Here is a 144,179-nt window from a genome sequence, read left to right on the forward strand (position 1 = left end):
TTTTGGTCCCAACAGCTTTCTTGGCTATTTATATCTAGAGTATTCCAATTTATATTTGTATTGAAGTCCCCAGTTAGTATAATTCTTTCCGATTTCTCTTCCATTTTATGTAGCAATGATCTTATACTCTGAATTGTACTCTCTGCCAGGTCCTCATATTCGTCTCTCTCCCATGTGTTTGATCTGGGTGGCATGTACAAATTGGCTACAATTACATTACCTTCAGATGTGTCGATCTCTACTGCAATCAGTTCTACTTGTGATGGTATATCTAGTTTTATTTCCTTGACTTTTAGATTTTTCTTAGTTAATATTATAATTCCTCCTCTTTTTTTTAAATTTCTGTCTCTTCTCCATATATTGTATTCCTCTAAGTTTAGTATGTCATTGGATATCCTTGGTGTTAATTTTGTTTCAGTTAGGCATATTATTTGTGGTTCATTTTCTCAGACATAATCATTCATCTCTAGTAATTTAGATACCATTCCATCCACATTTGAGTACGTCAACTTTATCATCTTGTTTATATACTTGTCATGACATGGTTCTACTGCATTCCTCCTTTTTCTTCCATCCTGTTTGTGTACCACTTTCGTACCTGCAATCCTATTACTTTGTAAAAAAATTTCTTCTTGTCCTCTTCTGATCTTCCCTCATTTTTTGTTTTTGCCTCCTCCCTTTTGTCTTTCAGTAATTCCATTTCCTCTTGTGTTAGGCATCTTTTTATCCATACATTTTTGAACTCCTCTTTTTCCATAAGATTCTTTGCATTTTTTATTATCTCATCCACAGTGTTTATACTCTGGAAAGTCACCTTTAGAGGTCTTGTCTTGCTTTCCTCGTATTTCCCTAACCTTTTGTGTTCCTCTATGTCTTTACTACAGATTTCCTCTGATACTTCTTTCAGTAAGTTCATTACATTTGTCATCTCCTTTTTGTCTCTTGTGATCTTGTTTTTAACTTCATCCTCTTCTATACCAGTGATTACTATTGATTTGTTTATCTCTACTGAATCTCTGACTAACTTTGGATTGTTTTGGATTATTCTTTTCACCTCCTTTTTAATGCTTTTTTCCTCCACCCTTGTTTCTAAGTCTTTACTTTCACCATTTCAGCATACGTGGTTTCTACATCATTTTTGTAGCTTTGCACAGCTTTGTTCACTTGTGTTATCTTCTCCTCAATATCACTACTCTGGTCAATAAGACTGCTAACTTGCCTAACTGTCTCTGTGTCATTTTTTAACTCTTCCATAACACTCTCGTGATTGACTACTGTACTTGCCGTGTGTGTGTGTGTGTGTGTGTGTGTGTGTGTGTGTGTGTGTGTGTGTGTGTGTGTGTGTGTGTGTGTGTGTGTGTGTGTGTGTGTGTGTGTGTGTGTGTGTGTGTGTGTGTGTGTGTGTGTGTGTGCGCGCGCGCGCGCGTCTACTTGCATGTGTGAGTCTGCTTGCTTGCGTGCGTGCATGTGTACCACTAATAAATTATAAAACGTCATCGGAGAGAAGAGTATATTCCACAAACATTTTCTTTTATACTCGCTACCTTCACACCCATTCACTCAGGTTAGCGGTGACTGTTGAACTGGTGTAGGGCTGACTATATAGTGTAAGGGTGACTATCAAACTGGCGTAAGGGTGACTATCAAACTGGTGTAGGGGTGATTATCGAAGTGGTGTATGGGTGACTATCGAATTGGTGTAGGGGTGATTATTGAAGTGGTGTATGGGTGACTATTGAAGTGGTGTAGGGGTGACCATCAAATTGGTGTAGGGATGACCAAAAAACTAGTGTAGGGGTGGCAACCTGGTGAAGGGGTGACTATCGAAGTGGTGTAGGGGTGACTATCAAACTGGTGTAGGTGTAATTATCGAAGTAGTGTACAGTAGGGGTGACTATCAAACTGGTGTGGTTAGAGGTAGCCTTCTTTTGCCCTTTCACTGTTAGACATCACGACAAAGTTGAATAAAATTATCTGAAGTTAGCAGGAACAAAAGCAAATAAATAAATAATGCATCACCGATCTGAAGGGGTTATGTAAGCAACGACCCTCAATGAATACTGTTCAGGTGCAAAGGCTTTAAAATAACCGATATATAATGATGAAAAGATGAAATTTTTACACACATCCCAGCATAATAAACAACCCATAAAAATCAATAAAAAATTACAAGTTTATTCAAACAGTATCCACGAATTTAAAAAAAAAAAAAAAAAAAAGCGAAAGAACTAGGTTAGAAAAAACAAAAAAGTTCGCTAAGAAGCCGGGATATTAAGCATCCCACATCAAATCATTAAATAATAGCCACCTCTGACTAAATAATATCCCAGCATTAAACATTACAATAAAATAAAAACAGGAAAATAGACGCAATATCAGCTAAAATTTCTTACCTCAGGTGCTCCCTGTTGGCACGTCCTTGCCCTCTCAGGTCTGTCGGGCAATTGAGGAGCATCGGGCAGGTTCAGGGCTTCAGAAGATTCGAACCTATAGACTGAACTTTTGCAGTGGAGGGTTCGACACCGCTGATATAAACTCTTCCGCTGAGGATACATATTCTTATAGTGTGTTTTTATTTTTATTTCCAAACGATCTTACGCTAATGAGGCGAGATATTTTGACTGGAGGGGTTAGATATAGCCTCCATTAATCCCTATAATAAGAGAGGCCTTTTCTAAATTGAAGGAAAACGTCGGGATGGTCAATTCTGCGAGTAGAAGTTCGAACAGCTATTATTAACTCCTCCATGAATGGTTTCCTCTTGCTGGCTTCAGGCAATATCGTACCCTACATATATGGAGATATTTTGAACTGAAGATGATACATTTAGCATTCATTACCCCCTCCAGTGCGAGAGATCTTTTTCCGCAGCTGCATAAAATCGTCTGGAGATGAATGAAGCGGATGAAAGCAGGACGGTGAACTCTGTGAGCGATGGTGCGAACAGATGATCATTACTCTTTCATGGTCGTGTCTTCCCTTTTGTTTTATTCCAGCTAACACCAGACGAATGAATTTAGCGTACAGTGAGTCAGGGAGCCTGAGAGTATTCATGTCATCATCATTAACCCTCTCATGGTTGGGACAGCTCAATTTCCAGCTGATACCAAAAGTCCGAGGATTCGAAACGATACGTCCTCGGGCTGAAGGTGTTAGTCCTTCTTTATTAGCATGTCTCAGTTTCTTTTTTCTGCCGCCAGACGACTTTATTCAGCTTTGAAAAGAACCCTTGTAGTAGTAGCGGTGGTGGTAGTAGTAGTAGTAGTAGTAGTAGTAGTAGTAGTACGAGTAGTAGTAGTAGTAGCGTAGTAGTAGTAGTAGTAGTAGTAGTAGTAGTACGAGTAGTAGTAGTAGTAGTAGTAGTAGTAGTAGTAGTAGTAGGTGTAGTAGTAGTAGTAGCAGCAGTAGTTGTTGTTGTTGTAACCCCAGGTTCATCTGCAACGTGAACCCGGTGGACTGCAGACTGAAGCTGCCCTTCTACATCCCACCATCTTCCTTCCGGGACATAGGGAGGGAGCTGAGGGACGTTTGTATAATCAGCCAGCTCCACCACCTGCCATATCGGTGCCACCACAGGTCCACCACCTGCCATATCGGTGCCACCACAGCTCCACCACCTGGCCATATCAGTGCCTCCACAGCTCCACCACCTGGCCATATCAGTGCCACCACAGCTCCACCATCTGGCCATATCGGTGCCACCTCAGCTCCACCACCTGGCCATATCGGTGCCACCACAGCTCCACCACCTGGTCATATCGGTGCCACCACAGCTCCACCACCTGGCCATATCAGTGCCACCACAGCTCCACCACCTGCCATATCAGTGCCACCACAGGTTCACCACCTGCCATATCGGTGTCACCACAGCTCCACCACCTGGTCATATTGGTGCCACCACATGCAGGTGTCCCCCGCCAGCACACCTGTCGCCGTCGTCGTCTTCACAGTAGTAGTGGTAGTGCAATCCCAGTCTGTCTGGCCGAGCAGACCCACCAACCGCAGGCAAGCAATCGCCCTGCAGGGCCATCCCGCGTAGTGAACCTATGTTCCCTTGCGGTTGACAGCGCCTCGCCACAGCGAGGCGCGGGGGAAAGTGTGGAGGTTTGGCTCCCCGATGGACTGCACATTCGGGCCTCTCCTCCCAGTAACAGGGCACCATAGCGGGCTTCACATCACATCGTAATTTGGCTATATGACTACCACCCAGCGTTGTAAATGGTTCCCTGGGTTACAGGAAGGCATTAAGCATTACCTTGGGAAGAAGCAGGGAGCACTAAATGAAGTGAGTGGATGATGGTCGCCACCACCCACCATTCCCTGTCATGGTGAAGGAGTTAATTAGCCCCACTACCTGCCTCTCTGTCGATCTCTTACTGTCTGTCCGTATTTTTCTTTCTGCTTGTCACCTGTCTCTTTCTGTCTATCTGTCTGTCTCTCTTCCTGTCTGTCCACTGTCTCTTTCTGTCTGTCTGTCTGTCTGTCTCTTTCTGTTTGTCACCTGTCTCTTTCTGTCTGTCTGTCTGTCTGTCTCTTTCTGTCTTCTTTACAATTCTTGTCTTATTCTGTTTTAGTCAGACTCTTGTAGGAAATGCCTCACACGAGCCAACTCACCTGCTGCAGTTCTCCTCTCTTCTTACGTTCTCTGCCTCTTCCTGTCTGCCTCTCTGTCTATCTGTCTCTTTCTGTCTTTTGTCTGTCTCCGTCTTTCTGTCTGTCTCTGAGGTAAGGCAGGTGTTGAGGGAAGAGATGTCGTTGCTGAGTAGGGACAGAAATGCCTGGAGGTGGGACTTTTTGGCGAGACCACCCCTCACAGAGTGCAGCGTCAGGCAATAGATAGGTAGATCAACAGAGGGGCAAACAGATAAACAGATAATTATAGATAGAAGTAAATAGGCAGAGAGACAGACAGGTAGATAGACACTGTGATAGATAGATATTTATAGACAGAGACAGATAGATATTTATAGACAAAGAGACAGACAGACAGATAGACAGATGGAGATAAACGGACAGATAGATAGACAGATAGATAAATAGACGATTTATAGACAGGTAGGTAGGTAGGTAGGTAGGTAGGTAAGTAGGTAAGTATAAAGGTAAGTATATAGGTAAGAAAATAGGTAGATAGATAGATAGAAAAATAGATAGCTGCACAAATAGATACATCTCACACACCAGTTGTTCATTCACTGCTGCCTTCCTGACCCCTTCCCTACGATGACGCTTGTTCTATAGTCGTGCTTCTCTCAAACGAATTTATTTACCTCACGAACGCCATGATGAAGGGGTTAAGGAAGGCTCCATCTATCCCTTTCAGCTCACACAAGTACACAACTATTATATGCGGAAGCTTCAGGGCCCTTTGGTATGGTGTGACTTGGGTGGGTGGTGTGGTGTGGTGTGATGTGGGAGGGTGGTGTGGTGTGAAGGGTGATTTTGTGGGCTGTGGTGTGGAAGGGTGGTGTGGTGCGGTAGGTGGTTGTGGTAGGTGTGGTGTGGTAGGTGGTGTGGGAGGGTGGTGTGGTGTGGTGTGGTAGGTGGTGTGGTGTGGTGTGGTAGGTGGTGTGGGAGGGTGGTGTGGTGTGGTGTGGTGAGGTAAGTGTGTGGGAGGGTGGTGGTGTGGGAGGGTTATGTGGTGTGGTGTGGCGAGGTAAGTGGTGTGGGAGGGTGGTGTGGTGTGGTGTGGTGAGGCAGGTGGTGTGGGAGGGTGGTGTGGGAGGGTGGTGTGGTGTGGTGTGGTGAGGTAGGTGTGTGGGAGAGTGGTGGTGTGGGAGGGTGGTGTGGTGTGGTGTGATGAGGTAGGTGGTGTGGGAGGGTGGTGGTGTGTGGTGTGATGAGGTAGGTGGTGTGGGAGGGTGGTGTGGTGTGGTGTGGTGTGGTAGGTGGGGTGGGAGGGTGGTGTGGCGCGGTGTGGTAGGTGGTGTGGAAGGGTGGTGTGGTGTAGTGTGGTGAGGTAGGTGGTGTGGGAGGGTGGTGTTGTGTAGTGTGGTGAGGTAGGTGGTGTGAGAGGGTGGTGTGGTGGGGTAGGTGATGTGAGAGGATGGTGTGGTTTAGTGTGATAGGTGGTGTGGTATGATGGGGTAGGTGGTGTGGGAGGTTAATTTTGTGTGCTGTGGTGTGAGAGGGTGGTGTGGTGTATTGTGGTGGGGTAGGTGGTGTGGGAGGGTTATTTTGTGTGCTGTGGTGAGGAAGGGTGGCGAAGTGTGGTGTGGTGTGGTGTGGTAAGTGGAGTGGAAGTGTGATTTTGTATGCTGTGGTTTGGTGGGGTGGTGTAGTGGGGTAGGTGGTGTGGGAAGGTGGTGTGATGGAGTAGGTGGTGTGGGAGGGTGGTGTGGTGTGGTGTGACGGGGTAGGTGGTGTGGGAGGGTGGTGTGATGGAGTAGGTGGTGTGGGAGGGTGGTGTGGTGTGGTGTGACGGGGTAGGTGGTGTGGGAGGGTGGTGTGATGGAGTAGGTAGTGTGGGAGGGCGGTGTGGTGTGGTGTGACGGGGTAGGTGGTGTGGGAGGGTGGTGTGATGGAGTAGGTGGTGTGGGAGGGTGGTGTGGTGTGATGTGCTAGGTGGTGTGGGAGGGTGGTGTGGTGTGATGTGCTAGGTGGTGTGAGAGGGTTATTTTGCATGCTGTGGTGCGGGAGGGTGGTGTGGTGTGATGTGCTAGGAGGTGTGAGAGGGTTATTTTGCATGCTGTGGTGTGGGAGGGTGGTGTGGCTTAGCTAAAAGCACTCCAGTCTACAGAAATGAAACCTCATTACCGAAAAAATAAAAGTGACGCAGACGGACATGGCCGCCCCGAGAGATGCTCCCGTACTAGAAAATGTCTCCTAAATGGAACAAAATCGTCTGGAGGTAACAAGAATTAATATATCTGATATCCACTTGTCTTTAATAAAACCAATTTTGTGTAGTCCTCTTAAGATAATGCTGTATTTTGTTGTCAGTCCCAAATATAATACGGAATTTGTTACATTTTTATCACACATGTATGTTGGGATTGTTTCTCATTCTCATGATGGGTCAGGATGTTTTTCTTTCCTTTATTAATTTCCAGTCTACACTCCCTGCCTACAGTTGCTGACGTTGCTACAGCTTGCAAGGCTTCTTCCTCCGTCTTGGCTCATATCAAACAACCATCAATACAAAATAGTGAAGATTGAGAGAACAATTCATTTTTTGTATTTTATGTGTTGCAGTAAAATTTCTTGACATTATTAGTTACCAGTACTTGTTTAGATTCTTGTAAAGAACTCTCTTATAATTGTATGTCCACCCTTACATTTACATTTGCTAATCAACTCTGTAATAATATTAAAGATTCATAGAAGGCTTACCTATTGGCAGAGTCAAGTATTACTGAAAACTTCTCATCTTACGTACAGTGTCTTTGTTGCAGAAACATTCTCTGATTTAGGATGCAGAAATTTTCTCTGGTCATTCTCATTGTACAGTAGTTGCTCCTGACATTAGTTCATTCACGTAATCAGCTACTTCTTTGGCGCCAGTGATGTACCAGGAAGTGAAACTGATGCAGGTGAAAGTGTAGGTGGAGGCTGAGGATTACTTTTTCATCTTGTCCTTGAGCTTGTTGAGGTCAACCTTGTAGTTGTATGGGGGTAATCCTCTGGTGCCGAGGCCGGTGATGGCGAAGGTGCCGCCAGCGGAGGGCCAGGCGGCCATCTGTTCAGCAGACAGCCTGACTGTGCCTGACGTGACGTACAGTGTGGCGTAGTCGACGCCGCCCCAGCACACTGACGTGACGTTAGGTGACGGTACCGCCACCTTGCGTATCACACGACCTGCCTGGGGATCCACGCAGATCACCTGCAAGAACCAACACATAAAGCACTCAGGGTGGTTGAATGAAGGAAAAAATGGTCCAGTTAATCTCACCACACATGTACCGCATTGTTACTAATGATAACATGGGCTTTTGTAGGCAGTGATGCTCCTTGTAAATGTAGGAGTGGAATTTATGGGAACATATCAATAATATATTTTGTAAAGGTTAGGGCAGAGCAGGGAATCAGCCTCAGTGGTACACTTACAGTTGGCCACTAGCCACTTAACACTTACAGTTGGCCACTGGCCACTTAAGAGTTACAGTTGGGCACTGGCCACTTAACACTTACAGTTGGCCACTGGCCACTTAACACTTACAGTTGGCCACTGGCCACTTGGTCACTAACCTGTCCACCGCCGAAGCAGGCCACCCACAGGTTGCCGTCCACGTCAATGGTCATGCCGTCAGGCATCTGGTCAGTCAGGCCCGCTGCCTCGTAGTTCAACAGCACACGCTGGTTACCTGCACCACACCAATATTAGGCACAGGAACAGACACAGGAGCAGATAGAGGCGCAGGCACACGCACACGCACACGCACACAAATAAGCACAGATATATTATATCTGAATCTAATAGCAGTGTTTACCTCAACGTGAGCATGGAATGTTAAGGGTAAGTTTTTATTGTGCCAGGTTGTGGGTTTTCTGACTGGCTGAACCGTCACTGAAACACCACCGACAACTCTACCTCTTTCACCTTCAATTGGTTCAGACTGTCGTCCTTTTGCAGCTTATCTGACGTAGCTCAGTGGCAGAAGAATACAATACTACGACTGTACAGCTTTTTCATAGCACTCCTTCGTAAGTAGTAACATATTCCTGTATTAATGTCATACTTTACCTCAGCATTCAAGATGGAGGGATGATAATGTTAGGACAAGTTAGAATTAGGAGAGTATAGACAAGCACAATATTGGTTTTGAGGCAAGTTTTGGTGCTGTGGAGGGACGCCTTCCTGTGGTGGCACTACTATAACCCTGCCTTCCTCTTCCCTAAAGGAGGATGGTGGACTGCAGGAGATGGCCAATTTAGCCTGCAGTCCACTGGGTTCACGTCCACATGATCCAGGGTCGACAAGAACAACAAGACATGCATTCCCCACTGAGAGTTTTGCAAGCATGTCCCAGTTAACATTAGGAGACATGTCCCGAGAGTCATTTGGTAGCCATGTCCCGAGCGTCATGTGGTAGCCATGTCCCGAGCGTCATGTGGTAGCCATGTCCCGAGCGTCATGTGGTAGCCATGTCCCGAGCGTCATGTGGTAGCCATGTCCCGAGCGTCATGTGGTAGCCATGTCCCGAGCGTCATGTGGTAGCCATGTCCCGAGCGTCATTTGGTAGCCATGTCCCGAGCGTCATGTGGTAGCCATGTCCTGAGCGTCATTTGGTAGCCTTGTCCTGAGCGTCATTTGGTAGCCATGTCCCTAGTGTCATTTGGTAGCTATGTTCCTAGTGTCATTTGGTAGCTATGTTCCTAGTGTCATTTGCTAGCCATGTCCCTAGTGTCATTTTGGTAGCCATGTTCTGAGCATCATTTGGTAGCCACGTCCCGAGAGTTATTTGGTAGACTCGTCGTGAACATCATTTGGTCGCCACGCACAGAAGACCTTAGGCAATATTAAGGCACAACATTAATGACATAACAGTGAAAACTAGAATGGCACTCAGTAGAGCGCATACCTCCGCCAGGGCCCAACAGCCCTTTTATAAAAGCATATTTAAATCCAATAGATTCGGAATTTTATATGGATCCGTGCTAAACTGTACACATTCGTAGATACCAACATCCTAAATATGCCTGATTTTTAAAAAATCAAGATCCATGCAATATTCACTGAAAAATTTACGAAGATGTCTAAAAACGCCCTATCATGCAGTGTTAACGTGAAAAAAAAAAAAATCCTGGATCCGCACCATTATCTGGATCCGCACCAAGATTTAATGGAGTATATTCTGGGCCAAGGCCCATTCTTCTACCAAGTTTCGTGGAAATTGGCCTAGTAGTTTTTGTGTAATCTTGCTCACAAACCAACCAACCAACCAACAAAAACAAACGGACAGGGGTGAAAACATAGCCTCTTTGGCGGAGGTAATAAACCCACTCACTGATGGCCCCAGCTGCGTCATCATAGTCGAAGTGATAGATGTCCTTAGCGGAGGTGTCGATAAAGTAAAAGGACTTCTTGTCAGGACTCCATGCCAGGCCGTTGGAGAGGGTCACCTGTAAAATGACCAGGCTAAGCTTTATGCTTTATCGTTATATTATTTTACACACACACACACACACACACACACACACACACACACACACACACACACACACACACACACACACACACACACACACACACACATCTTACATTACATAAAAGAGAAGGTTGGGTGGACAGTATCTATCTAGAATTCAAGAAAGCATTTGACAGTAACGCACCAAAGACTTTTATGAAAACTCTACCATCAAGAAGGAATCCGAGGCAAACTGTACTGTTGGATGCAAGATTTTCTCAGAAAAAGCGAAATGAGAACAGTACTAAGGGGAAATTACTCATCATGGAGGGAAATGACTAGCGGAGTTCCACAGGGCTCAATGCTGGCACAAGGCATGTTTTTAGTTTTTATAAATGACATAGATAGTAACATCGGAAATGAAAGTTATCAAAATATGTTTGCTGATGATGCAAAAATACAAATGAGAATTACTAACACAGACTCCTGTAGAGAGCTACAAGAAGAATTATATAAACTTCATGAATGGAGTAATAAATGGCAAATGGAATTCAATGTGGACAAGTGTAATGTAATTAAGTTTGGTAAAAGTGGAAAAAGACCAGATTGGGATTAGAAGTTAGGAAGTAAAACCCTACACATATTCAGAGAGAGAATGACCTAATTGTGATAATCAAACACAGACTATCTCCGGCTGACCACATCAGTGAGAAGGTACGGAACATGTATTCACTGCTTGCAAATATGAGAATAGCATTCACACACATAAATGAAGACATGCTAAGAAAGATAATGACATCATTCATCAGACCAACCCTGGAGTATGCATCAGTTGTCTGGAATCCTCAACTCAAGAAATATATAGATAAGACTGAAAAGGTTCAAAGGGCCGCTACAAGATGTGTACCAAGCTTAAGGGATCTAAGCTACGAAAAAAGACTAGAAAAACTGAATCTGCCAACACTACAGGAGAGAAGGAAAAAAGAAAACATGATTATGCTATATAAATGCATCTCAGGGAAGGAGAAAATAGACATAAATGAGTATATAACCTATGGGGAAGCATCAGCAAGAGGACACTGCAAAATACTGCATAAAAAAAGAGGTGCTAAAGACGTAAGGAAATTCAGTTTCCCAAATAGGACAATAATTGACTAGTAGAATGCACTACCGAATGAAACAGTGTGTGCCAAAACAATTCATAAATTTAAGGATATGTATGATAAAAATGGTTTAACATACTGGGCAGCACTAGCTTGACTCACTCCCCTAAAGATACAATTACTGTAGGTAAGTAAATTAGGTATGTACACACACACATGAGAGCGCGGGTGCGAGTTTAGTCAACCAATAACTAACCCTTCAAACTCATATCCTCAATGATCCAAAAAACCGCTTTGATCCATATAGTCCACGAAACCCCAGAACTCATATAAATCCCTCAACGACACAATCCCTCCAAATTACAATCCCTCCCATACACAATCCCCTTAGACATACACAAATCCCCTTACCACAAACCGTCTTATGTCAATCGCTAAGACTGAGGTGTTTGGATGAATGTACATACTGATAATCTTTTATCTGTCTGTCTTTCTACCTGTTATCAGACACCTAATCTTAGAGTTCATCCATGGTGGCTATAACAGAGCTGCCTGCAAGCCTTTCTCTCACTTCTTGTCTCTCTTCCCGCCAGTAGGGTGTACTGACGTGATGTTCTCTGGTATCTCACTTAGTTTACCTCTATAACACAAACCCATAAAACAACACACTTAACACAACCCCCCCGCCACAAACCCCCTGCCACAAACCGTCTTAAGCCAGGTGGTGGGGTTGAGGTGGTGGTCGAAGCTGAGGAGTGGCGACGTGTTGTACTCCAGAATCTCCCAATTGTCACCTCCCATGGGCGCCAAAGTACCTGGGGCAGGGAGTAGACGCCAGATTATTATTATTATTGTTGTTCATATTACTGTATTATTATTGTTATTATTATTATTATTATTATTATTATTATTATTATTTTATTATTATTATTATTATCATGATGATCATCATCATTGTTATTATTATTATTGACGATAAGAAAAGCAAGCATTCTTATACAACACAGGCCAATAAAACTTTAGGAACAGAGCCTCACACTTCTAACCTGCCCAGAGTCTGCCTTGAAAATCACACTTGGCGTCGTTAAATTGCCTGTCAGCGGTGTACAGAGTAGTGGGGGTGACGGTGAGCGTCTGGGAGTGGCGGTGGTCCAGTGGCCAACGCACCAGGCTCAGCGTCTTGCCCAGGCCAACCACCAGTAGGTCTGGATCACCCTCCACCGGCACCACGAAGTTGACGCCCATCGCACGCCCTCCGTCATCTCGAGACACGAAAAACTATTTATCTATCTATTCATCTATCTGTATTTGCATGTGTCTTTCTGTATCTGTATTTATCTGTATGTCTGTTCCTGTATCTGCATGTATGTCTGTGTCTGTATTTGTCTGTGTATCTATCAGTACCTGCATGTACGTGTCTGTACGTGTATCTGCATGTATCTGTCTGTACGTGTACCTGTATGTACGTGTCTGTATCTGTAATTGTTTGTGTCCGTCTGCCTGTATCTTCGTAGTTATAGTGGCTGTAACCCGAGGCTCATCTCATTGCTGACTCAGTGGACTGCAGGCTGAAGTTTCCCGCCTCCTGTCGTCCACTATCCTCCTTTCAAAGGGATAGGGACGAAGATTAGGGATACTTGTATAACCGGTCAGTGAAGTTGACCGGGTTTATCAGTGCCAGCACTTGAAGGCGTCCCTCATCACCACCCCAAATATCTTACTACCCTTAATACAAAACATGACGACACTACCAACAGTATTATGAAACATAAGAGGCACACAAATTCTTGCCGCAGCCTCCACAAACCCACACCATTCACTACACTACGTGGCAGCACATCCCCACACATCAAGGAACATCAAAACAACACTCAGCACACGATATCATTGTCACGGGGTTTTTATAATATCACGGTAATTTTGATATAAATGGTTAAATATTATTTAAATTGATAATAATATTCAATAATATTGAAGAGCAGAGACAATGATTGTCTTGCTACATCAAGCAACGATTACTTTACGCTGGCTTGTGCACGATTCTCTAAGAACGAGAATTTATAAACTTTCTCAACAGTACACAGCAGAGACTAATTACTCACAATTGCTGAATTACTGTACTGTTAGCCTCTGGAGAAAGTTACATCACCCCTGACAATAAATAACTAATACTAATAATAATAACATCAGGTTCTTGCTGATGCATTAACTCCTGGCACAACGGATTTTAAGTTAATACAACAAGACTGGTCTAAGTACCAGTTATGAAAGCAAACGTTTATGCAAGCTAGGAGCTATATGGAAAATAAGCTTAATTATGGAGAAATGAAACAAGATTTTTACTCTACATTAAGCTCAAGAAATAGAACTGTTAAATTTATTAATTACAAAAACAAATTTAACATTACATTTCAAATCAAATTAAATGAGACGCACTCGCTCACTCACACAGAAGCTAAATACTTACGCCTAGGAAAAACACCTTAACTAAACTCTTAAGACTACAAAATACACAAAGGAAATACTAGTCAATGAATGCGGTGTATCACCCAAGGCTGGAGAACTAAAGGTGGGAGCTTGAAGAAACTGTAAGTGGAGTTTGGGTACTAGCTGACCTCTCGCACTGCTGCACAGGTCCTGTCTCCGTCACAGCAAACACTAAACTGAATTCAAATACATTGTATGGGCAGGACGCGTGGCTAACGGTTGAGGGAAGCAGAGGCGAACGATAAAGAAACAATTGTATCGCTCAGTAGCGCACTTAGTGACGTGCATCAAATCGGTCACCCCTGAAAACGGTGACGAATGATTTGAAAAATATACCCCGAAATGGAGAGAGAAACGGTTAACTGAGCGATACACAGTGAGTTTTCCACTAATAGTTCGTGGCTTCTCACAAAAAGGAAATGTCGCGAATTGATTCGTGACATTACGCCCCATGAAAATTAAATCTTTCTTCCTTCAGAAGAAAGATTTCAATATACATATATATAAATCCTAACTCAGTCACACAAGATTCACACTGTGGTGTGTGTGCTATCCTGCTACAGGAGAAAGTCGCAGTCGTCAGTGAGCGAAAAAACCTCGTATTTACGTTAATAGAAGCAAGCTTGAGGGAAAAACTCGTGACGACGGTGAAAATCCTGTACTCAGGTCAAACTGAGCGAAAATTCGCTACATTTACACTGACAACTAATTGTTGTGTAGCGTGGTGTATGTAATACACGGTGTAGGTGTGACAGTTGTAGTGTAACTGTACCTACGTGTAAAATGACACAGTAAATAATATGGCTTACGACGAAGGCAGAGGAGAAGAGGCGGCAGCGTGCGGCAGACGATCAGCTGGTCCGCACAGCAAAACTGCTACACCCATTGCTGAACCTGCAAAACCAATTAAGGTGGAGCATCAAAAGTGTCAATGAGACAAAATTCTTATTATGTTACAATTACTCTCTCTGGCTAGCAGTCAGTACATGCTATGAAAAGTACACTCGAGGTCGCCATTAATTTTAGCACACGATTATGGTCGGCAAGTTGAGAATCCCTGTGCAAACTCGGGTCTTCCATAGCCTCGAACTGCACACGAGTCCTCAACCTGTGCCTCAACCTACAGTACTTATATTAATATCGGAGAGCTGAGAAACCTTGTGCAAACTTGGGTCTTCCATAGCCTCAAGTCACCTCTGCGGAATTCTCACTTCCCCCTTAACCTACAGTACAATACTTATATTAGTACCGGGAAGCTGAGAATCCTTGTGCAAACTTGGGTCTTCCATAGCCTCAAGTCGCCACTGCGGAGTTCTCTCGAACTTCCCCCTTAACCTACAGTACTTCTATTAGTACCGGGAAGCTGAGAATCCTTATGCAAACTTGGGTCTTCCATAGCCTCAAGTCGCCACTGCGGAGTTCTCTCTCGAACTTCCCCCTTAACCTACAGTACTTCTATTAGTACCAGGAAGCTGAGAATCCTTATGCAAACTTGGGTCTTCCATAGCCTCAAGTCGCCACTGCGGAGTTCTCTCTCGAACTTCCCCTTAACCTACAGTACTTCTATTAGTACCAGGAAGCTGAGAATCCTTATGCAAACTTGGGTCTTCCATAGCCTCAAGTCGCCACTGCGGAGTTCTCTCTCGAACTTCCCCCTTAACCTACAGTACTTCTATTAGTACCGGGAAGCTGAGAATCCTTATGCAAACTTGGGTCTTCCATAGCCTCAAGTCGCCTCTCAACTTCCCCCTTAACTTACGGTACATATATTAGTACCGGGAAGCTGAGAATCCTTATGCAAACTTGGGTCTTCCATAGCCTCAAGTCGCCTCTCAACTTCCCCCTTAACTTAAGGTACATAATATGCATGTACAGGCCCTGGACATACTGTGTCCTGTGGGGCCAATGGGCGAGACATCAGGTCTGCATCCACTTCACCACTACCCTGTCTCTCAACTGACTCAGAGATTACAGGTGTGGTTATGAACGGCACAGGAAGGACATGTCCCTGATCAGTGGTGATACTTTGGCACACACTGCAGGAACGGACAAAACTATTTATGTCCCGTCCCATCCCTGGCCAGAAAAAGTCAGCTCGGATACGGCCCTGGGTCTTCCTTTTGCCCATGTGACCTCCTGAGACTGAACAATGACCCCATTGTAACACTGCTAGGCGGTACTTGGCGGGAACGACAAACTGCAGTCGAACCTCGCCCTCGGGTGTTCGTGACTCACGGTAGAGCCGTCCTTGTTTACGAAGGAACTTGGCTCGACCTCCCCCGTGAATACTTTATCACTCGACCCTTTTGTTTGTTCCGCACGGTAGCAAGTGTCGGGTCAGAATGTTGTTCTTGTACAACAAGTTGACTACACATCAGATCTTGCGGCGATTCAATGATCACTGGGGTGACACAATCTGGAGCCTCAGCCATGGCTCGTGTTACCGCAGCAGCCGAAGTCTGAGTAGCGTCATCATCGGAGCAACTATCCTTGACTCCTTGAATGTTGCCTACTATTAAGTCAAATAGAGGCTCTGGCATGACAACTGCAAGTGTCGTACCAGTATAAAAATGGAGATGCCACCTGGATACATGCCTCAGGGAACAATCTCACTGATCCATCAATAAGCTTTGCATGGATCTGTCGACCTGTATACTGCTCAGGCCGAACTAAACTCTGCTTGACAGAGCAACCTGAGGAACCATTGTCTCTCAGGACCTTCACAGGAATGCCTCCCACAAACCCTGGCTGAACAAAGAAGGTACTGTCACCTGTGGGAGGGCCTGTGGAGGAAGCAGCTAGCCACTCATGAGGCTGCTGAATTGATGTGGCAAACATTGTGCCTTGAGGGTTATATACTTGAGAAGATGGAACATTGGCCATCTGTGGAGGGGGGTTCACTGTCACTGTGGGACTTGTGAACTGTGGGGAAGTACCCACACTGGTAGGGACGTGACCACCAGGCTGCTGCTGAGGAATGAAGGCTGCATTCGCTTCCTGCCTCTTTTGAGCTGGTGGTGAAAAGTTTGTCCCGACGGTCGGTTGCGTGGCTGATACTGCTGCTGGTTAGGGTACTTGTTGTACCGCTTCCACTCAGGTTTCTGAGTGTTTTGCCCCTGGTCCTTCCACTGCGGTTTTGGACCTTGGCCATTACTCTGAGAACGGCCTTGGTGCTGGGATTCAGTCTGAGACGGCTTCCCAGACTTAGCAGTATCTTTTCTGCTCCAGGTGTTTTGCTTACGAGCTTGATACCCGTATGCAGTAAAGAATGCGTCAGCCTTCTCTGCCATTTGGCTGGCATCTTTCACCTGGCAGATCTTAAGCTGTGCTATGAGCTCAGCAGGCCACGACCTCTCTAGCTGTGTACGCAGCATAAGGTCAATTATCCCCTCACGCGTGGAAGGAGTTTCATCTTTCTCCATCCACTCATTTAAGTAAGCTGTGAGACGATCAAGGAACTGAACAGCTGTCTCCTTGTCTTGGAGACAAGCTCGCATGAACTGAACTTTGGCGTCGTCTACTGTGAGACCATACGCCTTAATGAGTGCAGCTTTCATCATCTCATATGTGAGATTGTCTCCACGAATTCTGTGGAGAATATCGAGGGCAGGGCCCTCAAATAGGCTAAGAAACTGAAGCCGCTTAGCTGCCTCATCCAGTTGATATAAGTCTGCCATGTCCTCAAAACGAGCTATGTACGGCTCGATTCGCTCGCTTTCCTTGTATGAAGGAAGCTTGATGCGTGGGGTCGCCAGGACATGTGCAGGGGGAACGCTCGTGGAGCTTTGACCAACTGCACCAGACGTGTCTGAAGCCAAGGAATCTCGCTTGAGCTTCATCATTTCAAGTTCATGTTTTTCTCGTGCCTCACGTTCGGCACGTTCATGTTCTCGTTCTCGCTCGCGTTGTTCACGCTCGTATTCGCGCTGTTCTCGCTCTTTTCTAACTCGAGCTCGCGTTGTTTCTGCTCGTGTTCGCGCTGTTCTCGCTCGTATTCGCGCTGTTCTCGCTCGTATTCGCGCTGAATCTTACGCCTTCACGGGCATCATTCTCGCGCTGCTGCTCCTGATTATGCCGTGAGAGTATATACTCTTTAATTTCGGTTGGGTCCGAAAGACCCATTTCTTTGGCTTCCTGTAAAAATACAGTAGTAGCCATTTCGCCTAATTTATTAAGCAAACCGAAATTGAGTACTGACTGCTTAGCGACGAATACTAATAAACAAAAGTAAAGAATACAGACACAATCTAGAGGTGACCAGTCTTATCCAGTTAACTGGCAAAGAATAAATCAAAATGTAAATGACTGGGAAGACTGAATAATAACCAGAATGGTACTGCGACTTCCCAGTATTTAATAAAATCGTCTGGCGTTACCAAAAATAAACTAGAGTTAATTAATCTATTGATTTATAAAGCAAAAAAATCACTTTCTAAATTAACGGTAAACACCAGTAAGCTTGTGCCTATAAACTCTAATGATAAATACCTAAATATGAATGAGTGAGCACTATCTCGTGAATAGCTTTAGAGCTAGGAGTTAATATCCTGGAATGAGGTCGCCAATTGTCACGGGGTTTTTATAATATCACGGTAATTTTGATATAAATGGTTAAATATTATTTAAATTGATAATAATATTCAATAATATTGAAGAGCAGAGACAATGATTGTCTTGCTACATCAAGCAACGATTACTTTACGCTGGCTTGTGCACGATTCTCTAAGAACGAGAATTTATAAACTTTCTCAACAGTACACAGCAGAGACTAATTACTCACAATTGCTGAATTACTGTACTGTTAGCCTCTGGAGAAAGTTACATCACCCCTGACAATAAATAACTAATACTAATAATAATAACATCAGGTTCTTGCTGATGCATTAACTCCTGGCACAACGGATTTTAAGTTAATACAACAAGACTGGTCTAAGTACCAGTTATGAAAGCAAACGTTTATGCAAGCTAGGAGCTATATGGAAAATAAGCTTAATTATGGAGAAATGAAACAAGATTTTTACTCTACATTAAGCTCAAGAAATAGAACTGTTAAATTTATTAATTACAAAAACAAATTTAACATTACATTTCAAATCAAATTAAATGAGACGCACTCGCTCACTCACACAGAAGCTAAATACTTACGCCTAGGAAAAACACCTTAACTAAACTCTTAAGACTACAAAATACACAAAGGAAATACTAGTCAATGAATGCGGTGTATCACCCAAAGCTGGAGAACTAAAGGTGGGAGCTTGAAGAAACTGTAAGTGGAGTTTGGGTACTAGCTGACCTCTCGCACTGCTGCACAGGTCCTGTCTCCGTCACAGCAAACACTAAACTGAATTCAAATACATTGTATGGGCAGGACGCAAGGCGTGGCTAACGGTTGAGGGAAGCAGAGGCGAACGATAAAGAAACAATTGTATCGCTCAGTAGCGCACTTAGTGACGTGCATCAAATCGGTCACCCCTGAAAACGGTGACGAATGATTTGAAAAATATACCCCGAAATGGAGAGAGAAACGGTTAACTGAGCGATACACAGTGAGTTTTCCACTAATAGTTCGTGGCTTCTCACAAAAAGGAAATGTCGCGAATTGATTCGTGACAATCATGTACAGATATTTTCATCTCTTCCCAGCCGCATGCCTCAGATCAGCTTCCAGAAGCATATCCATACTCAAATCACTCGTCACATCATTCAGTCACTTAAAGACAACACACAGCCGCATGCACGGCCTCCTAATATCCACCCTTCTGAATCCTATCTCCCTCGTGAGGACAGGGTCCACCTGACCAGGCTGAGACGTGAGCATCATCTAGCCCTCTTGGGTTATCAGAAGAGGCTGGACGACTCCGTCGCTGACGTGTGTCCAGGATGCAACACAGCACCCTATACTATTAAGCACATTATGGAAGACTGCATTACATACAATCAATTGCACCAACAACACAATATACACTCCGTGAGAGTTCTGTGTGAAAGCCCAATCGTGGCCGTGGCCTTCCTTAGGGACTCGGGGCCGTTCGGCCAGACTGCCTAGTGAACAACTACTACTGCTACTACACCATTTATCCAAGCCTTTTCTTCTGTTCACATTACGTGGGATGAACAGAGAAATAACAAGAGATAACTGGCACTTGTTATAATACCCTTCAAGGCAGCAAAGACTTTCAAGGGCATGGAGTTATCTCAGTGGCCTTCAGATTGGGTTACAAGGGAAGTTTGAAGAGATTTATCACTGCATATAGTAAGCATGACTTGGAAACAGCGGTAAGCAAAAAAAAAAAAAAAAAAAATGCGTGTGTGTGTTTGGTAGGTGAGGCACTTAGAGGTGCTGATAAGGTAAGTGGTGTGCGTCCCTCCCCACTCTGTTCACTTTCCCACAGTGTTCATCTCGGTTATCCCGTCTCTCACACACCGCCTCACCAGACTGATTAAGAAACTGATCCTACCAACGTAGCAGTTTATATCATCTATCTTTTTATCTATTGCCAGACGCCTTAATCCTGTAAGAGGTGGCCACAAATAATTCGCCTCCATGTCGGCCTGTCCCCCACCATTTCACTGCCTTGCCCTCAGCTCACACCCCCTCTCTCATATACCTCTCCACTCCATCCCTCCACCTCATAATTGGCCTCCCCCTCCCTCTCCCCCCCCCTCCACCTCACACAGATAAACTTTCCTCACCAGTCTCTCGCTTTCCATCCTCTCCACATGGCTGAACCACTACAAGTTCTAACTCTTCCTATCACATTCACATCCACAACACAACGCTCCTTCATCAGTCTCATATTTATCATTTTTTTAGAGGCAAAGAATAATTTCAGTGGATGTCTTTCCGTCAGACTTTATGGAACCAAGGTTTGAAATACGAGACTGGACCAGCTAGTTCCAAATTACACTGTTGAGGTAAAGGATTCCTCAGTTAGGCTACTATACAAGTCGATTATCAGCCGATTTCCCTTGGTATGTGCAAGATTAACAAGTATGAAAGTAATTCTGTGGGAGTGGCCATATGGATAGGATGGAGAGTGAAACTAACAAGGAGAGTGTAGGTGAGTGAGGTGGAGAGGGGGGGAAAGGGAGGGGAAGGCCAAGGATGAGATGGAGGGATGGAGTGGAGAGGTATATGAGAGAGGGGGTTGTAAACTGGGGGTAGGTAAGTGAAATGGCGGGGGAGGGGATTTGATTGTGGCCACCCGTTACTGGATTAACCCGCCCCGTCCCGTCGACGTATGGGTACGTTGCAACATTTTGCATTTGCCAGTCCTGATGATGTACTGGTACATCGTGCAATTGCAAGGTCCCTAATTTGCACAATTTTCAATTTTCGTGCTTGATTTTTCGTACGTATACACGAGACACCTTCCTCTATTCCTCTACAAGATGCCAAGCAGGTACAATGCCTTACACTGCATAACCTCCCCCCCCCATTTTCTCGGCAATTCACCTGTTACCAATGACCTGGCCAATAAAGACATTCAGGGCCAGAGTGATTCCCCAATTGAAGACAATGTGGAGGACAAAGTTTACATAGCATTAGAGGAAGAAACAGTCAGAAATGATGATCAGGTAATGTGGCAAAAGAAGGTCAGGAATGGTGATGAGTTAGTGAGTGAAACAATGCTTATAATGCTTATATTACTGTTTGAAAACCAATATACCCTCGTACTACATATAAATTCGTACCAAATAAATAAATTAATACCATTTATGAGTGGTGTGGAATAGTTATCCTCCCATAGAACTCGTTTTCTTTGCAGCCAGCCTGATAGAAAACCCTGTAAGGTAAGGAGGTACTCCTACCTGTATCGAGTATTTCAAACCTGAGGTGAGCGATTTCTCTATGAATTTTCTGTTTCTCACCAAAAGCGGAGGTTTTAGCTAATTTTTTTTTTTTTTTCCAAAAACGCCTGGGACTGGGAGGTGTCGGAGGTGCGAAAGTGCTTGGGACGTGACTGGTTAAGGTGTCTGGCGATAGATCGATAGTAATGTATATACCTCACAGTATAGCTGGTTGTAGGATGTATTTGTAGGAATGCAGTGTATAAATCTGGGAAATACACGTCGCCTCACCTGTACTACTCGGCTTAATAAATCAAGTAACACCATCCCGAATTTGCTTTGCCACCTACACCTGAGCCCATCTGTAAGACCTGTGGTATAAATTACAGGAGATTCAGGGGTCATCGATTAATGTCCTTGAAGTGGCGTGCATGATGAATTTGTGCGGTGTGGTGGGAGGAGGTTGTAAAATGTTACTTAGTATGATGTGGTGTGGTGTGTGGAAGATGAGTTTGTGTGGTATTTTGGGAGAAGGTTGTATGGTGCTGCTTAGTGTGGTGTGTGTGGTGTGATGATGATTTTGTGTGGTACTGTGGGAAAAGGTTGTATAGTGTGTTGCTTGGTGTGGTGTGGTGTGATGTGGTGTGGATGATGATTTTGTGTGGTATGGTGAGACAAGGTTGTGTACCCCCCCTACAATATGTCTATCCCCGATGTATATATGCCGCCCCCCCAATGCATACATGTCCCCACTAAACTTGCTGACCTAGCACTCTTTCCCAGAGCCCAAGCCTGGGCAGAGGGCGTTACTGCGTCAGTTCTGAGCAGACACTCAAGAAGGGCAGACTATTTTTGTCAGAGCTCGTAATAAACTCCTTAACTATCTGTGTGTACATGAAGTTTCTATCACCAAAGTATTGCAAGTTACAGTTGTATGGTGTGGTGTGGTGTGGTGTGGTGTGTGTTTGTGTGTGGTATGGTGTGGATGATGATTTTGTGTGGTATTGTAACAAGGTTTTATGGTGTTGCTTAGTGTGGTATGCCTTCGCTAAAAACCCTAAATCTACAGGAAACACATCTCGTCCGATAATCGTTACTGACAGACAGACGGCCTGGGCCTCTCCTGGAAATACCCTCTCATCTAAAATCTTCAGTCACCCCATGGGAAAGTGAACCCGTGTGTGGCAGGGCTATCACCACGACTGGGGCATTCTAACCACCACACCACCAGACGCCCTGGAAGACTGCCAAATACAAGTGAACATTGAAGATGAACACTGTCCCTGGTAAAGACAAAGTGCTTAGATGATTACTGAGGTTAAGACCATTTTGCTTAGCTTATAGAAGTCTTTGCAGCCAGAGGGTTAAGAGGTCTTTATTAACCCCTTCTCTAGACAAACTTAGGCCCGTATTCCTGTCTGCAAAGATAGCTCCTTAACTCCTCTTCCTAAGCAATTTATTTTGCCTATTACTCTTTACTGTCCTCTTATGTTATAAATATCCTTCCATTGTCACCATACTCCCCATAGGTAAAGTACAAACATATAACCTGTCATATCCAAAAATAAATTGCTAAGGAGGAGGTGTTAGGGAGCGTCCTTAAGCGACCAGAATTCGGGGCATTTGTTCATGGTGTCAAGAAATTTTAATCAGTTGTGAGAAATCCCAGGCATTAAAGGGTTAAAGGATACTTCCAGTAACCCTCCCCCTTTTAAACCACAGTGGATAATTTAAGTCCGGTGGCGTATTTTACTGGCTTGTCTCCTTACTTCTAGACATCTTTTTATTCTTAACAAAGGCCTCAATATACATAAAACTGGTTAATGAAAGCTGTCTCTAACCCGCTCTGTTCGAGGTCTCTCTCCCAGCCTCAATAATATAATTTTTAGATAGCAAAAATATGAGAAAATAGGGTTCTCGGGTTGAAGGGGTTAAAGTAATACCAGATAATTTTGTTCAGCCAAGAGAAATGCCAACAGTGAAGGGCTTAGTCCGAAACACCACCAGCCACCCATTCTATCGTCCTCTGCTGGATATGGACTTGTATGAACCTCTAGTTCTGGCAGAGCTCGAAACAGTGTCTCTATGAAGCCTTGACAAAAGCTTCGAATCACAGAAAATGAATGCTAGTGATGCAGGATATTTCGGGCTTCACAACAAAGGGTGTATTATTAAATCTGAAAATAGTATTATCTGGATTCTAGCACTTTGTTAATATTTTTGTTTAGAATAGCCTACAACCGATGACAGTCCATTTCCAGTAAGGGGTGGTCACAATTGCATGAAAATTGTATACCGTACAATTAAGGGCCATTCATTTAGATGTTTATGGTTCTGGAGGTCCGTCACAAATGCTGAGATAATGACAATAATCTATTGCTTTTCTAGCCTCTGTTTTAGTAAAAGTTCGGGACACCAGACGCTTACAGAGTCGGAGTAGAGGTCAGAGGACGGGCAATTCCGTTTTCTATAATAGCAAATGGAGGAAAGAGAAAACCAAACCTAACCCTGTCTAAGATCATCATTTCAGTTTACACAAAACATGCACAGGTTTCCAGCACTCTCAACCACTTCAGTATATACAAACACTGGAACTTGACCCTCCGGAAAATGCTCCACAAAAGATACAAGCTAGATTACGTAAAATCTATCTTAGCTTACCAACCTACAAAGCTCCAGGTCCAGATGGAATTTCTCCAGTAATTTTGAAAAAGTGTTCATGTTATGCAGCGTGTTCTGTGTCTCGACTTCTCGGGTCCAGTCACGGTGCAACTCTGGGTCCTTAATTCCTGATCGGGTCAGCACTAGCAAGGAAGGGAAACACAAACACCACGAGTGAACAAATACCCCAATATATTAATAAAGAAACAATTACACACACAATATTCTATGGCCAGGGTCGAAATTACACAATGCCTTACACTGATATTGGTCTGAATCACTGTCCACCTAGTTCAGCATCTTTGTCTCACATTTGGGTTATTTCCTCACAGTATCACAGGCAATATTTCGCCAATATAGATAATACATCAACACAGAGAGGTTTACATACAACACAACCCAGTATACCCACAGGGACAGCTCTTAAGCCTAGGTGCTCGCGTGACATAGACGGGTCCTAGCTAATACATCATCTCCTCGTCACTCCCTCCAGAGCAGCGATGGCAGCAACACCCGTTCTTCCCACGCCTTCTACACCCGCCTCGGCCTTCGACCCGTTGAGGGGGGCCACCACAGGCAGGGAGCAGCCACCACGAGCCGTTACCATCACGGGGACTGTGAAGTGGTACAACGTGAAGGCGGGGTACGGATTCATCCGGCGCCAGGACACCGGCGCCGATGTATTCGTGCACCGCCTGGGGATCGTTGCTCCCGCTTCACCACGTCTTCAGCGCTCGTTAGGCGAGGGCGAGACGGTGGTCTTCACTCTCCACCAGACACCGAAGGGTCCTGAGGCTAAGGACGTCACCGGGCCGGGAGGTGCAGCCGTGCAGGGCTCTGCCCATGCACGGCGGCGCCCCACGGCCCGGGGGCGCCGGCCCAAGGATCGTCGATGTACTGGGGAGATTGACACCATCGTCAGCATGTGCATCGCGACGGCGAGTGCTTTCTGTGGCGGTGACAAGGATGCGTTGCTTATTCTCCTCCCCCAGATCTTTGAGGAGAATGGCCTTCCGCGCCTTGTCATCCCCCAGAGCTTCGCCCGTGGTGCACGGCCAGCCCCTCGTCAGGAGCATCGTGCCCCCAAGCTGCAGCCTTCCCAGCCCCGCACAACACCGCGCAAAAGGCTGCAGCTCGATGCTCCTTTGAACACACGGACTGCCTTTATTGCCACCACTCCTGCTCAACCCATGGAGACCTCCACCACCACCACCGACAGCCACAGGGAGCCTCCTACACCCCAGCCACAGTGTGCAGCCGATCAGCCAAACCACCAAACCACCACACAACCCTGTGCCTCTCCACCAACACCCACGAAAGCACAGAGGAAGCGTAAGGCTGCAGAAACCGACACCTACCAGACATCCACTACACCATCAACGCCAGAGACAGAGAAGCCTGCTAGTGACGATGAAGTTGCCAAGATCGACAAGTACCTCACCCAGAACGCCGACGACATAGTGAACACCGTCCTCAAGAACATCCGGCTCAGCAGGAACTTGAATTTATTTAAAAACCCAATGAAGCAGTTCCATTTGGACAACACTTAATCAGCCCATTTCCCCGACCGGGCTAATGTATGGCCCGGCCTGCACTACAGGTGCAGGATATCTTAGAACGAACGAACGAACGATCTCCTCGTGACATGTGCAGGAGTCCCTAGCTAACATAGCCTCTATATACGCGTCACATAGGTCGAGAATATACCATAGGTCACACAGGGGGGAAGCGGGTGGGGGGCGAGGGGCTTACTGAGGATAGGGAGGGTTTCTCTCTGTGGGGCCGGGCCGGGGGCAGGGAGGAGAGGAGGGGGAGGATCCAGTACTGAGATATTGCTATGTTACGTGAGTGATACAGGCTCGTCTGTCCTGTCCGAATGGGGAGGTCTTAACCCGGGGGTGGGGTTATACACTCCGCACGTGATTCACAGGGGCTCAACTCGTCAGCAAGGGTGGGGGGGAACACTGACAGGGTGTGTGTGTGTGCTGTGAATGGGGATAGGGGAGAGGAACACAGGAGAACGGTTCACTGGTAGTTCACTGAAAAAGGAGGGGGGTTCACAACATTGGTGAGGTATATAATCCGAGGCCTGTCACTCATAGTTCTGATGGAGAGGAGACCACGGCCCACAGGGGAGAGGGCCTATGCAGGGAGCTCCAGGTGGTGGCCAGGCGTGGGAGGCTGGCCGTCTGGGGAGCTGTGCAGAACAGTGGGGCCCATGGAGTGGCCACTAGTCTGGGAGTAATGGGGAGGCGTCCAGGCCTTCTTGCTCGTCACGTCGGCCCTGCAGGAGGCAGGGCTCTTGGGACTGGGCCCGAAGAGGGCCAGAAGTCGGGCTGTATGCCGTTGGCCCTTGGTTGCCTTTGGGGTCCGGGGGAGGACCTGGTGGAGGCCTGACCTGCGGATCAGCCAAGAGGAGGGTGCCACCGAGGTAGGGTGGCCCGTACCCAGGTCCGGGGCGGCCGTCAGGGGAGAACTGCGGCCGGTTGCAGTGGGGGAGGCCCTTCGGCCTCGGTGAGCACCTGGGGAGGCCTGCTGGCTCCGGGGACTGCGGTCTCTGCTGCAAGAGGAGACCGAGAGGGTAGGGCTACGGCCTCTGGTCCTGGCAGATCCCGTCAGTGTCTGGGGTGGCCTGGGCTGCAGGGACTGGATTCCAGGCCTTGGGGGTGCCTCGTCTGGTCCGGACTCAGGTGGGGAGCCTGTAGGGGGAGAGACTCCAGCCTTCCAAGGAGAGAGCAGGAACAAGTGGCACCTTGCTCTAACACCAGGGTGGTGGGGCGAGCCAGAGGTGACTCCTCTCGTTAGGCAGCCCCGTCGGGCACTATCTGTGCTCCTACGTGGATCAGGGATGCGGGGGCACTCCTGTCTTAGGGCTAGGGCCTCCTGCCCTGGAGACGTCGGAAGGAAGAGGTCGGACGTACTGTACACTTTCGACTTTCGCCACAGCTCCGATGGAGCGTTTCCTCCCTTTGTCGTTTGGGGTTACCCGTCCCAGGGATGTCAGCAGGAAGAGGTCAGAAGTACTCTCTCGGCTTTTGCCACGGCTCTGACGTAGCATGCCCTCCTTCCCTGTGGGAAGGTATTGTGCCTGTAACGTCAGGAGGAAGAGGTCGGACGTACTCTCTCGGCTTTTGCCACAGCTCCGACGAAGCGTACCCTCCTTCAGTCTAAGCAGGGGAATAGCAACCCTAGAGGCACCTCCTGAGTCCTCAGTTAGGTGTGGAGCCGACCCAGGAGACTCGGCGTCCGAGGGTGTGCCTGGGAACTTGCCACTGCAAGTCCCACCCCGATTCTGGCGAGTATTCCCTCTGCTGGAGAGCAGTGTACTTTTTCCGTACACTGCCAGTTGGTCTGGCTGCGTGGGAGAGGGGCGCAGGGTCGCAAGGGAGATGTGCCGTTGTTGCCTGGACATCCGCCCAGGTAATTAAGTCCTCCGTTGTCTCCTTGTAGGGTGGGTTTCACGCCCTCACTCTCTCCTCCTGGAGTGGTGGTGTCGGGCTCATCCCGCCGCGCTGGTATTTCAGTTCACTTGCTTCTGTTCTCGCTAAATTAGTCATATCATGCATACGTACCTTTTCATTCCCTAATTCTTGGAAAAGAAGCCAACATCCACCCAGTCCTACAGAAGGGAAGTTTATTTGATCCCTCTGATTACACAACAATAGCTATCACATCTTTTGGTAAAGTATTTGAAATTGTCATTAATAATCACATTGTTAAATATATTGAATCCAACAACTTAGTTAGTGACAGACAGTATGGTTTCCGCCACGAAAGATCCACTGTTGATATACTCAATCTCCTGACTCATACCATCCATCAGTCAATTGACCAACATGGAGAAACCTATGCAGTAGCCTATAATATTTCTAAAGCTTTTGACAGAGTGTGGTGCCGTTCCCTGCTATCTAAACTCCCTTGATACGGCTTATCATCTTTTGTCCCCCTGCTGTCCTCATATCTTAGCAACAGAAAGATAATAAATGCCAGCATGTCACAAGGATGAGTCCTGGGGCAAACCCTTTTCCTAATTCATATTAATTATCTCATATCTATCACCCATAACCCCATTCACTCATTTGCAGATGACTCAACGCTTCATAGATCCTTTACACTTAAACACCCATTCACAAAGTTTGATGTCTGTAACTCATAAGTCAGCACAGCCATCTCCATAAACCAAGACTTGTTTAAGATCACTAAATGGGGACAAAATAACATTGTCTCACATAATGCTAGGAAAACCAAATATATCCAATTTACTAATAGACAGGTATTGCCTGATTCCTATTTTACCTTCTGTGCAACCAATATCCTTATCTCTAAAAGCATTGAAATTCGCTGTGTTTTTCTTAACAGTATCCTCAGATTGACCTCACGAGTCATATCACTTGTTAAAACTGCCTCAAAGAAACTTGGATTATTGTACAGAATCCATAACTTCTTCATTGACGAGCAGTTAGCGATAATTTACAAGAGTCATTTGGGCTCTCAGGTCGAATATTGCTCACCCTTGTGGAATGGATGTGGAGAGGTTGCAGTAAAACATCTGGGCAAAATTCAGAACAATATGCTGTAAGAATTATTAATAACCCTGCAATTACATATGCCCTACCTCCCCTACAAGTAAGAGGGAATGTTGCCTTCCTTGCATAATTTTGCAGATACTTTTATGACAAATGCTCAGACTAAGCTTCATCCATTATGCCACCTCTGTACGCCTTTCCCCACACTACACGGGCATCTGGTAGCACTCATGACTGGACTGTCACACTGCCATTTTGCAGAGCATCTGCCGATAGGAATTCATTCATTCCCCGAACTGCATCTCTCTGGAACTCGCTTCCCTAGAGTAGTTTCCCCCAAAACTTCAAAGTACAGCAGTTCATGTCCAACTGTTACTGATTTTTTACGAATGGAGGAGACCTGTAACCTGGTGTATGGATTAAAAAGATCTAATTTTCTTTTCTTTCCTTTGATCATCTTGTGTAAAACACACACACACACACACACACACACACACACACACACACACACACACACACACACACACACACACACACACTCGATTTTCCCAGAGGTATGTCAACCATTTCAAGAGATACAGAGGAAACACATTTTTTTTTTTTTTTTGCTTGTCTGACTCTAGGCAGAGGCTTTAGGGCCTATTCCGAATTCCCAGTAGTCCTCTTTGGGGCTAGTTGACCTACATCTCCACATATCACCACTTCGGCACTAACACCAACCATCCATATTGAATACATGCTAGGGCTGTCTCATACAGGACTGGTGTACTGGTATTAGGGGGGGTACTTTTATGACATGTCGGCGGGTCATCTGGTAGATCAGAAAAGTCTCCTTTTTAAGAAATTAAAATCCTTAAACTGTTCCCTGCCCCAGCCGGAATTCGAACCTGGATCCATTAGGACTGCAGGCCGACTCTCTACTGAATCTGCCACCGCCTCCCCCAAGAACAAATACGAAATTTCCCGAGAGAATTCATGTAGTCACCTCTGTCTTCACCTCTGATGATATGAATACACGGAAGTGCTTGAGAAGTTTGAAGTTTTCCATCTTCCTTGTCAGCATCAGCATATAATGAGTCACCTGCATCTAAATGATTCACCTGCATATATAAAGGGTAGTCCTATTGTAATGGGGTGTATAAAAGCCCATGTTGCCTAGAGGCAAAGAGGGGATCCTTTCTTTGGCTCAGTGGTATCGTGCATGCCAATGAAGCGCGAGGGCCCAGGATCGAATCTCGGCCAGGACTGTGTGATGAATTTGATAAGTTTCGGTCTGATTATTACACTGGTGGCAGCGGTGGGATGTGAGGCGGGGCTTGGTTGACAATTTGATGTTGCTCTTTGATTAACTGACAGCGTCCCTGTCCTTACATCCCGGGGATGGGCTATTCGGTGTGGTCCGCGGCCTCCCCGAGGTGGCCTCTGATGCTACGCTACCTTGTGTGTTCGAAACTCACCAAATTAATTACCAAGGGGAGGAAAGAGGGTTGTAATGGGGTGTATAAAAGCCTGCATTGGCTAGAGGCAGTGGTAACTTGCGCGTCAATCAAGCACGACGGCCCAGGATCGAATCTTGACCAGGACAGTGTGATTAATTCGTTAAGTTTCAGTCTGGTTATTACACTGTATAACGTCCACTTCCTCTCCGTCGGGCTATTTCTCATGTGTTGCAAAGACGGCTCAGTCAGGATTATCAACGTTTACCTAGCATCATTTATTCACATCGTACTCCCACTGACACACCTGCACCCACACCATCAGACTGGGCCATTCCCACAACACATAGGATACCATCAAGCGAGTTTCTATAAAGGAGTCCTATATATGGACCATCCTGTTTGACTCAAGCACAGTGGTTATGTAAAAGAGAAGGCTGAGGTAAATCACTGAATGGGAAATTATAAGGTGTGTGTGTGTGTGTGTGTGTGTGTGTGTGTGTGTGTGTGTGTGTGTGTGTGTGTGTGTGTGCCACTCACCAATTTTCAGCGTCTCATGACTGCCGGTGTCAACAAAGTACCGCCACACTGTCTTGTTCAGGATGTCGACATACAGCAGAGCCTGTGGGCAAATATTTATGAAGGATATTAACTAACCTTGGACAAATTTCCATACCAATTATCACCAAGAATAATTTTGTCTGGACATGTTTTGTAGCTGGTGTACGGTACGTATATATATATATATATATATATATATATATATATATATATATATATATATATATATATATATATTAATAAGCATAAAAAAAGACTTTGTGCACAGTGTACGGTCAGGAAAGTTTGTGAACATGGTACCTTTTGGTCCTGTAGCCAGTGTGGACCCTCCCCCAGCTGCAGGCACGGCACAGGCACCTGCTTCACCTCCACCGCAGACATACTCCCTTGTGTGGTCTCCTGACGGAGGGGAAACGTGGTCTATGCTGTGGGGGTTTCGGAAATTGGACTGAAGGACTATTTGGGTCTCTCGGGAAGGAGTGTCACGTGAGTAGGCTACAAAAGGAGTACAAAGGAAAGTAAACAGCAACAAACCTAGTGGTCGTCTCGTGGCTGTTTTGTTACAGAAGCTATGGCTATGATACATGATTATATGAACAAATGGCAAGGCTACCAAAACAAGAAAGCTCCAAGTCCAGAATCATATCTATTTATCTATCCATCTATCTGTCGATCTATCTACCTATCTCTCATCTGCCTATGTTTGTGAAGGTGCTACATGAACCTGTTATAGCAATATGAAGCACACACGAAATGAGAATGACATGGAAGGATACTCTCTGTCGACTGGAGATGAATGAGAAATATGGATGGCAGGACACAGTGCTGGCAATGGATTGTCGTCGAGGTTTTGCACATGGCTGTACATACACTGATGGGTGAAGGCCTCTCCCTACTTGTCCACTCTGATCAGCTTAGCCTGTTCCATCCGGTTCCAGTAAAATCAATAAACATTGTCTTTCCGTGATTTTTTTCTGTCCGTCCTTTCTCCCACTTCCTCCTCCCTCCCCATACTGTTTCCAAATATACACACTAACCCTTCCATGTCGGGACAGCTCTTGGTACTCTGTTTCAGCTTTTTGTACTCTTTTTCAGACGATTTTATTTAGCTAAGAGGGAGTCATAGGAGCCTGTGTGTTATAATAAAGAGCATATCAACTTACTGTGCAGAGAGAAGAGAGAGTGTGGAGGTGGTGGTAGTGGTGGTGGCGGTAGAGGGTTAAGCAGAGCACTGAAGATAACCGTCTGCCCATTGCCTTATCACTGCTGCTCTCATCATTACGCAGATTCATTTACTATCAGCAGAATATGCAGTGTGAAGGTCAATGAAAGGTTGGGATGATGATGATGATGATGATGAAGATAATGATGACCGTTTTCTCAAGAATAACTACAAAGAGGAGAGTGAGCAGGTATCATGTACCGTTCCTGGGGTCCAGTCATTATCATCATCATCATCATATTTTCTCCATAACTACAATATCAAGACGAAAGTGAGCAAAGGTTACTCATATATCTCGTGTATCATATATCTCGTTTATCATCATCATCATCATTATCATCAACGAAAAGGGATGAAGTAAGATCCAAGAAAAAGTAAACAAATGATAAAAGAAAAACAGAACTCTCAAACGACGCGCCCAATGAACCAGGTAACACAGTCATCCACACAACACCCAAACCATTGAAATCCTGACACCACCTCACCAGCAAAGCCTTCAATGATGCACAGTCCAGTTGTTCCAATACGTGTCTACGTTTTCAGTCTTTGCATTTTAAAACTGTGGAAGTTACATATAACCTTTCTACTACCATGCAGGAGTTGGAGTGGGATCCCTTCACTTGGTGGCACAGATACAGCCAGGCGGTAGACGTGCCTGGTTATGCAAACGACTCTTAAGGTCCTGCAGAGCAAAGGAAATGTTGGCCTGCAGTCCACCGGGTTCACGTTCAGCTGAGTCTGGGGTTACAACTACAACTAGTATTATAGTTTTGTATATTTCAGTTTATTTCCGCTAATTTGATGTAAATATGATGGTACTGTAGCCTCAAGTTTCATTAGGGTGTTAGCAGTATTTTGTATGTTTTCTAGTACTTTTAAATACAGACACATTTTGCATCGGCAGCTTACAAGATTTTTTGTCTATTTTATTTTCCTCCTTCTGTTCATCCTCTGTACAAAAAAAAAAAAAATAATAATCAAGGTGCAATGTAGAAGTAAAATACCGAGGAGATGGTGCTTAAATTTTATGCCGAACACCTTCTACTTAAGTCCCCATTGCACATTCCATAATCGAACCACGACAGCACCACTACTTCAGTTAGTAACGGCATCATGGTCCTCATTCGGGGTCTATCATGATCGATCGTGACACTCGTTACGCACTCGGCCGAGGCCACGATAAACTAATGCAAGCGTTGATTTATTGTGAAGCTCCCTGTTTTTTGTGCACAACGTAACGCTATCGTAAGTCTTAAGAGACCCTATCGTGATCTTCGTTGCAGCTACTTGACTCTGGCGTGGCCGTCGTAGGTCCTTTCATAACTCTGTCGTGACAAAAACACCATTAGGAGTGAGTCACGATAGCCCTACTATATGCCAAATGCATCACGATAGATGCAATCATGAGTCAAGATAGAGCTAATAATTTTGACCATCATTTGATGATTACCACACACGTGTCACGATGGTCCTAAGGTGGAGTCACGATAATCCTAAGAATATGGTGATTGAGTCACGATAGAGGTAATTATGGGTCATGATAGCGTCACGATAGGCCTACGCAATTAGGCAATTGCGCGGGCACACGTGGCAGAACAACCTCGCCACACCCCTGTTGGCATCTGAGACAGGACAGGACTGGGCATTTCTCTGATCCAGCTTGAATGCTTGGGGGGGGGGGCGTTTAGGCATAACTCATGACGCTATCGTGGCATGTTCATGGCACCGTCGTGACTCTGTCATTGCACTATCGTGGTGATCGTGGCCTCATCGTGACGACAAAATGACCATTAAAAATATGAAAATCTGCCAATCGTGACTCACTCTTACAGCTATCATGACTCCATCATGACCCTCTTATGACCATCATGACATACTTACAACCATCGTGATATTGTTTGTTATCGGCGATTATCGTGGTCAAATTTCACGACAGCGCCAACAATTGAATTAGTGGCGGTATCGTGGTTTGATTATGGAATGTGTGACGGGGGCTTTACCATGACGAGGTCACAATTTGGCAATGCGGAGCTGGTACAACTTCTCCACGTGGGAAACGAAAGAATACCGTCAGGGAATTGAGTGACTTCCTATAGTTTGGTGGATATACGATGGAAAAGCTAACCATTTAAGGCATACATTGGGCTGGCTAAGGGTTCGATCATGTTTTGGGTAATTTTCAATGATATTCGGATAAAATTGGTTGGATTTTTGCTCTCCTGACTGTACAGTGCCTTAACACCGACACACCACGAAATTAGCCAAACACGCCACTGGGGCAAATGCCGTGGCAGTGCTTAGCTTCACCCAGCCTCCGAATCCACCCTTGTCTGTTCTTCTAGAACTTCTGTGTCTCCGTTACACGCCTGGACAGGGTTAAGCGAATTATCAGCAGAAGCAAATAACATTTAATGGAAACATTCATTTGGAAAAAAAACAAATGTCTATAAATTTATCGATATTCAATAACATCAGCAACAAATAAAAAAAAATGCAACCCTCAACCCACAAAAAAGCAGGAAGCCGTGTGTGTGTGTGTGTGTGTGTGTGTGTGTGTGTGTGTGTGTGTGTGTGTGTGTATGTGTGTGTGTGTGAAATGGTGGTAGTGGTCTTTGTTCATCTGCTTCATCTGCCAATAAGTAGGTCTGGTGGAGGTGGAGGTATAGGTGGAGGCTGAGGATTACTTTTTCATCTTGTCCTTGAGCTTGTTGAGGTCAACCTTGTAGTTGTATGGGGGTAATCCCCTGGTGCCGAGGCCGGTGATGGCGAAGGTGCCGCCAGCGGAGGGCCAGGCGGCCATCTGTTCAGCAGACAGCCTGACTGTGCCTGACGTGACGTACAGTGTGGCGTAGTCGGCGCCGCCCCAGCACACCGACGTGACGTTAGGTGACGGTACCGCCACCTTGCGTATCACACGACCTGCCTGGGGATCCACGCAGATCACCTGCAAGAACCAACACATAAAGCACTCAGGGTGGTTGAATGAAGGAAAAAATGGTCAAGTTAATCTCACCACACATGTACCGCATTGTTACTAATGATAACATGGGCTTTTGTAAGCAGTGATGCTCCTTGTAAATGTAGGAGTGGAATTTATGTGAGTATGTCGATAATATATTTTGTAAAGGCTAAGGCAGAGCAGGGAATCAGCCTCGATGTTACTAAATGCTATATTGGCCATTTAACACTTACAGTTGGCCACTGGCCACTTAACAGTTACAGTTGGCCACCGGACACTTAACCCTTACAGTTGGCCACTGGCCACTTCACACTAACAGTTGGCCACTGGCCACTTAACACTTACAGTTGGCCACTGGCCACTTGGTCACTAACCTGTCCACTACCGACGCAGGCCACCCACAGGTTGCCGTCCACGTCAATGGTCATGCCGTCAGGCATCTGGTCAGTCAGGCCCGCTGCCTCGTAGTTCAACAGCACACGCTGGTTACCTGCACCACACCAATATTAGGCACAGGAACAGGCACAGAAGCAGTCACAAGCGCAGGCACACGCACACGCACACAAACAAACGTGCAGATATATTATACCTGAATATAATACCAGTTTTTACCTCCACGTGAACATGGGATGTTAAGGGTAACTTTTTATTGTGCCCGGTTGTGGGTTTTCTGACTGGCTGAACCGTCTCTGATTCACCACCCACAACTATACCTTTTTCACCTTCACTTGGTTCAGATTATTGTCCTTTTGCAGCTTATTTGACGTAGCTCGGTGGCAGAAGAATGTAATTCTACGACTGTACATTCTTTTCATAGCACTCCTTCGTAAGTAGTAACGTATTCCTGTATTAATGTCTTACTGTGACTCAGCATTCAAGATGGAGGGATGATAATGTTAGGACAAGTTAGAATTAGGAGAGTATAGACAAATTCAGCATTGGTTTTGAGGCAAGTTTTGGTGCTGTGGAGGGATGCCTTCCTGTGGTGGCACTATTATAACCCTGCCTTCCTCTTCCCTAAAGGAGGATGGTGGACTGCAGCAGATGGCCAATTTAGCCTGCTGTCCACTGGGTTCACGTCCACATTGTCTGGGGGCTACAAGAACAACAAGACATGCATTCCCCACTGAGAGTTTTGCAAGCATGTCCCGATTAACATTAGGAGCCTTGTCCGGAGCGTCATTTGGTAGTCATGTCCCTGAACATCATTTGGTAGCCATGTCTCGAGAGTCATTTGGTAGCCATGTCTCGAGAGTCATTTGGTAGCCATGTCCCGAGCGTCACTCGATAGCCATGCCTCAAGAGTAATTTGGTGGGCACATCCCAAGCGTCATTTGGTAGACACGTCCCCAGCGTCATTTGGTAGCCACGTAGTGAGCGTCATTTGGTCACCATGCACAGACCACCATAGGCAATATTAAGGCACAACATTAGTGACATAACAGTGAAAACTAGAATGGCGCTTAGTAGAGCGCACATCTCTGCCAAGGCCCAACAGCCCCCGTGTAAAATATATTTAAATCCTACTGATCTGGAATTTTATATGGATCCTCGCCAAACTGTACACATTCGTAGATACCAACATCCTAAATATGCCTGATTTTTTCCATCAAGGTCCAGGCAACATTCATTGAAAAAATAACAAAAATGTTGAGAAACGCTTATCTCGCAATGTTAAAGAAAATGAAAAAAAAAGAAAAGAAAAATCTGGATCCACATCTTTAACCTGATCCGCACCAAAATTTAATGGAGTCTATTCTGGGCCGAGGCCCATTATTCCACCAAGTTTCGTGAAAAACCGTCCAGCAGTTTTTGTGTAATCTTGCTCACAAACCAACAAACAAACAACCAAGCAAACAGACAGGGGTGAAAACATAACTTCCTTGGCGGAGGTAATAAACCCACTCACTGATGGCCCCAGCTGTGTCATCATAGTCGAAGTGATAGATGTCCTTAGCGGAGGTGTCGATGAAGTAAAAGGACTTCTTGTCGGGACTCCATGCTAGGCCGTTGGAGAGGGTCATCTGTAAAATGACCAGGCTAAGCTTTATGCTTCATCGTTATATTTTTTCACACACACACACACACACACACACACACACACACACACACGCACACCTTACAATACATAAAAGATACTGGTGGGTGGACAGTATCTATCTAGATTTCAAGAAAATATTTGACAGTGTAACGCACCAAAGGCTTTTATGGAAACTCTACCATCAAGGAGGAATCCGAGGCAGACTGTACTGTTGGAGGCAAGATTTTCTCAGAAAAAGGGAAATGAGAACAGTACTAAGGGGAAATTACTCATCATGGAGAGAAGTGACTAGCAGAGTACCACAGGGCTCAGTGCTGGCACCAATTATGTTTTTTGTGTTTATAAATGACATAGATAGTAACATTGGAAATGAAAGTTATCAAAATATGTTTGCTGATGATGCAAAAATACAAATGAGAATTACTAACACAGACTTTTGTAGAGAGCTACAAGAATGATTATATAAACTTCATGAATGGAGTAATAAATGGCAAATGGAATGTCACGAATTTGCGCGAGAGTATTTATAAATTCGTGATATTTTTCATCAGCGGGAAAACCAAGAATTCTGGTGGAGTTCCCACTGTGTATCACTCAGTTCAACCGTCCTCGCGTTCACTTGGCTGGGGCGGTTTTCAGAACATTTTTCACTGTTTCATAAGTGATCATCCTTGCGTGCGACATTAGCGCATTCACTGAGTGATTTATGGTGAGCGTATATCGCTCACTTTCTTTCTGCTGACTGTTGAAGTTCACACGGCCATCCCTTGCCTTCTTTCATAATTTGAAGTCAGTCAGGCTTTGATCGTTGTAAGAGCAGGTTTTCCCAGCGTGGAGCATCGTCGCCACAGCGAGTTCCTGAAATCTCCACCTAGACAGTGAATCGGCGAAGAGGTTTAGCATATTGCAGCGTCCGTCCTACATACCGGTGCCCAGTCATTCCGCTTAGCCTCCTCTACTGACCAGTATTTCTTTTCGCTTTTCCTAGGTTTAAGTTTAGCTTTTGAGTGAGCGAGTGAGTGTATTCTTCTTATTTTGAATTCATTTTGAGACTCATGTAATGTAAAATTAATTCATTGTAATTAATTAATTCACAGTTCTTTTTTCTTTGAGCTCAATGTAGTTAAACTCGTGTTTTATTTCTCCACATTTAGCTTATTTTAGTTACCACTCCTAGTTTGCACAGACGCTTTGTATTTTTCATAACTGGTACTTAGGCCAGTCCTTTTGTATTAAGTTTAAATCCGTTGTGCCAGCCAGGAGTTAATGCACCGGCAAGAACCTGTTTATCATTAATAGCATTAGTTATTGATTGTCAGGGGTGGAGTCACTTTATCTAGAGGCTAACAGTACTAACAGACAGTATGCGTGAATAATTAGTCTCCACTGTGTACTGTTGAGAAAGTTTATAAATTCTCATCCTTAGAGAATCGGCGAAGTAAGTCGGCATAAAGTAAAACTAACTGCTTGATTTAATAAGTCAATTCCTTGTCTCTATTTTCAAGCAACATTTAAGTAATTCATTAATTCTTAAATTCACGTCCCCCCGTGACATCTGGCGATCTCATTCCAGGATATTAACTCCTAGCTCTAAAGTTATTAACGAGATAATACTCACTCACTCATACTTAGGTATTTATCATTGAAGTCTATAGGCACTATCTTACTGGTGATTATTGATTCATTTCTATTAATTTTACGTAATAGTTTTCACAGTCAGTTGTTTTTTTAATTTTCTTTCTTTACCAGTTTAACTAGATAAAACTGATCACCACTAATCTGTGCCTATATTCTTTACTCTTGATAATTGGCATTTCTCAGCAAAACAGCCGTCAGTACTTAGTCTTTAGTTCACTTAGACTGAGTTAGCATCATGACTACTAATGTCTAAGTACAGGAAGCTAAAGATATGGGGCTTAGCGACCACGAAAAAGTCAAAGAGTATGTACTCTCTCGGTATAGTTACGAGCAGCAACGTGAGAATGATGCTCGTGAAGAGCGTAGAATCCAACGCGAACACAAGCGAGAACAACGCGAATACGAGCAAAAACAACGCGAAAACGAGCAAGAACAACGCGAACTCAAGTTAGAATAATCTGAGAGAGAACGTCAACACGAGCAAAAACAACGCGAACTCGAGTTAGAACAACGTGAGAGAGAACGTGAATACGAGCGAGAACAACGAGAGAGAGAACGAGAACACGAACGTGCCGAGCATGAGGCAAGTGAAAAACATGAACTTGAGATGCTGAGACTCAAGTGAGACTCCTTGGCTTCAGACACATGTGGTGCAGCTAACCCAAGCTCCACGAGCGCTCTCCCTGCACGTGTTCTTGCGACCCCACACATCAAGCTTCCTCCATACAAGGAAGGCGAGCGAATCGAGCCATTTATAGCTCGTTTCGAAGACATGGCTCAGCTGTACCAGCTGGATGAGGCAGCTAAGCGGCTCCAGTTTCTTAGCCTGTTTGAGGACCCTGCCCTCAATATTGTCCACAGAATTCGTGGAGACAGTCTCATGTATGAGATGATGAAGGCAGCACTCGTCAGAGCGTACGGTCTCACAGTTGACTACGCCAAGAGTCAGTTTATGAGGGAGCGTTTACAAGAAAAAGAGACTGCCGTTCAGTTTCTTGATCGGCTTACTGCTTACTTAGATGAGTGGATGGAGAAAGATGAAACTCCTTCCAAGCGTGAGTGGATAATTGACCTTATGATGCACACACAGCTAGAAAAGTCGTGGCCTACTGAACTTATGGCTCAGCTTAAGATCTGCCAGGTAAGGGATGCCAGCCAAATGGTCGAGAAGGCTGATGCATTCTTCACTGCATACGGGTATCAAACTCGTAAGCAACACACCTGCAACAGGAAAGCTGACAAATCTGGGAAACCATCTCAGACTGAACCCCAGCAACAGGGCCGTTCTCAGAATAATGGCCAAGGTCCAAACAAGAAGGACCAGGGGCAAAACACTCAGCAACCTGTCTGGAAGAGGTACAACAAGTACCTTAACCAGCAGCAGTATCAGCCACGCAACCGACCGTCAGGACTATCCTTTTCTGCAAAAACCCCAGTGTATCGGAGGCAGGAGGTGAACACAGCCTTCATTTCTCAACAGCAGCACGGTCGTGTTGTCCCTAGCAGTATGGGTACTTCCCCAGAGTTCACTAGTCCCCCAGCGACAATGAATCCTCCTCCATAGATGGTCAATGCTCCATCTCCCCAGACAGTGAGTACGACCCCTCAGGCATCTAGTTCTCAGGGCACTATATTTGTCGCATCATTTATTCAGCAGCCTCATCAGTGGCTGGCTGCTTCCTCCACAGGCCCTCCCACAGGTGACAGTGCCTTCCTTGTTCAGCCAGGGTTTGTGGAAGGCACTCCTGTAAAGGTCCTGAGAGACAATGGGTCCTCAGGTTGCTCTGTCAGGCAGAGTCTATTTCGGCCTGAAGAGTACACAGGTCGACAGATCCAAGCTAACCTTTTTGATGGATCAGTTAGATTGTTCCCTGAGGCACGTATCCAGATGGCATCTCCATTTTACACTGGTATGACAGTCGCAGTTGTCATGCCAGAACCTTTGTTTGACCTTATCATAGGCAATATTTCAGGTGCCAAGTATAGTTGCACTGACGCTACTCAGACTTCGGCTGCAGTAACACGAGCCATGGCTGAGGCTCCAAACTTTGTCACCCCGGTGACCATTGCATCACCGCAAGGTCTGATGTGTAGTCAAGTTGTTGTTCAAGAACAACATTCTGACCCAACACTTGCTGCCGTACGGAAGAAACAAAAGGGTAGAGTGATTAAGTATTCACAGGGAGGTCAAGCCAAGTTTCTTCGTAAACAAGGACGGCTGTACCGTGAATCACGAACACCCCAGGGCAAGGTTCAACTGCAGTTTGTCGTTCCCGCTAAGTATCGCCAAGCAGTGTTAGAATGGGGTCAGTGTTCGGCCTCAGGAGGTCACATGGGCAAAAGGAAAACCCAGGGCCGTATCTGTGCTGACTTTTTCTGGCCAGGGATGGGACGAGAAATAGATAGTTTTGTGCATTCCTATAATGTGTGTCAACATACCACCAATCAGGGACATGTCCTTCCTGTGCCGTTTGAATCCACACCCATAATCTCTGAAGCATTTGAAAGAGAGGGCAGTGGTAATGTGGGTGCAGACCTGACATCTCGCCCGTTGGCCCCACAGGACACATCGTGTCCAGGGCCTGTACATACATATGTACCGTAGGTTAAGGGGAAAGTTCGAGAACCCCGTAGGGACAATCAGAGGCTGTGTATGAATTATCTTGTGGAATGTCTCGAGCTGTGGGCCTCTCTGAGGATTCTCAGAGAATGCACATTATCCACATGAGTGTTCACACCCATGGCGGGTGTTAAAACTTGACCTGCCTGAGATTGCGTAGGGATTCTCAGCTTGCCAATGTTAATAATAATGTAGGAGTAGGGTTTAACCAGTGAACTGGGTCCTAGCAAATTGTAGCGTTTGATGTCCTGCACAGGCGCCCAGTCTTTTCGCTCATTGACCACGTATCCTGGTTAATAATAATGTAGGTTTAGAGTTTAACCAGTAAACTGGGCCCCTTTGGCTTAGTGAATTGCAGCGTTTGATGTCCTGCACAGATGCCCAGTGTTTTCGCTCAGCTCCCCGTCCTGGGACTACGTTTCCTGGTTAATAATGTATCCATTAATAGAATTACGGTGTACTTTTGTAACATAAGTACTGATCGCTAGGCAGAGAGAGAGAGAGCAATGACACTTTTGATGCTCCACCTTGATTGCTTTTGCAGGTGCAGCTGGTGGGTGCGGCATTGTCGCAGATCAGCTGATTGTCGTTGCATGATGCTGCCTCTTCTCTTCTGCCTCGTTGTCTTTATTTACTATTGATTTGTATCACATAATTTTACACATAGGCACAGTTACACCACAAATATCACACCTACACCGTGTATTACATACATCACGCTACATAACAATTAGTTGTTAATGTAAATGTAATGAACTTTTCGCTCAGTTTGACCTGAGTACAGGATTTTTCATCGTCGTCACGGAGTTTTTTCCTCAAGCTTGCTTCTTCTAATGCAAATACGAGGTTTTTACGCTCATGGGTGACTGTGATTTTCTCCTGTAGCAGGATAGCACACACGCCACAGTGTGGATCTTGTGTGACTGAGTTAGGATTTATATATATATATATATATATATATATATATATATATATATATATATATATATTATGCGAGGAAGAAGGAACCAAAGGCCATGAGCCCGCTGTAACAGTTCCCTCCAAGAGAAAAACAAAATACAATAGAGAGCCAAATTCAAGATCCGATCATTTTGAGATGCCCGGACACACTGCGTTTGAAAGACTGGAGATCATAGGCAGTAGGAAATACAGACAGAGGGAGACAGTTCCAGAGTTGACCTGTTGCATAAATGAAAGACTGGGAGTAATGGTTAACTTTTGCATTAAAGAGTTGGACAGAAAAGGGATGAGAGTTTGCTGCCAGACGGGTGCTACACGCCCGTCGTAGAGGTGGAGGAATGCAAGCAGACAGTTCAGAGGAGCAGTGACCATTAAAGTAGCGATAGAAAAGAGATAAAGATGCAACAGTGCGGCGAAGAGACAGAGGTTGAAGGGAGTCAGTAAGAGGAGGAGAGTTAATGAGACGAAAAGCCTTTGACTCCACCCTATTGAGAAGAGCTGTATGTGGGGAGCCTCCCCACACATGAGAGTTGTACTCCACACAGGGGCGGATAAAATCCCTGTATACAGTCAACAACTGTGCAGGGGTAAAGAAAGAGCGGAGTCGGCTTAGCACACCCAATCTCCTGGAAGCAGATTTTACAAGAGATGTAATATGATCTTTCCAAGATAAGTCCCGAGTAAATGAAACCCCAAGCATGTTCAAGGATGATGCAGGATTAAGATGAATATTATTAAACATTAGTGGTTATACCTGTGGAAGATTTTGTTGGGTTGATAGGTGTAAGAACTGAGTCTTAGATGCATTAAAAGCCATATTATTTTTACCCCAGTCAGAGATACGAGCCAAGTCAGACATTAGGTGTGCCATAGCCTCATCCCTTGTTTGTTGAAGTAACTGTTGAGATGGGCATTGCGGGAACCGAATGGAAAGGTGAAGGGTGGAGTCATCAGCGTATGAGTGGATAGGGTTATGTGTACAGCTTAGAAGATCATTGATGAATAAAAGGAAGAGAGTTGGTGATAGGACAGAGCCCTGAGGAACACCACTGTTGATAGATGTAGGAGAAGAACGATGGCCGTCTACAACAGCGGCTATAGAACGACCAGAAAGGAAGCTTGCGATGAAGGCACAGATAGAAAGATAGAAACCGTAGGAGGGCAGTTTGGAAATTAAAGATTTATGCCAGACTCGATCGAAAGCCTTTGAGATGTCAAGTGCAATGGCAAAGCTTTCGCCAAAGTCCCGAAAGGAGGATGGCCAGAAGTCTGAAAGGTAGGTGAGAAGATCGCCAGTGGAGCGTCCCAGACGGAACCCGTACTGACGATCAGAAAGAAGGTTGTGATAGGAAAGATGCCTTAAAATTTTTCTATTGAGAATTGACTCGAAAACTTTCGAAATACAGGACGTTAAAGCAATTGGACGATAGTTGGAGGGTTGGGAGTGGTCACCCTTCTTTGGGACTGGCTGAATGAGAGCAAACTTCCAGCAAGAAGGAAAGGTACAAGTTGACAGACAAAGGCGAAATAGTTTGCCTAGGCAGGGTGTAAGCACAGAAGCACAGTTCTTGAGAACAACAGGAGGGACCCCATCAGGCCCATATGCCTTGTTAGTACTGAGGCCAGTGATGGCAGGAAATACATCAACTGAAGAAATTTTAATGTCAGCCATGAGGAAGTCAGAGGGGGGAAGTGATGGAGGAACAGCACCGGAATCATCTAAGGTGGAATTGGAGGAGAAAGTCTGTGCGAAGAGATCTGCTTTATCAGTAGAAGAAATAGCTACAGAACCATCAGAGTAGAAAAGAGGAGGGAAGGATGATGAGGTAAAGTTGTTAGAAAGATTTTTGGCAAGGTGCCAGAAGAAGCGGGAAGAATTCGAGTTGGAGAGTTGAGAGCATTTAGTATGGATGAAATTATTTTTAGTAGAGCGAAGAACAGACTTAGCACGATTCCGGGCAGAAACGTAAAGATGATGTGATTCAGGGTGCGTTGGCTCCGGTACCTTTTGTAGGCCCTCTCCTTGTTGCGGACAGCATTAGAGCAAGCATGATTAAACCAAGGCTTTCTTGCGTTAGTCAGAGGATATGAGAAAGGAATGTATGCTTCCATGCCCAAGAGAATAACCTCCGTAATGCGCAAGGCACACTCAGATGGCTCCCGGCCATGGAAGCAATAATCATTCCAGGGAAAATCAAAGAAGTACTGCCTGAGGGCCTCCCAGTCTGTGGCTCCAAAATGCCACAGGCGACGTTTCCCTGTAGGGTCCACAGGCTGTACCGGAGTGATAGGACACGTTAAGGTAATAAGGTTGTGATCGGAGGAGCCCAACGGAGAGAAAAGATTAACAGAGTAAGCAGAAGGATTAGTTGTGAGGAAGAGGTCAAGTATGTTGGAACTCTCTCCAAGGCGGTTAGGGATACGGGTAGGGTGCTGTACAAGCTGCTCTAGGTCATTAAGGATAGAAAAGATTTAGGCTTGTTCACCAGGTGGATCAATGAAAGAAGAGGAGAGCCAAAGGTGGTGGTGAACATTGAAATCTTCTAGAATGGAGATTTCAGAGAAAGGAGAAATGGATAGAATGTGTTCCATTGTAGAAGTAAGATAGTCGAAGAATTTTTGATAGTCAGTAGAATTAGGGGATAAGTAAACAGCACAGATATACTTAGTCAGAGAATGACAGGAAAGCCGAAGCCAGAGTGTAGAGAATTCAGAAGAATCGAGTTCAGGAACATGAGAGCAAGATAAGTCATTGCGTATATATACACAACAGCCACCTTTGGCTTTGAAATGAGTATAGAGAAAGTAGGAGGATAAAGAAAAGGATTTGCTGTCAGTTGCCTCCAGACAGCTGAGTCTCCTTTAGAAAAAGAAGGTGAGGTTTAGAGGAGGAGAGGTGGTGCTCAACAGAGAGAAAGTTAGAGGAAAGGCCGCGAATGTTGCAGAAATGAAGAAGAAGAGAGTCAGACAGTGGTTCCAGGCACCTCGAGTCGTCACCGGGAGAGGGGCGGATGGTGGGGGCATTTATGGTCTCCCCCCCTGGGAACTCCATATCAAAATTTTTTTTCTCTGATGAAATTTTTTTTTATTTTGATGGGGCATAATGTCACGAATTCGCACAAGCATACTTATGAATTCATGACATTTTTCATCAGTAGGAAAACCATGAATTCTGGTGGAGTTCCCACTGTGTATCGCTCAGTTCAACCTTCCTCACGCTCACTCGGTTGGGGCAATTTTCAGAATATTTTTCACTGTTTCATAAGTGATCATCCTTGTGTGCAACATTAGCGCATTCACTGAGTGATTTATTGGGAGCGTATAGTGCTCATTTTCTTTCTGCTGACCGTTGAAGTTCACACAGCCATCCCTCACCTTCTTTCATTATTTGAAGTCAGTCAGGCTTTGATCGTTGTGAGAGCAGGTTCGCCCAGCGTGGAGCATCGCCGCCACAGCGAGTTCCTGAAATCTTCACCTAGATGGTGAATCGGCAAAGAGGTTTAACGTATTGTAGCGTCCGTCCTATGTACCGGCGCTCAGTCATTCTGCTTAGCCTCCTCTATTGACCAGTATTTCTTTTCGCTTTTCCTAGGTTTAAGTTTAGCTTTTGAGTGAGCGAGTGAGTGTATTCTTGTTATTTTGAATTCATTTTGAAACTCATGTAACGTAAAATTAATTCATTGTAATTAATAAATTCACAGTTCTTTTTTCTTTGAGCTCAGTGTAATTAACCTCGTGTTTTATTTCTCCACATTTAGCTTATTTTAGATGCCACTCCTAGTTTGCACAGATGCTTTGTATTATTCATAACTGGTACTTAGGCCAGTCCTTTTGTATTAAGCTTAAATCTGTTGTGCCAGCCAGGAGTTAATGCACCGGGAAGAACCTGTTTATCATTAATAGCATTAGTTATTGATTGTCAGGGGTGGAGTCACTTTCTCTAGAGGCTAACAGTACTAACAAACAGCATACGTGAGTAATTAGTCTCTGCTGTGTACTGTTGAGAAAGTTCATAAATTCTCATCCTTAGAGAATCGGCGAGGTAAGCCGGCATAAAGTAAAACTTACTGCTTGATTTAACAAGTCAATTCCTTGTCTCTATTTTCAAGCAATATTTAAGTAATTCATTAATACTTAAATTCACGTCCCCCCGTGATATGGAATTCAATGTGGACAAGTGTAATGTAATTAAGTTTGGTAAAAGTGGAAAAAGACCAGATTGGGATTATAAGTTAGGAAGTAAAACCCTACACATATCCAGAAAGAGAGAATGACCTAATTGTGATAATCAAACACAGACTATCTCCGGCTGACCACATCAGTGAGAAGGTACGGAACAAGTGTACACTGCTTGGAAATATGAGAATAGCATTCCCATACATAAATGAACAAATGCTGAGAAAGATAATGACATCATTCATTAGACCAACCCTGGAGTATGCATCAGTTGTCTAGAATCCTCATCTCAAGAAACACATAGATAAGATTGAAAAGGTTCAAAGGGCCGCTACAAGATGTGTACCAAGCTTAAGGGATCTAAGCTACGAAAAAAAGACTAGAAAAACTGAATCTGCCAACACTATAGGGGAGAAGAAAAGAGAAAATATGATGATGCTATATAAATGCATCTCAGGGAAGGAGAAAATAGACATAAATGAGTATATAACCTATGGGGAAGCATCAGCAAGATGACGATGAAAAAACTGCATAAAAAGAGAGGTGATAATGACGTAAGGAAATTCAGTTTCCCAAATAGGACAAATGACCAGTGGAATGCACTACCGAATGAAATAGTGTGTACCAAAACAATTCATAAATTTAAGGATATGTATGATAAAAATGGTTTAACATACGGGACAGTACTAGCCTGACTCATTCCCTTAAAGATACAATTAGGTAAGTAAATTAGGAAAGTACACACACACGTGTGCACGGCTGCGAGTTTAGTCAACCGATAACTAACCCTTCAAACTCAAACCCTCAATGATGCAAAAAACCTCCTTGATCCAGATAGAGCACGAAACCCCAGAACTCACCTAAATCCCTCAACGACACAGTCCCTCCAAATTACAACCCCTCCCATACACAGTCTAGCTAGAAATACACAAATCCCCATACCACATACCGTCTTATGTCAATCGCTAGGAGTGATGTGTTTGGCTGACTGTAGGGTGTACTGACGTGATGTTCTCTGGTATCTCACTTGGTTTACCTCTGTAACACAAACCCATAAAACAACACACTTAACACAACCCCCCGCCACAAACCCCCTGCCACAAACCGTCTTAATCCAAGTGGTGGGGTTGAGGTGGTGGTCAAAGCTGAGGATTGGCGACGTGTTGTACTCCAGAATCTCCCAGCTGTCACCTGCCATTGGCGCCAAAGTACCTGGGGCAGGGAGTAGACGCCAGATTATTATTATTATTGTTGTTCATATTACTGTATTATTATTATTATTATTATTATTATTACTGCTACTACTACTACTACTACTACTATTGCAACTTCTACTACCACTACCACTACTACCACTATCACCACTACTACGTACTACTGCTACTACCACTACTACTACTACTACTACTATTACTACTACTACTACTACTACTACTACTACTATTATTATTATTATTATTATTATTATTATTTTTATCATTATTATTATTATTATTATTATTATTATTATTATTATTACTAACGATAAGAAAAACAAGCAATCTTACACAACACAAGCCCAGAAAACTTTAGGAACAGAGCCTCACACTTCTAACCTGCCCAGAGTCTGCCTTGAAAATCACACTTGGCGTCGTTAAATCGCCTGTCAGCGGTGTACAGAGTAGTGGGGGTGACGGTGAGGGTCTGGGAGTGGCGGTGGTCCAGTGGCCAACGCACCAGGCTCAGCGTCTTGCCCAGGCCAACCACCAGTAGGTCTGGATCACCCTCCACCGGCACCACGAAGTTGACGCCCCACTCACGCCCTCCGTCATCTTGAAACGCGATAGACATTAATAGCTAATTGTATCTGTATTTATCTGTCTGTGTTTCCATGTGTCTGTCTGTGTCTATTCGTATCTGTATCCGTCTGTTGCTGTATCTGCATGTATGCCTGTGTCTATATTTGTCTGTCTCTGTCAGTACCTGCATGTATCTGTCTGTACGTGTACCTGCATGTATCTGTCTGTACGTGTACCTGCATGTATCTGTCTGTACGTGTACCTGCATGTATCTGTCTGTACGTGTACCTGCATGTATCTGTCTGTACGTGTACCTGCATGTATCTGTCTGTACGTGTACCTGCATGTATCTGTCTGTATCTGTATTTGTTTGCGTCCGTCTGCCTGTATCTTCGTAGTAATAGTGGTCGTAACCCGAGGCTCATCTCATTGTGAACCCAGTGGACTGCAGGCTGAAGTCTCCCGCCTCCTGCCGTCCACTATCCTCCTTTCAGAGAGGTAGGGATGAAGATTAGGGTCGCTTGTATTGCCGGTCAGTGGAGTCGACCGGGTTTATCAGTGCCACCGTCTGAAGGTGTCCCTCGTCACCACCCCAAATATCTTACTGCCCTTCATACAAGACATGGCGGCACTACCAACACCATTTATCCAAGCGTTTTCCTGTGTTCACATTACGTGGGAAGAACAGGGACAGAACACTATCTACACCAATTGTCCAAGCTTTTTCCTGTTTCATATTACGCGGGAAGAACGGAGACAGAACACTATCTACACCAATTATCCAAGCGTTTTCCTGTGTTCACATTTGCGTGGGAAGAACAAAGAAATAACAAGCGATAACTGGCACTTGTTATAATACCCTTCACGACAGCAAACATTTTCAAGGGCATGGAGTTATCTCAGTGGCCTTCAGATTGGGTTACAAGGGAAATTTGAAGAGATTTATCACTGCATATAGTAAGCATGACTTGGACAGAGAGGCAAGCACACACACACACACACACACACACACACACACACACACACACACACACACAAAGGTGCGTGTGTGTGTGTCGGATAGGTGAGGCACTTAGAGGTGTTGATAAGGTAAGTGGTGTGCGTCCCTCCCCACTCTGCTCACTTTCCCACGGTGTTCATCTCGGTCATCCCGTCTCTCACACACCTTCTCACCAGACTGATTAAGAAACTGATCCTACCAAAGCAACAGTTTATATATCATCTATCTGTTTATCTATTGCCAGACGCCTTAATCCCGTAAAGGGTGGCCACAAACAAATCACCTCCATGTCGGCCTGTCCCCCACCATTTCACTGCCCTGCTCTCAGCTTACACCCCCTCTCTCATATACCTCTCCACTCCATCCCTCCACCTCATAATTGGGCTCCCCATCTCTCTCCTCCCCCCCCCTCCACCTAATTCAGATCGACTTTCCTCACCAGTCTCTCGCTTTCCATCCTCTCCACATGGCCGAACCACTACAAGTTCTAACTCTTCCTATCACATTCACATCCACAACACAACGCTCCATCATCAGTCTCATATTTATCATTTTTTTAGAGGCAAAGAATAATTTCAGTGGATGTCTTTCCGTCAGACTTTATGGAACCAAGGTTTGAAATACGAGACTGGACCAGCTAGTTCCAAATTACACTGTCGAGGTAAAGGATCCCTCGGTTAGGCTACTATACAAGTGGATTACCTGCCGATTTCCCTTGGTATGTGCAAGATTAACAAGTATGAAAGTAATTCTGTAGGAGTGGCCATATGGAGGGGATGGAGAATGAGAGACTAACGAGGAGAGTTAGGTGAGTGAGGTGGAGGGGGGGGGAAAGGGAGGGGGAGGCCAAGGATGAGATGGAGGGATGGAGTGGGAAGGTATATGAGAGAGGGGGTTGTCAACTGAGAGTAGGTCAGTGAAATGGCGGGGGACATGGCGAAATGGAGGGGATTTGATTGTGGCCACCCGTTACTGGATTAAGGCGTCTGGCGATAGATCGATAGTAATGTACATACCTTACTATATAGTTGGTTGTAGGATGTATTTGTAGGAATGCACTGTATAAATCTGGGAAATACACGTCGCCTCACCTGTACTACTCGGCTTAATAAATCAAGTAACGCCATCCCGAGTTTCCTTTGCCACCTACACCTGAGCCCACCTGTAACACCTGTGGTATAAATTACAGGAAGTTCAGGGGTCATCGATTAATGTCCTTGAAGTGGCGTGCATGATGAATTTGTGTGGTGTGGTGGGAGGAGGTGGTATAATGTTGCTTAGTATGATGTGGTGTGGTGTGTGGAAGGTGAGTTTGTGTGGTATTTTGGGAGAAGGCTGTATGGTGTTGCTTAGTGTGGTGTGTGTGGTGTGATGATTTTGTGTGGTATGGTGGGAGAAGGTTGTATAGTGTGTTGCTTGGTGTGGTGTGATGTGATGTGGTGTGGATGATGATTTTGTTTGGTATGGTGAGACAAGGTTGTATGGTGTGGTGTGGTGTGTGGTGTGGTGTGGATGATGTTTTTGTATGGTATGGTGACAAGGTTTTATGGTGTTGCTTAGTGTGGTATGCCTTCGCTAAAAACCCTAAAGTCTACAGGAGTGAAACACATCTCGTCCGATAATTATAATTACATGTAATCGATTACATGTAATCGTTAGTGACAGACAGACGGACTGGGCCTCTCCTGGAAATACCCCCTCATCTAAAATCTTCAGTCGCCCCATGGGGAGGTGAACCCGTGTGTGTGGCAGGGCTATCACCACGACTGGGGCATTCTAACCACTACACCACCAGACGCCCTGGAAGACTGCCAAATACAAGTGAACATTGAAGATGAACACTGTCCCTGGTAAAGACAAACTGCTGAGATGATTACTGAGGCTAAGACCATTTTGCTTAGCTTATAGAAGTCTCTGCAGCCAGAGGGTTAAGAGGTCTTTATTAACCCCTTCTCTAGACAAACTTAGGCCAGTATTCCTGTCTGCTAAGAGAGCTCCTTAACACCTTTTCCTAAGAGATTTATTTTGCCAATTACACCTTACTGTCCTCTTATGTTATAAATATCCTTCCAGTGTCGCCATACACTGCATGGATAACGTACAAACGTATATAACCTGCCCTATCCAAAAATAAATTGCTAAGGAGGAGATGCTAGGGAGCGTCCTTGTGCTAAGAGAAGACGGGACTTATAGACATCTGTTCAGTCTAATACCAGATTATTTTTATTAGCTTTGAGAAATCCCGGGAATTAGAGAGTTTAAAGATATTTCGAGTAACCCTTTCCCTCTAAAACTACCTATCTACCTATCTATTGCCAGATGCCATAATCCCGTAAGGGGTGGCCATTTGACTTTGAGTTATTTGTTTTACGGGGAGGGGCACTAACCCTCCACCAACCTATCTGTTGACACGTAGGAAGCACGTATGGTTTGATTATATGGTTACCACCCAGCGTTGTAAATGGTTTCTCGGCTTACAGGAAACCATTTGGCTTGTCACTCAATGTAAAACCACCTGTAAAGGAAAGAAAAGCAATAAGAAGTGACAGGAAAGATGAGAGAAATAAGAAGAGAGGAGGGCAGGGACAGAAAAAGAATGATAAAGGCTAAGGAAGAAGTAGGCAGCACTACATCAAGTGAGTGGAAAACACAGTGGATAATTTCATTCCAGTGGCAAATTTCACTGGTTTATTTTCTTATTTCTAGACATCATTATATTCTTAACAAAGGCCTCTTAATATACAAAAAGTGGTTAATGAAGGCCGTCTCTAACCCGCCTTGTTCGAAGTCTCTCTCCCAGCCTCAGTAATATAATTTTCAGATACCAAGCATATAAGAGAAAATAGTGTTCTCGGGGTGATTGATTTAAGATAAAAGATACATGGCGGCGCATTCTACCAGGGTCATATGCCGCCGGTTCTAGGGTTGAATGGCTTAATGAAATACCCCCAAATTTTGTTCAGCCAAGAGAAATGTCAACAGTGAAAAAAGTTAAGTCCAAAACACCACAAGCCACCCCTGCTGTCGTCCTCTGTGCTGGATATGGACTGGCATGAATCTTTTGTTCTGGCAAACCTCGAAACAGTGTCTCTGTGAAGCCTTGACGAGAGCTTCGAGTCACACACGGCGAATCCTACTGATGCAGGATATTTCGAGCTTCCCAACAACAGGTGTTTTATTAAATCTGAAAATAGTATTATCTGGATTCTAGCACTTTGTCAATATTTTTTGTTTAGAATAGCCTACAACCGATGACAGTCCATTTCCAGTAAGGGATGGTCACAATTGCATGAAAATTATATACCGTGCAGTTATGGGCCATTCATTTAGATGCTTATGGTTCTGGAGGCCCGTCACAAATGTTAAGATAATGACAATAATCTGTTGCTTTTCTAGCCTCTGTTTTAGTAGCAGTTCAGGACACCAGACGCTTACAGAGTCGGAGTGGTCAGGGCAATTCCGTTTTCTATAATAGCAAATGTAGGAAAGAGAAAACCAAACCTAATCCTGTCTAAGAGAATCATTTCAGTTTACACAAAACATGCACAGGTTTCCAGCACTCTCAACCACTTCGGTACATACAAACACTGGAACTTGACGCTCCCGAAATTGCTCCACAAAAGATACAGGCTAGATAACGTAAAATCTATCTTAGACAGCTCACCAACCTACAAAGCTCCAGGTCCAGATGGAAGTCCTCCAATAATTTTGAAAAATTGTTCACTTGCTTCTGTTCTCGCTAAATTATTCAGATTACGCATACGTACCTTTTATTCCCTAATTCTTGGAAAAGAAGCCAACATCCACCCAGTCCTACAGAAGGGAAATTCATTTGATCCCTCTGATTACACAACAATAGCTATCACATCTTTTGGTAAAGTATTTGAAATTGTCATTAAGAAGTACATTGTTAAATATATTGAATCCAACAACTAAGTTAGTGACAGACAGTATGGTTTCCGCCACGAAAGATCCACTGTTGATATACTCAATCTCCTGACTCATACCATCCATCAGTCAATTGACCAACATGGAGAAACCCATGCAGTAGCCTATAATATTTCTAAAGCTTTTGACAGAGTGTGGTGCCGTTCCCTGCTATCTAAACTCCCTTGATACGGCTTATCATCTTTTGTCCCCCTGCTCTCCTCATATCTTAGCAACAGAAAGATAATAAATGCCAGCATGTCACAAGGATGAGTCCTGGGGCGAACCTTTTTCCTAATTCATATTAATTATCTCATATGTATCATCCATAACTCCACTCACTCATTTGCAGTTGGCTCAACGCTTCATAGATCCTTTACACTTAAACACCCATTCACAAAGTTTGATGTCTGTAACACATAAGTCAGCACAGCCATCTCCATAAACCAAGACTTGTTTAAGATCACTAAATGGGGACAAAATAACATTGTCTCACATAATGCTAGGAAAACCAAATATATCCAATTTACTAATAGACAGGTATTGCCTGATTCCTATTTTACCTTCTGTGCAACCAGTATCCTTATCTCTAAAAGCATTGAAATTCGCTGTGTTTTACTTAACAGTATCCCCATATTGACCTCTCACGTCAGATCACTTGCTAAAACTGCCTCAAAGAAACTTGGATTATTGTACAGAATCCGTAACTTCTTCATTGACGAGCATATAGCTATAATTTACGAGTCATTTGGGCTCAGCTCGAATATTGCTCACCCTTGTGAAATGGATGTGGAGAGGTTGCACTAAAACAACCGGGCAAAATTCAGAACAGTGCTATAAGAATTATTAATAACCCTACAATTACAAATGCACTACCTCCCCTACAAGTAAGAGAAAATGTTGCCTTCCCTGCATAATTTTACAGATACTTTTATGGCAAATGCTCAGACTAAGCTTCATCCATTATGCCACCTTTGTACGCCTTCCCCCGCACTACACGGGCATCTGGTAGCACTCATGACTGGACTGTCACACTGCCATACTGCAGAACATCTGCTTATAGGAATTAATTTATTCCCCGAACTGCATCCCTTTGGAATTCGCTTCCCCAGAACAGTTTCCTCCCAAACTTTGAAGTACAGCAGTTCATGTCCTACTGTTACAGATTTTTTTATGAATGGAGGAGACCCGTAACCTGGTGTATGGATTAAAAAAATCTAATTTGCTTTTGTTTCCTTTGATCATCTTGTGTAAAACATACACTCACATGCACACACACACACACACTCGAGTTTCCCAGAGGTATGTCAACCATTTCAACAGATACAGAGGAAACACATTTTTTTTTTTTTTACGTGTCTGACTCTAGGCAGAGGCTTCAGGGCCTATTCCCAAGTCCCAGTAGTCCTCTTTGGGGCTAGTTGACCTCCTACATCTCCACATGTCACCACTTTGGCGCTAACACCCACCATCCACACTGAAAACATGCTAGGCCTGTCTCATACAGGACTGGTGTACTGGTATTAGGGGGGGTACTTTTATGACATGTCGGCGGGTCATCTGGTAGATCAGAAAAGTCTCCTTTTTAAGAAATTAAAATCCTTAAACTGTTCCCTGCCCCAGGCAGGATTCGAACCTGGGTCTATTTGGACTGCAGACCGCCTCTCTACTGGTTCTGCCACCGCCTCCCCCAAAAACAAATAGGAAATTTCCCGAGCTCATTCTTGTCGTCACCTCTGTCTTCACCTCTGATGATATGAATACACGGAAGTGCTTGAGAAATTTAAAGTTTTCCATCTTCCTTGTGAGCATCAGCATATTATGAGTCACCTGCATCTAAATGATTCACCTGCATATATAAAGGGTAGTCCTATTGTAATGGGGTGTATAAAAGCCCATGTTGCCTAGAGGTAAAGAGGGGATCCTTTCTTTGGCTCAGTGGTATCGTGCATGCCAATGAAGCGCGAGGGCCCAGGATCGAATCTCGGCAAGGACTGTGTGATGAATTTGATAAGTTTCAGTCTGGTTACTACATTATATAACGCCCTCTTCCTCTCCGTCGGGCTATTTCTCGTGTGTTGCAGGGACGGCTCAGTCAGGATTATCAACGTCTACCTAGCATCATTTATTCGCATCTTACTCCCACTGACACACCTGCACCCACACCAGCAGACTGAGCCATGCCCACAACACATAGGATACCATCAAGAGAGTTTCTATAAAGGAGTCCTATATATGGACCATCCTGTTTGACTCAAGCACAGTGGTTATGTAAAAGAGAAGGCTGAGGTAAATCACTGAATGCGAAATTATAAGGTGTGTGTGTGTGTGTGTGTGTGTGTGTGCCACTCACCAATTTTCAGCGTCTCGTGACTGCCGGTGTCAACAAAGTACCGCCACACTGTCTTGTTCAGGATGTCAACATACAGCAGAGCCTGTGGGCAAATATTTATGAAGGATATTAACCAACCTTGGACAAATTTCCTTACCAATTATCACCAAGAATAATTTTGTCTCGACATGTTTTGTAGCTGGTGTACGGTACGTATATATATATATATATATATATATATATATATATATATATATATATATATATATATATATATAACATTAACAAAAATAAAAAACGACTTTATGCACAGTGTACGGTCAGGAAAGTTTGTGAACATGGTACCTTTTGGTCCTGCAGCCAGTGTGGACCCTCCCCCAGCTGCAGGCACGGCACAGGCACCTGCTTCACCTCCACCGCAGACATACTCCCTTGTGTGGTCTCCTGACGGAGGGGAAACGTGGTCTATGCTGTGGGGGTTTCGAAAATTGGACTGAAGGACTACTGGGTCTCTCGGGAAGGAGTGTCACGAGAGTAGGCTACAAAAGGAGTACAAAGGAAAGTAAACAGCAACAAACCTATACCTCATACCAATTAATCTGGCCAGTCATATATGGCAACACTGTTCCTGCTGAGATTCTGATTGGCTGGAGATGTTTGTTCGATTTCGTTGTTTCTTACACCGATACTTCCTTTATTATCAGATGTGATACCGAGTTGGTCGACCAAACAATCGTCAGAAGCAATAAGAAATCCGTTATATACTTAACAACAATGAAATTTTCGTTTAAAGATAGAGATATGTGTCAACAAAGTTTTATGACAGTCCAAGTCGAGGTCAGCATTCGAACAATTCCTTTATATCTCCGACACTTCTTAATATAACAGAAAATTAAGGAAACCTGCTTAATCAAAGCATTGGTATAACACACATTTAAATTTTAAGATCAGTCCGTACTGTGATAATAGATGATATATAATCAAATAGTTTTCCTTTAGCCTACTTTGATTTCTGTGCTTTCTTCAAACCTCCCTCCCCGCAGAACTCGTCTTTTCATTAGAATTTTTAATTATTCAGAGTTGTGGCACGATTTAAGGGTGCGGACTGATCTTATAATTTAAATGTGTGTTATACCAATGCTTAGATTAACCAGGTTTCCTTAATTTTCTTTTATATTAAGGAATGTCGGAGATTTGAAGGAATTGTTCGAATGCTGACTTTGACTTGGACTGTTCAATTACTTTGTTGACTCATATCTCTATCTTCAAACGAAAATTTCATTGTTGTTAAGTATATAACGGATTTCTTATTGCTTTTGACGATTGTACTGTCGACAACTCAGTGTCACATCTGATAATAAAGAGAGTATCGGTTTAAGCAACAACGAAAGCGAACAAACACCTCCAGCCAATCAGAATCTCAGCAGGAACAGTGTTGCCATACATGCCTGGCCAGATTAATTGGTATGAGGTATAGTGGTCGTCTCGTGGCTGTTTTGTTACAGAAGCTATGGCTATGATACATGATTATATGAACAAATCGGAAGGCTACCAAAACAAAAAAGGTCCAAGTCCAGAATCATATCTATTTATCTATCGATCTATCTGTCGATCTATCTACCTATCTCTCATCTGCCTATGTTTGTGAAGGTGCTACATGAACCTGTTATAGCAATATGAAGCACACACGAAATGAGAATGACATGGAAGGATACTCTGTCGACTGGAGATGAATGAGAAATATGGATGGCAGGACACAGTGCTGGCAATGGATTGTCGTCGAGGTTTTGCACATGGCTGTACATACACTGATGGGTGAAGGCCTCTCCCTACTTGTCCACTCTGATCAGCTTAGCCTGTTCCATCCGGTTCCAGTAAAATCAATAAACATTGTCTCTCCATGATTTTTTTTGTCCATCCTTTCTCCCACTTCCTCCCCCCCCCCCGTACTGTTTCCAAATATACACACTAACCCTCCCATGTCGGGACAGTTCTTGGTAATCTGTTTCAGTTCTTTGTACTCTATTTCAGACGATTTTATTCAGCTGAGAGGGAGTCATAGGAGCCTGTGTGTTATAATAAAGAGCATATCAACTTACTGTGCAGAGAGAAGAGAGAGTGTGAAGGTGGTGGCGGTAGAGGGTTAAGCAGAGCACTGAAGATAACCGTCTGCCCACTGCCTTATCACTGCTGCTCTCATCATTACGCAGATTTATTTATTATCAGCAGAATATGCAGTGTGAAGGTCAATGAAAGGTTAGGATGATGATAATGATGACCAGGAACAAAGAGGCGTGTGAGCAGTTATACTGTAAGTACATGTAAGCAAGTATCATGTACTGTTCCTTGGGTCTAGTCATTATCATCATCATCATCATCATCATATTTTCTCGAATAACAATATCAAGACGAAAGTGAGCAAGGGTTACTCATATATCTCGTGTATCATATATCTCTTTTATTATCATCATCATCATGATCAACGAAAAAGGATGAAGTAAGATCTAAGAAAAAGTAAACAAATGATAAAAGAAAAACAGAACTCTCAAACGGCGTGCCCAATGAACCAGGTCACACAGTCATCCACACAACACCCAAACCATTGAAATCCTGGCATTACCTCACTAGCAAAGCCTTCAATGATGCACAGTCCAGTTGTTCCAAAAAGTGTCTGTGATTTCAGTCTTTGCGTTTTAAAACTGTGAAAGTAACATTTAACTTTTCTACTACCATACGGGAGCTGGAGAGGGACATCTTTAAGCAGTGAACGTGCCTGGTTATACAAACGTCCCTTAAGGTCCTCCTATCCCTTGAACGGAGAAAGGTGGACGGCAGAGCAAAGGAAATGTTGCCCTGCAGTCCACAGGGTTCACGTTCAAATGAGTCTGGGGTTATAACTACAACTACTGTTATAGTCCTATATATTTCAGTTTATTTCTGCTACTTTGATGTAAATATGATGCTACTGTAGCCTCAAGTTCCATTAGGGTGTTTGCAATATTTTGTGTTTCCTACAACTTTTAAACACATAAACATTTTGCATCGGCAGGTTACAAGAAATTTTGTTTATTTTATTTTCCTTCTTCTGTTCATCCTCTGTAAAAAAAAAAAGTAATTCAGGTACAATGTATAAGTAAAATACCGAGGAAATGGTGTATAAATTTTATGCTGAACGCCTTCTATTTAAGCCCCTGTTGCACATTCCATAATCGAACCACGCCAGCACTATTACTTGTAATTCAGTTAGTAGCGGCATCATGGTCCTGATTCGGGGTCTATCGTGACCGATCGTGACATTCGTGACGCACTCGGCCGAGGCCATGATATAGTAGCGCAAGGATTAATTTATCATGAAGCTCCACGATTTTTGTGGGAAACGTAATACTATTGTAAGTCTTACGTGACCCTATCGCGATCTTCATTGCAGCTACGTGAGCCTGTCGTGGCTGTCTTATGTCCTTTCATGACTCTGTCATGACAAAAAAAAAAACGTTACGAGTGAGTCACTATAGCCTTACTATACCGAGTGCATCACAATAGATGCAAGCATGAGTCAATATTAGAGCTAATAATTTTGACCATCATTTGACAGTTAATACACACGTGTCACGATGGTCCTAAGACGGAGTCACGATGACGCTAAGAATATGGCGATTGAGTCACGATATAGCTAATTATGGGTCATGATAGAGTCACGATAGACCTACGTACTTTTCACGGCCTCGGTGATTTGGCAATCGCGCGGGCACACGTGGCAGAACAACCTCCCTGCAACCCTGTTGGCAGCTGAGACAGGACAGGACTGTGCGTCTCTCTGATCCAGCTTAACCCCTTAACCGCGGGGCGTCACTTTCGTGATGCTCGGCCACAATGGATCATACCGCGGGGCGTCACTTTTGTGATTCTGTGTTATTTTGGTTTATCCTGGGCTCTCAAGTGGTGGCTTGTATCATCTATCAGTACTGCCAATGTCCAACACTAGTCAGCACTCCAAATCTCATCTGTACTCCCATCCATTGTTGACAATTTAGCAATTTTACCCCCTTCGTGACTCCCCTCCCTACCTGCCCTCCATTACCCTGTCCTCTCACCTCCCACGCCGCGCTGCGCTACGCAAATTTCTCCTGGATTTTTCCACAGATTTCATCCATTGAAATAAGCCCTATGCCCTATACTTATACAAAATAATATATACCAAAAAAAAAAAAACAGGTAAGTGATAGTGTTATACACCAGAAATTGGCTAATTATCACCTGACAAAACCTCACGTGCATTCATTTGCTACATTACCATGGTAATTTCCCCTTTGATTTATGCCTTGTAATTGATGTCTGTAATAAAAATATATATCAGAAAGGAAGGGAGAATCCTAATTGACATTTACATTCACCTGGAACTACCTATTTCTTTATGTATTGCCGAGATTTTCTACCTATAAAAAATTAGCCTGTAAGTCAGCAGCAGTCAGCCTAAAGTGTCAATGTCAACCCTTCCCTTCTCAGATAAGCCGTGGCATTTAGTTCCTTTTCCTCTGCTGTAGAGAAACGATGTCGCACTCGTGCTTCGCCATTCCTGCCGCTTCTGTGCCCATTGCAAAGGGCCCCGTGACCTCTACTCCTAAGAAAAGTAGTGAGGCAAGCAGGAAAGGCCTTAGTGACTCTGCAGTGGCACGTGAACTGGCAGAATTGTCCATGATTATGATGGACAGTGACTATGACGATTCGGGTGAATCTTGTGATGAGCTGGGTGAGGTTATCGTGCCAGAAACAGCAACAACGAGTGCTACAGTGTGTGAATCAGTGTCTAGCTCCAAGGGAAAGGAGCCTTTAGTGCAGCAAGGACAGGAATTTGGGAAGGGAGCGAAAAGGCGGCGTGTTAGCCCCAGAACAATGCCCCCACGTGACCCAGCCCGCCATGAGTCACGAGTGCATTCACCTCCCCGTTCCCCAAGCCCCACTTCACTCATTTCTTTATCATCGTCGGCTGAGTTATCTCCGGAGTCTTCGTCGTCGGAGTCACCACCAGCATCAACAGTGAAGGCAGGCCGTAGAGGTAGAGGTAAATCAAGGAGAGTGAAAAGTAGTGTAGTAGGGTAAGGGCTGCTAGTGCTGTACGGCAACCTAGGGTCAGTGCGAGTGACCTTGACCGAGATAAACCTCCCTCACAGCCAACCTCCACCACCACCACCACCACCCGCCCTACACCGCCACGACAGGGAATCCTGGACGCTTTCGCGTGGACGGAAGGGTCAGATTTTGTGCCAGAAAATCTAGTTTTTGATGAGAGCTCCTCAGGAGTTCAGCCTGCCTTCACTATGGACGAAAATGCTGAGTGTGTCGACTACCTTTTGGCCCTCCTAGATGACGAAGTCATGCAGCACATAATTATGTGATGAGACTAACAGGTATGAATCACAACGTGCTGTAAGTGGTACAGGTGCAGCCAAGATGCAACAGTGGTCCATGCTGAGAGTGCAGGAGCTGTATGTGTTCTTTGCCCTCATGCTTCTCATGCCACACTCCAAGAAGCATGAGTTGGAAGAATACTGGTCCATGGACCCCTTACTACCCTCACCCACCTTCAATAAGTACATGGCCAGAGATCGCTTCCGGAACATCATGGGAAACCTGCACTTTGCCGACAACGATGTACCTTCCCAAACCGACCCACTCTGGAAGATCCGGGAGATTCCGAGCAGAATGAAGGATAATTTTATGTCATTCTTCCACCCCTTTCAGAAGGTTGTCATTGACGAATCCTTGGTTTTGTTCAGAGGACGTCTTTGGTTTGTTCAGTACATTCCAAGCAAACGCCATCGCTTTGGAATTAAGTTCTTTGTACTGTGCGACTGTAAGACGGGGTACATCCTTAACTTCGTCATATATTCAGCCAGCATTGTCGATCTGGATAAAATACACCCCCTTGGCTTCTCAGGCTGTGTAGTGAAAGGGCTCCTAGAAAAGTATTTTGGTGGGAATCATGTGCTGTATACAGACAACTACTATACAGCACCGAAACTTGCCAAATACCTTTCTGAGCACGGCATTGGCTCCTGCGGCACTGTGAAAAGTAATCGTGCCCACTTCCCCAAATTCCCAGAGGCGGGAACCTTGCAGTGAGGAGACGTGCACCTACGCAAGTGTGAGAAGATGCTGGCAATACGGTGGCATGACAAGAGGGTCGTGCACATGCTCACCACCGTACATAAGGGGGAGAAGAGAGACAGTGGGAAGGTCGACCGTAGGACAGGCGAACCTGTGATGAAACCTGATGCTGTGTTGGACTATAATATCAACATGCGGCTGGTGGACAAGTCCGATATGATGATTGGTGAGATTGACTGCCTCAGGAAGAATACTAGGTGGTACAGGAAAGTTTTTCTGCATCTGATAGATATGACGATGCTGAACGCCTTCATCCTGTACAAGATGAAGGTCAAGCCACCCAAGTCCTTCTCCCTGAAGTTGTTCGCCAGGACTTGTGTCCAGCAGCTGCTGGAAAGATATGGTAGGGTGACAGCAGCAACTCCAAGGCGCCATCCAGTAACACTTCCCGACCGACTTGAGCAGAGGGCGTATATGGATCGGCACAGACTTGAGCTTATGCCTGCCACAGGGAAAAGGAAGGCTGCGATTCGCAGGTGTCAGGTATGTGCGCATACCACCCGCCGCACACCTGAGCATAAACGCACCTCTTGGCAGTGCGCTGAGTGCCAGGTTCCCCTCTGTGTTACCTGCTTCTTCGATTACCACAGCCAGAAGCAGTTCTAACAGTGCAAGTATGGAAGCAGAATGATTTGGAAATAATGTGTAAATAATGTGTAAATAATGTGTGAATAATGTGTAAATAGCAGGTGAAAGCAATGGATGTTCAGTTCATATGATTGAACAGTGTATTATAGTTTTATCTTACTGAAAGTGACAGTGAATAACATAGTGTAAGTAAAATAGAAGGGTAAATATTGAAAATAGAATAGAAAATGTAAATAGTAATGTAAGTAATTAGTAATATATGAATGTGAGTACAAATAATTTGTTATAACAGTGTAAGTGAATCCGTGGCTCTCTACGTATTTTACTGAATGAAAAATTGAATGACTTCAGTGACAATAAACTAATACGACTGAAGGAAACTTATGGAAAAAGACTCCAGATATATATAAGTGTGATACAGTAATAGAAGTATAAAGTGTGAGGGGTTTTATGAATAATAAATGACGGAGTACCTAGAGCGAACTAGCGCAAGTGCGACGATCAGACGCGCTCGTAATTTCCATTGCTTTCACAGTGTTTTTTTTTTTGGAATATGGATCCCAAACTACTTGAAAATTATAGAATAGTGTTTATAGTGTTTGTATCTGGCTGTGGTAATCATATTACGGGTTGTCGGGAAGTGTAAAGTGGAGACTTCGTTACCCTACTTCAGAGGCCTCCACAAGTCCTACGGTAATGACGAAGGCTCAACAAACATTCCAGGAGAAAGGTGAAGGTATGTGCCATAAGCATGTGTAATTTTATTATTCTAGGACTAATAACTGATTTTTGGCAAAATTTTTTTGAGAGTCTGTCGGAGCCCGAATAACCTCGCGGGACACGCAAAACATTGGTAAACAAGCCCACGGTGTAGGGGTTAAATGCTCAGGGAGGGGTGGGGCGTGTGGGCATAACTCTTGACGCTATCGTGGTACGTTCCTGGCACCGTCGTGACTCTGTCATTGCACTATCGTGGTATCTTATGACCATCATGACATACAACTATCGTGACATTGTTTGTTATCGGCGCTTATCGTGGTCACATTTCACGACAGGGCCAATAACTGAATTAGTGGCGCTATCGTGGGTCGATTATGGAATGTGTGACGGGGGCTTTACCATGACGAGGTCACGATATAGCAATGCGGAACTGGTACAACTTGACCACCTGGCAAACGAAAGAATACCGTCAAGGAATTGGGTATCTTCCTATAGTTTGGTGGATATACCGTGGAAAACCCGAATCATCTAAGACATAGATTAGGCTGGCTAAGGCTTCGGTCATGTTTTGGGTAATTTTCAATGATATTCGGATAAAATTGGCTGGATTTTTGCTTCCCTGACTGTACCGTACCTTAACACTGACACACCACGAAATTAACCACACACTCCATTGGGGCAAATGCCGTGGCAGTGCTTAGCGTCACCCAGCCTCCAACTCCACCCTTGTCTGTTCCTCTAGACCAGGGGTTTTCAACCTTTTTATCCCCACGTACCCCTTTTGGTATTTCTAATGTCAGTAATGTACCCCCTTCACTTTGTATAAAGTGGACAACAATAACTCAGATAAACATTCCACTGTGTTTATTTGCCTGAGATGCAAAAACAAAATACATTATTATTGCATGAGTTGCAAAGGAAGTTAATGAGATGGCTGAAACTGTTTTTCATCAACTAGCTTAGTCAGCCGAGGAGCAGTTTTTGCTAAAGCACATCTAAGGTCAGCTTCCACATTCAGTCGAGACCTTAGTTTTGATTTTATGACAAGTAAGCTGGAAAACCCAGTTTCACACAAATATGTTGATGGGAAAAGTAACAGAGAACGAAGAGGCTCCTCTGCGACATGTGGATATGACTTGGATATTTTACACCAGAACCTGACTAAAGAAGACTCTTTCTCAAATAGATCACTAGCACTGGAGTCATTCACAAAGTCAATAAACTCTTCCTGAATCTCATCATTGACAGAAGCAACATCTGTATGGAAAGGGTCTCTAATTAGCTTCAAGATTCCTTCAGACACATCAGGAAAGTATCTCTTCATTTCACTTTGCAGTGAGGCAAGGTGATGCACTATTAAGTTTACCATCTGGTCTGATATGTCTTGCCTCTCAGCAAGTGCCTCAAACATCTCAAAATTTCCTTTCTTTACTTTTGTCTCCCACAGTTTCAGCTTCATCTGAAAACTCTTCAATTTGTCAACAGCGTCAGTGACAACAGCATCAGCTCCTTGCAAAGATTTGTTCAAAAAATTTAGGCGTGAAAATATGTCAACAATATAGGCAAGGCCAGTGATCCACTTTGGATCATTCAGTTTCGCAAGATAAACCTGAGTTACCTTCTTGTCATTACAGCTAAAGAACAATCCCAGCTCGTCCTTTAACTCAAACACTCTTTTGACAACATTTCCACGAGATAACCATCGAACCTCCGTGTGATATAGGAGTGTTTCATGAACAGAATCTACATACGAAGCATGAAGAGCAGCTTTATTTGACTGATGAAAACTGCCTGAGTGATCCAGTTTTGAGCGGTTTAGCATGGTTTCTCTGCGCTTAAAGTAGTCCACATCTTTTCCTTTCAGGTCTTGGTGACAACCGTGCAAATGTCGTTGGAGCAAGCTTGGTTTCATGGCTGCTGGAGACAGTACTTTGGCACAGATGACACACTGAGGCATTTCAGTTCCATCTTTAATGATGACTGTGAATCCAAACCTTATATACTCCTCACTGTAGCGTCATTTTTTCTTCTGAGCCTCCATGTCAGCTACGCTATTGCAGTCTACACCGAAAAAAATTATAAGCATTTTATGGGGTTTTGTTATATATATTACCGCATTGCAATGTATTATCAAGAAACATCTTTAACAACATAAATTGTGCAGTGAAAAAAAATTCGTTACCCAATTTACTATCGCAAAAAAAAGAATCAACATTAAATAAAAAATATGGGACCCGAATATACAAAAGTTTGCTGTAAAATGCTAATAACGACAAATAAACTATACGACTCATAATCAGACCATGGCAAACGTGAAAGTTAAACTACACTACACGGTATAAGAAATTACGAAAATTACTCCTCAAGTGGCATAACTTATCACGTATATTCAATTAATTGCATAGAAACAGACAACTGGAAAGGAAATAACTACGTGATTTTTCATGCTAACGCAAGCAAAAAAATATTATATTAGCACACGATTATATTATCACAAGTACACAATGCCCCACATCACTCACATCCACACACACTTGACACATCACACAACTACCAAGCTCTGGCCAAACCGTACTCTGATACTCCACATCACACCCAGTCATGTCACACAGTCACACCACACATCACACTTAAGGTGATCTTACATCGTGACTACACATCGCCGCTATAGTAAATCGTTTGCACAACACCACTTGGGTCATAGGAAATGCTATGTAATGTTTTCTATTTCATAACCATTTCCATTAAGAATAAGTCAGGGTTACTTAACAATATTATACTTGCCAACGATATGCAGTTTGCGATAACAATGTTATTGAAAAAGACACAGCATTCCGATATTAATATATCAGCAAAGAAAGTAGCCACAAAGAGACCAACCTGCCAAAAAACAGCAACACCAGTCAATCTCAATTCCACGGCTGTTGGGTGGTGACTGGTGCGTTCCCAGCAACACCTCGCGCAACTCTCTCTGTCCGGTACGCGTACAGTACAAGTCAGGCAGCCGGGCCCCTACCCAAACGACGCGTGGAGAGCGCGTACCCCCTGACAGACCCTTTGCGTACCCCCTGGGGTACGCGTACCCCAGGTTGAAAACCCCTGCTCTAGACCTTCTGTGTCTCCATTACACGCCTGGACAGGTTAACTGATCTATCAACAGAAGCAAATACCATTTAATGATAACATACTGAAATATCAACAGAAGCAAATAACATTTAATGGTAGCAATCATTTGGAAAAAAATATATGTCTATAAATGTATTCATATTCAATAACATTAGCAACAAATGAAAAATGATGCAACCCTCATCCCACAAGAATGCAGGAAGCCATGTGTGTGTGTGTGTGTGTGTGTGTGTGTGTGTGTGTGTGTGTGTGTGTGTGTGTGTGTGTGTGTGTGTGTGTGTGTGTGTGTGTGTGTGTGTGTAATGGTGGCAGTGGTCTGTGTCCATCTGCCAATAAGTAGGTCTGGTGGAGGTGGAGGTATAGGTGGAGGCTGAGGATTACTTTTTCATCTTGTCCTTGAGCTTGTTGAGGTCAACCTTATAGTTGCATGGGGGTAATCCTCTGGTTCCGAGGCCGGTGATGGCGAAGGTGCCACCAGCGGAGGGCCAGGCGGCCATCTGTTCAGCAGACAGCTTGAGTTTGCCTGACGTGACGTACAGTGTTGCGTAGTCGGCGCCGCCCCAGCACACCGACGTGACTTCAGGTGACGGTAGCGCCACCTTGCGTATCACACGACCTGCCTGGGGATCCACGCAGATCACCTGCAAGAACCAACACATAAAGCACTCAGGGTGGTTGAATGAAGGAAAAAATGGTCCAGTTAATCTCAACACACATGTACCGCATTGTTACTAATGATAACATGGGCTTTTGTAGGCAGTGATGCTCCTTGTAAATGTAGGAGTGGAATTTATGTGAGTATGTCGATAATATATTTTGTTAAGGCTAAGGCAGAGCAGGGAATCAGCCTCGATGTTACTAAATGCCATATTGGCCATTTAACACTTACAGTTGGCCACTGGCCACTTAACACTTACAGTTGACCGCTGGCCACTTAACACTTACAGTTGACCACTGGCCACTTAACACTTACAGTTGGCCACTGGCCACTTAACACTTACAGTTGACCACTGGCCACTTAACACTTACAGTTGGCCACTGGCCACTTGGTCACTAACCTGTCCACCGCCGAAGCAGGCCACCCACAGGTTGCCGTCCACGTCAATGGCCATGCCGTCAGGCACCTGGTCAGTCAGGCCCGCTGCCTCGTAGTACAATAGAACACGCTGGTTACCTGCACCACACCAATATCAGGCACAGGCACTGACAAAGACACACACACACACACACACACACACACACACACACACACACACACACACACACACACACACACACACACACCAGGCAGCTACACAGGGCGACGTTCCCTGGTACACATAGGATAATTCATTCAGGGTGTACTTCCTCAAAGGGTAAGCCTTTTCTAACCAAGAATCACCGTTAGTCCTTCATCCTTAAGGGCCCATCTTTCTGTATGTCTGTTTGTGCTTCTTCACTCTATATTAGACATGGTATTAGGGGCGACTTGGGGGGCGTCTGCTATCCTATATTCAGCAGGGCAATAACTATATATTATACTGTACTAACAGAATAACGCTACTTACCACAAAATATGCAATAAATATCTTAAATAAATGTTATGAGAACATCATGACATTAACAAGAGGGATTTGGTGATACATTTTTAGTAATTTGGGTTATGAGTCAGCATTAGTACAAACGTGATAATTGTAGCAATCACCTCCCCCCCTTTCCAAAACACTGGATCCGCCCCTGGTAAACTGTATACAGCAAGCACTCTGAGACCCACTCACTGATGGTTCCTGCTGCATCATCATAGTCAAAGTGGTAGATGTTTTTGGCAGGGGAGTCGATGTAGTACAGGGATTTCTTGTCATGACTCCAAGCCAGCCCGTTGGAGATGGTCACCTGGAATACCGTCAGATACAGGTAAGTCAAATTTACCTTCTGGTATACTGATGTTGGAAATATTTTTACTGTAGTACGCACAGACACAGACAACACACATACACACACAGACACAGACACAGACAGACAGACAGACAAACAGCCAGCCAGCCAGCCAGCCAGACAGACACACACACACACACTCTCTCTCTCCCTTTCTCACACAGACAGACAGACAGACAGACAGACAGACAGACAGACAGACACACACACACACACACACACACACACACACACACACACACACACTCTCTCTCTCTCTCTCTCTCTCTCTCTCTCCCTTTCTCACACACACACACACACACACACACACACACACACACACACACACACACACACACACACACACAAATGCGTATGTCTATCTATTTGTCTATATCTATCTATCTATTTATCTATCATTCTATCTATCAGTATCAGTGTCTATTTATCAGCCTAACTGTCTATCTATCAATAAAAATCTACGTATTTATCTGACAGGTCTCACACTTGCAAGGCTTTATGCATCGTAGTGTCTGTTCTTTATTACAAATGACTTGGCAACAAAAATCATACAAGATATTAGAGAAGCTCCTTGGAAGTGTTTGCGATTTTTAGTTAAAGACAAGGATAGCCACGCCACAACAACGTCAATTTTATGGACCGTAAATCAAGTTGCTTAACCCCATTACTAAAGGAACCATCAACTTGTTTAAGAGAACTATACTCCTTTCATCTTAAATTGGATCAGATTTTCGTCCCTTTGAAGGCAATTTCCTGTAGCTCAGTGACGGAATGTGACAATGCTACAGCTCTATACCCTCTCCGTAGCACTTCTTCATGACTAGCATCATATCTGGTGTTAATCTATTGTTATAACTCGGCATGCAAGATGGAGGGACGGCAGTCTTAGGCCAAGTTACAGTAAAAAGGGTATCAACATAATTATGGGATATTCTTAATAATACTCTGTTCAATTTATGTAGGCGTAAAATTGCCACCTTTTAATCTAGACTGTTGAGCTATAACAAAAGATTAACGCTAGGAAGTGCCGCTAGTCACGAAGAGGTGCTGTGGGAAGGATTTAGGGATACTGTCTTAAGCCTGACACTGAGCTACGAATAATAGGCAGCAAAGAGACGAAAATTTCCGCCTAAGTGAAGAGAATGAACTAAACTTTGAGTAAATGAGTTTTTTTATGATTTTAGTTCCCCTTCTCAGTTCTCTCTTCTTCCTTTAGGCTGTCCTTCTAGTCTCTGTTTGTCTCCTCCTTTTCCGTTTCTATCCTTTTATCTCATGTTTCAATCTCCACTACTCTCTGTGGCTCCATTGGTCTTTATTTTCATTTTATCTCCTTAGTTATTTATTTCTTCTTGCCCTTCATACTGCAGATGATATTAATTGAAGCTGGAGATATTTTTCGAACTGAGAGGATGCACACAGTCTTCATTAACTCATTCAAGAACAGATGCCTTTCTGAAGTGAATGAAACCTGAAAACGGCAAGACGAAACTAAGAAAACATATCTGGTTCAAGGTGTTAATCATGCCTATCACTACTATAAGCTGGTTTGTTTTCATCATAAGAAGTCTTCAGTGCCCGCCAGTTTATATATTATTTTTCGTCCCTGAATTAGTGGAGAGACAAAAATGAGATAGCTTTTTTTTTTGTTTTTGTTTTTTGTAGCCTGTTTCCCGTAGCTCGTTGGCGGAATAATACTATGGCTTTACGTCCTTTCCATAGCACTTCTTTGTGAATGTTGTTGATGGCTTGATACATCTCAGAATGCAACAAGGAGAGATGGCAATTTTGAGCAGAGTATACCACCATGTTTTAGTGTTATCTTGCTACAGTTTAGAATTCAAGATGAAGAGATGGCAATTTTAGGCCAAGTTAAAGTGGAAAGAGTATAGTATGTCACCCGACCACGCCTTATGCCCAGACAAGAGCCCCACCTTGTCAACCCATTTGCTGCAGGTCAGGTCTTTGTCGAACTTGAAGAGGGAAGACTTATGAAACTCAAGTAACTCTCCACTCTTCCCCAGAGGCGTCATGGTGCCTGCAAAGGAAGGTACGAAGGTGACATCAGATATAACTGCTATGAAACTCCTCAAATGTTTTGCCCATTCTTAATACTCAGAACATTACTTACTAAATACAAAACAAGACAGACACAAGCTGCAGACGCTGATGATGTGTAACAGTAATAGTTGTTGCAGTACCAGGTTCATCTAAATGTGAACCAAAGGACTGTAGGCCATTTTTTAGTTTTTCGGTCACACCATCCTCCTATTGGCTGATCGGGAGGGGATTGAGGGACGCTTGTATAACCTGGCAACTCCACCACCCAGTCATTTCGGTGCTACCAAGTGAAGGCTCCCCTCACCAGCCCCAGGTTATGTGTACTTAGCAGAGCCACCTGGGTACACTTCAGGCAGGTGTAGGTCTGGGTGGCACATCTCTTCTTGTTTGGGAGGTCTGTTGATATTTTGGTTATTCTGCTGTTCTTCTAAATATAAAGACACAAGACACTGAAACCCTGAGGACCCTAAGTGCGCTTCCACACGTGTGCTCAAACAAGTGTTGGCAACATGTAAGCAACACAGTAACGAACACGCTGCAAACATGTTGGCAACATCATGATGAAGTCTCAGCTGCCTGGTATGGACACACTTATCCCATCACCTCTGCTGCCAGTGTTCCAAGCTGCACTGAAACATGTTTGCATACATCTGTCCAAATACTGATGCAGACATGTTCCCCAACATGTTACTTGCCGTGTTGCCAAAATATGTTCGAGTACACGTGTGGACGCGCACTAACACAAACGAGAGGTGATGTGGAGTGTAGTGGAGTGGAATGTGGTGGTGTGGAGTGTGGTGGTGTGGAGTGTGGTGGTGAGGAGTGTGATGGCGTAGAGTGTGGTGGGTGTGGTGGTGAGGAATGTAGTGGGTGTGGTGGTGTGGAATGTGGTAGATGTGGTGGGTGTGGTGGTGTGGTGGGTGTGGTGGTGTGGAGTGTGGTGGTGTGGAGGGTGTGGTGGTGTTGAGAGTGATGGTGCAGAATGTGGTGGGTGTGGTGTGGTGGTGGTGTGGTGTGTGGTAGCAAGGAGAGTGATGGTGTGGAGTGTGATGGTGTGGTGGTGTGGAGTGTGGTGGTGTGATGGTGGTGTGGAGTGTGATGGTGGGTGTGGTGGTATAGAGTGTGGTGAGTGTGGTCGTGTGGTGGTGTTGTGGTGTGGTGTGTGGTCGCAAGGAGAGTGATGGTGTGGAGTGTGATGGTGTGGTGGTGTGGAGTGTGGTGGTGTGATGGTGGTGTGGAGTGTGGTGGTGAGTGTGGTGGTGTAGTGTGGTGAGTGTGGTGGTGTGGTAGTGTGGTGGTGTGGTGGTGTGGTCGGCGTTGTGGTGTGGTGGTGGTGGTGTGGTGTGGTGGTGTGATGGTGTGGTGGTGTGGTGTGGTGTGGTGGTGGTGTGGTGTGGTGTGGTGGGTGTGGTGTGGTGGGTGTGGTGTGGTGGGTGTGGTGTGATGGTGGTGTGGTGGTGTGGTGGTGGTGTGGTGATGGTGGTGGTGTGGTGGTGAAGTGGAGTGTGGTGGTGTGGTGGTGAAGTGGAGTGTGGTGGTGAAGTGGAGTGTGGTGGTGGAGTATGGTGGTGTGGTGTGGTTTGGTGATGGTGTGGCGGTGGTGGTGTGGTGGTGGTGTTGTGGTGAAGTGGAGTGTGGTGATGTGGTGGTGAAGTGGAGTGTGGTGGTGAAGTGGAGTGTGGTGGTGTGACGTGGTGTGGTGTGGTGGTGGTGAGGTGGTGGTGTGGTGGTGAAGTGGAATGTGGTGGTGTGATGGTGAAGTGGAGTGTGGTGGTGTTGTGGTGGAGTGGAGTGTGGTGGTGTGGTGGTGGAATGGAGTGTGGTGGTGTGGTGTGGTGTGGTGGTGGTGTGATGGTGAAGTGGAGTGTGGTGGTGTGGTGGTGAAGTGGAGTATGGTGGTGTGGTATGGTGTGGTGTGGTGATGGTGTGGTGGTGGTGTGATGGTGAAGTGGAGTGTGGTGGCGTGGTGTAGTGGTGGTGTGGTGATGGTGTGGTGGTGAAGTGGAGTGTGGTGGTGTGATGTGGTGGTGGTGTGGTAGTGATGTGATGGTGAAGTGGAGTGTGGTGGTGTGGTGTTGGAGTGGAGTGTGGTGATGTGGTGTGGTATGGTGTGGTGGTGTGATGGTGAAGTGGAGTGTGGTGGTGTGGTGTGGTGTGTTGGTGATGTGGTAGTGTGGTGTGTTGGTGGTGTGTGGTGGTGGTGTTGTGGTGGTGTGGAGTGTGGTGGTGTGGTGGTGGCGGGGTGTGGTGGTGGTGTGGAGTGTAGTGGTGTGGTGGTGGTGTGGAGTGTAGTGGTGTGGTGGTGGTGTGGTGGTGGTTTGATGGTGTGGTGGTGGTGTGGTGGTGGTTTGATGGTGTGGTGGTGTGGAGAGTGGTGGTATGGTGGTGTGGAGTGTGGTGAGAGAGTGGTGCTATAGTGGTGTTGTGGTGTGGTGTGTGGTGTGGTGGTGGTGTGCTGGTGTGGTGGTGGTGTGGAGTGTGGTGGTGGTTGTGTGGTGGTGTGGTGGTGGTGTGGTGGGTTTTGTGGTGTGGTGGTGGTGTGGAGTGTGGTGGTGGTTGTGTGGTGGTGTGGTGGTGGTGTGGTGGGTTTTGTGGTGTGGTGGGTTTGGTGGTGTAGTGGTGTGATGGTGATGGTGTGGTGGTGTGGAGTGTGGTGGGTGTGGTGGTGTGGTGTGGTGGTGTGGAGTGTGGTGGGTGTGGTGGTGTGGTGTGGTGGTGTGGTGGTGTGATGGTGTGGTGGTGTAGTGGTGGTATAGTGGTGTGGTGGTGGTGGTGTAGTGGTGGTATAGTGGTGTGGTGGTGGTGGTGTAGTGGTGTGATGGTGTGGTGGTGTGGTGGGTGTGGTGGAGTGGTGGGTGTGGTGGTGTAATGGTGTGGTGGTGTGGTGATGTAGTGGTGGTGGTGTGGAATGTGGTGATGTGGTGGTGATGGTGTGGTGGTATGGTGGTGTGGTGGTGTGGTGTGGTGTGTGGTGGTGTGGTGGTGTGGAGTGTGGTGGTGGTGGTGTGGTGGGTTTTGTGGTGTGGTGGTGGTGGTGTGGTGGGTTTTGTGGTGTGGTGGTGGTGTGGAGTGTGGTGGTGGTGGTGTGGTGGGTTTTGTGGTGTGGTGGGTTTTGTGGTGTGGTGGGTTTTGTGGTGTGGTGGGTTTGGTGGTGTAGTGGTGTGATGGTGATGGTGTGGTGGTGTGGAGTGTGGTGGGTGTGGTGGTGTGGTGTGGTGGTGTGGAGTGTGGTGGGTGTGGTGGTGTGGTGTGGTGGTGTGGTGGTGTGATGGTGTGGTGGTGTAGTGGTGGTATAGTGGTGTGGTGGTGGTGGTGTAGTGGTGGTATAGTGGTGTGGTGGTGGTGGTGTAGTGGTGTGATGGTGTGGTGGTGTGGTGGGTGTGGTGGAGTGGTGGGTGTGGTGGTGTAATGGTGTGGTGGTGTGGTGATGTAGTGGTGGTGGTGTGGAATGTGGTGATGTGGTGGTGATGGTGTGGTGGTATGGTGGTGTGGTGGTGTGGTGTGGTGTGTGGTGGTGTGGTGGTGTGGAGTGTGGTGGTGTGGTGGTGGTGGTGTGGTGGTGTGGAGTGTGGTGGTGGTGGTGTGGTGGTGGTGGTGATGTGGTGGTGGTGATGTGGTGGTGGTGGTGGTGTGGTGGTGGTGGTGGTGTGGTGGTGTGGAGTGTGGTGGTGTGGAGTGTGGTGGTGTGGTGGTGTTGTGGAGTGTGGTGGTGTGGTGGTGTTGTGGAGTGTGGTGGTGTGGTGGTGTTGTGGTGGTGTGGTGGTGTTGTGGTGGTGTGGTGGTGTGGTGGGTGTGGTGGTGTGGTGGTGTTGTGGAGTGTGGTGGTGTGGTGGTGTTGTGGAGTGTGGTGGTGTGGTGGTGTTGTGGAGTGTGGTGGTGTGGTGGGTGTGGTGGTGTGGTGGTGGTGGTGTGATGTTGGTGTGGAATGTGGTGATGTGGAGTGTGGTGTATAGCGGTGTGGTGTGGTGGTGACGGTGTTCTGTGGTGGTGTGTGGTGTGGTGGTGTGGGTACATACCTGCCCACAGTCGTCCCTGTGGGTCACACTTTGCATCGTTAAAGTGGTCGTCGGTGGTGGTGTGTAGTGTGGTGGGTGTGGTGGTGTGGGTGTCGGGGTCTGAGGGGGACCACCGCACCAGAGCCAGTGTGTTGCCCAGACCCGTCACCAGCAGGTCTGGATCACCAGCCACTGGGATCACGAAGCTCACCGTCTCTGCTGACCCACCGTCATCTGTGCCAATATAATATAGGAATCTGCTTAGTAAATAATTCCCGGCTGTACCTGTTGCAAAGCAATATAATCATCGTGCAAATAAAGCACTTCATCATAAGATGTGGATCACCAGCCACTGGGATCACGAAGCTCACCGTCTCTGCGATCCGCCGTCATCTGTGGTAATACATGATGCTGTTTAGTTTATGGAATGATTAGCTGCTCGATGGGGAAAATGACAGAACTGGTAAACACGGATGAAAATGACACTCTAGCTTAAACACACAGGTTCACATTCTCTCAAAGCTCCAGTGGTTACAAGAAAAACCAAGGCTGTGAAAGGGGGAACTCATATCATATTTCTGGTGAGATGTCTTTGCAATATCCATCCAGTTTAACGACAACCCTCCTAACAAGCAGTTTTAATCTCATTTTAACTCTGAAGAAAAATATGTCCCATTTGAGCACTTCAGTTAATTATGAAAGTACCTACGTATAGCATAAGTGAAATACCTGCCATGGCAACCGAGCACCACCAGGACATAGCGACCCCCCCCCCAAGGAGGGGACCACGGAAAGGCTCTGAGGGCTTGCGCGTTGCCAAGGCAGCATGGACCTATGTCCCCGATTACTTTGGGTTCTTATTCCCCGGAATGGACCCAGTGGGAATGTTGCAGTCTGAGTACATTACCCTCCAACTGGACCAGCCCTCGACAGGTTCAGGGTGAGGCTGAATACTCAGTCCGCATCAGCACCCCTGTAACGGCCTGTAGCCTCACGAAACAAGTGACGGCCTCTAGCCGCATAAATACAGAGACTGCCTCTAGCTGCTCAATTGCTGCCAACTTTCCCTCTCCTGCAGAAACCGGTGACGGCCTCCAGCCGCACTTGGGGAGAGAAGGTAATGCCCCCTCTCCTGCAGCCGCCTCCGAGAGTAGGACACCGGTGCCAGCCTCCAGCCGCACCCGCAGGCAGGTGACGGCCTCCGTCCACACCTCAATTGCACATCACTCCCCGTGCAGGACACCGGTGACGGCCTCTAGCCGAACCTGTGGTCAGGTGTTGGCCTCCAGTCGCACCTTGCTCCAGTCCTGCAGAAAGTTGGGCCCAAGTGACGACCTCCAGCCGCACTGACAGGGAAGGGATGGTCTCTAGCCGCGCTCCTCCTGTTGCCCACGGGTCCTTGGCGATGGCCTCTAGCCGCGCCAAGGAGAGACACGCCAGCCAGAGTCTCTCATCCCCTGAGACTTCCCCTGCGTAGGATGATTGCTTGGCTCACCCCTCCTGCAGCCAAGCGGGATGCTCCTCCGTTTATCTACACAGAGGCAGCCCCCAGGAGGAGCCTTCCTGCCTGGAAGAAGTGTGGCAAGGTTCCGTGATGTCACCGGGAGTGTGTGTAGTCCGGCCGGCGCCGTAGGAGATTACCAGCTGATGGACTCCTGCCGGAGGCGACGCCGCAGCCCAACCCTGACGGCCGTCCAACGGGAGGGAGACTGCAGATGCCGGACTCCCCAGGATGCCTCTGTAACCCCGGGGCGTGACCTCCCCAGCCCTAGATGACAGTGACCTCCTCCCCAGGGTGGGTGCAGACAAGTGTGCCTACTCTCTCTGTTTGGCCTGAGCCCTGAGGACCAGACTACCCGGCAAGGCCCCACGAGCAGAGGGCATCTCACCACGCCCAGCAGCAGCCCACAGTAGACGACGTCACCCTTGAGGGTCGTAGTGTGGCCCTTACGAGAAGGGATACTGGACGGGACCCCTCCAACACCTGGCCGACACCTTTTGCCCAACTGACTCCTGCAGCCCAGTCGGAGCCCTCTGGCCTGCCCAGTGCAACAGTGACTGACTAGTGCATATTGTGATATTAGTACTCATGTTGTATACGGTGCCTAACTAGTGCTCTGGTGACTGAAGAGTATACTGTGTGTTTTCTACATTCATATTGTGTACTGTGTCCAACTAGTGCCCCAACCACCGCATAGTATATGACGTGATACTTATATTCATATTGTGCACTCGAGCCCAAACAACATACTGTGTGAGACATACCCCCACCTTGTGTACAGTGTCCGTCTAATGCCCCTACGGCTGGATAGTATCCTGCGTGATACTGATACAACGCAATCCAGTCAAAACCCTCTAGTCTGCCCAGTGCATTTGATACTGAATAGTGCATTGTGTGTAACTTACATTAATCTTGTATACTGGGAGTTGTAATTATGATAATACACGTGTAAGGTTGTTGTCCAGAGTTTTTATGTCCTGCTCTTCTCGTTGTGTGTTCTAGCTCCGGTCTCGAAAGAGGACCCCGGCTCTACCGCTGGTGTTTCTAAGACGAGAAGTCGACCTAAAAACACCTAGCATAACAATAAGTAGCTATACTTAGCACAGGGATAAGTACACCCTGAGACGAGTGTTGTGGATAGATGTTATGGATGTGGTGAAGGTTGTAGCTGTTGTGGTCTCAGGCTAATCTGAAACGTGAACCCAGTGGACTGCAGGCTGAAGTTGCCCATCTCTTGCAGTCCGCCAGAGTTACTTTTGTCTTTGACGCCACGTGATGCAGTTCTCTCCATGCAGAACAGCAACAATAATAACAACAACCACAAACAACAACAACAACAACAACAACAACAACAACAACAACAACACCAACAACAACAACAACACCACCACCACCAACAACATCAACAACAACAATAATCATCATCATCATCATCCGGACCTCCTTTCCTACCCTAGGGCAGAGTGAGGAGTAGCAATGTCCAGACAGTCCAGATTTGCCCAGTTCAATGGGCCACGCTTCCATTCACTCATCATTCAAGCCCCCGAAATCCTGGCTCTATTGGATACGCCAAAAACATTCACCACGTTCTGCAGCTTCACATAAACGTATCCGATAATAATAACAATAATAATAATAATAATAATATTAATAATAATAAGTACACAGTTTTCATGCACAGCTTTCTCACGATCAGGGTAAAAAAAAAAGTCCTGGTATTGAAGGTCTGATGGATATGCAGCGTGACTAAGAAGCTTCAATTATCTTATCAGCCATGACCTTGAAAGGGTAAGTAAAGGTTAAGGAGACACACACACACACACACACACACACACACACACACACACTTAGGATCGTAATCTCGTCGAATGCAGCAGCTGCTGGTCATGATGATAATCGTGGAAAGCATTGAAACATTGCCTGAGGTGCGGCTAGTGTACACAATCTCATGATGATGATGATGATGATGATGATAATGATGATGATGATGATGATGACGACTGAAAGGTTAGCAGCACTGTATGATAGCTTTGATGAAAACAATGATTACAATAATAGCGATAATAATCATGGTAAAACTAGTGTATGATTTCACTTACCAATATGCAGAATCTGATGACGGTCGGTGTCCACAAAATACCTCCTGAGTGCCTTGATAAACACATCCACGAAGAGGAGGGCCTGCTGCTCCTCCACCCAATGGGGTCCTTCTCCAAGTTTTATGCAGGGAATCGGAAGCTGCTTTACCTGAACCTCGGCCATTCTTGTTCCTTGTACACCTGGAGAAGTCGTAGATTAGTTCATATTACCTGGATAAGGGTTGCATAAAATGTAAACAATTAATTTTTGAGAAGTTTCAATCTTCCCAGTTTTATGTAAGAAATCGGCAGGTGCTTTACTTGAACCTGGAACACCCTCGCACCTGTGAACACCTGAATAAGAAGAATAAGGCTTAGATTTACCCCTACTGACTACAGTACAACAAGACAATCTGGGTAATCAGGCCTTGTTAAATTTCAATTTTCCTAACTTCAAGCAGTGGATCAGCAGCTACTTTATTTCGGTTTCAGACATCCTTGCTTCTCTGCTCGCCTGGAAAGAGAGAGGTGAGCTGTCTAGAGGGTTTAACGTTTGGCATGATTTTTTTTTTTTTTTTTTACTCTCTGATGGTAAGAATATTAGACAAGGCCACTCTGGGTATACGGACTAACCCCTTCAGTCCGATGGCGTATACTTTACCTTAGGCCACGCTCTACGCATTCCCCAGTAACCCCTTCAGTACGAGAGGGCTGCCCGAAGCTGGATAAAATCGTCTGGTAGGAGACGGACTGAACGAAAAAAATACATTACCCTTGCGACATCAGTAATACCACCTCTGTAATACCAGACTGTAATAATACCACTGTAATAGCACACTAATACCACTACTGTAATACCAACACTGTCATACCACCACTGTAATACAACACTGTTATACCACACTGTTATACCGCACTGTCAAACAACCACTGTAATACCACACTGTAGTACCACCACCGTAATACCACACTGCAATACCACACTGTAATACCACACTGTAATACCACACTGCAATACCACATTGTAATACCACCACTGTAATACCACACTGTAATACCACACTGTAATACCACACTGCAATACCACACTACAATACCACACTGTAATACCACACTGTAATACCACACTACAATACCACACTGTAATACTACACTGCAATACCACACTGCAATACCACACTGTAATACCACACTGTAATACCACACTGTAATACCACACTGTAATACCACCACTGTAATACCACACTGTAATACCACACTGTAATACCACACTGTAATACCACACTGTAATACCACCACTGTAATACCACCACTGTAATACCACCACTGTAATACCACACTGTAATACCACCACTGTAATACCACACTAATACCTCTTCCCCAGGACTTAATTCTCAAGATGGTTTCAAGAATACCAATGCCCATACACAGCTTTCTCGTTTGGTAAGGAAGCCTCCTAACACCTTTTCTTAAGCGATTTATTTTGTTTATTCGACCTTAGTGGTCTTTCTATCTATCTATCTATTGCCAGACGCCATAATCCCGTAAGGGGTGGCCATTTGACTTTGAGTTATTAGTTTTACTGGGAGGGGCACTAACCCTCAACCAACCCACTTGCTGACACGTATAGGAAGCACGTATGGTTTGGTTACTTGGTTACCACCCAGCGTTGTAAATGGTTTCTTGGCTTACAGGAAACACATCTGGCTTGTCACTCAATGTAAAGGCACATGTAAAGGAAAAAAAAAAGCAATAAGAAGTGACAGGAAAGATGGAAGAAATAGGAAGAGAGGAGGGCAGGCACAGAAAAAGAATGATAAAGGCCAAGGAAGAAATATGCACCACAACATTAAGTGAGTGGATGATGGTCGCCACCACCTACCACCAACTGGTCTTTCTGCATTATATAATTCTTTGCAATATCGCCATACTCTGTATAAATAACGTGCAGTAGGATAATAACCCCCAATATCCAAAACTAAATCGGTATGGAAAAGGTGTTAGGGAGCTTCCTCAACCGACATATGCCTCTATCAAGCAGTGTCTTTTCTCCCATTATATACCACACAATAAACACTAATACCATCGGAGACGCCATTTAATACAGAAAAGAAAGAACCCAAGAATTAGAGCCTACAAAGATCATACATTCCAAATTGAACATGAACGAAAATCAAATTCACGACTCATTTATTTCTCGATGGCTGGACACACTGCTGAAGATGATAGGCAGTGGGAAAGACAGCCTGAGGAGGACAGTTCCAGAGTTGACCAGCTGCCCTTCACTCATACGATACACTTCACCGACATCACTGCGGTGTAATAAGCGGTAGCAAGAGTACAGGTACACAAGTAAGGCCAGAATGTACTCACTTATCTCATTAGGCACACAGGTAACACTCACACGGCATGCTTCTCTCACGCCGCGTTTTTCCCACTTTTAATGTGAATAAAATCGCCTGCTGGTGATCGAAAAACCTAGACAATCGTTTACCCAAAGTCAAAATAAAGTGGAAAATCGTCTGGTGGTGGTCAGAATAAAATAAACTCGTCTGATAATGGAAAAATAGCTAAAAAACCGAATATGTAACGAGACAGACCCAGGGACGTGTTGATGCCAGGCTGGGCACTTTCACACTGACTGGTTCAAACTGCGGAGAGTGACGTGGGCAGCTTTGCGGGCAGGGAGGAGGTAAGGAGGGGAGAGGAGGAGGGAGAGATGGAGAGAGGAGAGATAGGGAGGTAAGCGAGGGAGAGGAGGGGTTGGGGAAGGGTGGTGGGGGAGAGAAAAGAAAAGAGAAAAGAAGGCTGGGGTAGGGTAGGGGTGGAAGAATGAGAAAGAGGAGGAGGGATAAGGTGGTTAGGGAGAGAGTGAAGGGTATGGGGAGGGTGGTGGGGAAGAGAAAGAGAGAGGAGAAGGGAGGGGTAGGGATGGGTAGAGGAGGGAGAAAGAGGCAAAGGAGGGGTAGGATGACAGGGGAGAAGAATGAGGAGAAAGAAATAGGAAAAAGATGAACAAGGAGGAGAGAGAGAGGATAGGGTGGTAGTGGAGGGGATAGAGGGGGAGGAAAGAGAAGAAAGATGAGATATTGGGTGGGGAGAAGAAGAGTGTGAAGTGGAGAGATTTGGCGGGGCATAGAGGGTGGGAGGGGTAGAGTAGGAACCAAGGGGAGAGAGGAGGTGGGGAAGCAGGAGGAGAGAGCAGGAGAAAGTGCGAGAGGAAGGGTAAAAAATCAACATCAGTAATGGAAGGAGGAGTTGAGAGGAGGGATGGAGGGGAGAGGAAGAGAGGAGGAAGAAGAGAGGAAGAAAATAGGAGGAGAAGAAGGAAGGAGGAAAGGAAGGGCGGAGGAGAGAAGAGAGAGAGGGGAGGAGGAAGAGGAGAGATAAGACAGGGGCAAGGCGGACCAGGAACTGAATTGTGTTGGAGTTACGTTGCTCTTCCTTCGCTTTTCACTTTGCATATCATACTTTGCTTATCATACTTTTGCATATCATACTTTGCATACCACACTTTGCCTATCATACACTGCCTATCATACTTTTCATATCATACTTTGCATAGTGTACTTTTCACATCATACTTTGCATATCATTCTTTGGATATCATACTTTGCATATCATATTTTGCATTTCATACTTTGCATATACTTTTCATATCACACTTTGCATATCATACTTTGCAATTCTTTTATGTTTTCAATTCCTTCACTACAATGACAGTCACTATTTTCTACTCATGTTATCACTACGCTGTTTTAATTGGCTTAGAAGTGGCTTTTTGAACTGAAAAGCTTCGATGTAGTTTTCATTAACCCCTTAAGAGAAGTGAAGCAGGTGGAGTGAGGCAGGTGGTGGGGTGAGGCAGGTAGGGTGAGGCAGGTAGGGTGAGGCAGGTGGGATGAGGCAGGAGAACAGGTAAGGTCAATGGCCGGGCACTAGCGGTGAACATTGTTGGACCCTACCCCCTGCCTCACCCGTACAAAGCCTCACCCCAACCCTGTCTCACCCCTACAATGCCTCATCCCCTACCCTGCCTCATCCCAACCCTGTCTCACCCCTACAATGCCTCATCCCCTACCCTGCCTCATCCCAACCCTGCCTCACCCCTACAATGCCTCACCCCAAACCTGTCTCACCCCAACTCTGCCTCATCTCTTTAACCTGCCTCACCCTATTCTGCCTCACCCTTACTCTGTCTCACCCCAACTCTGCCTCACGCTCCTATCCTGCCTCATCCCCTGCCCTGCCTCAACCCCTACCCTGCTCAACCCAACCCTGCCTCACCCCAACCCTGCCTCACTCTTGTCTTGCCTGACCTCTACCATGCCTGGCCCCTACCCTGCCTGACCCCAACCTTGCCTGATCCTAACCCTGCCTCACCCCTACCCTGCCTCAGGCCTACTCTGTCTTACTAGTGCCCTGTCTCACCATAACCTTGCCTCACCCTACCCTGCCTGCCTTCTACCCTGCCTGACTCTTACCCTGCCTGGACCCTACCCTGCCTGACCCCTACCCTGCCTCACCCCTACTCTGCCTGACTCCTACCCTGCCTCACGACAACCCTGTCTCACCCCAACCCTGCCTTACCCTGCCCTGCCTCACCTTGCCTTGCTTAGGGGTTGCTCACATGCTCAGAGACTTCATAGCATATCTTACTGTTTTATTGTCACAGTCTCTCTCTCTGTCTCTCTCTTTCTCTGTCTCTCTCTCTCTCTTTCTTTCTCTCTCTCTCTCTCTCTCTCTTGTATATGCCACAGTTAACTTTTCTTATGTATTTTCTAGTCAATCTCTCCTTTTTTTTTTTTTTTTTTAACGTCATCCACCTTATTGCATGTCACTTGCATGTCACTTTCACTCATTCTCTGCGATGACTTTTTTTTTTTTTAATATTATTTCTTCTAACAATTTATCATTATCATTATTATTATTATCCATCCATCCATCTATCATCCAATCCTATGTTGACCCATGAGGAGCGTGAGTGCCCCGGGCTAGGCAAGTTGGTCCTGACATTTAAGATGAGAGTGAATTATTATTATTATTATCAGTGGTAGGTGGGGACGCTCACCATCCACTCACTCAATGTAGTGCTGCTCTCGGGTGTCTACCCTTTCCTTCCCATCCTTCTTTCCTTCCATCCTCTTCTGTCCTTTCCTTCATTCTTTCCTCGTCCTTCTGCCTACGGGTAACTTTACACTCCCTCTTCTGTCTTTCTTTCCTTCATTCTTTCCTCTTCCTTCTGCCTGTGGGTGACTCTACACTGAGTGACAAGCCAAATGGTTTCCTGTACACCAGGAAACCATTTACTACGCTGGGTGGTAACCATATAACCAAATTTTGGCGCCTGGTTGTTTAGTGGGCAATTACGGTACTCCAATCGGATTGAGCCGGTGAAGGTTTATATCCAAGGGGTGGTTGGGGCTTATTGCTCACGTAATGCCACTCAGGGATGAGTGAGGGTGGTCACTCTCATCTTAAATGTCAGGAACAACTTGCCTAGCAACGGGTTCCTACGCTCCTCATGGGGCAACGTAGGATTGGATGATGAATGAATGAATGAATTATTATTATTATTATTATTATTATTGTTATTATTATCATAATTATTATTATTATTATTATTAATTTTATGATGCTGATGCTGATGATGACGAAGATGATTATTATTATTATTAATGAACTTATATAGTAGTGAAGAGGTTAAAGAAGACTGCATCAAACCCCTTCAGTTCTCAAAGCGTTTCCTAAGATGAATAAAATCGTCTGGAGGAAGGGAGAGGGAAATGGAAGACGCGCCATCGACCTGAAGGGGTTAACGACGGGAAAAATCAGACTTATTATTTTCCTGCTGACAATGGACGATTTTCTTGAGCTTAATTAAGAAAGAGTCTGTATTGCTGAAGGGTTAAGGCTAGAAGCTATGAAGAGGGTAGGGATAGATAGATAGATAGATAGATAGATAGATAGATAGAGAGAGAGAGAGAGAGTCATTCCGGTTGCCATTCTCTAGTTATTTTTGATCTTTCCAAAACCTGTTCAGATCAGTATACACAGTTCTAGAATCATGTACGTTTGTGTGTGTGTGTGTGTGTGTGTGTGTGTGTGTGTGTGTGTGTAATTGAGTCAGACTGGAGGATGAACATACAGCTGAACAAACAGGAAAGAGAAAGGCTCACACACACACACACACACACACACACACACACACACACACACACACACACACACACACACACACAAATAAAACACAGATAGAGAGGGGGTGGACGATCAGATGAACAAACAAACTAGCATGAGATAAGAAGAGTAAGACAGCTGCGCAAACACACAACTAAAGACAGAGAAAGAAAGAAGAGGTCAGAGGACTGTACAAACACACAGCCAGACAAACAGAACACAAGGGAGAAGGGATCAGACACCTACAGAAAAACAAGGCAAAAAAAACACAAGATAACAAGGGACAGGAACAAAGCACACATAAAAACACACAGAGAGACAGAAAGGGAGAGCAGGCAAAGCAAACACAGAATTATAAACAGAGATGGGTGAAAAATGCATAAAAAACAGATATTAAATTTGAGAGAACAGATCAGGGTACCAGACACAAAATTATAAGGGAAAAAGGGTCAGACAGGCGGAAAACGAACAACAAGCAGCAGCTCTAAAAACAGTGAGAGAGAGAGAGAGAGAGAGAGAGAGAGAGAGAGAGAGAGAGCAGGAAGGGTCAGAGGAAGTAGTTGTGGTTAGGCAGTTAGGAGAGGTGGGAGGGTTGATAGGTAAGTGGGTGCAGGAAGTGGATAAGTGGGTAGGATGGTCAGGTGGGAAGCGTAGGTAGGTGGACAGGTGGATGAGTGGGTAGGATGGTTAGGTGGGTAGCGTAGGTAGGTGGACAGGTGGATGAGTGGGTAGGATGGGTAGGTGGGTAGCGTAGGTAGGTGGACAGGTGGGTGGGTGGGTGGGTTGGATGGGTAGGTGGTATCGTAGGTAGGTGGGTCAGCAGGTGGACAGGGTGAGTCAGCAGTTGGTGTCTCAGAGAACCACCTTGTCTCCAGCTGAGACTGTTACACTGAAAACTTTTGACTCTTCACCTCGATGACCTCCTAGTTATGTGATTTTATTTTGTATTTATTTATGTATCCGATTCAGTCCATTTCCTGTAGTTCAGAATTTGGTGCATGTGACGCTCCCCCCCCCCCCATTAGACCCTTGGCCCCCACTGCCCCCACCCTTCTAAGACTTCCACTAAGTTAATGTGGGTATACTTTAAACACCCTCCTACCCCAGTCTAGGGCTTGGTCCCCCCCACTGCCCCCTCCCTCATTGGACACTTGGTACACATGCGACACCAGACTCTCACAGTTACACCCTTGGCCCCTCCCCTTTATTTAAAACTTGTGATTAGTTAAAGTGTAAACACTGCAGAAATGTCCCTTTCCCCAGGATATGGCTTGACTTTTCCCTGCCTCCATCTCCCAGAATAGAGATTTGGATTCACCCTCTCACCCTTCAGTGGAGCTTGGTCTCACCCTTCCCTTCTCAGAATAGGGCTTGGCCTCACCCTGCTTCCCCAGAATAGAGTTTGGACTCACCCTGCCCCTCCACCAGAATAGGACTTAGCCTCACCCTGCCTCCTCCACTTAAAACTTCTAATTATTAATGCATGCACACTGCAGAAATTCCTCCCCTCAAAAAAAAAAAAAAAAAAAAAAAAAAAAAAAAAAATAGGGTTTCCTCTCTTCCCCTCCCCATTTCTCAAAAATTTCTCCACTTTTCCTAACCCTCTGATACCTTCATTATTTTTTCTTTTCCTTTCCTGGCACTTTTTTTCCTGGCATTTTTTCTTACCATTTCCTGGCACTTTTATCTAACTTTGGACAGGCCTTTTAAACTTGAGGTGTTAAATATGGCCCTAATAAACCTAAACAGTGTGAGAGGCATTTCCTGAATTGAAGAAGATAGAGGAGCCAGGATTCCGTGGGCTGGACTGCTGAGGGAATGAGTGTGTGGCCCACGTCATTGGTCATATTGTTGATTAATTCGCTCGCTATCATAGTTTTCCCTTTTCCTTTCTTTCTTTGCCTTCCCCCAACTTGCAAGGGGGAAAAAGAGGCGAGATGATGATGATGATGATGTTGATGAAAAAATAGTGTGGTAGCAGCCAAGAATAAGCTAAGAGAGAGAGAGAGAGAGAGAGAGAGAGAGAGAGAGAGAGAGAGAGAGAGACAGAGAGAGAGAGAGAGAGTCAAGAAACATCATTATTAATCATCATTATCATCATCGTCATCATCACGAGAACAATTAGCACTACGACTCCATCATCATCATTATCATCATCATCATTAACACCACCACCATCATCAACATTATGATCATCATCATCATCATCATCATCATCACCTTTTTCATCATCATCATCACCATCACCATCACCATCATCATAATCATCACCCAAGCACAAATACCCACTATTGCATCGCTTGGTTATGATAATCACATAATCTGTTACCCTCAGAGGCAAATTAAAAAAAAGAGCAAAAACAAAATAATCGTTCAAGGCAAATAAATACAAACAAAACACATGTAATGGCAGAAGCTTTATTGGTAATACATAAAAAAAAATGGCGCTGCGGAAATTTGGCGGAAAAAAAAGTATATTAAATTTGATGTTGTGGAACCCATACCCTCACACCATGGACCCTTGGAGCAGAGAGAGAGAGAGAGAGAGAGACGGGGGGGGGGGTTAGATACGTGGATGCATTGATCAAACGGTAGACTAACTCTCTAATTACAGATAATGACAGAAAGTGGGAGTTGTGTGTGTGTGTGTGTGTGTGTGTGTGTGTGTTGGTTTTATGTGCAATCATTCCAGTCCCTTCAGTAACATAGCATTTTACCAACCTTGATCAAAATATTACCTACATCATCATCATCATCATCACCACCATCAGCGGCATCACCAAATCCATCATCATCATCATCACAATTATTATCATCACCATCAGCAACAGAACCACCAATTTTATCATCATCATCATCATCATCATCGCCATTATCATCACCGCCATCAACATCACCACCACCAAGTTCATCAACATCATCATTACCATCAATTTCTTGCCTATTATGACGACCACCACCGAAATAGCGCAAAGACAACGTAAAATAATAGCGACAACGACGAAGGCAAGGCTAGCGATAGAAGCGCTAAGAGTCATTTTCGCGTAATTATTTCCAAGAACTAATCCCACGCAACACGCCGCCTCAAAGTGCACGTAGCGAGAGAGACGGACGAGAGGACTTGCACGTAGCGAGAGAGGCGGACGAGAGGACTTGCACGTAGCGTGAGTTGGAGAAGAGGACTTGCACGCAGCAGTCCGTCCACATCATAATCCGTAATTATAGTCCAAAAAATCATCATAAACCGTAAATATAGTAAAAAATCACCATAAATCGTAAACATAGCCCCCAAAATCACCATAAATCGTAATTATAGTCCAAAAAATCACATTAAATGATAAATATAGCCAAAAAAATCACCATAAATCGTATACATAGCCCAAAAATCATCATAAACCGTAAATATAGCCCGAAAAATCACCATAAATCGTATATATAGTCCAAAAAATCACCATAAATCGTAAATATAGCCCAAAAAATAATCATAAACCGTAAATATAGCCCCCAAAATCACCATAAATCGTAAATATAGCCCAAAAATCACCATAAATCGTAAATATAGCCCAAAAATCACCATAAATCGTAAATATAGCCCAAAAATCACCATAAATCGTAAATATAGCCTAACAAATCACCATAAATCGTAAATATAGTAAAAAAAAAAAATCATAAATCGTAAACATAGTCCAAGAAAATCATCAACTTGCAGTCCACTGGGTTCACGTTCAGATGAGCCTAGGGTTGCTACTACTACTACTACTACCGCTACTACCACTACTGCTATTGCTACTATTACTACTACTACTACAGTCGCGTCTTTGTAAGCTTATTCTTGCTGCCAGTAAACGATTAAATTATCAACCAATAAATTCATTCTTTCACTCACTATACGATTTAGGTTTTAGTCTTTCTCTCGGTATACGATTTATCTTTTTCTTCTTTCTCTCGATATACGATTTAGGTTTTAGTCTTTCTCTTGGTATACAATTTAGTGTTTTATTCTTTCTCTCGGTATACGACTTAGGTTTTAGTCTTTCTCTCGGTATACGATTATCTTTTTTTCTTTCTCTCGGTATACGATTTAGGTTTTATCCTTTCTCTCGGTATATGACTTAGTGCTTATTCTATCTCTCGGTATACAATTTAGGTTCTAGTCTCGGTATACGACTTTGGTTTTAGTCTTTCTTGGTATACGATTTAGGTTTTATTCCTTCTCTCGGTATACGATTTAAGTTTTAGTCTTTCTCTCGGTATACGATATAGTTAGTCTTTCTCTCGGTATACAATCTAAGTTTAGTCCATCTCTCGGTATACGATTTAGGTTTATTCTTTCTCCCGGTATAAGATTTAATGACCTCGTACTGACGTGGTTACAAAACACCTTTACCACCTTGTGTACTGATCTTATTTATTTGTTAATTAATTATTTATTTATTTGATGGAGAGATTTTTTCCTGCAGTGACAAGAGTAAAAACAAACCCATATGATTTTTTTTTTATACCAGGACATTTTTTTCATTTTTTTTCCATTCATCTTGACATCTTTTCTTAATAATAGTTTTGCAGTTATTTAAGTATTTTTTTTTTTTGCTCGACAGGCCTCTCGTAGTGAAGGGGTTAAGTGCATGTCTAACCACTAATTTTGATGATCTTAGAAAATATATATAAACTGTAAGTAAAAATGTGTGGGATTATATATTTACACATGAATATAAGTGGGTACATAAGTGGGAATATAAGTGGGAATGTAGGAGGATGTTTAAGTGGTAATATACGAGTATGTGGGAAGATAAGTGGAGTATAAGTGGGAATATAAGTGGGTTATCAAGTGGGAATATAAGTCGCCATTTAAGTGCCAGTATAAGTGCATATATAAGTGGTTACCAAATTCGGTGCATAATATACGCCAGTGATAACATTTGGCTAAAACTTAATATTATGAGAAAGCTGTGCTATTCTTATGAACGGATTCCTTAACCTTCGATCACCGAGGTGAAGACGGGAGCCTAATTTCAGACGATACATTCTGAAACAGGTGAGAAAGAACACCCCTGGCCTACCTGTGCCCTAACCGCACTATGGAATGTGGGATGCAGGCTAAAAAATCCAATAATTACAGATGTTTCATAAATGTTCGTTCAAAATAGAGGATCTGTCTTCATGGTGATCTAAAATTTAAGGTCAGAGACGATACTTTATTGTAAACACGAAGATATATGATGCGTTAATGTGTTGGCGGTTCCAGTTCGGCTATGAGAGAGAGAGAGAGAGAGAGAGAGAGAGAGAGAGAGAGAGAGAGAGACGTTAAAATTCGCAGTGTGACGAGCAATAACCTTCCCCGAATCACCCATCACATAGCGAATTACAGACAGGTAAATTTCACTTATATACAAAACTAAGTCTACGGGAAAAAGGAGAGAGAGAGAGAGAGAGAGAGAGAGAGAGAGAGAGAGAGAGAGAGAGAGAGAGAGAGAGACAGACAGACAGACAGACAGACAGATAGAATCCAACACATTGACAATAAAAACTTAACTTTACTACACTGATTTTTAAGTGGGCGGAGGTTTTAGTCTTTTTCCAGTTTATTTTCCAAAGTTCACGGGCAGAAAAAGACGATATTTCGGGTCTGCATCCTTCCCATAGCACTTCTTCGTGACTAGTACCATATTCTAGCTTTGTTATAGCTCAGCATTCAAGATGGAGAGTTGAACGGAGCAGAGGACGGACATAAAACTTCAGAAAGCATTACAGTGCTCATGGAACCGTAATACTGATGTGTGTGTGTGTGTGTGTGTGTGTGTGTGTGTGTGTGTGTTGTACAAGTGACGATATTATTTCAAGGGGCGACTTTGTGTTTTATGTAGGTATTTTATTTTGTTTTTGTTTTTCTATTGCTTGTTTACCTTGACCTCGCGGAAATTACTAGCCCTCCATGATGAATTCTGAGCTAGTATAGGATTTGGAAAGTAGAATATGTTGCTAGCTATGAATGAATGTTATGGAAATGATGTATGAGTGTTGTACTACCTTATCCTGCCACCCAGTCACAGGTAATTGACGAAAATTAGGTGAAAATCTGCCAGGTACGATCAAGCTGAAGTGGGCGTCTGGTGGCCGCCGTAACAGTGTGGTAAAAAATGTTGATCTGAAATTATGAGCACCGGTTTATGTTTTTTTTTTTTAATAGGGTAAAATGGCAGCTGTTATACGTATTATCTTTGTTTTTTGTTTTGTTTTAGATCTCGGTTTCTTTTATTGCTACAGTGGTTTTGTTTTTCGTGTTTTTTTCTTTATAGGTAAAACATCGTGAACAGAAGTAGCATACCACTGAAAGGGAAAGTGTGTGCAGTGTGCAGTGAACTTCCCCTTCCTTCCTTCCTCCCTCCCTCCCTCCCTCCAACTCCCCCTCACACACCTTCCCTTCCGCTCGCCACTCCCCCTCACACCAACCCTCCCCCTCCACACCCTCACTCCTTCATCTAATACTCCATTCATTCCCTCTAACACTTGCACTAACACTCTCACCAACACACCCTGTAACACCTCAAACGCTTCTACAAACACTCCCACATTCTAACACTTCCTCTCCTTCTCCTTACACCATACACCTTCCCTTCCTCACCCACCACCCTTCCTCTAACATTTCCATTAGCATTCCCTCTGACATCTTCACTAAAACTCCCTTAAACATTCCTTCTAACACTCCCCCCTCACCAGGCCTCTCCCCTTCCTCATTCACCTCCTCCCTATAACACTTTCACTAACATACCTCCTCTAACACTCTTAACACTTCCCGTCAAGCCAGTCCCCTTCCTCTAAAGCCCGGTATCCACTTGTTGCGTATCCGCGTATCATATCATCGTTGCGTACCGCCCAGTGAAACAGTGAAACAGTGTCCTGAATCGGGTAATCACTCCTCCTTACCATCACTGCACATCCGTATCAAAACAGAGGATAAGGGGTTAAGATCGGACCTCATAGTTGTTTCTGACTTGACACGCGCCCAGTCCACACTGACTCAGCCAGTGCCGTATCATCCCTTTGATCTGACGGCGAAAAAACGACAAATGGCCGATCGAGCCCGTTGCGTATCTTTGTATCACATTTTGGCCTGCAACGGTGCAGCGTATGTCCGTCCACACTGATACGCAACGATGATACGATACGCGGATATTCAACAGGTGGCTACCCACCCATATTGTCTCCACTTTTACTTGAACGAAAAGAAAAGAAAAAATGTGAATCATCAGCCAAATATAACTCCATTCCTGATCAATCTTTTACTGACAAACGGAGTGTAGAGAGATTTGAACAGTTACCAAAATGCAATCACCACATTCCCTAAACAATCACGCATGACGTAATGAACAATAACAAACAAAATCAATTGAACATCATCATCACCATCATCAATCAATTCCAATCAGCGCACGACAACTTGTGCTAGACTGAACAAAAATCCCTCAGCGATTAGTCAGATATTATTATAACATTTTTTTCGAATTAATTCTGAGTTTTAGATAACGTCCAGCAATGAATAACAGATCATTGGTAATAATAATCCAGACATCAACACATTCTCTAAATCAGGCACTTAACATTTAAATAAACGATAAGAAAATCTGTCAACAAACATTCAAATTTTATAACTCCATTCTCTTACGTCTCAGTGAGTTATGGGGACCTTGGACGAGTTGAGATTCATGTGACGGTTCTCGCAACCTCCTGTTCCACTGTCTTCATACTCGAATGTTTTTTTTTTTTTTTTTTCCGCAATACGTAGTGACATCGAACAGGAAAAAAAAAAGAGAGCGAGAAAAAAGAAAAAACTCCAGCCACACTTAAAAGTACAACATCTTAATCTATGAATATTTAGTGATATTAAGCAAAAATATATACACCAGTAAAACATAATTACGTATTATCGGTGGCATGGCAGACTTCATAACACGTCTTTATTATTATTATTATTATTATTGTTATTATTATTATTATTATTATTATTCAACATTCTCTTGTATGCGGCTCAATTCCAAATGTTTGATTTTTTTTTTTAAATGAATGGAAGACACCTGTAATCTGGTGTTTAGATTTTTTTTCCTTCCTCTGTTCATCTTCTGTAATATATAGTTTTAATGCCAACATAATCATCAGTCACATAAAAGAGGATATTGATGTGTAATGTGCAAAACTAATCGCTAAGGAGAAGACGTTACGAACTCTCCATTGCTATACAGACCTTAATATACACTTAATATCTAAATAAACGTAACTTAAGGAAGGATGAGCATTCTGGACACAAGTATCCTTGAAGGCGCACGTGAGCAGTGATAAATTGCCGGATGGTGAAAAGTTGCCGGATGGTGAAACATTACTGGTGGTGATTAAGTTGCCGGATGGTGGTAAATTGCTGGATGGTGAAAAGTTGCCGGATGGTGATTAAGTTGTGGGATGGTGGTAAGTTGTCAGATGGTGAAAAATGGCTGGATGGTGGTAAGTTGCCAGATGACGAAAAGTTGCCGGGTTGTGAAAAGTAGCCGGATGGTACAAAGTAACCGGTGGTGATGAAGTTGCTGTGTGCTGGTAAGTTGCCGGATGGTAGTGAAGTCGAAAAGAAAATCAAGGTATTTCTACACAGCCATCATAACTACTGAACCATGAGCAGTGTGTGTGTGTGTGTGTGTGTGTGTGTGTGTGTGTGTGTGTAACCTGCTTTAGATATTTCACACAAGATTCACAACATGAGAAAATAAGAAACTCAGCAAGAAAGATACAGTGATGAAGGATAAAGGAAACAAATGAATATCGGGGCAGAGATCTAAGTGTGGCCTGTGACTTTCTCCAGGCATAAATATTCGCGGTTAATCGACTCCTGCCTACCATCACAGTCCCTTCCTACTCATACCAAAATACAGAGGAAAGCGACGACTGATATTCCCCACAGTACACAAAGTCACTGTCCATCACGTCTTCTTTCTGTTAACATTTCAATTCCCTCTGCATCCCCTGATAGGAGGATGGTGAACTGCAGGAAGAGGTTAACTTGCAGCCTGCAGTTAACCGAGTTCACGTTTCACATGAACCTGGAATCATAATTATCATCACTAACGACAACAAGCATCCACTACCTTCCCCTTTATCTCACCCTCTTTTCACACACACACACACACACACACATATATATATATATATATATATATATATATATATATATATATATATATATATATATATATATATATATCGGTACTGTTTGGCTTTGAGTGATGTGATCGCTGTAAATTTGGTATGTTCGATTCCACACTCCAGGCAAAATCAGGGTCAACAGTTACTTCACACTTCTAGAAATTCAAACTAATAAAGTGAAATTTCGAACAGCCTGAGAATCACTAATTGATTTAGCAAGATATTAACTAGGGTCAGACAATTTCAGGAGAGCACAAAAGAACTGTTAACCTCGAGTGTGTATAGTTGTCTCTAAATTCATTAAGTATTCCACCAAATTACGTTTACTGAACAGAACTTACTTTACTTCGTGGATACCCTGGGAAGATCTTCTCTAAAGGATGCCTGCTGCTGCGTTCAGTCTGGCTCATTGGTTGCTCTTTAACTCTATTTCGAAACTGCGTCGACTCCGAAATAGATCTCCCAACATTATTAAGTAATTTTCAGATGGCTTCAGATCTCATTTCCTTACTTTGAAACATCAGTTCTCGCTTTCACAGTTCGAAACATTATGTTTATAAAGGATATTAACACCTATGGAGATCTTGCTAAGCTAATGAACAATATTTAGGTTGACTGCAATCTAGCTTTATTACTTCGGGACCTTAGACATGTAAAGGATATCAAAACTTAAGATCTTGCTGAGTTGGTTTGGATATCGCTTCATTAGTTTGAAACCTCAGGTGGGTAAGGACAATGGATCTTAAATTTGGCTTTTTCTTCTTTGAAAGGAACAATCTTGTGGGCTTCTAGCCTTTGATTTCTTCTTCCTTACATAAAAAATAAAACAAAAAGATGTCTCGTAAGCTAAAGAAACTGTCAAGGCAGCTGCAGTCTCGCTTCATTTACTCAGAATCCCAGACGTGCTCATGTCAGAATCTGTACAGTTACTATCACTGAGGAAACTTATTGGAATATCATTTAATTAGACCATTTACTTGGTTTGGAACTTTAATCACGCTTTGTGTCAAAATCAAGGCTAATAAATATTCCCTGCTCGAGACCTGGGTCGGTGTTCCCGTTGGGTAAGGAGGCTTCGTAACACCTCTCCCTTGGCGATTTATTTTTGGATATGGCTGGCTAATATCGTTTTGTACATTTTTATGCAGAGTATGGTGATGTTTGAAGAATATATATGTAATACGTAATAGGACAGTAAGTGGTAATAAGCAAAATAAATCGCCTAGGAAAAGATGTAAGAGAACTTCCTTAATCAACAAGAAAATGGGCCCTGGAGTGATCTAATTAATGACGATAAACTAAAGTCTAATTTCGGTTCATGGTTCGAAATCCCGGAAGTGTAAACGAAGTACTGATGTCTAAGCACGATAAATTACAGGGTAGCACGTACATTGCGCTCTCCAGTCTTGTGTGTTGTGGGGACGGCTGAGTCTGGTTTTGTGAGGGGTGAAGAAGGTGTGGCTGCCATTACTAAACCATGCAAACAGTGACGTAAAAAATCAAGCGTTATAAGCAAGAAAAATGTTATGGGAAGGAGAAAATAATGCAGGGTAGACATTATAGACATTGATGAAGCTAGCTGAGACGCCTTTGCAACATGAGAGCTGGGTTGTGCAACATATGGACCATCTTGCAGTGTCCATGGCTGTGGTGGAGGGGGGATGGGTACCACAACAATTTCCAGTACATGGTCGGGATGTAGACGGATAAACTTAAGATGCATTCCCTGTCCTAACTAAGACTTGTTTATTGCAGGGGAAACATGGAGAGAAGAGTGTGTAATTGTCTCACGCATCTAGTCCTTCCTGCAGAAACAAAGGTAGTTAGGAGAGGCAAATTGGTCTGGCCTACGCTACACAGGTGCACAAAGTTTATAAATAGTGACGCTAATGGATACAAGTGTCTTTATAAAACGGGAAAACACATGCAGGAACTTGAACTGTTTAAAAGAAATTGTCATCCTGGAAAAAGTACTACATTCCTGGGTTACTGCAAAAATATAATCTATGGAAAAATCTGTTGCGGTTGTAGAGAAAGATTCAGGAATATAAAGGACGATAGATATAAGCACTGAGCAGGACAATCGAATAAAAGCGCTGACGAGAACGATGGTCAGATAGGTAAAAGAATAAGACTGTGATGGCTGCTAAAGGGTTGAAGTATTAACAAATATTCCCGAATCACTGAGAACAATAAACAGTTGAGTCGACTTGAAGACAGTATACTCCTTTCACCTTAACTTGGCCCATATTATCGTTCTTTTATAACTTATTTCACATAACTCTGTAACATAAAAAGACAATGCTTCTGCCCTACATCCTTTCACTGCACTTCTTCGTGACTAGTAGCATAATCTAATGTTCGCCTAGTGTTACACCTCAGCATTCAAGTTGAAGAGATGGCAATTTTAGGCCAAGTTAAAGTAAAAAGGGTATAGTCTAGCACTGTCCTTTGAAACTAATGTAATAAGTCATACAGTACTTCACAAGGGATAGTACTTTGCTCGTAAACACTGCTATGTATTAGTCACTTATAAATACATGGGGGATTATTCCATATTGAGTGACTTATACTATCAATCACTTGGACTGATGCTGTTAGTCACCATCTACATTAACTTTCAAACTGACTTTAAACTTACATCCATCTAAATTTTTCCGTTGTCATAAGATTAGTCTAGTGCACTTTTCATTTTCGGTAAATACAGTTTGCGAGATTAGCGGCTGCAGAGACTTGACTATTTATGTTTCTCAGTGTTTTAGCGCGCACAAGAAGCACAAGAGTAAAAAAAAAGCCATTGATTCCCTTTCTTATATAAGGCGGCAGTATTCCCACGGGCTTGGTAGGCTCCCCAGCACCATTTCCTGATCAGTTTATTTTCACTCGTGGCATTATGATTTCTTGAATTTTTTCTTTACTTTATTTCAGTAACAATATTTACCCATTTGGTACAATGAATATGTGCTTAATTATTCTTTTTATTTCCTCCAGACAATTCTCTTAACCTCAGGGGAAGCCTCGTGCAGTGAAGGGGTTAATGAAGGCTAGTTGTATATCTAATCCCTCTAGTTCCAAAATATTCTCCAACTCCCAAGAAAAATGTCTGGAGGTGGCATGGATTCTTCAAGATGTCATCGTACACAGAGGTCAATGGTGTAATATCCAAAGTTAAATCGCTAACTAAGAGGTGCTAAAGACCCTTCTAAAACCACGAGACCCCAGGGACACAGCGCCCCCTCCCTCTCCCAACTGCCCAAGTATTACAGTTAACTACTTCAGCTCAAGGACGCCCTTTTTGCTACATGTTTGCTACTCCCAGAAGATTTTGTAAACATCAGGTGAGGGGCCCAATTAGTAAGGGAATTAATTAATGCTATATGTAATCTCTCCAGTAAAAAAAAATCTTTGGATGTAAATAAGAATGTCTGGCAGCAGCAAAGGCAAAATTGTAGACATCATCATCCTGAAGGAGTTAGTATGGTGAGTACGATCATACCAACTTAACCTGCACCATTCGACACTGTCATTCATTCAACGCCATTACAGTTAACTAATGCACATATGAGGTCAACACATCCTTTAATATATCTGGGGTTCTGAAGCAACGAAATGAGAGTCCACCCTGTTTGAATATTACTGATTCATTTTTTCGTATGATCAGGTTTTGTTAGTTTTCAAGGGAGGCTTAAAAGATCTGGTGACTTCAACTGTGCATGAGATTACTGTCATTAAGTAATTTTATTTATACTTTTTAATTCTTTCAGTTCAATGATGCCATATTCAATTAGTTATTAATACTGTCAGACCATTTCAATCAACCTAAGGAAAAGCTGGAGCTCTAAGGATTTACCGGAGGCTGTTTCTAATTCCCGTTTACCACCAGGTGTCTCTCCCAGGGTAACTTAATCAATTGATAGTCACCAAAATATTAAAGACGTCATCATACAAAATGAAATACACATAATTAAGTAGCCTCCCAGTGACAAATCTAACACAACAGCAATCATGTGACCTAAAGCTTACTCTCACAGTGACACGAAGCCACTGCCGCACAAGTTACTTTGGCCTGTTCTGTAGAATCATCACGGTCGCAAGATTTCCTGACATAAAGCTAGATCCTTAACTAATATCTCGGCCAATTCCCAGATGAATACCCTCGTCACGCTACAAGTTCAACAAGCTTTTTATAATTTAGTCATTGCAAATAAAGCTATGATATAATAAAACTGCAACAATCATGAGACAAACACTGTAAGACAACAAAAACACAACTATCACACACTACACCATTCAGAAGGGGTAATGAATCGGTAAAAATATTGGCAGCAAAATATGCCTCTCCAAATACCACTTTTAATCAGAACAAATAAGCTTATGATAAAATATATAAAACCCTCTTGAGACAAACTAGAAATGTAGCAAAACACAACCATCTGCATTGTTGACACGGGTAGTAAAGACATAAATACTGTCCGTAAAATGTTCCTCTCAAAGTCCTTCCTTCCCTCTTTTTAACCAGCGCCCTTATATTATAAGAAAAAATAAACAAGTCACCATCTTGAGGCAAACACGTAAGATATTGTTAAAAGGCTCTATCACAAGCACACTGTGAAGAAGACCTTGTAAAGACATATACACATTCATCAAAACGTTCCCTTTAAAGTACCCCTTCAAATATTGCTGTCCCCCCTCTTGAGTTTCCTTCAAAGCCTCCCTTCTTTTATGCCATTTCCTAATATATCCCCCTCGAAGTCCCTTTTCCTATATCCTTGGCCTTATCCCTTTTCCTATATCGCTGGACTTATCCCCGTTCTTATATCCGTGGCTTTAAACCTAAGTCCACCCCCAGGAATTACACCCTAAACGTCCCTCTTCCTTCTTCTTCTCCTTTCGGCTCTTCCTATATCACGGCTAATACATTCACAACCCCCCCAAAGTCCCCGTTCCTAGAGGCCTATCGTAGTCCCCATAACCAAGTCACCCTCTGTTGCTACTCCTTGTACTGCGGTGAGTCCTCCTGAAGTGCTGAGAGTGCGTGGGCTGTGTTGAAGGCTGCCATGTTGGAGGCAAGGGGAGACTGACCAGGGAACCCACCATAGGCCGCCCTGAACATGACCTCAGGGCTGTTGAAGAATTGGCTCTTGGGCTGAGAGGAGGGAGAAAAGAATTAAAATTGGTCTGAACTGACTTTGTCGCTATGATGATGCTATTTTTTTAGATTATTCTGCCTATCTCCACATAACTTTATTCAGCCTAAAAAAGACATGTCATATTGAAGCACAGACATGTTTTTTCATATTTTTGGACATATCTGAATAAACTTTGCAAGTTATTTGCATTGTATGAATGTAAGCCTATAAAACAAAATGTTGCCTAAGTTTGTACTTGTATGAATTTACATAATGGTTATATAATGGCTATACCCCAACTTCCTTTAAAAATGGTGATTGAATTATGAATTGTATTTGCTGAAGACCTATTCAGAATTTGCCACAAAGTCTTGTATTTAGAATCTATTAACACTGAATTAAAAACACCCAAAAATCATGTACATATACTGTATATGTTTGGTTTTGCACCTACCAAAGGTTACCAGATTAGACCTGAAAGTGTTCTGTGATCAAAATGTTACATGGAACAAGTAATTAGCATGAGAAACAACAGAGTCTTATTGGTTTGAATGGAAAATGTACTGATAATGTTAACATTTCAGCCCTTGAAGTCTTGCGATATTCAACTTACATTATCGTTATTAGAAGACCAGTTACATTTTTTTGTGCATGCAGAGAAAGTCATCTTTTCCTTAAGTTTACTATTATTATTATTATTATTATTATCATTATTATTATTATTGTTATTATTATTATTATTATTATTATTATTAATTTTTTGTTTTACACGGACAGGCTCTACTTTCTCCATTACTCGGCCATGAACAGGAACATAATTTTTAACTTGTATTCAATTCTCAATCCACTTAGCAAACCAAACAGCGATCACTTACCGCAGTGGTGGTGTGGTGGAAGTGTGGTGGAGGTGGTGGTGGGGTGGCGAGGCATTAGGTGTATTTACAAAGGGGTATTATATCCAAAAGGCTGTGTTTATTGCAGCATATATTACAAGTACAGTACAGCACATTACAAACAGAAGCAAAACACACTTGCTACGGTACTCTAAGCTATCATTTATGTACACTTTTAGATCATTAAGATGGTTGATGATCTTTTAAAGTCACAACAGCGTCAGTACCAACATTACAGTGAGAAGCCAGATGCAGGAAGAGAGTGCCAGCGTTAGTGTTAAGCGGGTTGTATGCACTGGGTAGCAGTAGTAGTAGTAGTAGTAGTAATAGTAGTAGTAGTAGTAGCAGGAGTAGTGGTTGTTGTTGTTTTCATTGTAACCCCAGACTCAGCTGAAACGTGAACCCAGTGGACTGCAGGATTAAGTTTTCTTTCTCCTACTGTCCATCTTCCTCCTTTCGGGAGATAGGGAGAGAGAGGAGGAACGTTTGTATATACGTGCAGTTGAGCCGCCTGGTTATATGAGTGCCACCACGTTAAGGCGCCCTATCCAGCACCATACAGAGGAGTGAAGCACAGGATGTTGGTATTTTAGGACATATATTCCCACGGGCTTATGGGACACCGGAGAGCTGTTGTTTGAATGGACGTGGGATCAATACCACTCTGGGACAGGGGGAGGTTTGTGATTTTATTTTCATTTATAATAAAGAAACAAATTATAGTTACCATAATATTTTTGCCTTAATTTGTGTATAAGTTTGTTTGTTTACATGTATATCTTCACTCAAACAGACACCAAACATTTCACAACCAATCCAGAGGAAGAGAAGTGACAGGAAATTTTTCTACCCATTCACTACGATGACGTCTTCTTATCTTTCATTCTTAACCCTCCTTAGGTAACTTGGGGTCCCTTAAACACGAGGCTACTTTAAAAAATGTTTGTCATGTATTACTATGGGGTCTTGGGATAGGGTTTTCCCTCCACCTTCCAGACCAGTAGAGTAGTATAGGGAGGTGATGGGGTCAGTTCCTGTTCTGGCTCTATTGTTTCGCTAAAGGGCCTTTGGGGTCCAGTGCACCCCAGGCTACCTAACTTGTGTATTTTTTTTTTTTTTTGGTCATATACAGGGTGTCCGTAAAGTTAATGTACAGTGAGATATTTGTAATGACCCAACACACCGAACAGATAACTCCTGCCACCCTTCGGAATGTGTTCCAGTAAATGCTGGAAATGTCCCCCAGAGGCCTGAAGCCATGTCTGCACACGACACTGCATATTGTTGAACACATTCTGAAGGGTGGCGGGAGTTATCTGTTCAATGTGCTGGGTCCTTACAAATTTCTCACTGCACAGTAACTTTCTTCCAAATCTAAAATTATAATGACATGTGCTTCTTTCTCTCTCTCTCTCTTTTTTTTTTTTTTTTTTTAAGAGATACATCTGCCATTGGTTTACAGCAGGCAATGATAGAACACTGGTGGAACATTTCAGTTTTGGTATGGCAGCCACTAATCTTAGTTGGCATAAAATTTTTCGATGTTTTTCTTTTTAATTTTCCTCACAATATTTCTTCACTTATATTTTCATACATTTTGCACCAAACTGTAGAAAAGATGCTACAAAACTTGTGTTGGAAGATTGTGCAGACTTCTTCTCCCTCCAGCATACAAGAGAAAGAGAGAGAGAGAGAGAGAGAGAGAGAGAGAGAGAGAGAGAGAGAGAGAGAGAGAGAGAGAGAGAGAGAGAGAGAGAGAGAGAGAGAGAGAGAGAGAGGAATGGCTAAGAGAAAGCTAGGAATGGCTGAAAGAGAGCAATGGCTGGGAGATAGGCAGAGGAATGGCTGAGAGAAAGAGAGGAATGGCTGAGAGAAGAAAAAGATGGCCATGAAGGGAACAGGCTGAGAGGAATTAAGAGTGAGCAGCAAAGCAAGAGGAAAGTCTGAAAAACCAAGAGGAAATTGTGATAAGGGACTGTACAGAGACTGGAAGATTTACTAAGAGGACGTGAGAGAAGGAAGAAGCTGGAAGAAGACGAGACGGAACAAGAAAAAATGTAATAAAGGAAACAGGTTACGAGGGTGAAATGGATGTACAAGGAAGTGAATATCTGTTTAATAATACAGAAAGAAGATTTAGCTGAAGGCTGTGAGGGAAGATAGTAGTTGGGGGAAGTAGGAATAGTAGGCCATGGAGAGAATAATTTGACAGGTTGATAGGAGTTGAAAGCGGCTAAGAAATAGAGGAATATTTTTAGAAGGGTCGATATGGAAACGGTGAGGTTTTTTCATAAGGGTGTAAGAAAGGACGGTAGGTGGGAGGAAAAGGAGAGTTCGCCTGAGGAAAAACGTAATGGAAAAATTATTTCGAGTGAAAAATGGCAAGGAATTCAAAGCATATTTTTGAATTGGGATTTAGAGAATGCGAGATTTACGAAAAAAGAGTGAGAGACTAAAGTGTAAAGGCTGGAAGTAGAATTAAAAAAATGATTATGAGGAAAAAAAAAAGCTTCCTCACATTTTACCTTTAAACACCTGAACTCTACTCACACAGGTAGCCTAGTAACATTTTTGGAACAGGTAAAATTCTCTCTCTTAGAACCAACATCAACACCGCTAGTTAAAAATAGCCAAAAGCGAATCAAGTCATTTCTCAAGGTGGACTAGCCTGGCCCAGCACCCAGACCAGTTCTCTTCCTGCACTGGTCACGGTGGGTAAAAGTGATGTGGGAAAATGAGAGGGTGGAGGAGGTGGTGGTGGTGGTGGTGGAGCAAGGGGTGGGAAAGATCTGGCATACGGAGGGTCATCTTCACTCCGGACCCGCACTTTCGTCTAAGATGGCCTCTCACTTTCGCCTCTGCTGCTGGAAGAACACACAAGCTGGGTACTAAAGACGATTCCCTGTTTATCTTTGCTGATCATCTCGCTGGGAAGAGGCTAGAACAATCACCAGGACTATTTACAGAGACGAACTATACTGTGTTTAACTTGGCCCGAAACTGTTCCTTGTACAGAGAGGAACTATACTGTGTTTACTTTAACCTGGCCCAAGATTGTCCCCTGTAGAGCTTATTTCACGTAGCTCAGTGGCAGGAAAAGACAATGTTATGGCTCCACATCCAGTCCATAACGCTTCTTCGTGACTAGCATCATATCCTCGTGTTAGTCTCTTATTACATCTCACCTTGAGTGCGATGAGTTTAATGATACCTAACACCTCCACTGCAAAAACTCTCTCTCTCTCTCTCTCTCTCTCTCTCTCTCTCTCTCTCTCTCTCTTTATCTGAATAAAATCGTCAACACACAACAAGTGTAAGATTAATATGGCATCACAGTGCTGGGGAGGTTAATCAGTCGTGCTTATTATCCTCTATATGTTTCTCAGCAGCCACTACCATGAAGCTTATATACATATTTACAGATGGCCAAAGAAGCAATGATACATGTTAAAAATATCAGGATATAATGTGTTCCCTGCTTTATGCTCAAAATTCAATTCAGATTTTTTTTTCAGCACTAAGCAACACAGAAGGGCAATATTCACAATGACATGATGGCAACCACACTCCAATGAACCCACAGTCTGCAAACTAAAAAAGAACTGCCATATTCTCCCTAAGTGGTTGTTAGGGACCCAGGTTCAAATGGCCGTGAGCCCGGTGAACTGCAGGCTGAGGCTTCCCCTTTCCTAACAGTCCATTATCCTCCTTTCGGGGGATGGGGAGGGAATTGAGGGGCGTTTGTATAATCCCTGCTGGTTAAACTAGTGGCACCACGTGAAGGCACCCTCTCCAACACCCTGTACAAGCCAATACTTTGTTAATGGTGAGGAGGAAGGCAGTCATCTTTGAAACATTTCGTATTAATCTTTGGTCTGTATTGTCGCCACGTAAGGAGGCTCCCTAACATCCTTTTCTTACCGATTTATTTTTGGATACGGCCTATTAACATATATTTGTATGTAACTGATGCTGAGTATGGTGATATTTGAACGATTTATGTGACACAGAAGAGGATAGTAAAGAGTAATAAGCAGAATCAATCGCTTGGGAGGTGTTAGGCAGCTTCCTTAACCTATGAGAATGTCAATCTATGAGTCTACAAACTGTGGGTATTTGGCACTCCCACACACCTGGATTCTTGTGACAGGTAGAAGCAGGGAACACATTTATTTCCTTGACCCTATTTACACGTCTTGACCTTACATGCCTCGTGGCCTTACCTGTGGGGGCAGCGGGTATGGGTCACAACCTGCCATCTTGTGCCAGTGCCTCTTCTTGTTGCGGTAGAAGACCACAAAGCCCGCCACACTAGCACACACTAACACCAGCAGCGTCAGCACCGCAGCTATCACCGTAGACGTGGGTGTGCACACGTAGTCATCCGCCACGTAGGTCTCTGTGGAAGGGACGAGGCCAGAGTCAGTCCCAGTTATTAAGTATCAACATCGTCAGCCAGGGAACGTATTTTACATATTAGTCTTGCTAAACCCACACGATTATATTCACGTCAGGAGAGGCCCCTCTGGATGCGGAAGCTACATGCAATCTCTGTTAATCACTTTAGAGGGAGAACATATTTTGTATTTTAATATGGCTAATGACGGACGATGGCTTTAAGCTCTGTGGAGACCTCTCACCGTGAAGGGAATTCTCTCACCACCAGGGCCCTCCTCCTCCTCCTCCTCATCAGTTTCGTTGTTTGTGTGTTTTCTGTGTACCAAGGGTAGGACGGGCTCACTTGACAGCACTCCTCCACGTTGCTCTATCATATGGGCGTCAAAATGCTAACTTCGCTACATACCATTAGATTAGGCGTCAAAATGCTAACTTGGCTACGTACCGCTAGATAAGGCGTCAGAAATGTTATCTTGGCTACGTACCTTCCCTGTAGCGGTGCCTGTTTCGTTCATCCCATCCTTCAGGCATGGTGTCTTCTCCCACCACCAGCTGGGGAGAAGCAAAACCATCTAGCGTTAATCAGAAAATAACACAGGGTCGTCCATACATTGCACTCTCCAATTTGTGTGTGGCAGGGACGGCTTAATTTGCTTATGTGGGGAGCGAAGGCATTTTGGCGGCATCATGAAATTAGCTAATCTCTTTTTTACTCTCACCTGGCCTGATATTGCCGTCTCTCCATCTTGAATGCTGAGCTGTAACAAGTGATGAACAGTGGAATAGGATGCTAGTCATGAAGAAGTGCTATGCAAAGTGTACAGAACGGCATTTTTTGCCACTGAGCTACGTAAAATAGGTGGAAAAAGAGGAAAATGAAACAAGCAGCACTGAAAATCAGACATAAACACGTATGAAAAGGGCTATGGAGAGAGAGAGAGAGAGAGAGAGAGAGAGAGAGAGAGAGAGAGAGAGAGAGAGAGAGAGAGAGAGTAGTAACGCTGACTGAGCCGTCCCCGCAACACGAGATGGTAAAATACATGGACCATCCCGTACAGGTGGGGTTGGGAGGCGACGCAGGTGTTCACAGACAGGTGGATTAAATTAGTTGAGTTTACCTGTGATAAGTAAAATGGTTTGTCAACTGGTCAGAATAAAAGGGAAATATAATAATCAGAAGGAAAGGTCTATCTATCTGTCTGTCTAATGCCAGACGCCATAATTCCGCAAGGGGCGGCCACAAACAAATCCCCTCCATGTCGCCCTATCCCTCGCCATTCCGCTGCCCTACCCCCAGCTCACACCCCACTCTCTCATATACCTCTCCACTTCCCCTTCACTACCATGGCGTCATTTTTACTACCTTTTATTTACATTAAAAAAGCACTCGTAAAGAAGGGGTTGTGAATGCTGTATATGTCGTAATCCCTCCAGTTCCAAAAATATTTCCTCTGCTCAATAAAATCGTCTGGAATTAGCTTGAAAAAAAATATAAAATTCGTCATAGTACTGAAGGGGATCTTTTAATAATTTTCATGGCCACCCTAAGTCAAAAAATAGGTCCGTGTTGTTGTTGTTGTTGTTATTTTTATTTTGTTTCTGTCCTGGGTTCATCTGCATTTGAGCTCAGTGGACTGCAGGCTGAAGTTGCCCTCTTCCTGCAGTCCACCATCCTCCTTCCTGAGGGTAGGGAGGGAACTGAGGGACGTTTGTATAAGCGGACAGGGGCGCCGAACAGTTACATCAGTGCCACCACATGAAGGCGTCCCTCGAGCTAACATCATCTAAGAATTAAGAAAGACACGTTGGGTGGTAACCATATAACCAACCCAAACGTGTTCCCTACGTATCAGCGAGTGGATTGGTGGAGGGTTAGTGCCCTGCCCATAAGACAACTAACTCAAAGACAAACGGCCACCCTTGACGGGATTATGGTGTCTGGCTATAGATAGATAGATAGACATACTCGTACTGAAAGGGTTATGTTATCCAAGTAAGTCAACACAAATAATTATAATAATCACAGAATTGGAATCGACGTCAGCATACCTTGTGTTGAAGTCCTTGTGCTGGCTAGACACAGAAAGTAAGGGACTCCATTATTACAAGACACCATCATCATCACCATTATCACCACCACAACCATCATCATCATCATCACCATCATGATCATAATTATCACCATCACGACCACCATCATCATCATCACCATCATCACCATCATCGTCATCATTATCAACACCACCACAACCATCATCATCATCATCATCACCATCACCATCACCATCATCATCATCATCATCATCGCTACCATTATCATCATCATCATCATCTTGACCCTTTTCCCACCTAAAGATGGGGTGAGGTAAGATGCATATGCAAGAAAAAGTGGAAAAGTGGGAGAACTATCAACAGATGTCCAGTGAAGTGGGCCACACATTCATTCACACCTACACTGCAGCCCCTGGAATCCTCACACCACCTCACAGGCCGAATACTATACATACTGGATAGGTCTATATATTTCTATGTATTACGCTCAACTGATGTTATGTGGACGCTGTTCTAAAAAATAATATTGTGAAAAACAGAGAAAAAATATATACCAACAAACAAGGTATGTCATGAGGTGTTGGCGTTAAAAATATGTTGTAAAGTAAGTCTTCATTATGCCGTATTCTTGTAAATTTTGGTTCCTTGGCGTTTTTTCCCTTTTTTTTTGGGGGTGGGGGGGCATGTTGCATGTTTCGTCCTAGTGTTTTCTTCTAATATATATAAAGGTTTAATATAAAGATCAATGTGTGTGTGTGTGTGTGTGTGTGTGTGTGTGTGTGTGTGTGTGTGTGTCTTCAGCTACTTCTTCCCCTAAGATAATGAAATATTGCAAAGTGGAAGACCTCTACCCGGACTAGGCTTTAGGCAAGATGCAACACTGGGGCACCCTTACTTATATTTCATATTTACGTCGTTTTTAGCGGTATATTTTCCACGTTACATCTTAGTATCATCTTATCTGTCCTTTCAAAACCAGTATAAACAATAATAATAATAATAAAACCTACCGATAGCGCCACAGGAATATCACTCGGCGGCTCCGCGTCCTTAAGGTCCTCGATACTGGCATTGGTGGAGGCTGAGGTGGAGGTGGAGGTCGAGGATGAGGTGGATGTGGTGGTGGAGAGGCTGGTGGAGGAGGAAGGTGAGGACTGTGGCGCCCCTGAAGTGGAGACTGATCGCTTGGTGGTCCTGTGGAAGAAATAAAGGTAAATGATAAGGTGTGAATGATGCAAGGTGGTGGTAGTAGTAGTAGTAGTAGTAGTAGCAGTGGTGGTGGTGACGGTGGTAGTAGCAGTAGCAGCAGCAGCAGTAGAAGTAGCAGTAGTGGTAGTAGTAGTAGTAGTAGTAGTAGTAGTAGTAGAAGTAGTAGTAGTAGTGTTTTGCTTGGTACTCTTGCTACCTGAAGACAATTTACCTGAGCCTGAGAGACACCTTTGGAAATGGTAAGGGGTCAGACTCTGGCTTCTTTAAGACGTTCAGAGTGAGAGGCCTTCCCTGAGCCAAGAACTATCATCTTAATAGGAAGAATAAATAACAGAAATGTCACCGAACTGAAGGGCTAATCACGAAGCACAAAAAAATTAATGTTGTTTCAGGAACCAACTTCAGAAAAACATAATAGTGAACTTCCTAAGTACGATGCCATCTTCCAACATCTACACCCTGAAAGATTATTGTTATTATTGCCTACTTCTTCCTTAGCCTTTATCATTCTTTTTCTGTGCCTGTCCTCCTCTCTTCCTATTTCTCCCATCTTTCCTGTCACTTCTTATTGCTTTTCTTTCCTTTACAGGTGGCTTTACATTGATTGACAAGCCAAATGGTTTCCTGTAAGCCAAGAAACCATTTACAACGCTGGGTGGTAACCATATAACCAAACCATACGTGCTCCCTACGTGTCAACAAGTGGGTTGGTGGAGGGTTAGTGCCCCTCCCCGTAAAACAAATAAAGTCAAATGGCCACCCGTTACGGGATTATGGCGTCTGGCAATAGATAGATAGATTATTATTATTATTATTATTATTATTATTATTATTATTATTTCAGCAACCAACTTCAGGTTCAGAAAAGGATGCATATATAACGATGTCTTATTTCATACATTAAAGTTTTCACCAGATTACATTCAGCTTAGCAAAGGATTAAGGAGGATTTTCTCTCTAATCCCCCTCAAAGTTCCATCCCCCATTTTTACACCATGCCTGTTGATCCCAGACGATTTTTTGCTCTCTCTCTCTCTCTCTCTCTCTCTCTCTCTCTCTCTCTCACCGAAATGTCCTTTATATTGTTCTCTCGCTTCCTAATTACAGTTTTATTTTACTGAGAGACTTTTCGAGATCACGAACATGAAAAAAAAAAAAAAAAAAAGTCATGTTCTCACCCAGACGTCGACTCCATGGGCTCGAGACTGAAGGTAAATGTGGTTTCACTCGAGCCATCCGTCGACACCTCCACCCATCCTTGGTCCTCGGTCTCGCCGTCAGCCTCCTCATCCTCGAAGGCCTCGGTCGTCTCGTTGATGCTGCGACGACGACGGCGACGACGACGACCGTACGACACGATGCCGCCTCCACACGAGACCTGAAGTGGGAAGAGACGCTGGTGGAGTTAACACCTCGAGGACATGGTGTAGAATTAAACTGCGACTTAAAATAAACCTCTGGCAATCAGTGGGTTAATGGAACTCATATTCAACCCTTCAATTTCAAAAAGTGTTCCCTGAGGCTGAATCAATCGTTTGGTATACCCCTTTTACTCCAACCTGGCCTAAAATTGCCCTCTCTCCATTTTGAACACCAAGTTGTAACGTGAAAATAGCAATGGTGCCAGTCACGAAGAAGTGCTATGATGAGGATGCAGGGCCGTGGTATTATCTTTTCCTGCCACTGAACTTCGTGAAATACGTCGCAAAAGAAAATATGGGCCAAGTTAAGGTGAAAATACTATAGCGGCAAAAATATCATTCGTATGGCGAATTTGCTTGAAGTGGTTAATTAAAGTTGTACAGACACGGTAAAAAATAAAGCTGGGATGTGGTTCTAATAGTAAAATTTCTTTGGTAATACAGTATTACGTAGAACATATAGCTGTGGTAGATGAGGGCGCTAACCATCCACTCTCCTAATGTAGTGCTTTCTTCAGGTGACTTTACAGTGAGTGACAAGAAAAACAGTTTACTGCAGACCAAGACTACATTTACTGCAGTGGATTCGAACCATATAACCAAAGGGAAGCCTGGTGGTCAAAGGGGTTCAGGCGCCCCAGTCACCTGTGGCCCAATATGGATTACATCAGAGAGGTGGTTGGGATTTATTGTTTACATAGTACCACTCAGGGGCGAACACCTGTGGTCGTGTCACCTTAACCTGGTCCATATTATCGTCCTTTTTCTGCTTATTTCACGTAGCTCAGTGGTAGAATAAATCAGTACTATAGCTCTACTTCCGTTCCATAGCACTTCAACGTGACTGGCATTATTTTCTCGTGTTAATCTATTTTCATGGCTCTGTCTTCTAGAGAGATGGTGATTTTAGGCCAAGTTAGAGTAAAAGGGATAGAGTGGTCTCTCTCTCTCTCTCTCTCTCTCTCTCTCTCTCTCTTTCTCTTTCTCAGGACCTCACGCTACTGATGGGTAACAAGGGACTCTCTCTCTCTCTCTCTCTTTCTCTCTCTCTCTGATGGGTAATAAGAGACTGGATATTAAAAGGAAGTTCTTTCACAAATATACCTGGGGATTTAATGCTATTGGGCTAATTTACCTGGGGATTTAATGCTACTGGGCTAATTTACCTGGGGATTTGCTACTGGGCTAATTTACATGGGAATTTAATGCTACTGAACTAATTTACCTGGGAATTTAATGCTATTGGGCTAATTTACCTGGGGATTTAACGCTATTGTGCCAATTTACCTGGGGATTTAATGGTATTGGGCTAATTTACCTGGGGATTTAATGCTACTGGGCTAATTTTAAGTCGCCTTCTTCTTGCAAAAACGTAAACACTGCTAGTTCAGTTTTTATGCTTAGTTTTAACCGTAGATGTTTTATGCTTAGCTTTATCGTGTGTCCTTCATGGTTTATGTGGCTTTTACTGATAGGTGGCTGGTTTTATTTGATTGATTAATTATATTGTTTTCGAGAGAGAGAGAGAGAGAGAGAGAGAGAGAGAGAGAGAGAGAGAGAGAGAGAGAGAGAGAGAGAAATATTTTTGTTCTGCTATTACTCTTGATTAACAGCGTCCAATATCTCTCTTGTTATGCACCTGTGTTCTTTTCAAGGTAAGCAATTAACCACAATTAACCTGCAAAAATTATCTGTCTTTTAGCCACCTTCGTGCAGTTGAACCACGAATTATGTCCCTCCATCATCTCCTGAGACATAAAGTTATCTTATACCGGTCAGTCTGGTGGAGTCAGTTGTTTAGTAAATAGAATGGAAATATAAGACAACCGTAAAAGCATGTATAAATAAGCTGATCGTAAATATAGTATAAATAAATGTAAATGAACTGGAAATATAAAGCAACCGTAAATTTAAGACAACTGTAAATATAGGGCAACCATAAATATAAGGCAGCTGTAAAAATAAGGCAGCCGTAAACATAAGGCAACCGTATATATAAGGCAACCATAAATACGAGTATAAGGCAACCGTGAATAAAAGGCAACCGTAAATTTAAGACAACCTTAAACTTAAGAGACCTATTGATATAAGGCAACCATAAATATAAGGCAACCGTAAATTTAAGATGACCCTAAATTTAAGACAACCTTAATTATAAGGCAATCGTAAATTTAAGATGACCCTAAATTTAAGACAACCGTAAATATAAGGCAACCGTAAATTTAAGATGACCCTAAATTTAAGACAACCGTAAATATAAGGCAACCGTAAATATAAGACAACCGTAAATTTAAGACAACCATAAATATAAGGCAACCGTAAATACAAGGCAACCGTAAATGTAAGGCAACCGTAATTTAGGGCAACCGTAAATTTAAGACAACAGTAAACACAAGGGTACGCACCGGTTCGCATCGGTCTTGGCAGAATCTTACGGTGGCCACAAAGTTGACGCGGGCGGTGGAGGGGAACCGGAACGCCTTGAAGTCAGCAAACAGGTTCTTGGTTCGCTCCTCCAGTTGCAGCTCAGGGAAGATGGTGGGGTAGCGCGGGCAGCTGGAAGGGGGAAAAGGAAGAGGAGGAAGGATTAACATTCAGGCTCCTTGGACTCACTTAAATTCAAGACTCAAAGGCTTCGAAGACTGACTCGTAAGCAACTAGCCACTTCAGTCTGATGTACACAAGATCAAAATACTCTTTGTATTATCCGCCCTGTGTATTTTGAAACAGTGGATGATCTGTTTCAAAATGTTCTCCAGTATCTCCGACATGCGGATAATTGCCACTATTACCAACGTCATGAACCACGAAATTGAAACAAGATATGGAATACAATTATCATTCAGAAATATTTGGCTTTGCAAGGAAACACTAACAGCAGCAACGCTCATCTTAAACCACTGATTAGCTGTATAAAGGCAGTTTTTTAAATCGAATGTAAAAAATTTTCTATCGTTGCTCTCTTTTTGTGATTAAATTCAGCTAAAGAATGATCGAACTAGAGGTGCTGGACACAGTATTTCATTAACTCATACACAGCAAGGTTTCTTCCTTAATCTGAATAAAACAGTCTGGCAGCAGCGAAAGAGAAGTAAAGATGGTCTACACTGGCAGCAGAGGTTAATATGGGTGAGTCTGGGCTGTTTTGGTCGAGAATATGCGTGTGTAAAGTGCGTCTGTCCGTAGTGTGTGTGTGTGTGTGTGTGTGTGTGTGTGTGTGTGTGTGTGTGTGTGTGTGTGTGTGTGTGTGTGTGTGTGTGTGTGTGTGTGTGTGTGTGTGTGTGTGTGTGTGTGTGTGTGCGCGCGCGCTCCTCAAAAATGCCCAAAACCAAGCAAAACCAAACCAAGAACTCATAAAACCACCACCAACAAACCCTTACCCAACATTATCAATCAGCGTCATCAGTTCTCCATTATCAGTCCGCGCCTCCAAGTTCCTGGCGAAGATGGCGAAGGCGGTGTTCTGCTCCATCTCGATCTTGAGGGTCAGCAGTTCACCCAGGTCCACGTTGCTGGCCTCCTGTCCCCCAGCCTTGTAGATCCTCATACGGACGGTGGGTGTTGGTGCTGTGTTGCTGATGATATCGTTAATCCCGCCAGGACGGAAGGGTGCACTGGAAGTCGGAGAAGGGCTGAGTTGGATGCTTGGAACTGGTGTTTTTTTTTTTTTATAGCGAAGAGTTTGGAGTGTGTGGGAGGTTGGGACAGGGAAGGGTTTGAGAGTGTGGGAGGTTGGGACAGGGAAGGGTTTGAGAGTGTGGGAGGTTGGGACAGGGAAGGGTTTGAGAGTGTGGGAGGTTGAGACAGGGAAGAGTTGAAAGTGTGGGAGGTTGGGACAGGGAAGGGTTTGAGAGTGTGGGAGGTTGGGACAAGGTTTAATCGGGGTTTCAGAATTGGTGTTCAAGTAGGAGAGGGTCTAGTTGGAGGAGGTTCAGAATTGGTGTACAAGGGGGAAAAAGTTGAGTTGGGAGTTCAGAATTAATGTTCAAGGGCGAGGAAGTTTAGTTGGGGGTTCAGAAAAAGTGTGCAATCGGGAAAGTGCCTAGCTGAGGTTTTAGAAGTGACGTCTGTCTTGAACTATTGGCGTAAATGTGGCGAGGTAGGACGAGTTGGAGGTTCAGAGTTGCTGTTTTTATCGTGAAGATTTGCGTAAGATTGAGCAGGTGAGACCCGCACAAAGAGGGACGAGCTTTGGAGTCTGTGCAGTGATCACGAAGTGATGGCGAGGGGAAAGGCCGAGTTGGAGGCTTGGAACTGGTGTTTTCTTCGTGTTTTAGGTTCAGAGTTGGTGTTTTTCGTGGAATATTCACGTATATATGTTGACTAGGAACAGAGACAAGTTTGAACTTCACAATAATTGATGTTTTTGTGCGTAAATGTGGGGAGACAGCACAAGCTAAAGGCATGAATACATTTTTTATTTGTCTGATGTTGAGTAAGACCGGATTTAGCAACTATGTGAGCACAAGCAAAATATTTACACTGAACCCGCCTATAAAGCTTATATTGCTGACTGTAGCAGAGCATGACCTTAGTGGTGTTGCGGAAATACAGCCCAAGTTAATCTGTAGCTTTTCAGTTTGTCTTAGATTTGATAAATACCCATATATAAAGAAGAAAACCTGCTCAAGAAATCTGAGAGAAGAGCACAGAAGAGCAATGAGTAGAATGGAAACACATTTAAGACCAAACAGAGTCCACCCTTAGAGTAACAGGAAACGTTTGAGAAATAAATAAATACCTGAAGCCCTGGCTCGTGTTTCCCTTCCACCCAGTGGGTCTCCCCAGCAAACTGTTTCTCACGCCTGTGAGAAGTCAGAGGATTCCAGGATATCCACTTCACTCAGGATATCATTCAAGGAATACAAAATCAGCAGTGATTTTGAATTCCTTCAGTGATGTCCTGAATTACATAAAGATTCTGAAACCCACTGACATGCCACACAGTAGGGAAACGAGTTGTTCAGGAGGCCCATTAACCCGCCTGTTTTCATGAACCAACAGCATACTAGTTGCCACCGATGCCAGCCACATATACAGTGTATCGCCTTGTTAAGTAAAGGCAGAGAACTACTGAAAGGGAAGATGAGAGAGCAGAGAGCGGAAGCAGTTCAGTTTACCAAAGTACAGGTCCCATTCTGACTCCCTTTGACCCCATCCTGACCCCAACCTGACCCATTTTGCCCCAGCCTGACCCCAACACCTGCCTGACGGCCACAGGCAGTACAACACCACGCTCCCCAACCCAGCCACGGGACAGGTGGAGCGGAAGCCATGCAGCTGAGAGGTGATTATCGAGTCCTACCTGGCCGCATTGAAGTTTCGTCTACGGAAACCAGTGACGAAGTTGGTGAGAACTTCATGCTCCTCGCTGGGCAGCATGGGAACAAGGGAGACAAGCCAGTTATCAATACAGTCACAAATATCACTGTCCTTCATAGCGTCACGAAGGACACAAACAAACACACCTACAGTAGGCCGGTATTCTTGTGGGTTAAAAGGGTTTCCAGCAACCCTTCCGTAGCGACGTCTTTTTTTTTTTTTTTTTTTTTTAATTTGTCCTTGCTATTTCCAAGTGATTTCATTTTGCTTAGTAGAATGGGTGGCTACCATCACCCTGGGAGGAACTACCATGAGAGTAAAATGTGGTAACAAGCTTGGTAGCCAGCCACGCAAATGTCATTCTAAAGTAGGGAACATTCAGCCACATGTACAGTCACTACGTGATCTTTATTCTGAGTGACTCTACACAGAGTCAAAGTCCAAGCTGAGACTCTCATACTGTTACAAGTCTTATGACGCATCTCAGTTTTTTCAACAGCTTCCAGCAACTGTTGGGAAGTAATGAGCTGGGTTTAGCACTTGGTTTAACTTCCTGTCCAAAGAACATATCAGCTGTGCCAAGGTCAACCCCAATACGAGGATTCCTTGACAGGACAAATGGCGTCAATTTTAGATTAGATTCATTTAATCTAGAAGAAAATTATCCAACTGGAGTGGTTGTATTAAATCTTAATCATTTCATTATTAAGGCCGTTCTTTGTAGCTGAACGAAATCACCAAGAAGCAGCAAAAACACACTGAAGAAAAGGACGTCACCGAACTCAAGGGAAAATATTCCCTTGCATACTGAATATATATATACATACATACATACATACATATATATATATATATATATATATATATATATATATATATATATATATATATATATATATATATATATATAATTATATATATATATATATATATATATATATATATATATATATATGTATACTGTAACAAGGAAGGGGTATTGGAAGTCTCCTTAACTGACAAGAATACGAATCACTCACACCGTCATTCCCACTTATTTCATCTCAGCTACACTAATTATTTTTCTCTTCACACAATTTCATTTGAGGGACAGGCTGCAAGTCGTGTGGACAAATTATGAATTACACCCAAGTTCAGAAAGTGTGCTTAAATGTAAAAATAACCTGCCTTAAGTGAAGCCAATTCGGACCAAAATTATTGTCGCAGTCTCACAATTGATGCAGTTTAAGTACATGGGCATAATTCATCTATTTGAATATTTCACGGTACTGTGAAACAAATAATAAGTGGCATACTGAACAGCTTATAGGTTTAAGGAATGCAAGACGTTAACTATGTGGTGCTGCGCAAGCAGAAACATTAGAATAATGAGAATCACTCAATGCAGATTTAAGTAGAACCATGACACAGTTAAACAAGAATGTGTGAGATTTGACAGTGATTCAGCACCAGAAGCATCATCATCACAAGCAGCAAATATCTAATAATAAGAATCACTAAATGCGCATAGAGATGAGATCCTTGTAGTCAGAAAGGCGAATCAGACAAACACAAATTTTTAGGTTTCATGTAAAACAGGTTGATTGAACAGGTGCTACACCGTGATTTTGTACACTAAATTTCGTTCTTTCTGAGATCAAGTTCTCCTAGTCAAATCGTATTTTCTTGTTACTGAGACATTTGTATAATAATGGACCATTTTCTGTCTGTGTAAGGGTTTATTCAGCTACTTCTCTTGGACGCGTGCACCTATTTTGATGAAACTTTGCAGGAACACTCCCTACGGCCCCATATTTTGTATAAACTGTTTAGTTTCAAAGTTTCGAAAAATATTTTATTTCCCAAAACGGTTATTATTTACCAAATGGGCGTGGCGATTCCACCTATATTATAACAAACTCACGATCTCATGGTAAGTGATTCTGGTACATAAGAAACACAGTTAACTCTTCCACTGCGAATGCAAGAAGTGATTGGAAAAAAACAAAATACACTTTTTGGGGGGTATGTAAGAAAGCAACCAGGCACTGTTTACCCAAAATCTCTCTGACTGGCTGCGTTCAGTCGACTTTGGCCACGTTATTTACTAACCATTGATCCGACAGGACGTGCTAGTGTATTTCGTGTCAAAACAATGGGAAACTTAATGATTTAACCAAACTTAACCTAAACAAACCAAACCTAATCCAACCTAACCTCACTTGCCTTTGACAGCCAGCTTTCAAATGTAAAAATGTGCGTTAGGAGTGTTAAATATGGACGGCTAATGGCAGAGGTCAGCAGAATCTTTATGCATTCTAAATCCTCATTTATAGTTTTCAGTGGTAAGTTTATAAAAATCCCCAGTAGTAGCGGTAATCCAGGAATAATAACAAGTAACCTGTGAAAGACTCAATAGAAAATATGGAAAGGCCACGTCCTTTTGGTAAATAATCATAATATAGCTGCCCCCCAGTAGTCTTTTTTTTTTTTTTTTTTTTTTTTTTGTAACGGAGCCAACGGTGCCAAGTCCATTTTCTTCGAGCCTTACCACACACCAATTTCTTCATATATATATATATAATTTAATTCAAAGTTCAGAAAAATAAACAAAGGATGATGGACCAAATCAATATAAGCCGCTGTAAGTGACCTTAAACGAGTAGTAATGAGAGCAAAAACTTGCATCTCATCACTCATATTTGGCTGATTCGCCCTCCAAGCATCTCACATGAAGACCCGTGTCACCAGGAAGCAAGACGCAGGTTATGCCAACAGGAAGGAGGAAGGAAGAGAAGGGTTTTGTTGTCACTCACTTGATGTCAATGCCTCCTCCTGTCCTGCCTCCCGTGCCCCCCGGAGCATAGGACACCGTCTGATCCCCCGCCTCGAAGGAACACTCTACTCGCACGGTGCGGTCTGACTCCTGCATGATCAGTGGATGTTGCTGTACCACCACTGTGTTTACGAACTTCCCGTCACCCTGCAACCACGAGAGAAAGAAGTTAACCCAGTGATGACGGAAGGCCACTCAAACTGAAGAAAATTGGTGGCAGCTAAAATGGTCCAGGTTTCTATCATCCTCAGAGGCCCAGGTACAGCAGACACCTGGAGGCAGTATGTGGGTACAGGTTCTCGGTAAATCAGAGTATATATTATTAATTCAGTTGTAACGATGCCAAATTTGATCTGATGGGAAGGAATACTGTGCTATGTGAATATAAATGAAGAGAACATGTCTGCATAACTCTTGCCCTCTATTTTTCTCTGCTATTCCTGCTTCCAGTAGACGATTTTATTTAACTTATGGGAGTCCTCTTAATTTGAAGGGGTTATTAAAGGTTATTATGCATGCCAACAACTTCGATATGTCTAGCAAATCGATTAATGAAGGCTGCATCTAACCAATATAGTTTGATATATCTCTTGCAAGGTAAATTAAACCACCAGGAGATACCAATAAGAAAAATGTCATCGGAAAGAAGAGGCTGTAAACTGCTCCCTCACCTCCTCCACTGTTCCACATATGGTGCCGAGTGGAACCCTTAGCCTGAGTTGCGTCTGCCTGTTCCCCATCTCGAAACAGGCCTGGGCGTTCCCCGTGGCGTATACCCGACCCTCAAAAGGCGACCCGAACGAAAAGGTCACCAGCATGTCCGTGGGGGTACAGTCTACCTTCACTGTGGGGAGGAGTAGTGGTGGGTGGTGAGAATAGCAGCTGTTGTAGTAGTTTTAATGGCAATAATAGCAATAGGCCTTGAGTTGAGCTTTCATTGTCGTTCTCTTGTTAAACACACACACACACACACACACACACACACACACAAAGAAGATTAGCAGCGGTAATATATATTAGCGCTTAGATGGAAGAGGAATATGTAAGTATTTAACAAAAATCTATGCAAAATATAAGCATAATTATAATAAGTAGGGACACAGAATGAAAACATGTACAGAGGCAGAGTTCATTTCGTTGACTGCCAAGATTTTAAGAATTCAACCTTCGTCATGTGCAGTTTCAGAGTTACCCATCCAGGCACTTTTATCCTTTTTTCTTTATTTTTTTTAATTCTCATCTTTCACATCTCGTTTTGCTACACATTTACTTTCCACAGATAATTTTCATACTGTTCAAATTCATTAATCGTGATTATCATTCACATACCATTTATTACAGTGATGTCATTTGATTTTTAGTTATAATTGGTTTACGCCTCTAGATGTCCCAAGGGTTATTATGGCACGTAAACAATGGTGGAGGGGAGACACTGCTACCTCGGCCTCTGTTCCATTTCACTAATTATAGACAACACGGGGTTATAATCTCTTTCCTCTGATCCTTACCTGTCTTACAAGCGCCTTTCTCCGCGAAGAAGTAGTCTCGCTCCACCTGAAGGGCGTTCTGGCCACCCGCCGTGAAAGTGTCATCAGAACTGAGCGAACATTCCCTCCTAAAAGACTGAACACAAAGAAAGTAACAATTTTAGTTTTCCTTCATTATGGTTACGCTGTACATAGATTCATAGATAGATAGATAGACAGATAGAGAGATAGATACATAGAGATGGATAGACAGATGGGTACATATATACTGGAAATCTCATCACAGCTGGCTCTTATATCGTGTAGGGTTAGACAGACTAAATTTGACAGGTGGTCCCAGGTGGTAGCAGGGACTTTGCGTATCTAACCTGGGTGTGGTCTTCTCACCTGGTAATTGTAGCTGCGGCAGGTGAAGTCCCTCTCTATGTCGCAGTAGCCCTGGCACTCCTGGGCGTCAAACACGTTGGTGAAGAAGCGATCGAAGTAGGGCAGGAAGCGACCCTCGTAGTTGGCGTAGTCACAGTTGGGGGGGTCTTGGGGGAGAGGGAGCGAGGTCAGAGGAGAGGAAGGGGAGAGGAAGGGGGTTAGAGAAGGGGAAGGGGAGAGGGAGGGGGTTAGGGGAGGGGAAGGGGAGAGGGAGGGGTAGAGAAGGGGAAGGGGAGAGGGAGGGGGTTAGAGAAGGGGAAGGGGAGAGGGAGGGGGTTAGAGAAGGGGAAGGGGAGAGGGAGGGGTAGAGAAGGGGAAGGGGAGAGGGAGAGGGTTAGAGGACGGGAAGGGGAGAGGGAGGGGTAGAGAAGGGTCCGGGGAGAGGGAGGGGGTTAGAGAGGGGGAAGGGGAGAGGGAGGGGGTTAGAGAAGGGGAAGGGGAGAGGGAGGGGGTTAGAGAAGGGGAAGGGGAGAGGGAGGGGGTTAGAGAAGGGGAAGGGGAGAGGGAGGGGGTTAGGGGAGGGGAAGGGGAGAGGGAGGGGTAGAGAAGGGGAAGGGGAGAGGGAGGGGGTTAGAGAAGGGGAAGGGGAGAGGGAGGGGGTTAGAGAAGGGGAAGGGGAGAGGGAAGGGAACTGAGGAGGGAAAGGTGAGAGGGAGGAGGTTAGAGAAGGGGAAGAGGAGAGGGAGGGGGTTAGGGGAGGGAAAGGTGAGAGGGAGGAGGTTAGAGAAGGGGAAGGGGAGAGGGAGGGGGTTAGGGGAGGGGAAGGGGAGAGGGAGGGGTAGAGAAGGGGAAGGGGAGAGGGAGGGGGTTAGGGGAGGGGAAGGGGAGAGGGAGGGGGTTTGAGGGGGGAAGGGGAGAGGGAGGGGGTTAGAGGAGGGGAAGGGGAGAGGGAGGGGGTTAGAGAGGGGAAGGGGAGAGGGAGGGGGTTAGAGGAGGGGAAGGAGAGAGGTAGTAGAGAGCGTAGATAGTAAGATACATAACAATGCCACTGGTTTTTCATTGGCTGATGAATTGAACGCCATGTTGGATATACCACCCATGATGAATATTGGACCTTTCGTTCTATAATATATCGTCACTGTTGGAGTACGAAAAATCTATTAAAAAGAACGCAATATTTTCAAACGTATCATCAGCCTAAATCTGGAAATTTTGTGGATGAAGGGAGTGGGAATACAACTCAAATTTAAGATGGTTTCTGAATATGGATTTAATATTCATGTAGGGCATACTGGTTCTCCAAAAGCAAAGAGGAAAAAAAATCACGCAGCCTAGGAAAATTTATGAATACTGAGGTGTTTTTATTTGAACTTGGCCTAAAATTGTCATGCCTCCATCTTAAATGCTGAGTCAGAACAATATATTAACATTAAATTATGGTTCTAGTCACGAAGAAGTGCTTTGAAAATGATGTAATGCCGTATCTGCCACTGAACTTCGTGAAATAATCCACAAAAGGTAGAATATCTGAACCCACTCAGTGAACCTAGAATCAATGAACCACACCCTGATGCTCACCTGGGGCGCACTGGTTCTCCAAAAATTCAACATTCCTGGAACTGAACCTGAACTTTTCCGGGTCCGTACGTCTGGTCTCCCCCATCAGCCGACAGGTCAGGTCCCTCAGGTGGTACACGGCGGACCTGCAGTGGTAGATTAGGTCAGGTTAGGTTAGGTTGGGTTGGACTGGATTGAGTTGGGTTAGGCTATATTATATTAGGTTGGGTTAAAGTCGAATTATTTTATCTTGGGTTAGGTTACGTTGGTTAGGTGAAGTTAGGGTTAATAAGTTAGGTTACGTCTCTCGGGTGATAGACGGTAGCCTAGCACAGCGGCACAGTTCATCAGGTTCACATTAAAACACCAAAAACTTGCTAAATAAAGTGATTAATGGCCGTGGTTGTACCAATAAAGGGCTGGGGTTCAAACTAAGTGGGCTATAGATGTTTGTCCTCCTATACTCATGTCTCTTTACACAGCCTGTCTTTTCAAACCGATGACTTACACACACACACACACACACACACACACACACACACACACACACACACACACACACACACACACACACAGCCAAAACAACACCGTCATATGCACTGCTTTCTTTCCAATCACCTCTTCTCTGCTGCTACTTATCCAGCACGGGGGAAGAGTTAGATTTGGCTATCACTTTCCCTCACAGATGAAGGTATTGTCCTGCAGGAGCTATAAATTTACTAATAATGAGAAAGGTGAACTGCAAGAATCTTATAACCTCACCTGGACGTTCCCTAATGCTCTTGTACTTGCGGTTAGAAGAGACAAATTACATATCAAAGTACATATGTAACTTTAGTACAGTGTGGGCTGACGTGAGAAGCATGGGATAAACTAGAAAACAGTGCCAGTGCCATACCTGCAAGGCAGTGCCGTGGCCCTGAGGCACTCTGCTTGGCACTCCTGGCGAGACCTCACGTTGTTGATGACTCGCCCGTTCACTTCCAGGTCGAAGCCTGGCACTCGCACGAACGCCCACGCCTTCCCACACGCACGTTCTGATGGTGTCACGAATTTGGGAAACGTGAGACAGGAAGAATGTAAACAGGTGTTGTTACCATTCAGTTGGCGTATTGCAATGTTGGTAAGGATAGTTATATGAACATGTAGGTTTCAGAGAGAGAGAGAGAGAGAGAGAGAGAGAGAGAGGCAGGCAGATCGACAAATCGACAGACCGACAGAGATCTATTCAACACACACCCTGCCACTCACCTGGTATGCACACCTTCTCAAAATAGGACACCTCCCTGGCCGGTGTTAATCCTCCTACGTCGTTGGCCGCCGAGCGTTCCAAGGCGTAGCACCGCTGGGCCGTGGAGGGCGAGGTCTCGAGGGTGATGGCCATACAGCGATCTCTGCGCCGGTCACACTCCTTCAGGCACTCGATGGTGATGCCAAGCTGGTCCCGGGCACGGATCTCGTCCCTGAGGGTGAGGAGAGGCGGATCAGGAGGTGGTTGAGGAATACACTGATCCGTGGACCTTCCCTACCGTGATAAAGTGAAATATACAGTGAAATATACAGTGAAATATACAGTAAACCCAAATATATGTTGGTCTGAAGAGGACTAGATTATGGTTTCATCGTTTCGTTGTTCTGAAGACCCAAGGATGTGTTGAAGATATACAATAATTTCATAGGCTAAGGTACGAGAGCAGGGCTGCTTGGGAGTCTATATATCATTTTATGTTTTCATGAATGAAGAAGGAACTGAGGGTTGAAACTGCAAAATTTACCCATTCAAAATAATGCTGAACAAATCAAATCCAAAAGCAAGATATGCCCTGAGATAACTGGGTGTCGAAACTATATCATTTAACAGGAATGGCTTCATGTTTGGTACATTTCATCTGTTCCTCTGTTTGAATAACTAACAAACTAAAGCTTAATTTCAGCTACCATGAAGTGCATAACAGGTGGACCTGATATAAAATTGTAAAACTACAAATACAGACGACTAGGGATGTTGACTATTACATTCCATGCTTCATTGTGTAGTTTAAGTTTCACTACACGTAACGAACAGGCACTCATCCCATCCTAGTGGCTATGACTTCAGCTAACAAACATCTAATCTAACTACAACGAGACAAGAACTGAGTCACAACTGTGTCGGATACAAACTAGACCGACACTCAGCAAACTCCCGTGCTGGAAAGATTTAGTTCCTCCTACTTAACATAGAAAACCGGAATATCTAGGTCGTCACAGAAGTCGTACCAGTGTTGTGGGTGACTACGGGACTATTTCTATCCTTTGTACTTTATCACATGCATTTTATGACGATTTATATTTGATACCACATAAACACACACGGTTCATAGTAGCACACAGGGTTCATAGTTTCTGTTTTAGAAAATCATTATTTATTGACAAGACAGTGATATATGCGGTGTTGGTTACCCCAAGAGGCACCGCATGCTTGGGCGCTGTATGTTGGGGTGGAGGGCCGGGCAGGTTGGATCACCTCACAGTCACTTCACTCACCTCACTCTAGCCCACACACATCAGGATCCTAATGATGTTTGTGCTTCTCCACAATTTGACAATAAACTAATTATTTACAAAGGCAAATGTCCAGAATCTCTATCATCTCGGTGACTCCAAGTCTTTATACAGTACCAAAGCATATAGCGATCAACTTGAAGTAAATTACGGGGTATAAAAGGTCCTTCTTTAAATCAATTACACTGCAAACACAGTTTCATCATCCACTTAAACTTAAGTGTCAAACTTGTGAATCAGAAGAGCACAGAGGTGAGTGTAGTGGCGGAGGTGCGGACGTGAGTATACAGAGCGCGGATCCAAACATGACCAATCACCAGGGGGCCTCAGTCTGCCCTACCCGAACCATCCCAGCGGCTGTCTCTTGGCCCGCGACTTGGCGTAGTGGCCAGGTGAGGGTGCCAGGTAGCTCCTAGACACCCAGCCATTCCCAATTATCCAGTAGGAGCCACGGCCAGCTGACAGGGAAGGGCCAGCTGACAAAGAAGAGCCAGCTGACAAGGCAGGGCCGGCTGACAGAGAGGGACCAACCGACAGGGAAGGGCCAGTTGGTAGGGAAGAACCAGCTGACAGGGGAGGGCCAGCTGACAGGGAAGGACCAGTTGGCAGGAGAGGGCCAGCTCTCATAGGAGGAGGTCCATTACCTTGCCTGGCCTGGTGCCCCAGATGGTCAGAGATGAAAGGCCAGCTGTTGCTAGTTCAGGTGAAGTCAAAATTAATATCGAGGCCACCTTCTGCATTCACTGTCCATCGTGTGCTTCTGGTCTCGCTTAGTGCATTAGGTAACTGTATGGCCAAGTGTATTTGATGCAGTTGTCTCCCTTTTTCGTCCACTGTCTGTCCCCGCTTGCATCATAAGTCCAATCCATTTGGGATGTAGGCACTGTTAGTGTCATTATTTTATAAGGCATGTTCTCCACAAATTTGGCGTCCGAGGTAATGGGTCACTCGACAAAAAAAAAAAAAAAAAAAAAAAAAAAGATTGACAAGAGCTGTTCCCTGAACTGAATTAAATCGTTTGGTGGAAGTCAAGACAACAATATACAGTAATTGCTGTCATATTCAAGACGTTAAAATGTCGTTCTTGTCAGTAGGTAAGGTGGTACTACTGGACCCATGACGCTCTGGGTCAAATTGTAAGGGGCTTTGAAGATTTCTCAACACTTCTTCCGAATTGATTTCTTCTGCACATTAAACCTCAACATCCTCTTGTAAATTACTGACAGAAACTAACATAGAAGACAATGTTAAAGTCCAATATGCAAAATAAATCACTAAGAATGAAATACTACGAAACCTTGTCTGCGAAACAGCCCTCTGCACCACACTATCAGATGGCAATAGTGGGGTGGTTTTCAGTCTAGTGGGTCGTGCTTTGGCTGAAAAATAAAACCCTAGCTTGTTCGTGGGTGGTCAAGAAGCAGTCATAATGGAACTGATCACATTAAATAAAAGAGAAAATTACTCATTATGGTCGATATTATAAATGATGTAAAAGAGTACAAGTGAAGGACTGAGATAAATTTCAACAAGAGACTATAGTTTCATTCGGATACAGTAACAAAAATGAGAAGAAAACGAGTCACAAACAAAGGGTTGGAGTAGAGTTTTAGTAACAACTGCCATCCTTCTTACTGGACAACTTTCAGTACCGCTTTTCATTCTGCCATTATTCGTTTTCTTCTCATACATCAGTGAATGAAGTGAATTAGATTTCCCAGTCACAATATCAAATTCAGATCAAGAAACCGACTGGCGAATAGGCCAAGAATACAACTGGATGGCAACAAGGCCGAACACTCACCTTGGTCCTCTGAGGTCAACACCCATCACCTTGTCGTAGGTCACGGTGTAGGGGCAATCGAGAACTGAAACCCAAAAGTAACGTTAGTTTCTGAACAGCATACCTCATCCCCTGTGCAATGAACCTGAATAAAATCATCTGGTGGTAAAAAAGATGAATCAGAAAAGCTGTCAACAAAGTGAAGTTGGTGATGGCTCCGGCTCTAGTGGACTATGCTGGTGGTGGCTTTATACGATCAAAAGATATTCCAGCCGAGCATTGTACAGTCGCAGTCAACAGCACATTAATGCAATCTCGTAACCATGTTTCACTTAATAATCAGCAAATTCGAATCTTGTTTCATCACTTTGGAACCTCAGAACAGATTGCAGTTGCAGCCAGAGGGCTTTTTACATGTCTTAGGCTCTGAAATACTGAAACAAGATTCTAAAACGTTTGAATATCACAGGTTAACATAGCAAGAGCTCATTGGATTCTGATAGTTTCGAGGCATTGTAAAATTAATGTTGATCGCGACTGTACATGCTAGTAATGATGATATAAAAGAAAGAAAGATGAGACTTTGAACTGTCATATATTAACTGGACGTCTGGACCGGGATACATAACACGTTTCGATCATTTCCTAGCGTAACTCAGGTTTTGAATTGCACGAAGGACAAGGAGGCTGTCGGATTTTCCTTTATCTTCTGTTCTAGCTTCAGAAAATAAATCTTAGTTATGAGACGAAAATTACAGCAGGTTATAACTGTTTTCTGTAGGACGATCAGGGAAAGGAGTGCAAAATCTTCCCTCGTCTAATTGTTCCTGCAAAAATATATCAAAGTTACGACAGGGAATCTATCGTAAATATATTTGAGAATCCCAACCCTGAGCTACATCCAATGTTTATGTATCACACACATCTTTATTAAGTGTTCATACTTCATTCCATAAGTAAAAATTAGTGAACCATGCATATCTATACCTGTATCTATATCTATGTACATATTTATCTATCTATCTATCTATACAATGTTGTATGCAGTACATTTTATTACCATGAATAGCACACTCATTCCTTTGTGTTTTTACATCGCATTTACAGTAGTTTACAGCGATTAATGTGGAGTAAAGTTACACTGTCATCAGTCTATTAATAAAGCATGCACGAATAACTGGCAATGCTTAAGCAGTTTTATTTTATTCTCATTAATCACTAGCGGTTTTCTGTTAGGCTGCTAAACCACTACTTAACCCTTTAGTACCAGGATGCCTTCTTTATCTTATTCTTACAACCATCAGACGATTTAAATCACCTTGGAAAAGACATTGTATTGATGCAGTTAACAACAGTGTCTCTCACCGTTTTGGAGAGGCACCCCAATGTGTCTTTTCAAAGTTAAATGAAATAGTCTGTCGGTAGGGGGGAAAAAAATAGAGAGGCATCATTGTACTAAAGGCGTTGGCCCTCCAGAAGGCAAGTATTTCCCTCAGATCAGTCAAATCATGTGGTGTAGGCAGAATGAAATACTCAGGGGACTGCCTGCCCTCTGATGGGTTAATAATGACACTCTTACTTCTGTGTTCTGGCTTCGCATACTGTATCATGTGAATGTGAACTACACTTACATACTCCATAATTCATTCTCTAATGCTACATCGTGCGCATTCGTCAGGCAATGCTTAAGGACCTTCGCCTTAATAGTACAAATAACTCGGTAGGATATGACTGCTAGGCTACTCAATCACTACTTCAATGTTTATACAGCTGTTGGGTAGATGGATGCAAGCAGTTCTCGTTGCAATGTTTCATAAGCACAAGGACTCTAAATACGAGTAATATCACTATCAAACAGCATGCGTAAGTAGTATCTGGCTTTTAGAATATCGTAAGCTGTTTTCCACACGGCACATGCGCGGGAGCCTAGGTCTGGCAACTTGGATGCTGATACACAATAGAATTTATTAGCATTCCCCTGTCTCATCAATAATTCGATTTTGCAGGGAAGACGTGAAAAAATGAGGGTATAAGTTTCTCATGTCTTGCTCTTCCTGTAGAAATGAATCATAGTTACGAGAAGGAAATAACTTTAAATTTATTGTGGATCTCAGACCTGACTGGGTACTACGAGCGTCATGCTAGGAAGTCTTCAATAATAACCGTGACCAACCTGTCTCTACTGCATCGGGCTGCTCTGCATCTGAGGGTAAGTTAGCCAGTCACCAAAACCGTACCATTAAACAGGTATTTAGATATTTATGGCATGCTCTACTACCCATATCATTTTCATCCTGTTTTTGTTTATGTCAAGATAGTATTTGTAATTCATGTGCTTATTTATACTAACATCATACTCTAATGTCTAGGTAAACTCAGCTGCATTTTTACTAGTGTTGAGGTTAGTATTTCTTTTTCTGGCATTCATAATATACTGAAATGTGTTTAGTTCAATGTTATATGTAGCAACAAGGCATGCAATGGATCATGCTAAAGTTAATAAGCAAATTAATTACATCTCTCGAAAGGATAATTTTATGATTACTGCTAATTGCCAATGTCCTCATCTTATGTGTAACCTTTTTACGGGAAAATCCAAAGGCAACTCTGTCGTGGTGGGGTAATTCTATCAACAAACACCTTTTATTTAATCTGCAACACGATGATGCAAGACCAGCAATTGTAGTCTAGTTTGCAAGGGTTATTTCATCTGCAACATGGTATTTCGAGACCAAACATCAGAGCCTGCATGATATATAAGGTAAGCACGGGAGTCATGCGTGTTCTACAGTCTAAGATATACACCAAATGCTTCAGATGCAACAGAGGTCGTAAATGTCACAAACCTCCTACAACACCTCCTCCTCCACCTCCTACTCCACCTCCATCTCCTGTAGTTCCTCCTCCACCTGCTCCGCCTGTGGAAGAAGAGCAACTGAGACATGGTAAGAGGGAGGAATGGCAGGGAAGGAATCATCGTAGTAATGCTGCTGGAAGGCATGGTGAGGGTGTAAAGGCATCATGGTGTGTTATGGAGGGTATGGTAGGTGTGGTTTGTGTCAGTAGTAGGTCATGGTAGTAACGACATGGTAGCTGTTATAGTAGTAGTGAGTTGTGGTAATGGTGAGTGCTATGGGAGTGGTGTGTCATGGTAGTGGTGAGTGTGTGCCATGGTAGTAATGAGTAATAGTGGTGATTGTAATAGCAGTGGTAAGAGTCATGGTAGTTTTGCTAGTAATGCTGGCGATGGTTAGAATTGTAGTGGTGTTGGTAATGGTAGTGATGAATGAGAGTCATGGTGCTGGTGACTAATGTTAATATTGGTGGTGATGGTAATGGCAGGTATCATGGTAGTGGTGAGGAACTATCATGGCAGTGGTAACAGTAATGGCGGTAATGAAAAAGTCATCGTAATGGTTGTTGTTGTTGTTGAGTAAACCTTGTCCGTCTGGCCGAGGAGACCCATCAACCACAGGCAAGCAGCCATCCCTGCAGGGCCGTCCCGTGCAGTGAATCGAAGTTCCCTTGCGGCAGACAGCGCCTTGCCACAGAGGGACGCGGGGAAAGTGTGGAGGTCTGGTTCTTGGATGGACGCCGCATTTGCGTCTCCACCCAGTTAACAAAGCCACCACATAGTAGGCTTCATATCACTCCGTTATTTAGGTATATGGTTACCACTCAGCGTTTCCTGGGCAAGAGGAAACAATTAGGCTTATCACTCAGTGTAGAGCCTGCTGAAGTTGAAAGAAGAGTAATAAAAAGTGACAGGAATGATGGGAGAAATAAGAGGGAAGGGGGCAGACAGGAAAAAATGGATGATAAAGATAAAGGAAAGAATAGGCAGCACTACATCAAGTGAGTGGATGATGGTGGCCACCCCCTACCACCAAGGCATAATGCTGGTGACTAATGTAATGGTAATGGTCAGCATCATGGTGGTGCTTAGCATCATGGTGGTGGTGAGTAAACATGAGAAAAATGAGTCAAAGTTAATCAAGTGTTACGGGAGAAGCATGCAGGTGAACCAACACAAACCTCCACATGCCACTAACCTGATCCACCTCCAAAGCCTCCACCGAAGCCTCCTCCACCGAAGCCTCCACCACCGAAGCCTCCTCCGCCGAAGCCTCCTCCACCGGAACCTCCAAATCCGTCGTCTCCTCCGAAGCCTCCACCTCCAGTTCCTCCGGTTCCACTTCCACCTGATCCACCAAATCCTCCACCTGAGCCTCCAAAACCTCCACCTCCACCTGACCCTCCAAACCCACCTCCACCTCCAGAACCACCGAAGCCTCCACCTCCACCTCCAGAACCACCGAAGCCTCCACCTCCACCTGACCCTCCTAAGCCTCCTCCATTTCCTCTCCCTCCACCTCCAGACCCTCCAGAGCCGCCTCCTCCACTTCCACCTGAGCCTCCAAATCCAGTGCCTCCTCCTCCTCCACCTGACCCTCCAAAACCTCCTCCACTTCCACCTGAGCCTCCACCAAAACCTCCACCACCTCCGCCTGTTCCACCTGTCCCTCCACCGAATCCCCCTCCTCCGCTTCCACCTGACCCTCCAAAACCTCCTCCTCCACTGCCACCTGACCCTCCAAAACCTCCCCCTCCACTTCCACCTCCACCAAATCCTCCTCCACTTCCACCTCCACCGAACCCTCCTCCACTTCCACCTGATCCTCCGCCTGACCCTCCAAAGCCTCCACCTCCACTGCCACCTGACCCTCCACCAAATCCTCCTCCTCCAGTTCCACCCCCACCAAAGCCTCCTCCTCCACTACCACCTCCACCAAAGCCTCCTCCTCCACTACCACCTCCACCGAAGCCTCCACTACCCCCTGATCCACCAAATCCACCTCCAAATCCACCACCACCACCTCCCGCTCCACCGCTACCAACACCTGTGAGTGCAAGGAAGCGGTAAAATGAAGAGTGTTAGCTTGGTGTTACCCTGAAGAAAGTACTGTGCAATTACTAGTACACCGTCCCTCCAATGAAGCACAGAGGCGAGTAGTAGTAGTAGTAGTAGTAGAAGCAATAGTTGCAACCCCACTCTCGTCTGAATGTGAACCCAGTGGACTGCAGGATGATGTTACCGTTCTGCAGGCCACTATCCTCCTTTTGGGGGGTTAGGGAGGTAGTACAGGGACCCATATATAACCAGGCATCTCCAGCGGCTAGTAGTATCGGTGCCACCACGTGAAGGCGTCCCTCTCCAGACCAAGAAAGAGCTAGCAGTGGTAGTTAGGATCTTGACAGCACAGTTTTAAGAGGAGGAAAGTGGTGCCTCTCTACCTAACACTCTCTGGTGATAGTCTAACAAACTAGTCTAGTCTTCTCAAAGTACATCTAAGCTGAAGGTCGTACTGTCAATCCTGAGACCTGTTACAGACCAAAAATTAAACTTTGCAATATCGTGGCACTTAAAACGGAATATCGTGCAGGAAGAGAACAATACAAAGCAGGTCCTGGTTTCAAAGGGGTTGCCGGATATTGCCTCAAGCCCCTTCGCTATCCAAGGTTTCTTCCAAGATGGCTTTATATGGAGACAGGAAAGACATTGATAGTTGCTCAGGCATTTGTCATTGTAGGTGAGGGACGAAATATGTTTAACTCCAGGATTTGACAGTACGACAAGAAATATTTTAGTGCATAATATAATACTGCTGCATCCTTACCCAGATGAGGGTGTAAGCAGAATACTTATCAGTGTAAATACTAAACATAATACTGCCCTCATCCTCAGTGGTTAGGAAGGCCCTCTGGATCCTCTTCCCTATCAGTTATTATTATTATTATTATTATTATTATTATTATTATTATTATTATTATTATTATCTGCATAAGACACGCCTACGTAATCTTGTATGTTATTTATGTAGTCTATGTTGATATTAGAATAACACAAATAATGTACACGATATTAACTTTTAACGTTTACTGGACAAAACAAATCGCTAAGGAAGAGGTGTTAAGGAGCCTCCTAAATCAAAGAAAATATGGCCCAACAATATTTTCTACTTTTGCAACTCACCCTTACAGGACGGGACGCCACTCTAAATAAATAAATAAATAAATAAATAAATAAATAAAATAGTCTTAGGCCAGGGAGAAGATAACACATTGATATCTTTTTTATCTTTTTCCTTTGAACAGATAGGAATCAACTCTCAAAGCTGAACAAAATCGTCCGGAACAGGTATGATAAAAGCCTTAAGAGTTTTCACGTCCTGGAAGGGTTAGAGAGTGGCACCACAGCAAAAAATCTATCAAGTATATGATATAGATACAGTAAAGAAGAAAAAAAAACAACCTCCCCCAATACACATATACTGTGGGTGCAAATAGGCGTTTTAGATTTAGCGTTTTACTGTAATAAACAAATGCTACTCAGCCCTTTCACTACGATGGTTCCTTCCTTAAATTAAACTCCTCTGGTGACAGGAAAGATACGTTAAACTGCCACCAAAAGTAAAAATAGTAAAAAACCATCAGTATCTCTTGCTCCCATCACCAAAAGAGATATTTACTCCCTTAAATGGATAAAACAGAGTGATGGTAACAAGACACACACGAATACTCGATCATAGTGAAAGTGACAAGCCAACCACTATGCCAGTCAATGTAATACAGCAACTATATTGGTCTACATAAGAGAAGAAGAAACCAAATACCAGGCGTGAAACTATAAACCTGTGCTTCTTGATTTCTAATATTACGGATTTCTAGCCCCCTAAATAGGCCCCTGCAGGTAAACATGGACAAAAATTCCATATCAGCACATGGACAATTGCTCTATACCAGCTCATGGACAATACCTCTATATCAACATCTGTCCTGAAACTTTATGGAAATCTGGACAAAACCCCCACAATCTAAGCCTAGCAACATCTGCCCTGAACTTCAGAAAAAAAAAGTCAACTTCATTAAAAACTCAACTTAACGAAACCTCAACATTCCCACCTGGACAGAACCTCACATGGACATAACCTCTATATTAGCAAATGGACAAAGCCTCTATAGTCTCTCTGCAGTGCAAAATCTCTACAATATATTACCACTTGGACAATACCTCCAATAAATCACCTGGCCTAAAAAGAAAAAGTCTGTTTACACCTGGCCATATCCTGCAGACAGGTACACTTAGACACAATAATCTCTACACCTCATTCCCCCACTCTGCGCCCATCTCCTTGCAACAAAAAATAAATAAATAAATAAATAAATAAATAATCCAGTTAAAATATCAAAAATGTGAAAGGAATCTTAAATGCCATAAGACTGAGTTGGGAGTGAGGTGACTGGGAAAGAGTGGAAGGTGAGAAATATAACTGACTTGTGGCTGTGATTACTGGGGGGAGGTAACGATTTTTGCTTATGCGTGTACCTGCCTGAAACATTATATGATCTACCCCAACTAGTTTGATCCCTCAGCCCCGGATAACTACAGCTTATTCTGCGATGAACTGCAAGTATCGTTATCTACTCAAAGTTCAAAAAGTTCACTTGTTTTAACTTAGTGTAATTAAATAAAGGCACGCATACAATCTCTATGAACACACACACACACACACACACACACACACACACACACACACACACACACACACACACACACACACACACACACAACCCAGAAACCTCCCAATCACACCTAAGACAAAGGTCACACACCTGTTCACTTTTCCACAACTGCATCACGAGCACGACCACACATGTCCACACCTGCCCCATTGCCATACCTGCTTCCGACACCTAAACCGTAGATCACATCCATGTACACACCTGCCCTGCCCTCCACAACTACGACTACAAACCTACCATCCACAACAACACCACGACCACAGTTACTCACACGAGCTTTCCACACCAAAAGCACAGACTACACACCTGCCTCCCCCACTACAGCGTGATAACACACTTTCCTACAAACCTACTTTCCACAGTTACGTCATGATCACACAGCTACACACACATGTTTTCCACACTTACACCACAGACCACACAGCTGCTTCCCACACACCTGCATCCCACAACTTCACCATGCTCACATGCCTGCCCACAGACCAACTTCCTAACACACCCACCCACACACCTACTCAAACGCCTACACTCAAGCCTAAACATAAACCAAACACACTTGCCCACGCCAACCCCCCCACAAACCTAGTCTACCACCTACACACCTACCTCACCCACACCTTCCGCCTACACATTTACCTCTCAAATGACCACCCACATCTGCCCATACCGGCATCCCACATACCTGCCACTACAAACCTACTTCCCACACACCTGCACCTCGCCCACTTACCTGTGCTAAAGTCGGTGCACTGCTTCTCAGCGAACATTGCCCCGCTCATGAACTGGAAAGCGTTGTTACCTGCGATGGTCCCCGTGTCGCTGCTCAGGTAACACTGGTTAGTCTGTGAGTTGGCCTGTTGACACGCAGACAGGTGCAGAAGGAGAGAATTATCAGCGTCGTGGCTACCCTGCCCTACTGCTCATTAATGATTGTTCTGACAGTCCATATGGACAAATCATGACTGTCACCTTAGTTTTTATAACCATTGTCATTTTCATTATCATTTCTTTTTTGTATTAGTAAATGCAAGGAAACCAGGTATAAACAATCATCCTAACTTCATTTCATACACTGCCATATATGTCTCTGTAATTTACAATATATACAAAGCGTTCCAGAGAAGCACTGACTCCATGTGGTGATGCCTGAGGTTACTCACAGACATCAGTGTTCTCGGAAAGTTTATGCCCAACTCGCGCTGGTGATGGTGAATCCGCTACTCTCGTTTAGATGGTGATGGTGACAGAGACCACACATTTCCAACCCTTACTGACAACGGGTCTCAGTCTTACGTATCATTTTTACTAGGAATAAACATTCTCAGGATATTTCACTCCAAAATACATACATTCATACATACACATCCATCCATATATGTGTATGTGTATAGATAGAAAGATAGCTAAATAGACGGATGCGGATATAGATAAAGATGTGTGTGTGTGTGTGTGTGTGTGTGTGTGTGTGTGTGTGTGTGTGTGTGTGTGTGTGTGTGTGTGTTTTACAAATCTCTCTGGCACTCAGAATAGTTAGAGCTGTCCTCGGCATGAAGGTGGTAAACCAAACTCACCGTGCTGAGGAATGAGTAAGACCGACAATTGAACTCCGTCTCGATGTCACAGGCACGCTGGCAGTTGGCGTCAGAGAAGGAGGTCATGGTCTTGGTGGTGTAGATGAGGGCTCTGTCACGCTGGTTGTTCACGTACGAGCACTCCCGGGGTTCTGTTGGGGGTGGGGGGGTTCAGGGGGTGTACAGCTGTGCTCAAGGCTTCCTCTGAACTATCTCAAAAACAGTGTCACAACCTGATGATATCTTACCGAACAGTTGCCATCATAAGTTCCATATCTTGCTATACTAATGATTATGTGAAGTTCGAAGCCATGCTCTCTCTCTCTCTCTCTCTCTCTCTCTCTTTAGATAAACATAGAAAAATAAACAGATTGACAGATTCATAGATATACTGTACATACTGTAATGATCAATCACCTTCTCAGCAATATAATTATCTCCCTAATCATTGCATCCCTTGATGATTCCTTTAATCCAGAAAAAAAAGTAAACAAACCAGTACCCGAAAGAATAGTACAACCTGGATGTATTATTAATGAAGTAAACAAAGCTACTGAAGCACATTAGTACATACTTGGGGCACACTGGTTCTCCATGTAATCCACGTTCGGTGCCGCCTGGAAGGACGTTGGTTTCGAGTAGCGGTCTTGGTCTGACAGTCGACACACCCGCCTTGTGTATTCGTATGACACTGACCGACACACGAACCGTCGCTCCTCCAGACACCGCTCCATACACTCGGCCTTCCTGTATAACGAAGGGATGATAAATGAATAGATACAGATATCATATATTAAGAAATTTTAAATATAGAAATGATAGATGAAGAACTGAGATAAATGTCGAAATGATATATGGTTTAGTCGCAAATGAATGTCGTAAATCAGCTCAACTAGGAAAAATTTCTCTCTTTACTCCCTCTTCCTAGATTATACCTCCATGGCTGCATATAACATCTTCAAGGACACACTGCCTTGCCTTGACAAGGAAACTTGTGCGTCTCTGTGATCATTGGAGCTATACTATACTCTCTTTATTCTAACTTGGCCTAAAATTGTCACCTTGCCATCCTAAATTCTGAGTTGTAATAATAGAATAATACTATAATATGATGCTAGTTATGAAGAAGTGCTGTGGGAAGGATGCAGAGTCATAGTATTGTCTTTTTCTGTCACTGAGCTACGTGGCATAAGCTGCAAAAGACGAAAATCTGGGCCAAGTTAGAGTAAAAGTAGTGTAGTCGGATGCAACCATAGAGAAATGATGAATGCCAAAAAATAATGAACTGACTGGCCTAGAATAAAAAGGTAAATATATAAAAATAAGTGGTTTTCCTTACAAGTTTCCATGCACTCAACTTTTGTGCATTATAAACATTAATTTTTGAGTTTAAAGGAAAGTTTCATATATTTATTAACACAGAGATAAAAAATAAATGAGTGGGAGGAAAATGCAGGGAAGAGCTTAATGAGGTCTCTTTTAAATCCCCTAATGTCAGGTGGATTATTCTGAAGGTGAATAAATTAGAATAAAAGATACTGTAGTGAGGGGGTTAAAACATCAAGTGGCTTGTGTATGTCGATAGACCTAAGATGGGTATATCATCGTCTATCATCATCGTCATCATCAGTCATCATCATCATCATTATCATCAATCATCACAATCATTATCATCATAGTTATCATCAACTTTCTTCATTGTCATCAGTATCATCATCATCAGTCATCATCATCATCATCATCATCATTATTATCACCATAGTTATCATCAACTTCTTTGACCATCATCATCATCAGTCATTATCATCATTATCATCAATCATCGCCATCATTATCATCACAGTTATTATCAACTTTTTTCATCATCATCATCATCATCATCATTATCATCAATATCTCTCAATGATCATCATCATCATCAACTTTTTCCCACCTACGAATTGGACGAAGTAGGATCCAGAGACAAGGAAAAAAAGTACAAAACTGCGAGACCTGTCAGTGAATTGGGCCACACACTCACTCACACATCATTCAAGCTCCTGGAATCCTGGCTCCACCTCACAAGCCTCAGTATAGCTGCTTGATCAAGGTACATAATAACTTGCTCCTCACCTTATTCCTGTCAGCGTTTCTCGATCCTCCCCATCAAGCTCAAAGTTAGGTACCCTGTCGTAGGTCCAGCGCAGCCCACACCCGCCACCTACACCACACAGAGGGAATCATCATCATCATCATCAATATCATCACTGCCACTGTCATAATTATTCTTGCCAAGTCTTCGTAATCATTATCATCATTATCGTTATCAGCAATATTAGTGCCACTTGTATCATCATCAGCTACACAGCACAGAGGAACCATCATCATCATCATCATCATCACGTGTACGACACAAAAGGAGGATTATCACCATCATAATCACATACAGTAAATGACACTTAGGCATCATCATCATCATCATCATCATCATCATCATCATCAAGGGTCTCCTCATCTACTCACTCCTTAGACATACACCCTCGAAGTACGCCACGCCACTTGAAGGCCTTAGACTGTCTGGAGAGTCAGCTGAAGACGCCTCGAGGGAGTAGCACTCAAACCTGTTGTAGTCCAGGTTGAAGGCCATGCACGACTCCTTGTTCTTACACATCTCCGTGCACCGCGCTGTTATGCCTGGAGAACAAGAACACAGGCTGAGGAACAAGAACACAGGCTGAGGAACAAGAACACAGGCTGAGGAACAAGAACACAGGCTGAGGAACAAGAACACAGGCTGAGGAACAAGAATAGAAGCTTGTTATTTGAGGTGGCATGGGGCGTTTCGTGGCACCTCTTCCTTAGCGATTTATTTTACATTATACACCTTACCATTCTCCTCTGAACACGGGGGGAGGGAAGAACACGGAAGGAGGGAAGAACACGGAGGGAGGGAAGAACACGGGGGGAGGGAAGAACACGGAGGGAGGGAAGAACACGGGGGGAGGGAAGAACACGGAGGGAGGGAAGAACACGGAGGGAGGGAAGAACACGGAGGGAGGGAAGAACACGGAGGGGGGGGGGAATGAAAACTAAGTTAATATTCGGGTCAAAATTCAGTGCTTCTGTAGTCAATGGTTTGTTTTCATTTGACAGAACTGGGCCACACCTACAACTTAAATACCAATTCGTGGTTGCATGACACTCGAAAACCCTTAGTTATGAGGGAAGAGTCTTTGGTTGCTTGTCAGACCAACCCTATAATCTGAGTACACTTGGCCATCAACTGAGCTGAAAATGATTAGAGTTCTCTGTCAGGTTAGGAGAAAGGTAACTGTAGTAAAATTTTGTCCTTTACCTGTCGTGCTGTTGAGTGAAAGGGTTCAGTGTTCAGGTGTTAATTCAGGACTCATTCATTCTTTCATTAATTCATTCACTTATTATCCATTCCTTTTTCTGCCCCATCAGGAGTGTAAGGGTCTGTGACTTGGGTACCCAGTCTGAATATTTAAGGTGAGGGTGACCAGCTTTACCTACCTCTAGTGGCATTACGTGTGTCTGCAGTCACATGCCAGCCAACACTCAGATCTCAACTCTTTCTGGTGCCATCTGGTTAAAGTCACTAACGCACTGGACCATCTGGCGTCATGTGGTTATATGGTTATCATCCAACGTAGTAAATGGTTTCCTAGCTTGCGGGAAACCATTTGGCTTCTCACTCAGTGTAGGGTTACCTGATGGCATTACTACATCGATTGAGTGGATGGTGGACACCCCTACCCATCACAGATTCAATTCTATAGTGATTTATGTCTCACCTGGCGTCCTACTGGAGTGCAGTATCTCAGAAGCGACGTTTGACAGCTGGTACCCCGTCACTTTCTCGAAGGTGAGGCGGCCGAAGGTGCACCTGTCCACTGCGAAGGAAAACCCGCCTGGAGGAGGTGCCGTGGGGGTCGCAGGGGCCGGAGAGGAACCACAGGGGGGAGGCGTGGCAGGCGTGGGGTGCAGGCGTGGCAGGGGAGGGTAGGGGGTGGGGAGGGCAGGAGGTGAGAGAGATACACTACGTTAGTGGGGAAATAATTGCACCTTCTATTGTACATGTCCGTGCATTGTTCAAACAGGAGATTTAACCACACACACACTGAAATCCTCACAGCAGACATCATTTCAGCATGTGTGTGGGTATAATTCCTGCGCTTGAAACAACAGACTGTGACATCTCGACAAAGTACACTGCTATCTACTTGGTGATGGACTTGCTACCTGTTTCTACTTTCCGCGTCTGAAATGTTACGGGTGAACTTTCTTTTATTCCGTGCCTGATAAAAACCATTTACTGGAAGTTTGTGAATCTTCTAATAGTGGAAAGCTCATTTGTGTTTAAGGATAGGCATCTCTAAAATGTAAAAAAAAAGAAAAGAAAAGAAAAAACAGCTTATCTATAGATGCACAATATGGCTAACACTGTGATGGAAGATAGGATTTAGTTGGGTAATAAATATGCTTAGGTTACAAAAGGATATTACGTGTGTGTGTGTGTGTGTGTGTGTGTGTGTGTGTGTGTGTGTGTGTGTGTGTGTGTGTGTGTGTGTGTGTGTGTGTGTGTGTGTGTGTGTGTGTGTGTGTGTGTGTGTGTGTGTGTGTGTGTGTTTGGTGTTGGTAGTTGTGGTTGTGGTAGCCTAGTTCTGGTACTGCAAAATGATGCCGTGGTAGGAATGGTGGTGGTGGTGACGTGGCAGTTGTAGCTGCGGTGGTAGTTGTAGCTGTGGTGACAAGGAAGAGTTGCTGTGAATGGTGGTAATGTGGTGGTGGTGGTGCTGTGGTGGCTGCGTTGTGGTGGCAGTGGTTGTGGTGGTCGTGAAGAGCTGCTATGAACGACAGTACTGGTGGAGGTAGTGGTGGTGGTGTGGTAGTTGTGGTGGTGGGGGTGATGGTGGTATTGGTAGTCGTGGTAGTTATGGTAGTGATGGCAGTGGTAATGATGGTTGTGGTGATAGTGATGCTTTCGGTGGTAGTACAGGTCCTAGTGGTAATGGTGGCAGTGATAGTAATGGTAGTTATGGTGGTAGTGGTGATAGTACTGGTGGTGTTGGTAGTGATGGTGGTTAAGGTAAAGACAAGAGATGTATATACCTGCATGGTTCACCTGTGGCACACCTGCTTCCCGAACCACTAACACCAAAACATCATCATCATCATCATCATCATCACATTACTGCTCACAAATATATGCAGTAGGTAGATTATTTAAAAAACAATAAACAAAACACTACACTGACAAATGCAATCTGGTGAAAGTGATAGGCCTAAACACTGACCAGTATGCAACGGTATGGAAGGATTTCTCTCTAATAATCAAGAATTCGATTATGGTACAGTAAGGTGAATAAAGTCAATTTCATGATTAAACAGAAATGCAATGACTAACACTTTCTCGCTGACTCGTAAAACTACATGTGTTTCAGTGACGGAATAACACCTTAGCATTATAAGAGTAGAGCCAATTTTAAAAGACGTGTTTTAGTATATCACAAAGTTCATTCATTTCGTGGTGAACCATCAAAACACAGAATTCTGACGCTCGTCCCAGGCGGTTCCATACCATCTTGACATGGCGCCTTTATTTACAAATCATGAAAACCCAAAACATAATACTCACTTCGGGTTTTAGGGTCCTGAGAACTGGGCACCCTAATCGGTACGCTGAAAGGCAGATCATAATTGCAAACCCCCCAGTCACCTCTTGGGGATAAAACCCATGGGCGTGTCAAGGTCGTCACGCCGACTGGGACGTTCTTGCCACCATCAGAAGGCGCCTTGCATATATAAAACAATGATAAAACAGTGAGGAGAGGGTACAGATGGCTAACCAGTTTCCACGTACCTTTGTTAATGAATCAGTGTAATTCTAAGACCGCAACCACTCCACACGAATCATGTGATCAACAAAAAGAAACGGGGCACAGGGTTCATCTCAAGGCTAAGACTCTATTGGTACTGTTGCAATAACTCTGTTCCTTGTTTCATTTTATCAGTCATACAGTACTCCAGGCATGTGGCCGCAACCAGGCTGAAATAGGTAACCTCTTTCACACCGACGGGCGATTTCTCCATTGGTTTAGAGACAGCTCAGAGTTGTCATTGTCTACCCGGCATCGTTTATTCATTTTCTCACTGCTTGCGTCAACACACCCACTGCCACACTCAATCCCACACCAGCAAACTGAGCCGTCCCCGCTACACAAAATACCGCCAGGTGGGGCACTAATTAAGGATCATCATAATGAGACACATACCTCCTCCCCCTCCCGGTCTGGTTGGTCTTAATGTGGGTCTTGAGGTGGGTCTGAGGGTGGGTCTGGTGGTGCCCATCCCACCGCCTCCCGTCGTGCCATCCCCATCACCATTTCCTCCCCCATCACCTGGCCCCGGACCCCTGCAATCCCTTTCGTAGTAACTTGCACCTGGACGGTTCTGTATGGCCGCAGTACCTCCACCCGACACTGTGGGAAAGAGACAAGGGAAAGGTTTAATGCCAAGAGAGGGGAAGTGAATAGGAATGAAAGGAAAGAGAAAGGAAAAAATGAAGAGGAATGTGGGAGAATGCATAATGACGAAGAGAGGGAGACTGAATGATCGTAGAAGAATATGGAGAAAAAAAGCTTTAATACTAAAAAGTGAAGTGAATAGGAATGAGAGGAAAGAGAAAGGAAAAAAACGAAGAGGACTGTGGGAGAATGCAGAATGAGGAAGAGAGGGAGACAGAATGTTGGTAGAAGAATATGGGAATAGGTTTAATGCGAAGAGGGGAAGTGAAGAGGAATGAGGGGAAAGAGAGAGGAAACGAACGAAAAGGAATGTAGGAGAATGCATAATGAGGAAGAAAGGGAGACAGAATGATGGCAGAAGCATATGGGAAAAAGAAAAGGGAGAGGCAATGATTAGGAATGCAGGGAGGAAAAGAGAAAGGATGAACAGCAAGGGAGGGAGAATAGATAGTAAGGGAGAGAAGGAAATTAAATGGTGGCAAAATATGCTAGGAGAAAGTACAGTATATTGAGAAAGGAGGGAGAAATTACAATAATGCGTCACTTAAATCATATACAATAAAATGCAGGCAAATTCAACACATAATCCTTAACCAAAAAACAATTATATAGACCCTGATTATAACTTTCCAGAGAGCAAGGGCTTCTCTAGGCTGACAGAGACGTTGGCAATAATTAAGCTAGTCGGAAAAAATATGCGAATTAGACTCTGCCCCGTAAAGGGTTAAAGTCACTGAAAAAGAGTTGACTGTTTTACTTTGAACGTTTCCTGAGATGCAGCCCTGACGTCTTGTATCGATGCATGTTGTGTGTTTGTGTGTGTGTGTGTGTGTGTGTGTGTGTGTGTGTGTGTGTGTGTGTGTGTGTTTGTGTGTGTGTGTGTCTATCTGCCTGTTAATCTCTCTCTTACTCTTATCGTCGCCGGAGATAAAGCACTGTCGTCCCGTAGCGAAGTATGCCAAGGAGCGACACACGAACGCTGAGTAGGAGGTGCAGGTGCGTTGACACTGCTGCTCTGAGTCCACGCCGGTGATGGTGTCGTCCAGGTACACCGGATATGCACCCTCGGTCCTACGGTACGGGCACCCTTGATCCACTGAAGAAGAGGATTTGGATTAAGGCCTGTATGCTGGATAATTGTGGTTAGTGGAGATGGTAGTAGTAGTAGTAGTAGCAGTAGAAATAGTAGGAGAAGAAGACGAAGAAGTAGAACCAGTAGTAGTAGTAGTAGTAGTAGTAGTAGTAGTAGTAGTTGTAGTAGTAGTAGTAGTAGTTGTAGTAGTAGTAGTAGTAGTAGTAGTAGTAGTAGTAGTAGTAGTAGTAGTAGTAGTAGAAGCAGAAGCAGAAGCAGTAGCAGCAGCAGCAGAGCCTCCCAGCAATGTCGGTGTCACCCAGCAAAGACGCCCCTCTCCAGCACCATAATTAAGAGTTGTTATTGAGTATCCTCGTTCTATCTGACCGAGCAGGCCCATCAACCACAAGTAAGCAACCTCCCATGCAGGGCCGTGTGGGGGTTTGGTTCCTGGATGGTCGCCACATTTTTTGTCTCTCCACCCACTTAACAGGGGCACAACAGCAGGCTCCACATCTCCCCGTTACTGCATTATATGGTTAACACCCAACGCTGTAACTGGTTTTCTGGATTACAGGAAACCATTAGGCTTGTCACCCAATGTAGTCACTTGAGTTGTAAAGAAGAGTAATAAAATGTGACAGGAAGGATGGCAGAAATAGGAAGAGAGGACAAACACAGAAAAAGGATGATAAAGGCGAAGGAAGAAGTAGACAGCACTACATCAAGTGAGTGGATGATGATCACCACCAACTACCTTGTTAAGAGTAAAAGCAATAAGCAAAAACTATAAAGGATCTCCCTATACTGAGGCCAGAATCGGTACTTAAGGCAATATTGTATGTGACAGAAGCTTCGTTGCAACCCTTCCTTAGCGATATATTTTCCATTTCACACCTTGTATGTTATTTATATTGTCTTCATATCAGCCTAATATGCTTCAGTAACACCCAAAGGGATAGCACAATAAATCACTTGGGAAAATGTGCTATGGCAAGGATGTAGAGCCGTAGCATTGTCTTTATTCTGCCACTTAACTACGTGCAAAAGGGCGATAATTTTGGCCAACTTTAGGTAAGGTGGGTTAAGAATATAATGACATGGTAGAGGAAAACTTTGAAGTCTTACAAGGAGCGCACTGGTTCTCTAAGTACTCCATAGTCTGCGAGGCTGACGTCACGAAGGCATCTGGGGAGAGCCTTCGGTCGCTGCGGCTTAGACGACATATCAACTGAGCCGAATCGTACTCCGCTGAACGACACATACTGGCTCGTAAACACGCCTGGGGGGAGAGAGGACGATGTTAGTGTTATAGTTGCTGTTGTAGTTGATTGTAGCAGTGGTAATAGTAGTGTTGTTAGTAGCAGTGATAATAGTAGTCCTGAAAATTGATGTTTATGTTCTTATAAGTATTAGAGGTGGTAGGAGGCTTGTTGTTATTAGTACTGTTTTTTATGCTGAGTAGGAATATTGTTGTTGGATTGTTGCTGTATTACTGAGGAAGAAAGAGAGAGAGAGAGAGAGAGAGAGAGAGAGAGAGAGAGAGAGAGAGAGAGAGAGAGAGAGAGAGAGAGAGAGAGAGAGAGAGAGAGGAAAAGAAAAAAAAAATGCTCCTCTTTCTCACTTCAGTACAATTTCTTTTACTTAGCTCCAGGGGAAGTATCATTATCTTTGCCCCTCAGCTCAGTACCAGATAGATAGTTAGTTAGATAGATAAATAGATAGACAGATAGGTAGATAGACAGACAGATAGACAGACAGAGAAGGCAAGAGAGAAACAGGAGATGGAGACACAATGACCAAAACAGTTTCTACGTCTTACCTCGATACAGTCTCTCCTACTCTGCACCAAGGTAAGGGTTTCATCGTCCCTGCCTCTCAGCTCCATCCCTGGCACCCTCTCAAAGTGCCACACGCTGTTCTGGCACCGCGATGGCAACGGGACTGTGCCGGAAGGAGGGGGGGGGAGAAGGGGGAAAGGTCATTAGTGGGTTGTTACATCTAGTGACCAAGAGAAGGATTTGTGGTAGCTAGCATGACCGAAAATAGAGGAAGGTTAAAACTGAAGCAAGAGGTGTGATAAGTGGGTTATGGGCGATGGATACAAACGGATTCTAGGCAGTGTTTGTAGATCTTAACTCAACTTATTTTCAGGTGGGGAGAAATGGGAGAATAATGATGATGATGATGATGATGATGATAACGATGGTGTTGATAATGACAATGTTGATGATGATGATGATGATGATGACGACGATGTTGTTGATGATGATGATGATGACGTTGATGATGATGATGATGATGATGATGAAGATGCATTAGTGACAAAGGATGTGATTACTGATAGCTGGCATAATTAGAAGCAGGGAAGGAGTCTTCATGCTGCTGAGAGAGGGAAGAATTGTGAACTGCAGGTGTGGATAGGTAATTAACTGCAGGTGTGGAGAGGTAATTTACTGCAGGTGTGGAGAGGTAATTAACTGCAGGTGTGGAAAGGTAATTAACTGCAGGCGTAGACAGATAATTAACTGCAGGTGTGGAGAAGTAATCAACCGCAGGTGTGGATAGGTAATTAATGCAGGTGTGGACAGGTAATTAACTGCAGGTGTGGAGACGTAATTAACTACACGTGTAGAGAGGTAATTAAGTGCAGGTGTGGACATGTAATTAACTACAGATGTGGACAGGTAATTAACTACATATGTGGAAAAACAATTAACCGTAAGTGTAAGGAGGTAATTAACTGCAAGTGTGGGGAGGTAATTAACTTTAGGTATGGACAGGTAATTAACTGCAGGTGTGGACAGGTATAAACTGCAAGTGTGGAGAGGTAATTAACTACAGATGTGGACAGGTAAAAAACTGCAGGTGTAGACAGGTAATTATCTACAGGTGTGGCGAGATAATTAACTGCAGGCGTGGAGGTGGCTATTGACAGGTGAGAGACTGTTAGCATGGAAAGGCATAATAAAGTGAAAGAAGGGCTGGTTGGTGGCACGGGAAGGAGAATATGTTGTGATGGTGATAACAGGAGCCAGTGGGGAGGGTAACTCATGGCAGGATTTTACTTCACTTCAGAGATTGACGTGGGGGAAAACAGCTCATGACTGGTGAAGGAGAACACAGAACATTTCAAAACTTCTTTATTTTCGAATTTTGTACCTATAAATTTCGAGTACTTTCTCTATTTTTTCCATCAACAATAAGAATTTTATCAATATTAAAATACTGTAATTTCACAAAGATCGTCAGAGTTGCGAAATGATTAAAGGTAATTGCATTTCACCTTTATCACACTGCCTATCTCAAAGTACTGTACCTTTCCCAGAAGAGTTCCTCACTGAGAGAAAATTAAATTCGTTTTTGAGAGGTAGAAAAAAAAAAAAACGAAAAAAAGTCATCATAGAGGGGGGGGGGTAAAAAAAGAAAAGAATCGTCAACACGAAGGCGAGTAAAAAAAAATTACGTAGCATCTTACCTCTGACGCATATTTTCTCGAAGTAACTCTTGCCTGGCGTGCTCATGATATCGAGGCTTCGACCCTGGGTGTTTCGGTCCAGTTTGAAGCAGCGGTTGAGGTTGTAGTCCACAGCGAAGGCAGGGCACTCGCCGGAGTCATCACGGCATCTCTGGGCGCACTTCTGTTGGCGCCAAAA

At 44.0% G+C, this 144,179-nt stretch overlaps 3 protein-coding genes across 3 annotated transcripts in view; all 3 read right to left on the minus strand.

Moving 5' to 3' along the window:
- Positions 1-7,480: 7,480 nt before the first annotated feature.
- Positions 7,481-31,038, minus strand: LOC145416981 (regucalcin-like). Its single transcript, XM_080285825.1, has 7 exons — positions 30,930-31,038; positions 30,609-30,690; positions 12,214-12,429; positions 11,876-11,982; positions 9,945-10,059; positions 8,185-8,300; positions 7,481-7,819 (listed from the first exon to the last, which is right to left on the minus strand). The coding sequence occupies exons 1-7, from the start codon at positions 31,008-31,010 to the stop codon at positions 7,556-7,558; spliced, it is 981 nt and encodes a 326-aa protein (XP_080141951.1). The 5' UTR covers positions 31,011-31,038; the 3' UTR covers positions 7,481-7,555.
- A 3,363-nt stretch (positions 31,039-34,401) lies between these two features.
- Positions 34,402-77,632, minus strand: LOC145416952 (uncharacterized). Its single transcript, XM_080285803.1, has 15 exons — positions 77,449-77,632; positions 73,870-74,082; positions 69,727-69,830; positions 67,639-67,753; positions 66,940-67,055; positions 66,263-66,522; positions 65,636-65,823; positions 63,918-64,735; positions 55,628-55,726; positions 55,304-55,385; positions 47,841-48,056; positions 47,351-47,436; positions 36,720-36,834; positions 35,185-35,300; positions 34,402-34,795 (listed from the first exon to the last, which is right to left on the minus strand). The coding sequence occupies exons 1-15, from the start codon at positions 77,609-77,611 to the stop codon at positions 34,532-34,534; spliced, it is 2,955 nt and encodes a 984-aa protein (XP_080141929.1). The 5' UTR covers positions 77,612-77,632; the 3' UTR covers positions 34,402-34,531.
- Positions 77,633-97,783: 20,151 nt separating this feature from the next.
- LOC145416953 (uncharacterized) overlaps positions 97,784-144,179 on the minus strand; it is a 66,364-nt gene continuing 19,968 nt past the window's right edge. The window contains exons 11-44 of the mRNA XM_080285804.1: positions 144,002-144,164; positions 142,346-142,467; positions 141,652-141,805; positions 140,362-140,547; positions 139,200-139,406; positions 136,719-136,835; positions 135,427-135,597; positions 135,037-135,124; positions 133,499-133,671; positions 132,925-133,076; positions 132,090-132,207; positions 128,554-128,646; positions 128,323-128,511; positions 128,179-128,205; positions 127,822-128,142; positions 126,616-126,687; positions 125,606-125,716; positions 123,791-123,854; positions 120,694-120,905; positions 120,341-120,479; positions 119,464-119,588; positions 117,907-118,052; positions 117,541-117,655; positions 116,704-116,876; positions 116,013-116,179; positions 113,201-113,266; positions 111,276-111,509; positions 110,301-110,451; positions 107,659-107,852; positions 106,591-106,702; positions 106,272-106,419; positions 103,699-103,785; positions 103,039-103,214; positions 97,784-97,939 (exon numbers count right to left, since the gene is read on the minus strand). Of these exons, the coding sequence (XP_080141930.1) occupies positions 97,784-97,939; positions 103,039-103,214; positions 103,699-103,785; positions 106,272-106,419; positions 106,591-106,702; positions 107,659-107,852; positions 110,301-110,451; positions 111,276-111,509; positions 113,201-113,266; positions 116,013-116,179; positions 116,704-116,876; positions 117,541-117,655; positions 117,907-118,052; positions 119,464-119,588; positions 120,341-120,479; positions 120,694-120,905; positions 123,791-123,854; positions 125,606-125,716; positions 126,616-126,687; positions 127,822-128,142; positions 128,179-128,205; positions 128,323-128,511; positions 128,554-128,646; positions 132,090-132,207; positions 132,925-133,076; positions 133,499-133,671; positions 135,037-135,124; positions 135,427-135,597; positions 136,719-136,835; positions 139,200-139,406; positions 140,362-140,547; positions 141,652-141,805; positions 142,346-142,467; positions 144,002-144,164 (4,929 nt within the window). The remainder of the gene's footprint in view (positions 97,940-103,038; positions 103,215-103,698; positions 103,786-106,271; positions 106,420-106,590; positions 106,703-107,658; positions 107,853-110,300; positions 110,452-111,275; positions 111,510-113,200; positions 113,267-116,012; positions 116,180-116,703; positions 116,877-117,540; positions 117,656-117,906; positions 118,053-119,463; positions 119,589-120,340; positions 120,480-120,693; positions 120,906-123,790; positions 123,855-125,605; positions 125,717-126,615; positions 126,688-127,821; positions 128,143-128,178; positions 128,206-128,322; positions 128,512-128,553; positions 128,647-132,089; positions 132,208-132,924; positions 133,077-133,498; positions 133,672-135,036; positions 135,125-135,426; positions 135,598-136,718; positions 136,836-139,199; positions 139,407-140,361; positions 140,548-141,651; positions 141,806-142,345; positions 142,468-144,001; positions 144,165-144,179) is intronic.

The sequence above is a fragment of the Coenobita brevimanus genome, chromosome 108 (assembly GCF_032717465.1).
Source record: "Coenobita brevimanus isolate Jiangsu-jjx chromosome 108, ASM3271746v2, whole genome shotgun sequence".
Lineage (NCBI taxonomy): Eukaryota > Metazoa > Arthropoda > Malacostraca > Decapoda > Coenobitidae > Coenobita > Coenobita brevimanus.

Bases quoted from the DNA above. Each gene is read 5' to 3' on its own strand.
- LOC145416952 (XM_080285803.1), bottom strand. From the start codon at position 77,611: ATGGCCGAGGTTCAGGTAAAGCAGCTTCCGATTCCCTGCATAAAACTT. The intron at 36,835-47,350 runs GTTTGTGGCAGG...GTCATTTTACAG, and splicing joins CCACCACTTGGATTAAGACG to ATGACCCTCTCCAACGGCCT. The intron at 35,301-36,719 runs GTGAGTGGGTTT...GGTGTGGTGCAG, and splicing joins TGACACAGCTGGGGCCATCA to GTAACCAGCGTGTGCTGTTG.
- LOC145416981 (XM_080285825.1), bottom strand. From the start codon at position 31,010: ATGTCTGCGGTGGAGGTGAAGCAGGTGCCTGTGCCGTGCCTGCAGCTG. The intron at 12,430-30,608 runs GTGAGTGGCACA...TCGTGTCTCGAG, and splicing joins TCATGAGACGCTGAAAATTG to ATGACGGAGGGCGTGCGATG. The intron at 10,060-11,875 runs GTTTGTGGCAGG...GTCATTTTACAG, and splicing joins CCACCACCTGGCTTAAGACG to GTGACCCTCTCCAACGGCCT.